This window comes from Coptis chinensis, chromosome 3 (assembly GCF_015680905.1).
Source record: "Coptis chinensis isolate HL-2020 chromosome 3, ASM1568090v1, whole genome shotgun sequence".
Classification (NCBI taxonomy): Eukaryota; Viridiplantae; Streptophyta; class Magnoliopsida; order Ranunculales; family Ranunculaceae; genus Coptis; species Coptis chinensis.
In genome coordinates this window covers 87,039,791-87,161,686 of record NC_141458.1, presented here as the reverse complement: position 1 = coordinate 87,161,686, position 121,896 = coordinate 87,039,791, and the positions used below count along the sequence as shown (strand labels likewise).

The 121,896-nt window shown below is 37.6% G+C and overlaps 7 protein-coding genes and 2 pseudogenes across 17 annotated transcripts; 4 read left to right on the top strand and 5 right to left on the bottom strand.

Annotated features, from left to right (window-relative positions):
• The first annotated feature begins 14,218 nt into the window (after window positions 1–14,218).
• Window positions 14,219–15,437, top strand: LOC147511375 (peroxiredoxin-2B-like). Its single transcript, XM_086603095.1, has 3 exons — window positions 14,219–14,550; window positions 14,794–14,873; window positions 14,969–15,437. The coding sequence occupies exons 1-3, from the start codon at window positions 14,396–14,398 to the stop codon at window positions 15,220–15,222; spliced, it is 489 nt and encodes a 162-aa protein (XP_086459221.1). The 5' UTR covers window positions 14,219–14,395; the 3' UTR covers window positions 15,223–15,437.
• A 7,767-nt stretch (window positions 15,438–23,204) lies between these two features.
• LOC147511374 (uncharacterized) lies at window positions 23,205–27,046 on the top strand (annotated as a pseudogene). Its single transcript, XR_015219356.1, has 5 exons — window positions 23,205–23,360; window positions 23,527–23,606; window positions 23,798–23,841; window positions 24,356–24,504; window positions 26,225–27,046. The product of XR_015219356.1 is annotated as an uncharacterized LOC147511374 (transcript).
• A 2,395-nt stretch (window positions 27,047–29,441) lies between these two features.
• On the bottom strand, window positions 29,442–49,747 carry LOC147511372 (uncharacterized). 2 transcript variants are annotated; one of them, XM_086603092.1, is made up of 3 exons: window positions 49,448–49,747; window positions 49,213–49,353; window positions 29,442–29,727 (listed from the first exon to the last, which is right to left on the bottom strand). In XM_086603092.1, exons 1-3 carry the CDS (start codon window positions 49,616–49,618, stop codon window positions 29,566–29,568), a joined length of 474 nt encoding a protein of 157 aa, XP_086459218.1. In that variant the 5' UTR covers window positions 49,619–49,747; the 3' UTR covers window positions 29,442–29,565. The 2 variants fall into 2 exon arrangements, with proteins under 2 accessions (XP_086459218.1, XP_086459219.1); XM_086603093.1 differs by lacking the exon at window positions 29,442–29,727 and adding an exon at window positions 30,865–32,416.
• Window positions 36,674–40,408, bottom strand: LOC147511373 (uncharacterized). Of its 2 annotated transcripts, XM_086603089.1 has the most exons (7): window positions 39,705–40,408; window positions 38,539–39,446; window positions 38,356–38,446; window positions 38,180–38,278; window positions 37,337–37,521; window positions 37,072–37,181; window positions 36,674–36,991 (listed from the first exon to the last, which is right to left on the bottom strand). In XM_086603089.1, the coding sequence occupies exons 1-2, from the start codon at window positions 40,023–40,025 to the stop codon at window positions 38,796–38,798; spliced, it is 972 nt and encodes a 323-aa protein (XP_086459215.1). In that variant the 5' UTR covers window positions 40,026–40,408; the 3' UTR covers window positions 36,674–36,991; window positions 37,072–37,181; window positions 37,337–37,521; window positions 38,180–38,278; window positions 38,356–38,446; window positions 38,539–38,795. The 2 variants fall into 2 exon arrangements, with proteins under 2 accessions (XP_086459215.1, XP_086459214.1); XM_086603088.1 differs by having other exon boundaries at window positions 38,356–39,446.
• A 138-nt stretch (window positions 49,748–49,885) lies between the features above and the next one.
• On the bottom strand, window positions 49,886–51,163 carry LOC147511371 (Thioesterase superfamily protein). Of its 2 annotated transcripts, none has more exons than XM_086603090.1 (3): window positions 50,802–51,163; window positions 50,543–50,683; window positions 49,886–50,239 (listed from the first exon to the last, which is right to left on the bottom strand). In XM_086603090.1, exons 1-3 carry the CDS (start codon window positions 51,015–51,017, stop codon window positions 50,078–50,080), a joined length of 519 nt encoding a protein of 172 aa, XP_086459216.1. In that variant the 5' UTR covers window positions 51,018–51,163; the 3' UTR covers window positions 49,886–50,077. The 2 variants fall into 2 exon arrangements, with proteins under 2 accessions (XP_086459216.1, XP_086459217.1); XM_086603091.1 differs by having other exon boundaries at window positions 50,490–50,683; window positions 50,802–51,128.
• A 23,340-nt stretch (window positions 51,164–74,503) lies between these two features.
• AAE13 (AMP-dependent synthetase and ligase family protein) lies at window positions 74,504–89,446 on the bottom strand. Of its 7 annotated transcripts, none has more exons than XM_086603082.1 (17): window positions 88,792–89,446; window positions 88,555–88,712; window positions 87,621–87,797; window positions 87,036–87,225; window positions 86,477–86,565; window positions 84,991–85,060; window positions 84,546–84,598; window positions 84,341–84,448; window positions 83,095–83,193; window positions 82,279–82,371; window positions 82,104–82,181; window positions 81,310–81,414; window positions 79,485–79,575; window positions 78,488–78,561; window positions 77,857–78,036; window positions 74,878–74,931; window positions 74,504–74,742 (listed from the first exon to the last, which is right to left on the bottom strand). In XM_086603082.1, exons 1-17 carry the CDS (start codon window positions 88,934–88,936, stop codon window positions 74,704–74,706), a joined length of 1,803 nt encoding a protein of 600 aa, XP_086459208.1. In that variant the 5' UTR covers window positions 88,937–89,446; the 3' UTR covers window positions 74,504–74,703. The 7 variants fall into 7 exon arrangements, with proteins under 7 accessions (XP_086459208.1, XP_086459212.1, XP_086459209.1 ...); XM_086603086.1 differs by having other exon boundaries at window positions 88,957–89,173; XM_086603083.1 differs by having other exon boundaries at window positions 84,546–84,599; window positions 84,992–85,060; window positions 88,495–88,712; window positions 88,957–89,095.
• A 1,823-nt stretch (window positions 89,447–91,269) lies between these two features.
• On the top strand, window positions 91,270–94,375 carry LOC147511369 (pantothenate kinase 2 pseudogene; annotated as a pseudogene).
• Window positions 94,376–96,335: 1,960 nt separating this feature from the next.
• On the bottom strand, window positions 96,336–97,043 carry LOC147511368 (uncharacterized). Its single transcript, XM_086598445.1, has one exon. It carries the CDS (start codon window positions 97,041–97,043, stop codon window positions 96,336–96,338), a length of 708 nt encoding a protein of 235 aa, XP_086454571.1.
• Window positions 97,044–99,926: 2,883 nt separating this feature from the next.
• On the top strand, window positions 99,927–100,415 carry LOC147511367 (uncharacterized). Its single transcript, XM_086598444.1, has one exon. The coding sequence runs from the start codon at window positions 99,927–99,929 to the stop codon at window positions 100,413–100,415; it is 489 nt and encodes a 162-aa protein (XP_086454570.1).
• Window positions 100,416–121,896: the final 21,481 nt, after the last annotated feature.

Here is a 121,896-nt window from a genome sequence, read left to right as displayed (position 1 = left end):
TAATCAAATCAATACAACTAACCCGCAAGGCCGAATACCTTAGTTCCTCTCTAGGGTCCAAACAATCACGGTCATTCATGGCACATTCAATGAATACCCATAGATAACGCTTAACGGGCCATTTATGGCACATTCAATAAATGCCCACCTAACATATGACATCAATAGTCATAAAACTTAATTCCAAAACTTGAGGCGTGGAGAGTTCTAAAAGATGTGGTAAATTTGTTTACGATTATTGAACTTTATTGCATATATTATTTGAGAGAATGAAAAAAATATCTTGATTCAATGTATTTTTGGTTTACGTTATTAATTTCATAGATGTATAAGTGTCATAGCGTTGCATATCATAAAAATTGAAGTATCACATAGCAATTAATACACATACACACGTTTATAGAAAGGTCTTAGCCTAAAGCCAAGCATGCTAATAGCCCTAGACCTATCCTAATAGACCGAATCAAAATCCGAAGCAAAGGTCAAATTGGGTCAAGCGGGTCAAAGTCAACCCTAGTCAATAGTCAAAGTCAACACGCCAAAAGTCAACAAATATCCACCTGCCAAAAGTCAACAACAAACCGGCCGGTCAACAAAGTGAGACAACCGGACCTAAACTCCTCTAACCCAAAAGCCCAAAGCCTAAGGCCCAAAGTTTAAACTTAAGGCCAAAATGAAAATATCCAAAAAACACTCAAGCCCACTTGCGATTCGCCCAAGCCCAATCTAAACTTCTTGCTCATAAATTATAACGACCCACTTGGATTTATAAAACCACCCACAAAATAACTTAAAACGCCCAACTCAAAACTAAAACTTGGCCTAAAGCCCAAAACTGAAACCGCCCAAAACCAAATGGATTTCTCGCCCAAGGCCCAACCCGAATAGAATTGCAGGGTGAGATGGGGGCACTAGATCCAAATCGCGATCATCCCTCCACCACACCGATTCGGTTTCGACCACCACCATCCTCCAAACCTAACCAAAAATACTCCCCATCAAAACCAACAACATTTAATGAAAGCAAAATCTTCAAATCATTAGATCAATTATCCTCGGTAAACTAGATCTGGATTAAGCCTCCATTAAAAGCTTGTTCAAAGCTTCAAGCTTTAACAAATGCCCCCCTCACTCGGCAAAGACTCAATCACTCGCTACCACCAACTATACCACAACAAAACGAGTTAAATCAATAATTCAAACAATTTTCTTGCGGCGCCACTCTGATAATTCAAAGCTTTCAACAACCAAAACATAACACCCTTTACTCCCCGACATCAATCTTCCTTTTTAGAAATCAACCAAAACCACAACACTAATAGTTCACGCGAACTTGTTTGGAACGATCGCGCGACCCCATTAACAAAGCTCAAGCTTGAACGGTTCCAACAGGTTTTAATGAAGGGGCTTCAAATGCCCCCAATAATCTAACCGGTTTTAACCATAACAAAGCGAGAATGATTCTGGCGATGACGAAAGCGGGGAAAAATTTAGCGAACATTGTACTCTAGTAAAACTGTTATCTCTATATAGACACTATAGACTATAGACGAGAAAAAGAAGAAACTAAACTACTCACAGTTTTTAAAATCGAACAGCTTCCCGAAAGCGATACCCCGAAAGACCGACGTCGACTGTCGCACAAAAAGACGATCTTCCTCGTTCAAAACCTTTTCAGTAAAACTCTTTTTTTTTTTTTTCCTAAAACTCTCGCTGTGTTTTTCCGTCAAAAACTCTATGTGAGAAAACTCACCGAAAAACAAGGACAACACTTATCTATTACTTATGGGACTTTTATCCCTAAGCTGATAGTTATCCTATATTAGTGTATCTATTATTCATTATTATTATTATTAGAAAAATAAAAGAATAAAAACACAGGGTGTTATAATCTCCCTTTTCTAGTGTTTTTCTTTGTACATTGTTTCTTTGAATATGGTTTGCTAATATTTGTTTTATTTTTCTTTGTAACGATGGGTCCTCGATCAAAGAATGTGAAGAATGTAGCAAAAATGACATTCAAGGGTGTAAAGAAATTGTTTAGTGGCGGTTCCTCTAGTGGTGACGCAGTTGGAAGAAAGAGACAAAGGGCAGAGGGTTTAACGTCATCAGCGCGTAGAAGGGACCATTTGGAAAAAGAGGTCCTTGAGATTCCTGAGGTTGATTCATCGAGTGAAGATAGTGTAGATAGTGATAACAATGTAGATTTAGATGTAAATATGGACAAAGGGAAGAGTATAGTAGAAGAGGAGAGTGAGGAGGAGGATGAGGAGGGTGATGAGGAGGGTGAGGAGGATGATGACCAGGATGATGATGTGGAAGAATATGTGGTAGAAGACGTACCACCAGTGGAAGAAGCACCTCCGGTATTGGATTTCGTAAGAAAATCCAATGATGATTTGGTGTTTCAAAGAGGTATATATGGGGGAGGCCCGTATGAGTCAGAGTTGTTGTATGACTATGCAGTGAATGTCGCTCGCGATGTTTGGGAGAGAAGGGTAATATTTTGTTTTTCTTGGGTATTTTGATTTTCTTTTACAAAATCTTTTGTTTCTGTTCATATATATCTAATGCGTGCTCGGTTGTTTTAGGAGGATCGCGGAGCGTTGAAGTGTGTTTTGCACTTAGCGAAGTTATCCCAATGGGATTTCAAGAATGAATGTGAAAGGTCTTTGAGATTTGCCCAACAGTTGAGAAAAGATCAAGGTTTGATCTCGTGGAAGGTTATCACGAGCATATGGATCCACCATTGATCTCTGCATTTGTGGAGAGATGGCATCCGGAGACCAACAACTTCCATATTCTAGTTGGGGAGATGACTGTGATTTTGGACGATGTTGTCCAAATTTGTGGAGTCACAGTTAGAGGAAGAGCGGTGCAAAGGGACGACTGATGAGTGAACCCGACAACAATCGGTAAATCTCTTACATATTGCTCTGGGGCTCCCTATTGATTTGATTAGGGTGGAGATGGAATCTAGCTGGTTCACTTTAAAAGTAAGGCTAGAATTCATCCGGAAGCATTTTGCGAACAAGGTTCATGATAGCCCTATATGTGACGCTGCTGGGAAGGTGGTGGAGAAGGCCTCGAGTTTCCAGGAAGTCCAACGGGCTATTAAAGCTTTTATCCTGTTTTTCTTTGGATGTGCCATTTTTACTGACAAGTCTGGGACTGGAGTGCCTATATGTTATCTGAGGCCGTTGTTGAAATTCAGTGAGATAGAAGAGTATGCATGGGATGCAACAATTTTGGCGTTTTTGTATAGAGGTCTTGGGGCTACCACATGTGCGAAGGTGAAAGGGATTACAGGCTATATGACTCTTCTACAAGTAAAACTTAAGTATTTTAGAGTTTTTTTTTTAATGTTAATTTTATTACTCTATCAATAATATGTTAACTATTTGTGTATATCTAGGCGTGGATCTATGAGTATTTTCCGTTACTCAGAGCAGTCCCAAACTTCAACTATACCTCGTCTCAGCCACGTGCTCATAGACACACCCCAGTCGCTCCACACTATTACGATACAACGCATGCATTGCAGTATTATCGAGCGATAATTGATGATTTGAATTATTTCAATGTAAGTATTTAAGTTTGTTTATATTTTTTTTTAGTAATTGATCATTGGAGTTATTAATGACACATTTGATTTTGTTTCAGGTTGATTGGCATCCCTACAAAAATGTTAGAGATACAAACCCGATCGATGACATTGCATTTTTTGAAGGATTGCTATGTTTTTTCAACATTGTCGAAGCTTTTTGTTGCAAAGTCTTTGCGTCGGTTGGGTCCGCGTCACGGATGTACCTGTAGATCTTCTAATACCAAATTGGAGAACAAGAACTGTGGCAGGACGCGGGTATGAGGTGAACTGGACCAATATTAGGCCACTTTACTGGGAGTCATGGCAGAATCACGTGATCCAACCCTGCAATCGAGGACTTATCTCGTCTTATCCATGGGAGTGTCATCAAAACTACATGACTTGGTATGTGAGGAATTCTCATGTAGTTTTGGTGAACCCTGAGTGTCTTCCTATTCATCTCTCTCGGAGACACTGCCTAACTGTTCACTGATTGTAAGTATTATGATTTTTAATTGAGTTTCTATAACTGTGATTTTTTGCATTCGTTTGGTAACTTATCTTGATTTTCCTTTTTTCGACAGAACGATGTCATCGATGAAACCAGTCGTTTGCTAGAAAGAGATCTGCAATTGGCTGGGAATGATATGCCAGAGGAAGCAAGGTCCTCCTTCGAACGGGCGTATAACTTGACTAGGTGCAAGTACATTGGTGGGCGTTATAGTTTATGATTTGTTTCAGTTTAGGATTTGTAACTTTGTAATTTGTTTGATGGATGGATTATTTGAAACTTTGTTAACTTTGTTTCAGTTTTAGTTTGATGGATGTAATTTGTTTCAGTTTAGGGTTTGTAACTTTGTTAACTTCGAATTGATGGATATGATGTTTGAATGAATGTTTGATGTTTAAATGGATGAATGATGTTTGAATGGATGTTTGATATTTGAATGGAATTTGATGAATATGAATGGATGAATTTGATGAATGGATGTTTGATGTTTGAATGGAATTAAGTGGAATTTGATGAATATGAAAGTGTTGTAAAAACGAAATGAACTTTCAAAATTTTTTTGTCCAAACGACCCAGCCACATCGTTTGGTATAAAGGTCAAACGACCTCGTCAGATTGTTTTCCCTTATACCAAACAACTTCGGCAGATCATTTTCCTTTAAGCCCAAACGACCCATCCATGTCGTTCGGTATAAAGGCCAAACAACTTCGGCAGATCGTTTGCTTTTAAGCCCAAACGACCCAGCCACATCGTTTGGTATAAAGGCCAAATAAATTGACCATGTTGTTTGCCTTTAAGCCCAAATGATGTGGCTGGGTCGTTTGGTATAAAAGCCAAATGACTTGACCATGTAGTTTCGGTCATTATTGACAACATACGAACATTATTTCAAATCACTCGATTGCCGTCCGAATTAACTAGTCGATCACTCGATTGCCATCCGAATCAACTTAGTCGATTACTTCGATTTCCAAATCACTTTCGATTGCCGTGAATCAACTTAATCAATCGAAATGATTTCCAAATCACTCGATTGCCGTCCGAATCAACTTAGTCGATCACTCGATTTTCAAATCAAATCAAATAAAAGCCCTAACATAACAAATAACATAAAAATAAAATCAAGTTACACTTGTTCCAAATTACATCAAAATATTACTTAGTCGATCGCTCGATTTCCAAATCACTCGATTGTCGTCCAAATCAACTTAGTCGATTACTCAATTTCCAAATCAAATCAAATAAAAGCCCTAACATAACAAATAACATAAAAATCAAATCAAATTACACTTGTTCCAAATTACATCAAAATATCATATCGACAACATACAAACAACTTAGTCGATAACATATATTGTTGGGTCTTCAACGGGCTCGTTTTCCCATATTAAATTGGGAATGTTCAATGCTATAAATTGCAATTGCCTTACTATCAAAGCCAAATTCCAACTTTCAGCAATATCATATCAAGCTCTAAGCCATTGGCGCATTACTGGAGGAACCGGACAATCTTCAACAAGTTCAACATTGACAAAATGATTTTCACCAACATGTGCACTACCCAACACTTGGGTCACTCTTTCAGGATTTGCTTGGGTTCTCAGCGGCATGATAAGGAAGCACTGACGAGCTCCTAAATGCAGGAGGACAACATTAAATCTTGAAGCAAATAGGTATCCAGCAAAGGGCAAACTCATCCACTTATTTAAGGGTGTGTAACCTTCTTCATGTAGGATTTCTTTCATCGCATAAACAACCTCACTTTGACTGTACAAAGTACAACAAAGGGGGAGGTTGTCAATAAGCTCTTGGTACAAGTCCTTTCTCATCTGCGGCCAATCTTTTTAACTTCTTCCTAATGCAATGCAGAAAGCTCTATAACCGCAGTTGCCGTCGCCAACAGGGTCATGGACTCTAACAATATATTTATGCATTTCTTCAGAAATATCCAACCCGTAATCCTTAGGACCCCTCGTCTTTCCAAAGTCTAACCCATCTCTCACATTTCGTGGTGTGGCTGTTTTTGGAGAATGCTTATTTCGTGGTGTGGTTGTTTTTGGTGTTTTTGGAGAAGGCTTATTTCTTGGTATGGTTGTTTTTGGTGTTTTTGGAGAAGGCTTATTTGTTAGTGTGGTGTGGGTGTTTTGGGTTGGTATTTTTGGAGAAAGCTTCTTTCTTAGTGTTGTGTGGGTGGACGTAGTATTTGGTTGTGACGAGACCCACTCCTTATGATCTCGTTGAGAATGTTCAAAATGAGATGGATCTCACTTTGAAGAGTTCTCATCTTCAGTTGGAAGCTTTCTGCTGCAGCTACCTTTCGGCCGACCTTTGGTTTTTGCTTTCTCATGAGGCGGTATGATATTAGCTTTTTTTTACTACGTTAGAGATTTGACTCTCTAATTTGATGCAAAAGCGAACTCAAAGTTCCTTACTCACGATCTTCGCGTTCGTAAAGTTGAAGTAAGGATCGAACCAACCTAAAGGTTAGGACAACTACAACTTGGTTGTTACTCTTAGGGAACTAGTGAGTAAGTTTATATTAATACTAGGTTTCTTTCCTACACAAACATTAAAGAAAAATATTAAGATTCGAAATATGCAACTAAAACAAAATACAATTTACTAAAGAAAAGGTGGAGAGCGCTAATCCTCCTCATGTGAAAATAACATTTAGTTGTTGATTTGAAAAGGTTCATTTGATTCTTCCTAGACTCATAGACAAGTCCTAATAGAAGAAAACTTGATCCCTAACATGTATGGCTCATTTCTAAACTCATACATGTTAGCAATTGGAATCAAGCAATGACTTATCTCTAAGCTCATTCCTTGATTCCTAACTAGACACTACACCAACTATCATTTTGGGATAGGATGTAGGTCTAGTTGTTCTTCCTAACAACCTACCAAACCAACAACAATTATTTTCCCTCACATGAGTTGGATTAACTCCCCAAAAAGAAAGTTAGCTCATGATCCTTGGGATAAAGGATTACAAACTAGAAGAACAAAAGAGGAAGAAGAAAAACTAACTAAACTCACTTGCTTTTTATTTATTTTCTAGAAGAAAACTAACCAAGGTTTTCCTCCATTAAAACACTTACAAGCTTTTTCTTACAAAACTAAAAACTAAATAATAAGAATGACTAAGGAACTAAAATAATACAAGGTAAGAAAAAGAAGTCAAGGGAGTAAATGGAGTGTCCCCCTTGTTTTGTTTTCTTCTTCATTTGAGAGACATCTTATTTCCTCCCATGTGAAACATCAAACCACATTTACTTCATTTTTATCCACCACATTAAAACAAAGTGACACCTTGCCTTTTTTTCACTATTAACACCTAATCTAATTAATTACATTCAAGGTGTCAACTTTGCACCAATAATTTGTCATTTTTGTCTTGACATGCTCCATGATTGATGACTCATCCAATCTTGCGGGCAGATATATGGGTCCCGTAATACAAATCCGATGGCGGTCCGGTCTTTGGGCAATTTTACAACTTCCGCCTATGTGTAGAATTCATCATGCGATTGTCCTCGAAAGCTCACTTGTCGATTCGAGTCCCGGTTCAAGAGGTAGGAGCTTCGGAGTTTGATGCTTCGTATGCGGTTTGGAAGAATTCATATACATGTCGTTCCTCGTGCTTTATTGCAGGTTTAAACCATATTTCCATATTTACTGCGAATACCTGCAAAAGTATGAAAACAAATTTATTTCATGATTATTAAACACATAGTTAACCAAATTTATATGTCTCAATGGGGTTTCATAATACACTTTTGGGTGCTTATCACGGTACTAGCCATGTACTTACTGGTACAGCAATCTCCATAAGCTTCCTAATCATAACCCTTTGCTCTTCTTCAGAAACCATTGCAAACCTATTCATGAACAAGTCCATCGAAGGTGTAACATCGGCACCAACACCCATTGACACATTAGGAGAAACAGACAATGTTTTCCAAAAAGGGTCGATAACAGTCAAAGGGATGGACCGCTCTTGCTCTTCAAACTCAATTAATTCATGAGCACATAGCAGTCCATGACTCGTGTGCAAATAATACAAACACCTTATCTCTCCATCTTTAACATGCTTTACGCGGGTATCTATTTCTTCAAATAGCAAGTCCAAACACTTGTGTGAGACAAGGTCTCTGAGTTCGCGAAACAATGGAATCCGGTGGTGGTGCTGAGTTACAATCATACTTCTCTCGAAGGTAGCTCTAATCTCGGACAACTGGATCTCTAGAATCGGGTGTATTAAGCTAAACATACTCAAAAAATCATGACAGTTTGCGTTTCCTAGTACACGCTTCACCTGAGCATGAGACCCTTCAACTCAATTGGTCGTTGTACTCCCAAAGTGAATGTGTTGGTCAGTCCAACAACATACGAATCGATCCCTCTGAGAAAACCAAGTCTCTCGCAAATAACTAACAAAATTGGAGTACTTAACCCTGTAATATTTTTCCAAAGCATCCCATCTAAGCTGGAAAATAACCTCTGTCTTCGATTTGACTACAGTGTTCCACGAGAACTGGGCCTTCTCTACAAGTTCTATAGTTGGAAAAATATCGTAACATTTTGAAAGGACGTACGTAGCGATATGCCATCTACATAGATGATTGTGTGCATTAGGGAAAACTTTGTCACCGGCACTCATCAGGGCCAAGTCCCTGTCAGACACGATCACGGATGGGCTTATGTCACCAAGCAAGCCACTAAAATGATGCAGGGCCCACTCATAGTCGACTGTTATTTCAGACTAAAGTAACACCTGACACACGGTGAAAGACTTCCACGTTGAACTCACCCCAACAAACTGTACGAAAGGCCACCGATACCTATTAGTTTTGTAGGTAGCGTCTAACATGAAAACTGTTAGAAAAGTCCGAGCCAACTTAACACCTTCCTCGATGGGCCCATAACAACCCGTTATCTCCTCGGTATTCTCATCCTGCCTCAACTCTTCAAAATAATGTTCTTTTGCTAACAACTCACGCAATCTCTACAATTGTGTGAGACCGTTCATATCCAATTTCCTCACCTTCTGCCTTGCAGTGTAGACTTAGGATATACTAGATATGTTATCATGATACCTATTCTTGATGGAATCCAAAATTTGTTTAGGCTTTATTCCAAGACTTACTCATCTCGACAAGTACTTTCGAACTCCTGGAACGGTCGACGAAAGTAGCAAATGCATATCCTTCAAGGGTCTTCGCCAATACATGGATGTGAATACCATTTCTAACTTCTATTTTCCAACTATTGACGGTCTTGCGTTGGAAAACACCTTTTAACTTAAATGGACATCCCGATTTCTTGGTTCCCGACCTTAACATTTTGCCCTCCCTTCGCTTCCTTCTTGTGTGACCAATACACACCGAAAGCACTCATAAAGCCAAATTCAATCTTGCTACTCGATTTCCGCAGGCACACTCCGACTTTTCAATGACCATAACAACATTAACTTGTCTTCCTCTCTAGCGGTTGCCCAACCAATTGCCTCGCTTCGCGTGTATGAAAGACCTAAACACATAAAAACAATAACTATTATTATTAATACACTAATAAAATTACATTTAGAAAATTTAAAAAAAATGAAATCAATGCCTACTCAATCATACCTCTTCCGTAGTAAAATTTCTATTGTATCACTTAAAATCGGTTGACAATCCACATCATTTGAGTTTGCAGAGGATCGGTTCCCTGGATAAGCGCAAAGAATTCTACATATAGAAGAATAAAACAAGAATATCAAACAATTTGCATTTAGTTTTAAAGTCACAAAAAAAATGAACTTTTAATTAAATTTAGTCCAAACGACCTAGCCATGTAGTTTCATAGAGGTCCAAACGAATCCGCCATGTAGTTCTCAGAAGTGTCCCCAAACGACATGGCCATGTAGTTCTCAGATGTACCCCAAACGACCCCTAACTGACCCATGTCGTTTCTATAGTATTCCCAAACCCGACCATGTCGTTTGGGCTCGGTTTTGCATTCATTCAAATGTTTTGCATCCATTCATTCATTCATTCAATCAAGTGTTTTGTATTCATTTTAATCAAGTGTTGTTACCTTATTATTTAGGTTTGCACTTTGTCGTTCGACGATTTCTCGATCTCATTTGCTTTCGACTAGTTATCTCTTCAAATTCTTCAAATTCTTCACCTTGACCTTCAACATTTTGTTCCACTTTTTCACTTTCAACATATCTTCTATTTTCTCCTTCTCTAATTTGTTGTTGCACCTCAAACATTACCTCAAATGCTTCTTCTTCATCTTCATGTTCTATTTAGAAAACTTGTGTATTCTAATATGTAGAAAACTTGGGTATGTAGAGAAACTTGAGTATTATATGTAAGGAGTAACAATTTTGATGAAAAAATAAGCAAGGAGGAGTAATGAGTATTCTATATATATTTGAAATTTTGATATATTTCGAATAATTGAGTGAAATATGTTCGTAAACCCTAAACTCTAAATACCCCCAAAAAAACTAGTTTATTATTCACAATTGAATTAAAAAAAAATGGAAAATACCAAGTTTAGATATAAAATAAATTATTATTTTAGATTTGGATAATTGAGTGAAATATGTTTGAAATTAAAATTTTTTTATGTCGGTACGAAATTTATAAACCCTAAACCCAAACCCCAAACCCCCAAACTAGTTTATGATTCAAAATTTGAACAAAAAAATAATAAAATAATAATAAGTTTAGAAATAAAACAAATTATTATTTTGAATAATTAAGTAAAATATGTTGGTACGAAATTTGTAAACCCTGAACCCTAAACCCCAAACTCCCAACCTAGTTTATGATTCATAGTTTTAAAAATAAAGTAAAAAATAACAAGTTTAGATATAAAACAAATTATTATTTCAAATAATTAAGTGAAATATGTTGGTACGAAATTTCTAAACCCTAAACCCTGAACCCTGAACTCCAAACCCCAAACTAGTTTATGATTCATAATTGAAAAAAAAATAATAATAATAAGTTTAGATATAAAACAAATTATTATTTTAGATTTTAGCATATTTGATTACATGTTTTAACTTAGTTATAAAGATAGGTGACTATGTCATAACAGATAAAGAGTGCAGAGTGCATGTTGTGTTGGTGTAATTGTGTTGTTGCTGACCCAATTTTTTAAATTAGATTTCAATTTTCCTAATTCAATTGGAATGTGTTGATAGTTGATCATTATTAATTCAATTTTGCACATAATTGTTTAAATAAATTATTATACACTTATGATCGATTAATTATTTGAATTATAAGAAAAATGTTAATGTTTATATATAAGAAAAGTCTAATTGGTGTTTATGTCCAAACGACTTCACCATATCGCCCCATATAAGTCCTAAACGACCCACTTGTATGTGATACCAAATGATTAGCCAAATCTAAAATGCACACACAAACAATATGGTCACGTCGTTTGAGTGTACACTCAAACTACATGACCATATCGTTTGAGTGTATATTCAAACGATGTGGCCAAGTCGTTAGAGTGTATACCAGAACGACGTGGCCATATCGTTTGAGTGTTACACAAACAAACACTCAAACGACGTGACTATATCACACCTTTTCCAAGAATATCTTCATCACTTAGCAACCAATGCATAGAGTGAGGGCGCGAGCGTCAAAGCGGCTATCTTAAAAAATTCCCATTATACAAAGCGCCTCCAGACGGTGGGTGTATAGATAAATTTAACTATATATATATATATATATATATTTACATATAATAATTTCTTATTTTATTTAGTTTAGAATTAAATTATTTAAAAAAATTTAATAAAAGCTTATTGGAAATATAGCTTTATTGAAGCCAATTAATTGGCTTTTACGTTTAGACACTTAGCCACCTGACATGGTGAGGCTAACAAAGTGCGATGTATCACCACATGGGTTGTCACTTGATATGTGTTAGAGACTTAGAGCATCTCCAATATATGGGGGTGTAAACAGTACAAGTTGTAGATTTTACACCCCTAAAACAAAAATACTATTCCAATAGAGTGTGGGAACTGTATAAGATAACTATCAACTAATAATATGAGAAGAAAATTTCCATCGTTTTTACACATTCTTAAATAGTATGGGGCGTTACTTCAAAAACATGTGAGAGTCAAGAGAACAGGGACGACCATTTAAATGATGCTCACGCTAATATGAATGAAAGAAAATTCTACCGTCATTAATCCTCCTCTTTCCTCCATCACTGATAACTCCTTCTCCTCTCTCAATCATCAACACACACAATTGACCGTAACAACATCAAAAGCAAAACGAAAAATCAAGAACTACACACAACATCAAAAGTTGGGTTGTTTGATCTTGTTTGTCTATTGTCATATATATATATATATATATATATATATATATATATATATATATATATATATATATACATTATTTTTTTTAAGTAGAAATTTTATTGATAATGATAACGAGTTTTACAGATGATTAGAATAAGCGTGCAACAAGCTGCGCCACAAGTCATTTATAAGAAGTGGGGTTTATTATTATTATTATTATTATTATTATTAAGAAGTGGAAATTTTTATTAATAATGATTTCGGGTTTTACAAATAATTAAGACAAGCTGCGTCGCAAGTCATTTCTGAATGACAAATCCTATCCTTCTAAATGCAAACTCGTTAGAACCAACTGTCATTACATTACTGTCCATAACTTTATGCAACCTCTTAAAGAGCTCAACAGACTATTGTGCTAAGAAACCTTTTTATTTTATTTTATTTTATTTTATTTATTCATTTTTTTAAGTGAAAATTTTATTCGATTGTTACGTAAATGATAAGTCTCAAACCAACAATGGAGTTTGATGTTGAGGTGTTGAACCAAGTTTTAATTTAATTTCATATGAAGTTCTATTTATTCGTTATTTGATACAACTCCCATCTTCTTATAATTTTCCTATTGGAGAGGCCTCAGTGTGTGAATTTCCATCCTATACATTGAAGTGGAATGGAGAGTATAAAATCCTAGTGGCACCATATGGAGCCTACGTGGAGGTGTTACCTCCACACCCTCCATCAGATATGCCCTTAGGAAGTAAAAGACATGCTTTATTTTGGTAAAACGTGTTTTTACTAGCCCAAAGTCAAACTTGCCGTTTATATTCTTCACTCTGATTACCTATAGTTTTGCAAAGTGGGACTTCAACAAAATAAAGTGGCGCATTCAATTTGGTTTTAAAGCGTGAGTTCGCCAAACGTGGCCTCACTTTGGACGCTTTATGTTGCTAAGTTTCATCAATACCATTTGGATTGAAATAAATAAATAAATAAAAAATCAATACCACTTGGAGATATGTTTTCTAATAATATCTTACATTTGGGGGGAAATTTTATGCCAAATAGAAATAATTGGAAAGGAAATTGGGATATCTCTACAATATATGATAGTCGGGTTATCAGGAACCACATTTCTCATCCCAATATACTATTTCTAATCTCTTATGTTTTACAATTTAAAAACACATTTCTTAATTATTCTAATCAGTTCTCTCCATTTTAAGTAATTTACAAAAAACTCTCTCACCTCACTGAAATTAGAATTAACTTTTATATTATTTAAAATAATTTAGAAAACCTCATTCACTTCACTAGAATTATAATCAATACCTCCTAATATTTTTATATTGTTTTTTAAAAATGTTACAACTACAAATTTAAAGGTTTGAAAAAAACAGATGCATACGGTTTGAATTGAATCATTATATTGCTTGTTTTCTCAATTTCCTAAATGAATCAAATCATAAACCTTCATTATATTTTCCGGGAAGCGCAATAATTGAACCATTTTCTCATACTTTCCTAAATGTCAATCGAAATCATAAACCTTCATTTCGAAATATTTTCCTAAAACCTCGCCAAAGGAGGTTGTTCGGTTTTACTTGTTACCGTGAACCCAACCTGAAATATAGCGGCGATAAGCAAAGTAAGCTAGTAAACTAGAAAAGTGGGTCCCAAATGGACCAAGTCATATTAGATGACGTAATTAATGACACAAGAAACCCATTTATTTCCGGCCGCGACTTTACAAAAAAAAGGTCCCACCAACTTAAAGAAAACCGCGTAGCATCTTATCGAAAACCAACTAATTATTAAAACCAGAATAAAAAAGCAGGCCAAAATAAAATATTGACTTCCAAAAAGAGTGCTCAACTTGCCCTATATATATACTCCCCTCTTTTCCTTAACTCCTCACTTGATCAATTTCTGAAATCAAGAAAATCACTAAAAAAAAAAAAAATGGCTCCCGTCGCAGTTGGTAGTTCTATTCCAGATGGCACCCTTGCTTATTTCAACGAAGAGGATAAGCTAACAAGCGTATCTATTCACTCTCTTGCTGCCGGTAAAAAGGTCATCCTTTTTGGTGTTCCCGGTGCTTTCACCCCCACTTGCAGGTATAATCTCTTTCTCCCACTGAACCGGCTTTTTGGGTCAACCGATCACTATGTCCCAACATTTTGGATTTAAATAATTTCCCAGATTTACCCTTGTTATGATCCAATGGTTAAACCGTGACGTGGCTTTTTACATAACCACATAATAATTATGTGTTGTACCTAAACAACTTTTTTTTAGCACCGGTGCAACACTTCAAATGGGATTATTCTTTTTTTAAAACATCTTTATGAATGTGGCAGCATGCAGCATGTACCTGGATTCATCGAACGCGCCGAAGAACTAAAATCCAAGGGTGTTGATGAAATTTTGCTCATCAGTGGTAAATGTCTTGACAATTTTATCATGTTACGTTTTATGTTCGTGTTTTGATAGTTGTGGTCTTGATTTTTGTATTATTGTGAAATGAATGGGCAGTGAATGACCCATTTGTAATGAAGGCATGGGCAAAGACTTATCCTGATAACAAGCATGTCAAGTTTCTAGCTGATGGGTCTGGTGTGTACACCCATGCACTGGGTCTTGAGCTGGATCTCGCAGAGAAAGGGCTTGGAACTCGGTCAAGGAGGTTCGCAATGTTGGTTGATGATTTGAAGGTGACGGTTGCAAACATCGAGTCTGGTGGAGAGTTCACTGTCTCTGGTGCTGATGAGATTATTAAAGCTCTGTGATTTCATCACTGGGCTCCTTAGTATTGCATTTTTGTCTTTTGCTGAGTCAGGCACATTTCTGCCACTATGGTTATGTAGTTGGAAATCGTTTTAAGTTGAAAGTTGAAACTAGCTTATTAAGAAGAAGATTAATAGAAGTGGTTGTTTCTTGTTTTATAATAATATCATTTTTTTCACAAGTGGTATCAATTATAAAATCTGGTTGAAATTTTTTACATACTGTGAAATGTGCTATGTGCTGTGTGCTTCAACGTTTGCGCGATAGTTTCATATCTGATTTAATGGGAATTCTAGTAGCAACGGTTTTTTTGTCTGTTGCAATTCAATTACATGTGAGAAAACAGAATTAGGCTTGTCAGGATTTTGTTGTGAGACATTGGTAAGTATGAAAATATTGTTTCTACAGTTCTACTTGTCTGATACGAAATTTGACATGAATCGTTTGAAGCTTGTTCTGATCAGTTTCTAGCCTCTATATTGGCCTAGTGTTCAGACTCGACGTGATACCTTGTTTTGGAGTTTTGAGTCTGAGCTCACAGTGAGTTGATTGCAGCAATAATCCGATTATGTCACCAGAGCATCGGTTGTCACAGAGTAGCCTGGAACCTATAAGGAGAAGAACAAATTGAATCCGATACAACAGCCACGCAAGGAAAATACTTCAGGGTTTACTGCACTTAAACAAATGTAAAACAAACTACACTGAAAACTGAGAATTTTTCACCCAGGAAAATGCAGTTAAAACTCATACCAAAACGTAGAGATGGATGTGCAGAAGAAAACTGGATAGATGGAAGTGGACAGCCCATTTTGTTTTGCTCTTGATGGTTTTACACTTTGACTAGGTCGAGTTGCCCGTTAGTAGGAGTGAATAATAACAGCCAGTGTTATCCAAAACAAGGCCCAAAATTTCGATATCGGTTAATATATCGGTGTACCCAAAAACCGAGATATAGAGATATCTCGGTTTTTTTGGTGACTAGTCCAAAGTTTCTAAAATATCGGATATCTCGAATATCTCGTTGATATATTTCGGATATTTCGGAAATTTCAATATTAAATTATTAACAATTGGTCAAAAAGTCAACTGATATATATCGATTATCTCGGAAATATCGATTATATTGGCGATATAAACTTTTATATCGAAAATTTTGATATATTTCGGAAAAAAAGGGATTCAATATTCGGTAGATATATATCGAAAATATCGATATCGGTGTACCAATTTACCGAGATATATCGGCGAGATATCAGATATCTCGGCGATATTTTGGGCCATGATCCAAAAGACCAACCGACCAGGCCAAACAAAACTGCTGAGACAATTTTTAAGAAATATTTAAGTTTTGACTCAATCCAAATACAAGCCCTGGGCAGCCGGGCAGGGAAGTGTGTGTGTGAAATCGCCTTGGCAGTGACAGCCCTTACGTGCAAGGCGATTCCATAGAAACTCAACAATCCAGAAAGCGATGTCGATAGTGACAATACAGATAAGCAAGACTAAGTAAACTGATTTAACCATGAAAGATGCTTATGGGAATAGATGATTGTCAAATACTAAGAAATCTATATAATAAAAAGTAATGGTGTGAGGCCGCAGAGTCTCCATCCAGTGGTTGTCATTGTCTTTTAGTAAGTTGTGATATTTAGTAAATTGTGACATGGCAAATCTAATTGTTTGGAGAGTTTGTGTAATTTTGTTAAGTGTAATCAATACCATAGGATCTGTCTAAAAATCAACCAAAAGTCAACAATTGCGGCTGGACTTATAAATTGTTAGGCTTATAAACTGTTAGGCCTCCAATTGATTTGGGCTTATAGATAATGGGTAATTGGAATGGCCTTGCGGTTGGACTTATAAATTGAGTTGTTTCGCTAGTCTTGCGTCGAATATTTTGCGACTAAGATGCGTGTACGCCTTGCGACGAAGGCACGATGAGTTGTCGAGGGTAGTGCCGCAGGCGCGTCGAGGTCTCACAGGTCGTAGGCATAGGCATACCCTAATATCTAACAAAACAGAACTGTGTGGGGCCCAAAAAGTCCCATCCGGTGGCTACAATCTTTAAAAATTATGACATGGCATATCCAATATATTCCAGGCCTTAAATTGTTTACTTTCATTGTGTGTGATCCACTCAATCACACTTGATAATAAAGTCAATTGTAGTGTCAATAATAGTTGCTGGACTATGAGCTGGGCTTTTAACTATTTAGGACTTTAAGTCACAACAAGCAATGGACCAGGTGCGGCACCTACTAGGCTCTTGGTGTATGGTGGTATTATGTCGCGTTTACGGTAGTGCCAAAGGCGCAATGAGCTGATCAGTGCAAGACGTTAAAATATCGAGTGTCGAGATAACACTCAGGCACATCGAGGCCTCACGAGCCGTAGTCACGGGCATACCCTAGTAAACAAATAACACACAATAAATTTATTGTTGTTCCTTTCATGGTAGGGCATTAACTGGTCGGTCGCAAACCCTGATCTGGTATCTGCATGCAACTGTAACAATAAAGAGGGAAATAATATAGCAACAAAGGGTTTTGGACCTGGTCTGTATCTTTGAGAGGACTGTATGTAACATTATGGTCCAGCCAATTGGTCTTCAAACGCTGGAACTAATGGATTTGATGACAAATTGCCTAAATATTTTATGTTCTACCCTGATAAATTGATAATGTTAGTGTAACGCTAAACATGGACTTTATCTGCATAGGGCAAAACACACTAAGAAAGAAAAAAGTCCAATTGGCACTTGTCCAAGGCATCGATGAAATTGCACCAAGTCAACTACTCCATGCCCTGGGTAGGGAATCCCGAACATGAGGAAGGAGGATGGAGCCTCCATGGAGAAAGCAACAAATTAACTGCAGAAAAGATTCCTAAGAATGAGAAAGAAGACAACAATACTTTGTCTCTTGTTAATTGTAAATAAAAATACAAACCAGTTAAACCACTGTTGGATTGGTTAAAAGCTTGTTAATAATCAACCATACTGCTCACAACTATTATTGCTATCAAGAAATTGGTCTTGAGGCCCATTTTGGATTCAAAACAACTCTATAGGGCAGAGTCTTTTTATAATGACTCACAAAACCATTTTCATCAATGAAATCATTCACAAACTCAATTTCTTAATTTTAATAACCCTCAAGGACAAAATAAGCTGGCCCAATTTATTTTATATTTTTTAAATACCATTTTTATCTTTTCCTGTTAATAAACAAAATTAAGAGTGAGAAAATCTAAAACCCCTTTCTTCTCCAACTGATCAAACTTTTTGATTCATGACGCATCTCATTAAACTACAAATCGAATCTCTTCAATAGGTACTCATTACCAATTCGTTATCTTTAAGGTATTGATCGTTTTAGGTTACTTGTTAATCATCTTTCTTTTCTCTTTTAGAGATTTTGATTATAGGGTTTGGAAGGTATGTAGATCGTGTAAATCTTGAAGTCGGATGTGTAAACCTAACAATCAATATATCTACAAAGTGGATCTTTAGCTCAAATGGTCGAGCATTTTGGAGATATCCAAAAGAGATAGTGGTTCAAATCTACCAAGATCCTCTAAATTTTTAACGTTAATCAAACAGGGAATCAAGTATCAAGTGTGTAATTTAGTTCCAAAAGAAGTTCATAGTCCAAAAAAAATTCATAGTTATTAAGGTATGAACAATCATTATTCATAGTCCAATAGGGATATGAACAATGATTGTTCATATTCCAATATGTTTTCTCATTGATCATTCCTTATGTTGTTGATGTATAAACAATGATTGTTTAGTGTGAACAATAATTCTTCATAGTCCAATAAGTATGAATAATGATTGTTCATTTTTTACTGTTGAACACGTGGAAGTGCATTTGTAAGTACTAAGAAGTAAGAACAAACACCTCCTTAGTCTTACATGCACTGATTTTGAAAGGATTTGATGAAATTTCGACAAGTCATAGCAATTATAAATTATGAAGTTGTTTTGGTTTTTTAAAATTGAAATTTGTGACAAAATTCCATGATTTCGAATGAAATCAGTGAATCACGAACTGTGGTTTAAATCTTCAAGAAATTAGGCCGAAGGCCTAGTTTCAATTCAAAACAACTCTAGAGGACAGGGTTTTCTGATAATCACTCTCAAAACCATTTACATTGTCGAAACAACTTATGTACCCAATTTTTCTATTTTAATAACTTTTAAGGACAAAATAATTTGGCCCGTATTTTTTTTAAATACCACTTTTACCCTTCCATTTGTTTTAAAAGTAACCCTTCGTCTTCTTTTTTTCAGAGTGAGTGAGAGAGAAAGAACCGGCGAGCATCCCAAGGAATGAGTAGTGCTTGTGCCGATTGATGGCTTAGGCGATGTGTCGTTGCCGAGATTTGGGTAACGTACTCCTCTACAAGTTGGTTAGGAAGTGCTATTAGAGTTCTTTGGTAGAGTTTGGGGGTTTCAGGGTCGGTTCACTTTTAGTAGAGTTTAGATTCATGGGCTAGAATGGAAGGGTGATTGTATTAGTACTCTTCAGGGCTATTTAGACAGGTGTGACGTCTGGAAGAGTTTTCTTAAGGCTTAGATATGTGCAAAGGGCATATCTTCTATGAGGTTCGGGGGGATGACAAAGTTGCTTCTTGGGAATGTGACGAGTGGGGTATACTTCCCTTTACACTGTTTTACCATCCTTTTATTGGAGATCTTGCGTGATTTGAAATTTTTTTCAGTCTGTGAGTTTTGTCCTGAGGCCGACTGAGATGTCGTGGGATTTTACTTTTTCAAGGAACTCTTTGGTTGGTAAATCACTCCACAGCTCTTATCTATTTGAACTTGGTTCTTCATAATCCTTCAGTAGAATGACAAGCTTGTTACGCATTTTCAGGAAAATGCATAATTTAAACTGACAGATAGTACAAAACAGTCGCTAAAATCACTCACAAAACTAAGTTCTCTTTATAATCAGCCATAATGACAGGGATGTGGAAAGTTCAAGTATACCCTTTCAAGCAAAAACAACGGCCACTATCACTTCGGTTCTTCAAAACACAGACTTCAAAAAAAACGAACTGCACAACTCAAAACCCCAAATCTTAAAAAAAGAAATGTAAAGATTATAAAAAAACAAATGGCCAAAAAAGCGAGCGCACAACCCAAAATTCTGAAACACTTTAATTTGGTGCCGAAATGTTTGATATGATTTTGCTCTCCAAAAAGATTGACTTATTTTCAAAATCCAGAAAAATGGGTTATTTGCGGGGAAAGTAAGAAGCGTATTTGGTGGTGTTTTTAGTTTTTGCCTAATAGGTCTCAGTGATATGAGCTGAGTTTACATTAACAACAAAACCCACAATCTGTATGTAGAAGAAATTTTCTTAGCTAGGCATATAAGATTTAAGCAGGATGTCTGCACAAGTTCATACAAATAATCAATACATGTACTTGGGTTTATCAAACTACATTGATAGGAGTATATGATATTAGAGATTCTACGTTCGTTCTTGGAGCCTCCACTTAGCAGTGGCTAGTAGCCTTAGCACCACTTACTAGAAATGTTCACGTCGTACCTTGGCATAATACTCAAACAGGCTACCATCGAAACATCGTCTTACAACTTCTTTAGACAAGAAACCATAGCTATGAACAATAAGTGTTCATAGCTACCGAACTATGAACAATCAATGTTCATAGCTACCGAACTATGAACAAAGAATGTTCATAGCTCATTACTATGAACAATCACTATTCATAGTACAATGTGGTATGAACAAAGAATATTCATAGCTCATGACTATGAACATTAATTGTTCATAGTACAGCATAGACTATGAACACTCATTGCTCATATATAGCTATGAACAATGAGTGTTCATAGCTACCGAACTATGAACAATCAATGTTCATAGTCCAATTGTGATATGAACAAAGAGTGTTCATATGAGCGTGGAGTGCAAAATGCCAGGTTGGAAAAATAAGAATTTTGAGGAAGTCGAAATCGGAATTTGAGCTCGAGGAAATTGGAATGTCCAAGTATTAAATAGATCCCAAGCATAACAGATACCATGAAGGCTATGATGCTCCAAAGCTTTATATCCCACAGAGAGACTCAAGAGGAGCACAAAGAAGAGAAATAAGCATGTAAAGAACTTAGAGAAAGCCCTTACCACCCTTTCCACAAAATTCTAACTTTCGGTGAATGGGGACTGGTACACGAAAGGATGAAACTTCATGATAATGTTGTTGATGTTTTCAAGATGATGAAAAATCAGGATTCTATTCAGCACTAAGCACCCACCTGAACGCAGTTGAAACCAACTAAAATCCACTAGAATTTGGAGTAGCTGATTAGGGGGAACGAAAAATGCACAAGATACCAGTTCAGTTTAACAAGAAATTGGTCATGAGGCCCATTTTGGATTCAAAACAACTCTATAGGGTAGAGTCTTTTTATAATGACTCACAAAACCATTTTCATCAATGAAATAGTTCACGAACCCAATTTCTTGATTTTAATAACCCTTAAGGACAAAATAAGCTGACCCGATTTATTTTATATTTTTTAAATACCACTTTTATCCTTTCCTGTTAATAAACAAAATTAAGAGTGAGAAAACCCAAAACCCCTTTCTTCTCCAACTGATCAAACTTTTTGATTCATGACGCACCTCATTAAACTACAAATCGAATCTCTTCAATAGGTACTCATTACCAATTCGTTGTCTTTAAGGTATTGATTGTTTTAGGTTACTTGTTAACAACCAATCATCTTTCTTTTCTCTTTCAGAGATTTTGATTATAGGGTCTGGAAGGTATGTAGATTGTGTAAATCTTGAAGTCGGATGTGTAAACCTAACAATCAATACATCTACAAGGTGGATCTTTAGCTCAATTGGTTGAGCATTTTGGAGATATCCAAAAGAGATAGTGGTTCAAATCCACCAAAATCCTCTAAATTTTTAACGTTAATCAAACAGGGAATCAAGTATCAAGTGTGTAATTCAGTTCCAAAAGAAGTTCATAGTCCAAAAAAAGTTCATAGTTGTTAAGGTATGAACAATCATTGTTCATAGTCCAATAGGGATATGAACAATGATTGTTCATAGTCTAATAGGTTTTCTCATTGATCATTCCTCATGTTGTTGATGTATGAACAATCATTGTTTATAGGTATGAACAATGATTGTTCAGTGTGAACAATAATTCTTCATAGTCCAATAAGTATGAACAATGATTGTTTATTTTTTACTGTTGAACACGTATTGTTCATACCTACTTTAAGTATGAACACGTATTGTTCATATCTGTTTTGGGTATAAACATTTATTATTCATATCTGTTTTGGGTATGAACAATCAATGTTCACATATGTTTTGGGTATGATCTTACATTATGTTGAGGTATGGACATTAATTGTTCATACCCCAAATAGGTATGAACAATGATTGTTCAGAGCTCATGTTGAGGTATGAACAAATAATCATACTCCAATAAGTGTTCATACATCACATAACGCATGATTAGTAAAAACAATGATTGTTGATATGAACAATGAGTGTTCATAGCTCATGTTGAGATATGAACAATGATTGTTCATACTCTAATAGGTGTTCTTACTGATCATACATTATATTGAAGTATGAACATTGATTGTTCATACCCCAAATAGATATGAACAATGATTGTTGATATGAACAATCATTGTTGATATTCTAATAGGTGTTCTTACTGATCATCACTACACCATAATAGGATATTTGCAACACGCACATTTTTTTGTTTTGCAACGGTTATTTACCGTTAGCAAGTTGACAACGTTAAATAAGTGTTGGCAATGTTGTAAAGCGTTGGTTTATTTGGGTGAATTTCAGAAATTAATTGCCAACACTTAAAAATCGTTCGATAAGTGTTACAAATTAAAATTTCGCGAAAGAGGGAAACAAAAAAATCACGCTCTATTATTTCGGTATAAGTATAAAACATAACTTTCTTTCTCTCTCTCTCTCTCACCGCCCGCCGCATTTCAAGCCCTAAAATAGATCTCGCACTCATAAAATGTTTACTTCTCTCTCTTCAAATCCTTGAATCCGTACATAACTAATTTTCGGTGGTTCTTGCTGGAAACCAAAGGAACAAAGTAACCAGGTCATTTTTTATCCTTTGCCTTCAAATTTGTTTATAGCTAGAAAATCGATTTTTTAGGGTTTTATTTTCTACTTATTTTTCCAGATCTAGTTTCTTTCTTTGCAAAAAATAATGCAGATCTGAAAAGCAGAAAATGAGAGAAATAATTAGTATCCATATTGGTCAGGTAGGGATTCAAGTTGGTAACTCATGTTGGGAACTCTATTGTCTCCCACATGGAATCCAACCCGATGGTATCATGCCTAGGTATAATCTTTCATTTTTACCGTTTTTTAAACTTATTTGCTCGGTTTTATTTCATTTCTGGTGTGGATATGGATTTGTTAGAGTAGATCTGATTTTTTTTTTTTTTTGTGTGTGTGTGTGTGTGTGTGTGTGTGGGTTTGGGAATGATGTGGTGATTGATTATTGAGAGTTAAATGTGTTTGTCGGCGCAGGTTTGTGTCACCGGATATATAGTGTTGGTGCAAATATCATTGCGGTAATTTCGAAAAACAATATATTCTGCTTTTCGAAAAATGTTCGATGCTGTTTATAAGTAATGCAAATGATGTGTAGTTTATAGTTCATGTGCTATGTGTTTTGCTTGTGATGTTGTAGTGAGAGTGAGAGTTGTATTTGTATTGCATATGACATTTTAGTAGTTGTCTTTGTGATAGAGCTTACGTCAACTTGTTTACATTGAGACTCTTTGTTGAACTTATGTTGACAATAATTTAGCGTGGATTGGCTTTGACATACACATGAGTAGTGTCATGGGGCTGTTGCGCATACCTTGCTCTATAAAATACAACACTAAAAATGACTTTCTGCTGTTGCCTGGGTGCTTGTGTAATTCTTTCTTTTGTAAAGCGATTTTTAGCTCTTCTGTATATGAAAATATGTTCCAAGGACTTCTAATTAGTTAATATCATTTTGTCGGTTTATGTGTTCATTAAATGGTTCTGTTTCATGTGGGAAAACTAGTTCATCTGTTAGCTTTGACTTGTTTTCAGTGAACAGATCGCACAAGTCAGTGAACAAAGTAACTAAATGGTTAGTGGTGCAATCTCGCTTCTCGGCCCAGGTGAGGAGGCACTTGCTTGTTTCCCAGCACTAACCAATAGTTTCAGGGCACCCGCAGTGGTGCTATTTTGGAAAGGAGGTATGAACCATCAAACTGTCTCAAATGTTGACTGCATCTCTGTGGAACCTAAACTCATATTGGTAGGTTGGGAGTTGTGTAGTAGTTATTTGATATTTATAAGATAAATGGAATCTTATATTAGTATTTCCTACATATATATTAATTAAATAGGAATATTCCTCTGTTGCATTTCCTACATATATTAGTATATTACACTTGTGTCATCTTGTTTTTGTTTGTACAAATTTCTTTGAGAGTTTAGAGTAAAATATGAAGGATCAAAGCAATCCCATCTCCATTGTAGCTATTGTTCTTATAGTTCTTACTATGAATTCAAGGCTAACTACATCTCAAAAAAGGAATTAATGTTGTATTTTAAAATGCTTTTGGCGCGTTTTGAATAATGTTGATCTCTATAAACTCCTTTTCACTTTAACTAAATGTGGGGAAGCAACTGCTTTACCACCTTGAAGTTCTGATGGGTGTTTGTGATGCGGTTGTAATCTTGTCCTTTTATGATTTCTTCAGAATTTTTTTGGATATAAGGGGCTCTTATTATTTTTTGGATCAATAATTCTATTCTTACCTACTTATTATACATAATAATTGGTGATTGTTGATTTGTATCGAGATACACGCGTGTATTCTAGTGCAAATAATGTTATGTAAGTCGGGTGTAAAAGTGTTGTTTTGGGATTGCTTACCAGATGGGAAGTACTTTTTGCAAACATACACGTTTTGTACTACTTACTTTCTTGGAAGAGGCTGTAAATGATTTGCCGAATTGCATCATGGTTACCAAAGATAAAGTTAAAACATGCACTTGTTGCACTTAAACTAATGTTTCTTGTCTCTGTGTCGTTTAATTTGTTTTTAAGTTAGATGGACGCAAGAAAGTCTTCTAAATGGTGGTTTAGAAACAGGAAATTTATTAGAACTAATGGGTTTTTATACTGTTTCAAGACTCATAACTACAAAACATATAGCTTCTGTTAAACATTATATGGCCTGAGGGTCTGAGACAAGCTCCACGATAGTGGTATGAGAATTTTGATGAAACAGGACTTGACTTGCAATATCATACACAGGGTGTGTGGTGTTAATCTATGATTCAAAATATGAAAAGCTAGTGATTTAATATTTATGGTAAGTTAAAAGCCAAGGAGTATTACTTGGCTGTACGTTGATGATATACTTATGTTTAGGATATATATTGCTTGTGCCTAAAATGTGATTTCCAGTCTTCAACTTTGATATGCAAATTTGCTTGAAACTGATGCCAGTGTGTAATGAAACTGCGGGGCGATGATAGTAACCATGACATCATTGACATGGTATTTCAATAGTTCATTATAGTAGCTGAGATGGTAATAAAAAAAAGCTGGCAACTTCTCCTGTTTTTTTTTTTTAACCATGTTGCAAGGCTTTTTGGTTTTCATTCTTTATACTCGGCTAGGTGCCTAGGCAACATACTGGAACTAGTTGAGCGGGCATAAGCAGTTAAAAACAATATACTGTATTGTGAATTTGTTTAGGGTAAACAATGACTGTAATAATGGTGAAATGCTTGAGCCATTGAAAATTGTGCGGGAGAAAATTGTTCTCTTAAGCCATTAGCTGTTAGCTTACAAGTTCAAGCACAGTGCGTCCTTTATCTTTTTTTACCGTTTGTTCACCTACATGTTAGTATAGTTGGATTATACACAGTTGGATATATGAAACGTTGTTTACTTTGCTGCCAGGGAAAGAGTTTCAGATGTGCCTCAAAGGCAATCTTCTAAGGTTCCATTTCAGGTGAGGACATCAGGTTCCGATTCTAATCTACTCCATCAACGACCAATAGTTGATCGCAGTAGCCCTAAGCTAGGTGATCGTCGCTCACCACGAGGTTCCCCAACTGATCGATTCATTACATCAGAAGAAACTCGGGACACGAGTTGCAGATTTGGAATCCCAACTGGGCCAGGCACAAGAATAGCTTAAGAAACTGAAAGACCAGTTAGCTTCTACTGAAGCTGCCAAAAGGGATGCTCAAGAAGAACTTGGGAAAAACAAAAAGGAGCCAGTTATTCCTGAAAGTGAAGATGGGCAGGATCCTACTGCTCCGCCACCACCTCCGCCTCCACAAGTCCAAGAGAATAGTCATGGGAATGACAGCAGTGTAACTGATACCTCTAATGAAAACCCAGGCGAAACTGTTGTTTTTGAAGTTCCAATGCCAACTATGCTAGATAAGACCATGATGCAAGAGGGCAACACAAATGAGCAAGAGGATAATGAAACGAAATCAGTAGAGAAATCTTCTGAACAGTTACTTCCGGAGGAAGAGAAGCCATCAGTGGAAGATATGGTTTTACTTAAGGATGAGATAAATTTGCTGAAACATATGTTCTTTGCTATCACTTGTGTTAAAAAATTGAAACATTGTTTCTGTTGCTGTGTGGTCTCTGATAGTTCTGTAGGCAAAGGGAAGAAACAAAATATGAGAAATTATATTTTTTTATCAGCAGCAACCCATCAGCAATGGTTTATAACCGTTACAAACGACTTTTAAATTAATTTTTTTAAAATTAACTAACAATTTTGCAACGCTTAAAAATTGTTGGTAATTTTTTAACAAATTACTAACGCTTAAAAACAGTTGCAAAGGTTTTAAATTTGTGTACACAATAGTTATAAAAAGCGTTACAAATCATTATTGCAACGGTTAATAACTGTTGGAAATTTCTGTTTGCAACGCTTATTAACCATTGCAAAAATTTCCAACACTTTACCCACGCCATATTTGCAACACTTAAAAAGCGTTGCGAAAATTATTAGCAACGGTTTTTTACCGTTGCAAATAGCCTGTTATGGTGTAGTGCATACATTATATTGAGGTATGAACAATGATTGTTCATAGCTCATGATGAGGTATAAATAATAATTGTTCATACCTAAATTACCTAACAATCATTGTTCATACTATATACACTGGGTCGTTTCGGTTGGGCCGGGCCACTTATTATTTCGCATTAGGGGTATACTTGACATTTTATCTACCCAAGCCGTTTTTAATTTCGTGTCAAGAGTATACTTAAACTTTCATCTACCCGGTCCTTGCGAGTGATTAAAAAAAAAGGTGTCTTTACGAGTTACTTTCTTCCCCGATCTGTCTTGGAGAATTTCTCCCTGTATTGCTATTTCATTGAGGCATGAACTTATCTGCTATCAAAAAACTTTCAGTTGTTATGGAATCCAATGAAGGTATTCTGGTTTGGTGACATCGCACCATATCCTGCCTTATGGTCAGTGACCAGCTATTATAAATATACAGTTAATCATGTCACTACAATTATCATGATGGAATAAGCATGGATATATAGATATTAATTCGAAATATAGATGTTTTCAATCAATCAAGTGTTTTGTATTTATTCTAATACAATCTTACTTGTAGATGCATTCATTCAATTAATTAAGTGTTTTGTATTTATTCTAAAACAAACTCACTTGTCAACAGTGGCTGAGCTAGGGGGGCCAAGGTACACCCTGTCGTACCCTCAACTTTCTAAAAATATATATTATTATCAATAATCACTTAATTAAAAAAAAAAAAACAAACAAACAAGCAGCCCACGCGTTACACGTACTCCCCTTCTCTCTTTTACGTCCTTTTGTTATGAATAAAGCCCATATAGCCTATAATTCTTATATTACAATGGTTGAATTGGATCAATTGGATAAAAACCATAAACTCTCCTATATCAGCTAATCACAAGAATTTTGTTTCGCCTACTGTGCATTTGTTTACAAAGACTTCATTATAACGTTTCGATCCCGGCTCCACCAGAGTGGATCAATATTAATTTTTGATGCTAAAAGTTCTTTAGGTAATCTAAAATGGGAGATGTTGCTGAGATAATACATGATGATAAGAAACTAGCAAAAAGTCCATGCATGCATAATGCATGACACTAGCATACGCTAAGGCGCCAGAACTAGCAACTGAAGTGGCCCACCGCCATTTGGATGTGGCATTTGAAAGAGACTAACTGCTATTAACCTGGCTAGATATTAGGCCTATAATGAGTTCAATCTTAGCGTCCGCAAGACAATTACTTAGTTTTAAGATCTTGTGCGTTAGATTGTCAAAGAATTTATCAACAATGTGACTATTACTCAAAAAAGTTTGAGGAATTGAAGTCGAATGTTAAGAGGGGAACCAAGCCAGTTGGCTAACCAGCCTTACCTTACAAGCAGCAGCTAATGAAAATTGTTATGGGAGTATACAAATCAGGACGTCCACAAGTTTTTGCAATAGAGTGAATAGACTAAGTCGTTGTAGTTTCCAATTTAGTTGTCAAATCCATTGAAAATAAATAGATAAATGCTTTAAAAGATGTTATGCCATCCTCCCATAAGCACCTTTTCTAATTCTGACCTGTGGCGCTTACACTGAACATGATCCAGTGTATCCAATGCAAAGAATCAACCTGAGCAAGCCTCAAAGAATGCTAGAACACTCCGTCATGCAATCAGTTTATATGATTTTTGATGTTCAAAATTTATTGTTTTGGTTTAAATTATTAGTTAAAAATTTTCTTTATTTTTATTTTATTTTTTTCTTTTCATATGTTTGGTTGTTTGATGGTTCACCTTCACTCAAATTTCTGGCTCTACCACTGTTTATAGATGCGTTCATTCAATCAATTAAATGTTTTGCATTTATTTTGTTGTAAGCTCACTTGCGATCTCAGGAAAATCAAATAGAATTATGTCAAAATGTGAGTTGAAGTTGGGATAACTAATATAAGTACAACTTAAGACTTTAAGCAACTTCCTGGAAAATAAATGTAATATGCAAATTTAAGTACAATCATATAAGTACAATCAAGTAGTACTAATCGAGTTGCGGCAACTAACAAAGCTGACTATGACTTAGTACAGAAAGGAGAATTGATTATACTGATCCAGTTCCAGCAAGTCAGCAACCACCAAAGTTGACTTTGATTTAGTAGAGAAAGACCGAGTTAACAAGATGCCCACCTCAAACTCGGATCAAAATGTTCACCTTTTGTATTCTGTATATTGTTTGATTCAAATTTTGCTAGTCTTTCGTTCGCCTATATTTATAGAAGACATCCATTGCTTTCCCAAAGAAACTATCTCTCCATTATCTTTCCTCGTAATCTCCACAATAACTGAAGAAAGCTTTTCTCTGTCGTTACTCAAAATTTTTGCTTCAATCTCAACTTCGTCCTAAAATTAACATGGAATACACTCCAGAGTCCAGACTGTCAGTAATGCACCTTATGTGGTACTAACTCGGGGTAATTGCAGCAAATAGGATATTATGAATTGATAAACCTTAAGAAAATAGAAAATTCAGTTATAATCAATGAATGGAAAGGGGAGGCAACACTAAGTGCCTATTTGTTTTTTTGGGTTAAGTTATAAGAGGGTCTTATAAGACCATGTGCATTTGGGCTATTTGGTCTTATAAAGTGGTTTGTTTTTAATTTTAAGTTCCTCTTATAAGCACTTGTAAAAATAGAAAAAACAAATACATGACATCTTATAGATGGTTATTTGACAAATATAACCATACTTTACATCACATTTAACTTGAATATATTAATTTGAAATAAACGTATAATTTGATTTTCGGTTTCAAATCAATTTTGATAATTAGAATATCAATTTTAGAAAACTACCTTAATTGGCGGTGGTAGTGGTAGTGGTAGTGGTCTTAATAACACGGTGGTGGTGGTAGTGGAGGTGATGATATTGGTTTTAATAGCATGGTGATGGTGATGGTGGTGGTAGTAGAAGTGGTGGATGTTTTAATAGTACGGTGGTGGTGATAATTTTAATAGTACGGTGGTGGTAGTAGTGGAGGTGATGATATTAGTCTTAATAGTACGGTGGTAGTGGTAGTGGTGGTGGTTTTAATAGCACAGTGGTGGTGGTGATAGTCTTAATAGTTCGATGGTAGTGGTAGTGGAGGTAATGATGGTGGTGGTAGTGGTGGTAGTGATGGTGGTGGTGGCAGTGGCGGCAGTAGTGGTGGTGGTGGTGGTAGTCGGTGGTGGTTAGGGTAATGGAGTTATTTGGAAAATAAGATAATGAAAATGGAAGAAAGAGATAAATGAAATTTGGGGTATATGGGCCGGGGTGTTTGAGTCATTTTTCAAGTTATAAGACTTATAGAATTGAAGTAGATCTAATTTTGGTACTTATATAATTGGAGCCTCTTATAAGACATTTCTAGTAGAATGCCTCTTATAAGAGGCAAAAAACAAACAAAAAAAATGTCCAAAATCACTGGACTACATCTTATAAGAGATTATAAGACCTCAAGGTCTTATAAGAGGCAAAAACAAATGGCCCCTAAAACATATGATCGAAACAGCAACACAAATTCATATAAAGAAAAATCTACTTATAATATGACCTTAGGTAGCTTAGGGATAGAGTTGACCAGAAGATAGGACGACTTCGGATTTCCAACTCCTAATAGATGAAGAGCAATCAATGTTACTATAATCAATACACTACCCAATTCCATTCCTTGCACCAAGATAACCAAAGCCTCATATTGTCCTAATTATTAGGAATCGTTGTAAGGCTAAGGCTTCAATCTGTACGTGTACTGAATACTCAGAATAGGACTCTTTCATATAGTTTCTCTTCATCAGAATTTTGACAAGTAGATGATGGTACAACTTGAAATTCTCAATAATATTTTCATAACAATCTGCTCTTAACTACTTTCTGCAACTTAAAATAAACTTTTCACATTGGTAAAGATACCGATTAAACAGAACACAAGTCTTAACCAAAGGTTTTACGATGGAAATTACTCACTCATTATACAAGTACAAACAATCATGTATATGAGAAGTCCTAGATCGCAATATTATTTATGTTCCGGACTGATTTATTGGTAGCCTTCTTCTCCAACCTTAAGTTTAGTTTCTCCCCACCTTCAAGACTACCTTGAGAGGCCGGAAAATAGGAGCAAAGGAAAACCGTAGGGAAGATGAAGCGGAGGAGAGCTTTGTGACGTTTTGGCCAAGCAAATTAAAGGAGGAGGAGATGGTGAAGTTTATTTAAAAGATGAAGAAAATAAGAGAAGAAGAATGACATCTTCATTTTCAAAGACATACGAGGGACGTGGTTGAAGAAAGGTGTAGAACAGGAAAAACCACATTCTCGAATTTGCATACATGCGTCAGAATGGTTTAATCAACTCATCCTTCTTTATTTGTTGAGATTACGGGTTATCTGAAGATGCAATCAGTTTCCACAATCTACAGAATCAAACAGTGACACACGTGTCATGTAGCCAGTGAATCTGTTGGTGGTGTAAGTTTTTTTTGTGTTGAATTGAAGTGATTGCATCCAACGCAGAAGTTCCTGTTTGTTTTCTCACAACTTTTCAGCATGCAACACCAGTTTTGAGTCACAATTACTCAATAAACTTTCAGCATGAAACCTAACCTTCAGCCCGAAGCAGTGCCGAAAAACAAGCAGCATTCCAATGTGTTTTCTTTTCTACATTTTTTGAATAATCATATCAATTTCATCAATGCCATTTACACAACGCTAACCAGATTATTCCTTACAAAGGAATTTCACAAGTCTGTCTTAGAAGTAAGGAAAAATACACACTTCTAGATAGGTTAATGGTTCTAAAGGCCCTTTTGGATTATGACAGACTCCGAAGCTGCAGTACAAGCTTTTGGAATATCACAGCTACCATGTGCACTCCTTCATAGATGGAAACTTGTTCTACAGAAGACGCACAAAACAGCTATATATCACTCCTATTTGGGAAGAAGCTAATGTCTCTGCTGATGCAGCAGCAAGGCATGGCACCACCTCAGTGACAACTTGGGAAGAATACATCTAAGCAGGCCTTCTTGGATTACTAGACGGGAGCACCCTGAAAGTATCTATTATAAATATGACAATAAATATTGATAGTGCTTTAGGTACTTTGAACTTTTGCACTGAATGAAAGAAGAAATGGGGCTCAACCCCTTAGTTTTAATCTGGTTGAGTATAAACCCCTTCCTATCGGCCCATACCACATAACATCCCTATTTATCAGCCCATACCACATAACCTCCTTGTTTTCCAATAACAGGGAAAATCCAGTCCGATTTCTATTTTCAATTTTATTTTATTACCAATTTTACCCTTTTTACATATTCATCCCTTCATCATAATTTCGACCAAGAAAAACACTGATTCATCTTTTCGACCAGGAAGAACACCGATTCATTTGAAGACGCTGAAGACGAAAGAAGGTTAGATGCTGAAGTGATTCACCTCTTTTCTATCTTCTTTGCGATTTTTATTCGGTCACCTGTTTCATATTCATCACTAAACATAACCATTTCACTGATCAAAACTATTTCGTACAATGTCACTATATTTACAGTGAATTCCCTTCTTATCCCTTATGGGTTTGATTTAATGGCATCAGAAACCAGACCTCCATTAGGACTAAATATTACTAGAGTATTAATGGATGCTAAGAATTTCAACGTAGCGGCATCTATGTTAACGGCATCGGATGTAACAGATGATTTCAAAAGAAGTGAAATTTGGTGCCGAATAACAATGTTTGTTCCAACCGACTTCGGCATTTGGTGATTTACCAACAACGAAAAGATTTCAATCCATGTGTTACATTCTTATTACCTATTAGGTTCATTAGAGTCAATTGTTAATCCAAAGGTGCAACCAACATTAGCAACCGAGTTATGGGTGTTGGTAGATTTACTTTAAACATTAGTAGAATTTAAAAGTTAAATTGCTGAAAATATTGTTTCATTGGTGATATTGACTATGTAAAAATACATTTACATATGTTCATCAATTTGATTTTGTTGTTTTTTGCAAATGTAGACATGGATGGGACTGCTCTTTTTGCTATTATGTACGAGACGCAAATTATGAGTGTCCGTGTCGGGACTAATGGTATGATTGCTGATTTAAAGCGCACGATTTCTGAAACGTGGCCAAACCTTACTCCACTGTCTATAGAACTGTCTTTTGTAAGGGATTCAAAGCGTATTGTGATAGATACTGACTCGGAGCTTCAATCCCTTGTTTGTTTCAATTTGGTTAAAGGTTTTGATACATTTTTGATAACAGCGTCGTCAAGAGGATTTTTTGCTTTGTGTGACGCTAGTTCTAGTTCCAAAGTCTCTCTTCAGGCTTCTTCTTGTACTTCTAGTTCTTCTATGTCTTCTGCTACATATGATGAAAATTATGTTAATGTCGCTTCTTTGCCTATTTTGACTGGTGTGGGACAAAGATTTCCTGGTGGTGCTGCTAATTTTCGTGTTGAGCTTTTACGTCATTGTCTTGTTAATCATTACAGAGTTCTTATTAAGAAGAATGATCCGGATAGAGTCACGGGCCGAGTGTTATTTGAAGACCGAAACCGGGTGTCTATGGAGAGTTCACGCATCCAAGAAGTATAAAATGCCGAAGTTCTTTGAAATAAAGACAATGGAAGCAAAACACACATGTGGAGCTGGATTTGCTGACGTTAACAATCCCCCAGTGAATAGTAAACTTGTAAAGAGTATTGTGTTAGATATGGTGAGAGACAAGCCTTTGATTAAGCCAGGTGAAATCATTGACCATTTTCTGAGGGTATATGGTGTGAACTTGAATTATTACTTTGCGCATACCGGCATAGATCTTGCATTGAAGGAGATACATGGGGACCATGCTTTATCTTATCATCAGTTACATTGGTATGTTGGAAAGCTGAAAGAAACCAATCCAGGGAGTCATGTTGTTTTGGAAAAGGAATCAACAACAGGAAAGTTCAAGAGATTATTTGTTGCATTTGGTGCTTGTATTCACGGCTTTAACTTCTGCCGCCCTATGCTTTGTTTGGATGGAACTTTCGTGAAAACAAAATACAAGGGGTGTGTCTTGTCAGCTACTGCCAAAAATGCAAATAGGGGTATGTCTTTTTGAGTTTGTGACTTTTCACATATTAGTTCATAGTAGTTTGTAAAACTGAACAAGCATAAACTATGAAAATTTACGTTTACATAGTAGTTTAGCCTATGCATTTTAATATTTACATAATAATTTAGCCTATGAAAATTTATTTTTATATATAAGAGTTAAGTTTTAATAATGAGTATGGTACATAAAACTAAATCAAGAATTGATGTTTATTTGTGTTCCGTGTATTTTTCCAAAGAGCTATGGCGGTTGTACTTTCTGAAACCCGATGATAATTGGGATTGGTTCTTGGAGCAACTTAAGTTGGTGGTCTCCAAAGATCGTGAGGCTAACTTTTATATCCCGCGAAAACCATGGTCTACTTGTGGGTGTCCCTCGCATTTTTCCCCGATTCCCATCATGGTTATTGTTTGTGGCACCTTAAAAATAATCTCAATTCAGCTATGCCCAAAGAACCATTGCTTCCGCTTTGCATACCTTGGATCTCTTTTCAGACCTTGCCTATGTTGGGACGATCATGAGTTTGAGAAAGTGATGGCTGATTTTCGAGATGTTTGCGCGCAATCAAAGCGAAAACATTTTTGTCCACCATAGGTTATGAGCATTGGTGTAATGCTTATTTTCAAGGAAATAGATATGGCGATATGTGTTCCAATATTGCGGAAAGCTTCAACTCTTGGATCCTACTAGAACGGCACTTGCCTATCACTGCAATGGTGGACAAGATCCGTGGGAAAATTATGAAAATGATGTCTGATCGGCGGGAGTTAGCTAGGAGTTGGACTACTATCTTATGTCCATCTATGGAAACTTTATTGACTGAGAGGATCGAGGTGGGGAGAAGTTGGGTGGTTCTTAAGTCAAGGGAGGGTATTTTTGAGGTGCGTGCTACTCATACTCACTTGGTTTCACTGCTCTTGTAATTGGTGGAGAATCGAAGGATTCCCTTGTGCGCACGCATTGCGCTCCATTTTGGCTGATGGATTGAATGTGTATACCTACTGTGATAACTTCTTCTATTCTCAGACATTCCGCGATAGTTATTCAAGAGTTATAGTACCTGTGGAGAACAGTAAAATGCTTGCTAAGATACCAAGTGTGCCTGATTTACTGCCTCCGGATCTGAAAAAGAAGATGGGGAGACCAGACAAGAAACGAAAGCACAGCACGGGTGCTACAAGAGGTAGGAAGAAGAACAAGGGCCCTTGCTATGGCCACCGCAACCCAAGAGTGGGCTCCACTCCTATAACATGCTCTTCACCGGTTCAATTATCTATTCTTTGATGTTGCTCATATATGAAAAACAAGATGTCAATAAACTTGCTTTCTTTTTTTTTATGTTGGATTTTATAGTTTGATGTTGGATTTTATAGTTTGATGATGTTGGATTTTATAGTTTTATGTTGGATTTTATAGTTTTTTTTATGTTGATGTTGCTCATTATATATGTAAATATATATTTACATAGTAACTTGACCTATGCAAACTTAAATTTACATAGTACCTTTTAGGAATGAAATTAGCCCCGACACTGAGGAATATATGTAAATGTATTTTTACATAGTCATTATATATATTTACATAGTCACTAAAGCTTTGCTATCCAATTTATTAGTCCATTTGTTGGTGTGAAACAATAACGGATTCAATAGCATTCGAGCTTTTCAATATCCACCAGACCAAGTATATTATCTTGAAATAGAGAACTTCATATCAATTCCACTTCACAGATTTGGTGTTAGATTGGACTAATGTAATTACGGGACCGGGGGTAGGGGAGTATTGTAATAGGAGTTATTCCTTTGTTATGTTGTTTTGTTTCTTTGCAGTGATACAAGTGTGGTACTTACTATTAAAAAAAAAAAAAAACTGAGAGCTTCAGTTATCTTTTATTGTGTTACGAATGTTACTCATAGAGTGTCAGTTCTCAATTAATCTATCTTAAGAAAAACTCTGACAGAGACACTGTTCATGCTTGTGTGGGTCGTATGATGTAACGAATTGCAAAACAACCAAAGGCAAACATCAATGTTAGACTGTTAGTGTAACACCATATATATTGTAGAGCTTTCAGCTATGACTACAAAACCATATATGGAAACTCTATAACCTAAGCTTGAATGACGTGAACTCGTGCATTTTTGCAATCACAACATTCAAATTTTAAGTGTCGACATCTTTAGCATATTCAAAACTGCACACATACAAAAAAGTATAATCCATGAAAGGCTGAATTGTTTGAATGGTTCCAAAAAAGTACAACTCCAACACTCCCGGAGAGTTAGAATGGTTCCAATGTTTTACCACAAATAAACACAACATAATCAACTAAAAATACGGAAAATCAGCTCTTCATTTCTTGCATTCTTCTTTTGGATCCCATTTTTCTTGTTGGCTTGATATAATCTCATATGCCAGGTCAACCCTCAATTGTCTCGCATCTTCTACCGTTATATCTTCCATAGTTTTTCCACATATTATAGCCTTCACGAACATAATGACGAATAATCCACAATCTGAACTGAAAATGCCAAAAAAGAAGTTTCAAATAAGAGATAAGAGATTAAAAAGACATTTAAGTTCGAGAAGTTAAGTTCTTACAATGCTCCTTGTTGTGGGCATGCTCCAACTTTGATATTTTTCATCAAATCCACATCTGCCAATCTTAGCTCCTGACGCCTACATCTAATAGATTCCACCACCTTCTCTTGCTGCATTAAATTGAACAAAAAATTACCAAAACTATGTAAATGTATATATATATATATATATATATATATATATATATATATATATATATATATATATATATATATGCCAATCTATATTTATGTAAACTTAAAACTTAAATTTACATAGCACTTACCAAAACTTCAGCATCTTCTAACGGAATGTATTTCTTATTCTCATAGTTTTTTGGCCTTAAAGAGTCATAGTGCGTCCATTCCCAATTCAGAGTATCAACATGAAGGAAAGTCCAGTGATAACCGTCTTTGTACTTTCTCAACTTGGGACCCTCATGCCTTGTTTCTGTTGATCTCTTAAAGCCAGCTACAATAAATAAGAATGCATCACTAAACAATAATGTTTTAACATTTTACACTTTTTACTATGCACTCTGAAATTTGTGTTATAATTGTGTTGGGCTAAAAGTTATATTACTATGCAAACTTACAAATGCAGACTAAAACTACTATGCAAATATAAGAATGCAGAGTAACCACAGACTACATCTTCAGAGATTTTGTGAATTTAGTCTGCAAATATATGAATGCAGACTAACCACAGACTACACATTCAACTTTAAGACTACAACTACTCAGCAAATATAAGAATGCAGAGTAACCACAGACTACATCTTTAGAGATTTTGTGAATTTAGTCTGCAAATATATGAATCTTGCACTAACCACGGACTACATTCAACTTTAAGACTACAACTACTCAAAGAAATATAAGAATGCAGAGTAACCATAGACTACATCTTTAGAGATTTTATGAATTTAGTCTGCAAATATAAGAATGCAGACTAACCACAGACTACACATTCAACTTTAAGACTACAACTACTCAGCAAATATAAGAATGCAGAGTAACCACAGACTACATCTTTAGAGATTTTGTGAATTTAGTCTGCAAATATAAGAATGTAGACTAACCACAGACTACACATTCAACTTCAGTAATTAAATTACATGGAAGATGCTTACCCATGCAAATGATGAGAAATATAGACACTTTGGTGGAGAATTTCCAATTAGCTTCACCACTTCCTTGGGGAGGTGGAAGAACACGTACCAATCAATAATCTACCATAAACAGTAAGAAAAATAAGTAAATTGCAAGTTTTTTCATTTCAAAAGATTTGAGTAATAAAAAGATTTACCTTATCACTGATGAAGAAGTTCAACATCATGTGGTTCAATTGTTCTCCCTGTATTTTCAAATGCGTTTGGATGTCCATCCACGCAATTGTACTGCAACATACACGATCAAAAAATTTAGTGCAACTACATAGATGATAAGAAAACAGAAAAGCTTACATATACTTCGGAAAAATAAATTTTACTTACGGGTTTGCTTTTTTGAAGAAGCTTTCCACCAACGACATCTTCTCTTTATCAAGTAGCCTCCACAATTTGTTTGAATGTGGTTTTGACATAGGTCTTCCTCTTTTTAGTGGTGGAGTCTCGAAATCATCTACATCAATCACCGGCCGGTTCAGTAACTTTAGTCTTCCTTTTTCGCTTCTTAATATCTTCAAACTCATATATCGTTGATGTTTTCTTTATCCTCTCCCTTTCCTTAACTTTCTTAAACATCGAGTTAGGTTCTTCCCTCACCTTTTTCCTCCTCTCCATCTGATTCTTTTTTCTCAACCTCCTCTCCATCTGACTCTTTTTTCTCCTCCTCCTCTCCATCAGATTCTTTTTTCTCCTCCTCCTCTCCATCTGATTCCTTTTTCTCCTCCTCCTCTCTATCTGACTTGGACTCTTCCTCTTCATCTGCCTCTCCTTCCTCATCCACTTCATTTGACTCGGACTCTACCTCTTCATCTGCCTCTCCTTTCTCATCCACTTCACCTATCTCACCTTTCTCCTCCTCCTCATCTGCCTCTCCACTTTCCTCCTCATCTGACTCGGAATCTCCACTTTCCTTCTCCACATTCAACTGCTCGATCTTTAGCAGTTTTTTCAAGTGAGTGTTTTCAGCCTTCAACTGAGCATTCTCTTTTTTCAAGTCTTCATTCTCTTTTCTCAAGCAATCTAGTTCACTTGGAGCAGAAACATGGCTTATTAATCTTGTTTCTTCCTCGCTCAGTTTCAAATTTATCATCACGCTCTCCGTTTCAACATTTTCCAGCTGAAAATCCTTAGTCATCTTCTCATTCAGTTTTTCCATGGACCACCTTGCTATTCTTGGGAAGGAGTGCACATTTACAGGCTTACATATAGCAACATGCTCACATAGAAAATACTGCACATCACACGCAAATTTAAGATTGTAGAGTAAAACTACTATGAAAATTTAAGATTGCAGAGTAAAATTTAAGATTACAAAGTAAAATTACAATGAAAATGTAAGATTGCAGAGTAAAACAGCTATGCAAATCTAAGGTTGCAGAGTAAAACTACTATGAAAATGTAAGATTGTAGAGTAAAACTGCTATATGGATCAGACAATGTTTAATAATCGGGATGGCCAATCATGTATACCGAAAGTGAAATAACTTACCAAGAGTTGAATAACGCATCCTGATATAGCGAATGGAGATTTACTATCCCATTTATGAACTTTGGTCATCAACTCTTTGTGGATAGATGTGGCCCATGCAACACTCCACATCGCATCAAAAGACTCCACATGTGTTGGAAATGACCATCCAATTCCACTTGCACCGCTACTGACAAACATGGTCATAACCATGTATATGACTATTAGTCTAGCAACGTCTTCAACAGACTCATTATCTTCTTTGTTGATAATTTTGTTCAATGTAGCTAATACAATCACAGTTGTTATTTTGGCTTCCTTTTTCCAAAGATCTCTTTGCATAAATGGTGAGGCTTCAATAGCATTCTGCCTAAGGGTTCTCGACTGGAATGCCACTATCTTTCCCTGCACTGGAAGGCCAAAAGTAACAGCTACATCTTCTGGAGTCAGCTCCACCCACTTATTTTTTCCGAATTTGAATTTTCGCCTTTTCTTGAAAGTAGGCTTGTAAGACTTTGATTATGCAAAGTGGTGTGCTTCTTCTCTAACATTGTCTTCGTTATTGTACCATCGTGAAACACCATAAACAACTTTCCAAATGGTGTTTCTTTCAGCTTTTGCAATATGGTCATCTCTAAGAGTTTTCTTCAAATCTTGCACAAGACCCAAAGAGAGCTATCAAGGGAAGATCTAAATGTCTTGTACAACTTCTTTTTGTTTACATTCTGTTATAATGAAAGAAAACAAATTAATAATGAAAATCATCTATGCAAATTTAAAAATGCATAAATATATTACTACGCAATTTTAAGAATGCAGAGTATAAATAATATGAAAATTTAAGAATACATAGTAAATTTTAAGAATGCAGATTAAAAGTATGAAAATTTACAAGATCTGTGACTTTTACATATAACACTAGCATGCACACATAAGATTGAGAACTGACTAACAAACCATTCACATAAATAACCAGTAAATAATTACAACTTAGTTCAACATAACCAGCAAGAGTAACTTACATCAGTTCTCTTCCAACACAAGATAAAAAGGAGGTAAGTTACGTAATATAAAAAGATTAGGAAACCAAAGGAAGCCTCTCAAATAAAATGGATTTATATAGAGCAGAATGATCATATACACCCAAAGAACCTCTTTCCTTGTGTTTTCCTAAGTCTACAATGCCTACAAGTCAATGTATACTATTTCAATAATTCCATATTAACATGTTATAGTCAAAAGCCATTTACAATCCACTATATGACTCAACTTGACGTGCCACACCCTCAAAACAATTTCTACCTAGTTGCAAACAATGGAATAAAGTTGAGCTGTTCCTACCTACAACTTGCCGTTTCCATATAGTCAATAAATTAGGATAAGCTCATAAAAACCTTAAACATCACGTCGAAATATTATCCCATCAACATCCAAAAATAAACAACAAAATCGAAATACCTAAAAAAAAGCGTCTCTTCCTCTATACAAATACCGATCCGACTTTTATATATATAAAATTAATAACGAAAATCATCTATGCAATTTTAAAAATGCATAAATATATTATTACGTAAATCTAAGAATGCAGAGTAAAAATACTATGAAACGTTAAGATTATAGAGTAAAAGTACTATAAAAATTTAAGAATGCAGAGTAAAAGTATAAAATTTACCAGATCTGTGACTTTTTTCGACTTTCCTTCACTACCAACCTTCTTCTTCTTTCTTTCTTTGGTAGAAGTTGAACATTGCTTCCTTTTTCTACTAATTTTAGATAATTTATCTCCTTCCACCATTTTATAAAATAAAGAGATAGTAAAGAGAGTTTATGGTGGTGTCGGAAAATAGAGAGAGAGTCAAGAGAGACGAGGGTTTATGGTGTGGAGAAATTTTTTCGTGAAAAAGATGAAAGAGAGAAAGAGAGACTACGGTGTTTACGGTGTTTTGGGATAGTTTTGGGGGGTATTTTGGTCAGTTTAGTTTGTTTTAGAAAATAGGGGTGTTTTGTTAGTTTGTTCGTATACAGGGAGGTTTTATGTAACTATTTTTTGGTGAGGGAGATTAAACCCAAAATTAAATCTGAGTGAGATGGGAACATGACAGAGTCACACAATGTTTTTGTTCTTTTTTCCATTTAATAGAAATTAACTCGCTTACCTAGCAAAAAATAATAATGGCTCTAAAGGCCTAGCTATAAAACTCAATTCATAAAGATAAACTACAAGCAAGAGGGGCCATGTGCAGTACTCTAGAAGATTAAGAGTTCATTCTCTAGTGAGTGATGGCGTGCAGCTGGTAGGGTTATTGATGAGGCATATTGAGTAATTGAGTTAGGGAGAGTTTCTTTCCCAAGTTTCATGTTCTAGTGAGGATCTCACTCACCAGTACTATCGTTTTGTGCTTTATGGACATGTTACTGTGAGAGATGAATTGTGAGATTGTGGTGGAAGGGTAAGTCTTTCGATGTAGATTGGGGGAATGTTACTTGTGGTGGGGAGGAGTTGAGCCTAATAGAAAGAGGCAGTAGGGGGGTTTTTGTTTGCTCCACCACTGTTTGGGGTGGAAGATGGTTAGGGAACTTGCTCTGTCAAAGTTCACTAGGTCTTTTGAGCTATGGGATGCCAATCTACCACACCGACAACTCAGGTAAGCTAATCTGATGTAGAACATTAGTTGAGTCTGTCAGTGTCATAGGTGTGCCCCTATGTTCCCTCTACATATTATGGGCGTGAGCTCCTTAGTTGAGTCCAAGCCCATGGTTCGAGTCCATTAATTAGTTTGACACATGTCGTGTTCCTATTGGTTTATGTTTTCTAGGTTTACTTTAAATAACGGGCTTGTAGTTAGAGTTTCAACAGTTGTGTTTATGTGTGTGATTTGTGATTGAGAGATTCAATAAAATAGTGATTTTTAGGTTGTCTTTTAATTGTGTTTCAATTAAAGTGTAGATTCAATTAAACTGAAGTTTCCGCCTGTAACACCCGTATTAGTAATTTGTATTTATTTATTAATTAATTAATTATTTTTTTTATTTAAAATTTGTTGGATTGGATTTGGGATATGTGAGCCTGATTTCTGGGCCCGAGTCTGTGTTAGGCTTAGGTTTCAAACTCAGGTATATATTCATATTTTTCCAGAGAATAGGGTTTTTAGATAAAAAAATAAAATAAAAATGGAGGCGGAGATAAAAGCTCGATTGCTAGAGAGTTGGAGCATGACAATTTGGACTATGAGGGATTCGTGGAGCTTTTAATACAGGTGAGTAGTTAGTTTTTCTATTTCACTGAATCTAGAGTTTTACGGGTATACAGACAAAATTTTACTGTCCAAGGTTTCCGTTCATTTTTTTCTATTTGTTCTTCTATAGTTATTCTACGATAGTGTCGAATTGTTAAACTGATGTTAGTATATTGTTTTGCTTAATTATTGAACAGTTGAAGCTTATTGGGTTGTTAACGGCAGTGCAAGCCCCACAGCAAGATTTCGGCCTGTGTTTGGTTTAAACTTTTTTTGTTTGTGGTGTTGAACTCTTATCTTGTTGTGGTTTCGGTGGAATGATGTTGGGTTGTAGTTGGGGTGTGTGAGTACTGAAGGATGGGGGTTGTTGAAGCTTGGAGGTCGTTAATGGCAGACGATCCAGTATGGAGGAAGGGTTATTGATATCGATTATTGTTATAGTTGTTTTGGTAGTGGATTGTAGTGTGTGTGAGTACTGTAGAGTAGGGGGGGGTGGAGGCGTTTGATGAAGGGTTTGGATTTAAGGATTTGAGGTTTTTGTTTGTATTAAAGTTGTAGGGGTTTTAAATCTGGTTATTTTCGGTTATGTTTGGAGGGGTGGCAATCGGAACTTGTGGTGGTCGAACTGGTGGAGGGATCTGTTGGAGGGAGAAGAAAGAGAATGCAATCCGGTGCTTCCAAACACATTCTAGTTTCACTAAACCTGTTAGCTTGTTGGGCTTGGATCGAACCAGTTAGGTTTAGTTCTATGGGCTAGTTTCTTTTGTTAGTTTGGGCCTTTTTCAGTTTATTCTTTGGACCGAACTCATTTGTGTTTTGGGCCAGTTTAAGTTTCATTTTTAGTTGGCTTGGGCCGAAACCAATGAGTTTTCTTTAGGCCAGTTTCAAGTTTGTTTTGGGGCCGGTCTATATAACTTAAAATAGATCCAATGGGGTCTTTAAATATTTAGATTTTTGGGTTTTGATTGTGGACTGTGGACTTTTTAATTGTGCTACGTTTTATGTTGTAAATTGTATGGACAAAGCAAATGCTAAAATGTTATGGAAGCCTGTATAAATTGGTTTGTTATTATCTAATTGAGATTTGATGTGAGTAGTGTCTAAATCATATAAATATTGGCACGTAACAAGAGGGGAATTCTTATAAGACTTAGATATATACGTTTTTATGAGAATTAAATTATATACAGACTTAGATTCATGAACTTTAGTATTGGGCTTTGATGGTGAATTGAGTTCACATAAATATATTGAACGAATACATTACAGGATTGATTACTAGTATGAGTTGCTACTTAAATGAATTGTAGTATTTATGAAGGCTTGAGATATTCCATATGGTGTAGTGCAATATATGATTGGCACGTGAAATAATAAGTTTCGAGATTTGATATAGAGATACTTGGATATCGTGCAATGAATAGTATTGGCACGTGATAATGTGGATTGTATTATAACGAGAAACGTTGAGCTTCAGTACAATTAAGTATACTGGCATGAGATAGAATAAGAATTATTCTGAGATATAAATGTATGACACTTGAATAAATTACGTAACGAAAATCCTAGAACCTAGCTACCACAACTCATGTGATTTGGCCTTTGTGATGGGCGTATGTGATATGATTGGCCCTTCTAACGTTTCAGTGAATCTGAATGGCCCTTCTGGCGTAGCCGAATAGTGAGTTGATTATTCCGTTCGCAAAATTAGAACGAGACGCGCGATATTTTATGCCGAATAGTGGCAGTACTCACATAATGACGGTCGTGTGAGGGTTACCTGGTATGCGATATCCCGCTTAGGGTAACTACGCACGGAGTGGTGCATTATGTGAGGGGAGGCATGTGGATGTACATGTTCGGCGTTGGGAAGCGATTGTGGTAGCCAAAGAAACTAGGTAAGACATAGATACGACGTGATTTTAGGGACACGCAAAAAAAGCCTTAAATAATATAATTATGGTAATATGTTGGTTAATGATATATCTTTAAATATATGATTGTATATAGTTTTGCAGAAGGGTGGGTCAAACTAATTACTTGTGCAGAGACAACCTACTCTGTAATTGAGCATGAAATGCAGTAAGTATAGAATATGCTTGGCTGCTTTTTAGTTTAGTTATAACCTAAGGCACCTCGGTGGAGGAACTAAATGTCTTTGTATTATGGTTGGGAGGCTAAGGCGCCTCAATGGAGGAACTACATGCCTTATTTATTATGCGTATGGTTGTTGTGTGGTTAGTGGGAAGTTAAGGCGCTTCAATGGAGGAACTACCTGCCTAAATTTTTATAATTAAGAATGTTGTATTAGTCGTCGGAAGTTAAGGCGCCTCGGTGGAGGAACTAACTGCCTTATTTATTAGGTATATGTATGTATTAGTATGATTTGTATTTTAGGTTTATAATGCTGACCCGATTTGCATGTTTGCTTATCGGGTGTGTTCATTAAATGAACATAGTTGATAAGTCTTGACAGGATTAGTGTTGAAGAAGGTTGGTTGCTGCTTGTGGTCTGCGTTAGCATTGCATTCATGATATATTTTGTTTTCCCTTAAGGTGTAATAGATTTTAGTGGAGACAATGTTGTTTTGTATTTTCAGTTGTAATTATAATTAAAGAGTTATTGAAAGGAGATTTGTAATTTAATAATATTTGTGAGTTTTTGGGTAATGAAGAGGACTTTCGTTTATTTGAAATTTTTTTATTGGTTTTTAATTATCCGCATATTTAAATTGATTATGGGATTTTTGGAAATTGAGAGTGCATCACTCCTCAAAAATCGAAGAGTCGGGAACAAATATTGTTTTTCCAAATTCTGTCGAAATTTGGGGTGTGACACTGCAAGTAAGATCTACATTATTTGGAATCGGAGCAGATTAATTCCAGGGGTTACTATTCACGGTATTGTTCACCGAAAACACTGTTCGCGAAACACTATTCATCAAGTACTATTTACCGAGTCACTGTTCACCCAGGTTACTGTTTACGGCGATTTTTTTTCTTGAAAAGTCAAATTTTTTTTGTGTTATTATGGTGAATAACAAAGCAACTTGAGGTCATCCTCCATCCATGGATACTCGCATGTCTCGTTTGGAAGAAAGCATGAAGAACATGACACATATGTTCTAGAACCTAATAGAAGTAAAGTTTCCAGTCCAAAGAGAGATGCAACAACCACCTCCACCACCATAGAATAATGGTTTAGTGGCTAGTACTGATGATGCATCTCAGGTTGATGGTTCAATCCCTCTTCTGAACCCTTTTGCGCCTACAGATCTAGAAAACAACGGAGAGAACAGAGTTGACATGAAAGATAACACCAACAGGGAACCTCCTCTCAATGAGGAACATGAGGGTGTACTCCTCAATGATGCTTTGCTTTCATTGCTGTTGGGTGGTGTTGAAACCCCTATCAAAAACCACCAATCTTTGATAAGTATGAAGATGAGTCTCTTTTTTATAAGTACGAAGATCTGATTTGGGAAAATTTTGTGACTCACTTTGACAAACGAAGTAATTTGTTTTTCAAAAAAACACGATTGCAGATTTGGATTTCCTTAAAGAAAGTCACATATGTTGGTGAAGTTACAAGCTTTCAAGACGAGCCATTGGTACCGAAATTTTTTGGTGCATCTTCTGGTTATTATTTTCATAATCTGTGTGCAAAAGCATGTTGTGGGTTACTGATTTTAAGCCAAGGAAGCTACTACAAAGGAAAAATTCATGGTTGGATTCCTTTCAGTTGGGGTATTGGCCGATTTCCTAAAGCTTGTGGACGTGGTTCTCTTTACCTGAAGTTTTTGTTGATTAGAAATTCGATGACGAATTTTTTTCAGTTGGGGAGAGTGATGTAGAACATTAGTCGAGTCTGTCAGTGTCATAGGTGTGTGCCTATGTTCCCTCTACATGTTATGGGCGTGAGCCCCTTAGTTGAGTCCAAGCCCATGGTCCGAGTCCATTAGTTAGTTGGACACATGTCGTGTTCCTATTGGTTTATGCATTCTAGGTTTACTTTAAATAACGGGCTTATAGTTAGGGTTTCAGCAGTTGTGTTTATGTGTGTGATTTGTGATTGAGAGATTCAATAAAAGAGTGATTTTTAGGTCGTCTTTTAATTGTGTTTCAATTAAAGTGTAGATTCAATTAAACTGAAGCTTCTGCCAGTAAAATCTACATTATAATCGGAACTATTCGAAACAATGGAAACGGGACTTCGTTCATTTGTTGGTATGCAGTAGGCATAGATCAAAGAAAAGGGCATTGATGTGTTCCGGCTGGTAAGAATAGAAATGGGTGGGCTGATTTTGGGTCGAAATTTCTGAAAAAGCTTGATTCATCAATGCATAGGGAGACAAACTCCAAGCACAGCCATTTCTCATCAGTTGAACCAAGGGGTAGGGAGCTCATCTCCTTTGAACAACCAATATCGGTCGTTGACGAGTGGTTGGGGTCACGGTAATCCTAAAGTAGTGGGGAACTCAGAAGGTGCTGTCTTGAATTCATCATGGTGGGTGACAACGGTGCTATGTTGCTATAAAAACATGAGTTCAAATTGGGGTTGGGTACAATGTAATCTTGAAACTGTGTTTGGTTCTGCGGATGTTTATGGAATCCGGAGGAGCTCTACTTTTTCTCCGGTTTGAGAGAGAGGTGGAGAGATTGATGAAGATGTCGACTCTTCGATTTGGGGAAGGGGAAGTCATCTTTAAGCGCTGGAATCCAGAATTGGGCAGCATCTCTAACTCCATTTTTAAAACCAAAGAAGTCTCATTGGCTCTTTCGGGCATTCCTTTACATCTCAGAACCAAAGAAATAGTTCTTTCCCTCATAAAAGATTTTGGTATCTTGGTAGAGCTTGATGAGTATTCTCTGAACTCTTGTGGTAAGAAAGCATGGGTTAAAGTCCAAGTTACTGACTTGGGTGCCATTCCAAGAATCATTAGCTTGGAAGAAAGGGGATATGTATTTCCTGTGTGGGTGAAGATTGATATCGAGATTGATGCTTTGGAGGAAGAAGAAATCTTAGAGTGGCCGGCATGCCTAGCGGAAGACATAGCGAATCAAGGTAGCAACTCTCCTCCGGTGGCTCAGTTTCATTCCAAGAGTTGTCTCCAAAATTGTGTAGCAAGATTTGCTGACGTCACAGTAGAGTTAAGTAGGCCACCTGGTTTTGGAGACGTTGTGGAAGAAATTCAAAATTCAAATTTTGAATCCTCTAATTAGGTTAATCGGGAACCTGCCAACAATGGGATCGAGGTTTATAACACAGTTTGTGAGGGGGTAGTGTCACATGCTCCTATTCCAGAAGTGGTGCGTACTCCAACTTTGGAGGCCCAGAACACAAATTCAAGTGTCTTTCAGGATAGGGCCGTTAGTTCGGGTATAAACATCGAAACCCAAAAGAAAAGAAGAAAAGTCTATGATAGACATAGGAAAAAAGACTTGGCAGGTATATGGGGGCCAATGAGACAATTTAGTGCTTTAAGAGTTTGTAATGGTAAGGCGAGGCATAGCTCAAAAGATAGCCAGAGCAAGACTAAGAAGGCTACATTAGATCCGAGGCCTTCATCCCTTTCGTTATATCAACCGCATTCACTGCGACTCCAAGAAGCGAGTGTTTTTGGGAGTGCCTCTATTGACAATACTGTATCAGAAGATTGCGATCGGAGTTTGCACAACGAAAGTCTTAATGAAAGGAATGTTGGTGATATTATGAAAAGAGTGTACAAATGCCAAAACATTGACGACTCTCGCGATTGGATCAAATACATGGTCATGCCATTGGCAACCAACTTGGGAATAACATCTGAATCGGGAAGAATGGGCCTTGAAAACCTTTTTGGGGAAATACATGGGAATAACACTAAGAGCCGTGGGAATGAACAAACTATGGGGTTTCAGTCTATCCTAGAGAGGGAACATGAAGATGATCATGTTGACTAACTAGGTACACCTCTAGCAATAACATTGTTGCTAGTGATAGGGTGGAATCTTGGGGCCTATAGGTCGTAGTTTGGGGCGTAATTTCTCTTTTAGAAGAGCTTTACGGTATTGGGTAGTGCTAAGAGGTCTTAGGAAGTATCTAGTCCGCTTGTGCAGTGGTTGCATCTTGTAAGTTGTAAGTGAGCTTCTCTAACACTTGTACCACATTGTGCAACCAATTGAATAAAATTTACTTATCAAAAAAAAAAAAAAAAAAAAAAAGAGTTCATTCTCTTGTGGCATTTATAGGAATTCAGAATATATAACTAATACAGAATTCAGGGAAAAATAACTAATGACCAACTACAAACCTCGATTTTAACACTCGAAAAGCAGGTAATGTTGAAATTAACGGTTGCTTGAACTTGCCCTGTAGAAGAACCAACCACAATAGCTCCCAAGACGTCTGTTTGTGTTGCAATTGCTCCAATATGCCAATTTCCATCTGTATCCTATAAAAACAAATATACTCACACACAATAACTCCCCAACAAAAAAACAGTTTAAAGAAAAATGAACTGCAAGTGGAGGGTTTAAATTACTTACAGCCAAAATCTTGGGTACAATGAAGACGCAAGTGATCAAACCCTTCTTGAAACTCAAAACCTGAAGGCAATGAAGAGTCAAGGTTTCTATCTGGTGACCAACCCTACCATTGATGAGATCTTGCAAACGTTTGTTGGCAATGAGTAGAAATTGATCATCATCTTTTTCCATTATCTCTACTTAACTTAAATCATCAGTTGTTATTTTGTGTATTTTGAATGAAACTGCTTTGACCTTCGGAGTTTGGACAAGAAGCAAATATGGAAAGGTCAGTTGTACAACCTCGGGTAGTCCAAATCTTTCCAAGTGGGACCCTTAGCATAAATTGTCGATGTACCCAATCAGTGGCTGACAATTGTCAGTGGATCTTGTATACAGTTTCCATTGAAGGAAGGAGGCATGTAGCACACATATTGGTGGCCAAATAGAAAAAACTGATTAGAGACAAAAAAGTTAGCGCGCATCTTATTCCTTACATGCATCATAGTCTTGTATCAGGACAGAGTTGTATGGCACTGTATTATACATAGACACATTCAACTACAAAACTTGCGAATTTAGATTGTTGAGTGAAAAAAAGTCAAGCTCAAGCTCAACTGCTGAAAGGACTGTATAGTGAATTTGTTTGATTCAGAGCTTACTATCCCTATTTATTGGGTGAAGAGTGGATTTAGCCATCCATTGCTTTCCCATCGCAACCATCTTCCCAGTATCTTTTCTTGTGATCTCCACCAAAATTGAAGTAAGTTTATCCCTGTGAGTTAAAACCTTGGCTTCAATCTCAACTTCGTCCTAAGGACAAGACCAAAGTATATAAGTCCATTGCCATCAAGAGTGTCAAAGAATGAATGACCAATAATGATGAAATTGCATACAAAAACACAGTATATACTCACTATCATCTGTATGTTCATGTTTTCGGAAGTTTTCCAGTGATTTCTACTAATATATATGTATGTATACTCATTACTCCTACGAAAAACAATGTTGCATTTTATATCTGCTATTATTATAAAAATATGACTCAGTGCTAAACACTAACCAAAAAATGGTGCTAATGAACTTAATTGGGTTGGGTTCTGTCAAGTAAGAAACCTCAATCTTAGCCGTGGATAGGTAAGAAATGTCAAAAGTAACAGACGTTTTGATTTCTCCATGAGACGAGGCTATAGCTGCAGCCCCAAGATCATCGATTAGTGTCGCGATTGCACCAATATGCCAATTTCCATCCTTGTCCTAAAAAACAAACAGAGCTAGATATTGACAGAGTGACAAACAACATTGAAAGCGCGCTAAGTAAATCAGGTCGAACGAAAACAGTCATATTAAGGAAATAGAATGATATGATATTTACAGCTAAAGCTTTGGGTATAAGGAAAGTGCACCGAATCAAACCCTTCTGAGCTGTCACAACCTTAAGACCCTGCAGGCCCAGAGTCTCGATCTCGTAACCAAAGTGACCATGGCTAAGACCTTCCAACCATTTCTTGGTTTGAAATGGAAAACTATCTGGGTTTTTCATTGAAGTGGTTGGAAGTTTTGGAACTGGCTTACTATCAGCTTCTTTCATCCTCTTTTTTCTCCCTAGGAGGAAATATGGAAGAGTTGACGTTGAGGATATTGTTCGATGAATCTAAGTCAATATATGAACTGGTGGTTGGTGCGTGTGGGGACAACTTTCGAGACTAATTCATAGGCCTCATTCTAAGACTTTTTGATGTAGTCTCCCCATGAAATCTGCATGATAAACTTTATAATATAGAATCTTACCAGGCAATACTTGAGAAAGAAAGTCCTTAGCTCAACGCAATTACCCTAGTGGAACTAGTTATGGGTAGACAATTTTGCATAAGCTTTTGAAAAGGCGATGAGAACCCTAATCATCCAGAACACAAACACCACTCTGAGCGAGTGATATTCTCATTCAGGAATATCAAGCACGTGTTCAGCATAGCGGAAATACTATACTACCATGAGCTGCATTCAGAACGACCTACATCATCAGCTCATACCCCCGAGCTACGAGATCGCTCCAGAACAGATTGACTCGCACATCCTCACGCAGAGCGTTCTGATCCTTGACACAGCATATCTTCTAGAAGCAATCATTGCCAAGGCCGTACTTACACATGATGTATCCGCAAATTACGAACCACTGCAACCACTCACCATCATTATAGAATTTCTACCAACACCGTTCCAATACTCCTCAATCTCAACCATACATTTGTGTACACGTGTTGGATAGAGATCCACATTCACCAGCTATAAATACCTCCCATATGAACTACGCTAGACCTGATTCTTCTCTCCCCCCAGAATCGAGAGATAGATATGTAGGCAGTTCGCTTTACAACGAACTCGGTCTTTCCCATTTCCAAATCCAATCTCCTCTCCTATCATATTTGTAAGGGATAACTAAAACGCTTCTTTACATTGGCGCCGTTTGTGGTCTCGATTTCATGAGAAACCACTTCACAAATCCCAAAACCAAGAAACAAAATCCTCAAGCCCATGAAGCATGGCAAGCCTCGAAGCTCAAATCCAGAGTTTGGTAGGTCAGTTAGGTACAATGAACGAACACAATACCCTGCTCAGGCAGGAGAATGTTGCTTTGCGTGCGCAAGTGGACACGCAAAATCCACCAGGTGCCATAGCAGAGGATGGTATCAACGAGGTTAATCAACAGATTAACGAACTGTCACAAAGGATAGACCAAAGTGCAGTTAAGAAAGATGCCACTCAGACCGTTTAAAAGATGCTGAAGACATACCATGCGTCCCCGTTCACTGCTGAGGTACTTAGTAGAGCTTCTCCTCCAGATTTCATTCAGCCACGTTTTCCAATGTATGATGGCAGCACGTGTCCTGGTCAACACATGACACGCTACATTCAAAGTCTTGCGCTCTATTGTGCTCAGGAGTTCGACCATCTCCATTGCCGTTTGTTTATAGTCAGTCTTAAAGATGGCGCGCTCGATTGGTTCTTTTCACTCGAGTCAGACTCGATAAAGAACTTCGAGCAACTCACCGATCTGTTCGCTAGCCAGTACGTCCACAACAGGCGTAAAAAAGCTGATCTCGATTCACTTTTTCAACTCTCCTTAGGCGAAGATGAAACCATTCACGAATTCCTAGGTCGATTCAAAACTGAACTACTTGGCATGGAAAGCGGCCTCAAAGAGTCGTTTGCCACATTGGCATTCTCCATCGCCTACTGAATGCGCAACACAGCGCTGTCCAGATCGCTCATGAAAGAACGACTAGAAACTTTATCTGAGCTGTACGCTCGAGTAGACAAGTTCATCAAGTTACAAGAAGGCCTGAAACGTCATGGCTTAACAGAAGAACAAAAAGTGGCAGCAATATATGATGACCCCCTGCTTCAAAAAAGTGACCCAAACAACAAGGACAAAAGACTGGGAACAGACCAAGCAACAATCGCGAGTTCGCTGTACTCACCTGATCTCCAAGTTACATACTGGACAAAATCAAGCGAGCTGCATATTACTGACCTGATGTACGACAACCAGAGGATCGCCCTGGCAAGCCTTACTATGCCTTTCACCGAGCAAAATGTCATAAGATCGATGAGTGCTGGGGGCTCAAGCACTACCTCCAGGACCTCATCGAATCAGGACATCTCAAGCATTATGCCAATATCGCTTATGGCGACCTGCGCCATAAGCTCATGGCTCGTAGGAAGCGGAGTAGATCTCCACCTCGCCGTACTCGCCAAAGTGTCCAAGCTCGCTCTCGTAGTAGAGGACACCCCAGCGACCGCTCCCGCCATGAGCGCCGTCAGCACTCGTCAGATAGAGATAATGACAGAACAATACACTCCTACCCACCAACAAAATTGCAAACCCTAGTTTGCAAACTACATCCTCTAGCACAGAAGTTTCCAACTAATAGCAACGCCCTCCTCTCCTAAACCTCATTGCTTATACCATCCATCATGCTAGATTTTCCCATCAAAGTTTGCAAGCTAAAGTTGAAAGCACGAGATCGCTTTACCGTGTAATGCTCAATAATGTCAGTTACCCCTATGTGGTATTCACCACTCGCATTTAGTAGATCAAACACCTTAAACAGCCACTAAGTATTACCCACAAACTGGCACAGGGATTTCCAACAGAAGTTCAAAAAGTCACAAGTCAGCTTCGAGAACGGTATCCTCATACCAACCCTCAGCAGCTCCTCGCAGACTATTATCCCGTAGTTCGGTGGTGTGTACGTCTCACTAAACACCTTTACGGTCTTCTCCAGTTCGTGTATCTCCAAGTCGCCCCCTGGATACCGTAAACTTCCCGCAGATCAGTGAAAGCTTTCGTGGCATGTTTATTTACAGCCCTAGGAGGCAACCCACTCGAGGACGACCCTTCATCACGACTTGAAGTACTAGCTATAGCAGCAACAACTTCAGATCGTACTTCCTCCTCCACATCCTCACTCCCAAATCCCTTTGACTCCCCCCCTTTCCTCCTCCATTTCACCACAACTCAGTGACACTTCTCGAATCTCTTCAGATCGAGTATCGTCAGAGTCAGACATGTCACTTTTTCTTAGTGGTTACTAATCCTAGACAAGAAAAGCTAAAGTCGACCTACTAAACGAATGAAACAAGCAAGAATAGAAGAAAAAATAAGATCAACAATGGCGGAAGCACTAACCTGAGGAGTTCTAGTCTCTGCATTTCTGGAAACAAAACAAAAAGTGGCTTTTTGGATCTCCAAAAGTTGGTTTATGCAACCGCCCCTCTAGTTCCCAATGCATTATGATTACAACCTAAGCCCTAGCCCGCACATGTCTACCAAAGACCTGTCTTTTCAAGATTCCGGAAAAAGCAGCGACGCGTTTCCTCACCAACTACTAAGATTCTCTCACGTGCCAGCTATCACCCCACATCAGTTCGTCATACAACACGAGTCGACCTCCATAGTACGGTTGTTATTTCCATTCACGCCAGTCAGCTTCTTCACTCATGCTCAACACGCGCCACCATTTTCTCTCAGCAGATCGCTTCAATGTACAGCACGACCTACTGAGAGGGGGCTACTGTGAGGGAGTGATATTCTCATTTAGGAATATCAAGCACGTGTCTAGCATAGTGAAAATACCACACTTTCCCGAGCTACATTCCGAGCGACCTACATCATCAGCTTATACCCGCGAGCTACGAGATCGCTCAAGAACAGATCGACTCGCACATCCTCACGCAGAGCATTCTGATCCTGGACACAGCATATCTTCTAGAAGCAATCATTGCCAATGCCGTACTTACATATGCTGTCTCCGCAAATTACGAACCACTGCAACTACTCACCATCATTACAGAATTTCTACCAACACCATTCCAATATACTTCTCAATCTCAACCATACATTTGTGTCTGTCAGTACACGTGCTGGATAGAGATCCACATTCACCAGCTATAAATACCTCTCATATGAACTACGCCAGACCTGATTCTTCTCTCCCCCCAGAATCGAGAGATAGATATGTAGGCAGTTCGCTTTACAACGAACTCGGTCTTTCCTATTTCCAAATCCAATCTCCTCTCCTATCATATTGGTAAGGGATAACTAAAACGCTCCTTTACAAGCACGTAACCGTGTCATATTGCCAAGTTTTCGGGTACATCTCCGATTGCTTTTTTAATTAATAATTATATTTATCTAAATACTTCCTGAGCAATCAGACTTTTTTAGTGGGCTTCATCTGTTTTGGTTGCTGCTGCCTGCTGGTAAACTGAAAATGGAGCCATAGCCACAAGGTGTTTTAATCACGTTCATCACACAGGTCTTAACGATGCAGTTGAACATGTCATGTAAGACGACAATACATATGATGTCCAAACCTCTCCATAGAGAAGCAAGGAGGAAATCCTTTTCCTTATTTGAAACTAGGGTATTCTGGTGCCTACGGCCTGTGAGACCTCGAACTCGTCGCCGCCTTCGGCGCAAGGCCAGCCCAATTACTTATTATCCATAAGCCCAATAACATTAATTGGGTCAGCCAATTGTACAATACCATGTCAAATTTGGAGGCCTAATAGTTTATAAGCTAGCCCAACCCAACAATTTATAAGCCCAGCCGCAATTGTTGACTTGTTAGTTGATTTTTAGATAGATCTCATAGTATCGATTGCACTTAACAAAATTGCACAAACCCTCCAAACACTTGGATCTGCCAAGTCATATTTTGGTGATAATGATTACCTACCATTGGATATGGCCTTTTGGGTCCACACTTTCCTATTTTGTTAGATAGATAGATATTTAGAGGCAATGTTATCAGACCCAGCCCGAAAGTCAACCCTGTGAAGAGACTGGGTCATTGGGTTAGTGGTTCAACCAGTAGGTCACTGGTTGGACCAGTAGGTTGATAAGCACCCAAAACTGTAAATATTAAACCCCGAGAGACATAGCACTTTTGTCGTTTATGTGTTTAATAATCATGTAATAATTATATTTTCGTACTTTTGGAGGTTTCCGCATTTAAAATAAATATAACGATAAAACATGCATCAAAGTACGGGAATACTGAAATATTTAAAGTTTCCCACTCAACCCCAGTGAAGCCCAACAAAGCTTGACTAGAGCCAAAGTTTCCAAAAGAACAAAACCAGTGCAGAATGTGTTCACATATAAATAAGTAGTAAACTTCCGAAACTCACATCTGATAAATCTGGGTGGCGATGTTGGCTGGTGAACTGCCAGAGCGACCAGGGCGACAAACTCTACGCAAAGACAAAAAGTTGTAAAAATGCCAAAATCGGCGCTGCCACTAGACATACTAAGTAGACCCACTCTGCGGGCCCAAAAGGCATGACGAGTCAACATATGCAGGTGGCAAGTGATGGTCACAATTTAGTGCCACCTTGCAATGGGAGAAGACACATACTAATTCAAAGCAGGTGGTTTGATTTGAAATTGGCTAAAAAACAAAACCTTAATAAGCAAAAAGACAAAAGCTAAAATTTAAAACAGGTAAAAACAAAACTTTGTTATTCAAAGTTTTGAACGTTTCAATTTGTCTAAATACAAAACTCAATTAATCCTTCTCCAGCCATCCAACCTATATATATATGAGGGGGAGGGATCTTCAAATATTCTCCTTCAGCATTCTATGCTTTAGCTATACATTAGTTTTACTTTAACGTCTGTAGTTTCATTCCAGCACTTAAACTCTGTCATTTTCATTCCAGCAGCTTAAATATTGTAAGTCATTTTACCCTTAATAAAAGTTATTTCTTTTCTAGTTTAATTCCTGTCCTGCATTTATTTTCTTAATGTATACATCAAGTTTTATTATTCCTTCAATGACCATGAGTTAATCCCCCCCTCAGGGGGAGGGTTATGATGCCCGTGTGAGAATCCGGATTGACTCTTTAATACTCTAGAATCACTACTTAGGAATTAGGCATAAATTAGACATCCGGTCCCAAAATGATCGGCGATAAAAGTTAGAGTGCTTGATGCTCGGAAACGGTCGTCGCGGCGACCCCAAAATGTCTAGCGACTCTATGGTGTTAGACAACTCTCCAATTTGTCCAGCTGATGTGGAATCGAGCCAGGAGCTGAAATGATATTCCAGAGATGAAATATTAGTTCAATTCCTTATGCTAGTGCGATGCGGCTCAGAGATGTGGGCATGCGCTAGGGATCAATACTCGACGTCGTCTCCAAACACGAGACGAATTAGAGATGTAGTGATGTGGTAATATAAACTGTTGAAAAATGATTCTTGCATGAGTATGACTAACTCTCTCCCTGTTTCTCTATCTTTGTTTACCTACATATAAATCACCGTAGTAATTTACATTATTTGCATTATCGTTAATTTAATTAAAGCCAACTAAAAAACCGAAAATCCTACTCACCAAAAGTTGTAATTCCAGTTGTGAACCTTTCCGAGCCCTAAGGTTTGGACGATCCCTTACTCGACCTATCCTACCAAACCCACGTGAGTAAGGTAACTTGACTAAAACGTACGACTATACGGACTTTGGACTTGGGACTTTGGTCTTTAGACTTAATTAATCAAGAAAACCAATAAACGTACAATTAAAAGTTTTTATCAAATGGCGCCGCTGCACGCCGAAGGACTCTGGACTTAACGTAATAACTGGAACACATCACGTAAAAACCCCTCCCCTACCTCTTCATTTTTTTTAATTTCCATTTCTTTTACAATACTAACGTATTACGTATTTGTTTGCCCCAACTTTTTCTACTAACAGATATCTGTGAACCAGATCTTGTTTATTTTTATTAGCACAGTTTAAATATTCCGTAGGAACTTGAAGTACTGAACTGACAAAAGAGTCTCGGACGAGACTAAATTAGTAGCGCGCGAGACTAACCTGGAGTATCAACACTCCGGTTTTCAGGTACATGCCACTTTCCTTTTCAGTACTCTTTTGGACTCTCTTGTCCAGTTTATTCAGTAAGTTCACGAGCTCGGGAGTTAGTTCGATCGTGTACGAGGAATCGCGGGACGCCAGGTTTCAAATTCTTAAACTCCTCAAATTTTGTCGAGGATATTATTTGGTTGTTACTATAACCTGTTTTACCTTGCATGTTTGTGTGTTGGCATAAGAACTCTTTGCATATAAATGTGGTTCGTCATTACATCTTCACGTTAACACGATTAATATGATTCGAATATATTTGGATGTATGTGTAGTTTCAAACCACCTGCTTAGAATATTTTTGTATATGTATATTACATCAATTCACGTACGTGGTATTCATTTGCATGAGTTCGTTCTCGACATTCCCCTAGCTCACATATAACTCACATATAGTTGCACGTATAAGTAATATAGATTTGCATGTGTAGACTTTTTGCATAAACTAGTATATGTTATTTAGTTTCTATTTTGACATCTATCGTTTTTAATTGCATGTTTTGTAATCACGTCTTCATAATACATTAATTACGTAAACTAAAAAAAAAAAACCATAATAATTAAAATTTCATCTTAATCATCTTAATAACACCCCACATAATACACCATCATAAATCATCATCTTATTCCATCAGTGCCTAGGAAACTTGAAAAAAATTGAGGTTGTCTAATTAAGGAACGTGCTAGCACGAACAACCTCCCTCAATTCTCTCAGGTGACCTGGCTGCTGGAATATTCACACGTTATCCTAGCTTACCCTGCTTTCGTTAGCAAATGCTCGGGGAAGATGTGCTTCACCTCCCTCCTTCCTTAATTCTAAAACCTCCAGTCATAAATTGTTCCTTATGAGCCTTGAATTAAAATTTGTATTTGTATGAGACTACGGTCTGGTAAACATAAGAAATTAGAACTTATATATCATCGTTGAAAATACAATAAACAACTGCTTATGCTATCTCCTAGACATAGTTCCTCCTCCGTAAACCAACCTCGTCAAACATCTCCGTTGCCGTCATCTCCCTTAATTATGGCCCATGAAAATCCCACAGTCGAGAAACCCCTTTCAGATTTCTATACTGCCTTACAAGAAGGACCTGCCTCCTGTATTAAACTCGATGCTATTGTAGGTGATTTTCGAATTCCGCCAAACATTTTCGGTTTGTTACCTGTTTACCATGGTCTAGACTATGAAAAACCGTACAATCACCTTCGTCGGATGCAACAAGTAGTCACCACTTTCCGCCATCCGACTGTTACCAACGAACAAGTTTTGCTTAGGTTGTTTCCCTTCACCTTAGCTGATAAAGCTTCAATTTGGCTCACAGGCGAAGCGCCGCAATCCATTGACACATGGGCCAAACTCGTACAAGCATTCATGATAAAGTTCTATACTCAGAAGAAAACTACAGAAATGCTTCAAAAGATTCAATTCTTTCGCCAGCACCCCTAGGAATCCTTTTCGGAAGCATGGAGCAGATTTACTGATCTGCTTCTCGAATGTCCCCATCATCAACTCGACACATTTGTATTAGTCTCGTTTCATTCTTTAATGGTCTCTCTGACCATCAAAAGGAAACCTTAGATATCATGAACGGCGGTTGTTTCATGGACAAGGGCGCTACTGAAGCATACACTTTTCTTGAGAAACAGGCTTCACGAAGCACTCATTGGGGAAACACTGATTCTTCCAGATCTTCTAAAGACACTCCTACCAAAGTTACGTCTATGTTCAAGGTCAAACCCGATCCGGAATTAAAAACTCTAATTGAGTCCCTAAACAAAAAGGTCGATGCTCTTTCGGTATAAGTAAATGATCAAAAACCCAAACAGGTCATGGCTGCCAACGCTTCCCCATGTCCTCTTTGCTTAAGTCCTGAGCACGCCGATTCTTATTCTCTTTTGGTATACGAGTGCCCTCCCGAACCTTCTGAAGAGGCTTGTGCTTTCAACATCCCTAATGCACCTTGGCGACAACATCCGAATTTAGCTTGGACGTTCCCTGCCCAACAACAAGCTCCTCCGGGTGTCAACAACGTTTCTTTACGACCACCCGCGAACTACAATTCCTATCATCAAGGAAATCCTCCGCAATTCCAGCAAGGGCAAAGTAATTTTCCCAACAATGCAAATATAGGGTACCAAAACAACCGCAACCTTGTTCCCGCTAATCAAGGATATGACTACCAAAATCAACCCGTAAATAATAACCGTGAACTAGTTCCCCGCCTCGGTGGTACAATCCACGGTACCGATAAAACAAATTGAAACTTTTTGACATACATGAATCAACAGAATCAAATCCTAACTTCTATCCAACAGTCTCTTCAGCTGTTAGCTCATGATAAAAGTCAAAAGGGCGTGTTCCCTGGCCAAGCAGTTCCAAACCCTAAGCCTACAAACACTGCCTTTGAACTCAACAATGCACCAGGATCTAGTAATCCAAGCCAGGGTGAGGTAAATGCCATTACCACTCTTCGTTCTGGCCGAACCATCGACAATAAAATACGTATGCCAAACGAGAATCGACGGAAACCACGGCTGACATCCTTCCAACTACTACCTCGCAACCTATAACGGACGAAGTTGTGCCTCCAATTCTACACCCACGTCCCTAGGGAAGGACGTCACTGATCCTTATGTGTGATTCCACCCAAAAGCTCCGTTCCCTACCCGTTTGGTAAAGAACAAACGTGACAAACATTTCGATGAGATCCGTGAAACCTTCAAAAATTTGACCATAAACTTACCTTTCCTAGATGCGCTTAAGCATTTACCCAAGCATGCCAAGTTTTTGAAGGACATGTGCACCACCAAACGACGTTCGAATGTTCCTCAACAAGCGTTCCTCACTGAGCAATTTCCCTCGATCACCACTACTAATGGTGTGGTAAAGTACAAGGACCCAAGTCGACCAACTGTACCATGTACGTTGGGCGACAAGTATACCGCTACCGCACTTTTAGACCTAGGTGCCAGTGTTAACCTACTTCCCTACTACTTATTTAAGTAGTTAGGTTTTCATGAATTAAAACCTACCAATATGACTCTGGAACTCGCGGATCGCTCCATCAAGTACCCAAAGGGCATAGTAGAGAATGTCATAGTCAAGGTCCAAGATTTTTACTACCCAGTTGATTTTGTCATTCTAGATATTGAAGTGGCCTGTGACTCCATTCCTATCATCTTGAGATGTCCTTTTCTTGCAACTGCTAACGCTCTCATAAAATGTCGGGACGGTTCAATGACATTGTCTTTCGGGAACCTTTACATTTAACTCAACGTATTCAAATTAATGAAACAATTTCCCGATCCTATAATGGAGGGCGAGATTAGTTTGGTTGATAGTCTGGAACATGATTATTTCACAAACTCTTTTCCCCCAGACGAGATACACCAATTTCTTTCTTTTGATAATCCTGAGTTTGACGATGACTCGTACATAAAGGATGTCCACGCATTATTAGAGTCGGTACCACTATTTGACTCTACTGCTGCGTTGCAAACTGATTCAGAAGAACCGAATTCGCTTTTTCCATTGAACAGATGATCCCTCACGAATCCTTGATCCCCAATCCTCCAACTCCGGATTTAAAACCTCTACCCTCTGATTTGAAGTACGTGCATCTCGATCTCGATGGTAGTCACCCTATAATAATTTCTGCTCACTTGACTACCGATGAAGAGGCACGTTTGATTCATATCATTCGTGAACACCGCTCCGTTATCGGATGGTCCTTAGATGATATTAAGGGAATAGACCCTAGCATATACACGCATCGCATACATCTCGATGACGGCACAAAGACATTGCGAGAACCACAACGCCGCCTTAATCCCGCCATGAAGGAAGTGGTGAGAGAGGAAGTTTTATGTTTACTTGATGCGGGTATCATATACCCTATCTCTGATAGTGATTTGGTTAGTCCTATCCACGTTGTTCCCAAAAATTCCGGCATTCAAGTTGTACAAAATGAAAATGGTGAGTGCATCTCCACTCGCATTCCATTAAAATGGAGAATTTGCATTGACTATCGCAAACTTAATGCCATAACACGTAAAGATCACTTCCCTCTCCCATTCATTGACTAAATGCTAGAACATTTAGCCGGTCATGCTTACTACTGTTTTCTTGATGGCTATTCCGGATACTTCCAAATTGTCATTGATCCCGCCGATCAAGAAAAGACAACTTTCACGTGTCCCTTTAGAACCTTTGCATACAGACGAATGCCTTTTGGTCTTTGTAATGCCCCAGGCACCTTCCAACGCTGCATGCTTTACATTTTTAGTGATATGGTGGAACGTTATATGAAAGTCATCATGGACGATTTTTCCATCTACGGAAATTCCTTTGACGACTGCCTATCCAACCTTTCTAAAGTATTAATGTGTTGCGAAGAGGAAAATTTGGTACTCAATTGGGAGAAGTGTCATTTCATGGTTACCAAAAGACTTGTTCTAGGTCATATTGTTTCGAAAGACGGGATAGAGGTTGATAAAGCTAAAATTGTTAAAATTGCTTCGCTACCTTTTCCACGTACAGTTCGTGATATCCGTGCCTTTTTAGGCCATGCTGGGTTTTATAGGAGATTCATTCAGGATTTTTACTAAAGTTGCTCGACCTTTAACCAATCTCCTGCTTAAGGATGCAGTATTCAACTTCAATTTCAATTGCAAACAAGCTTTTGATACTCTAAAAACCGCTCTGACTATCGCTCCTATCATTCAACCCCCTGATTGGTCCCAACCATTCAAACTAATGTGTGACACTAGCGATTTTGCTATTGGCGCCGTACTAGGCCAACGACGTGATGAAACCCATTGTCATTTACTACGCTAGTAAATGACAATGGGTTTGTCATCACGAATGACGCTCAACATAATTATATAACAACTGAGAAAGAGTTCCTAGTTGTTGTCTATGCCTTGGATAAGTTTCGCCCTTACCTAGTTGGAACATCCACCATCGTATATACTGACAATGCCGCACTTTGGTACTTACTTGTGAAAAAGGACGCAAAACAACGATTGTTCCGCTGGATCCTTCTCTTGCAAGAATTCACCCTGGAAATCAAAGACAAGAAAGGAACCGAAAATGTCGTGGCTAACCATTTATCAAGGCTGGTTGGTGACATTGATAGTGATTCTGAAGCCATCTGTGATTCCTTCCCAGACGAATATTTGTACTCTATTTTCTCATCTCCATGGTACGCGGATATCGTTAACTACCTAGTTACTGAGGAAGTTCCTTCCTCTTGGTCACGTCCTGATCATAAAAAGTTCTTATCCACTGTAAAATATTATTTTTGGGATGACCCCTACCTCTTTAAGTATTGTTTTGACCAACTCATTCGTCGCTGCATTCCCGATTGGGAGCACACCGACGTATTATCCTTTTGCCATGAACAATCTTGCGGAGGTCATTTCAGTGGAAAGAAAACTACGGCCAAGGTATTACAATGTGGTTTTTACTGGCCTACCCTTTTTCGCGATGCACACGAACATTGCATAGCTTGCATTCGTTGTCAGCACCTAGGTCGAATTACCAAACGAAATATGATGCCCCTAAATCCTATCTTGATTGTGGAAATTTTTGATGTTTGGGGCATTGATTTTATGGGACCTTTCCCTATTTTTCAAGGTTTTCTATACATTTTAGTCACTATAGACTATGTGTCCAAATGGTTTGAGGCACTCACATGTCACTCAAATGACCATAAGACTGTCGTGAAATTTGTTAAAGAAAATATTTTCTCTCGTTTTGGTGTCCCCAAAGCTATCATCAGTGATGGGGGTACACATTTTTGTAATAAAATTTTTGGGTTTTTAATGAAGAAATATGGAGTTACTTATAAGGTTGCTACTCTATATCACCTACAAACGAGTGGCCAAGTGGAAGTCTCTAACAGAGAGATAAAGTCCATTCTGGAGAAAACTGTTAACCCATCAAGAAAGGACTGGTCTTTTCGCTTATCGGATGCCTTGTGGGCATACCGAACAACATTTAAGACACCTATAGGGATGTCTCCTTACCGCATTGTTTTTGGAAAACCTTATCATCTGCCAGTTGAACTTGAGTATCGTGCCCTTTAGGCCATCAAAAGCCTCAATTACAATATCATCGAGGCAGGCGAGAAGCGAAAACTGCAATTAAATGACCTTGAGGAGATTCAGAGTGATGCTTATGATCTCTCGAAATCCTACAAAGCTAATATGAAAAAGTGTGCGACAAAACACATTTTGGCGTAAGGATTTTAAAATTGGCCAAAAGTTTTTTTGTACAACCCGTCAGTTACACATTTTTCCCCCGTAAATTGAAAACACGATGGTCTGGTCCTTTCATTGTGTCAGCTGTGAAACATTATGGGGCAATCTCTTTGCTTAATCCACAAGATAACAACGAATTTTAAGTCAATGGACAACGCCTAAAATATTACCACGAATTACGCTCACCAGATGTTGAACAGACTCTTCTTCAGGATCCGGTCTACACAGACTAGATGTTTCGTTTGGCATACTCAATCTTGTTTCTATAGAGGGTACACCATTTTGGTAGCCGGGCCATCTTCTATCTTATGATCTCCATAGTTCTTTGAAGTGTGTGGTTGCAAGCGCCGGAACCTTAGTCCACGGAAACTCTATTTTAGAACTGAGTATAAATGTCTTCTGCAACACGAGCAAACGTGCTTTTCGATAAACGATGGGTACCTAAAATTTCACCTCCTTCCTTCTCTTCCCTTTTCTACTCTCTACCTTGTGAACTTCAGCTAATCATTTGGTGTAAGTCTCACTCATCATGAATAGGGAATGGTCGTAGTACTTTTGCTCGTAAACGACGTGCGCGAAGGATGGGCTGGTGTATGCATTGTCAAACACCCTTCTGTCTAGGTCTTGACTTCCTATCTGATACTAGCCAGTTTAAGGTATACTTTTGTTTGACACCAGCTGCGCAGGATAATCTTCGTCGCCGCGCTGTTTCTCCCACAGGTTGGGATTCATCTTGAGAATCTAACGTTAAAAGACTCGATTCGTCTTGAGAATCTGACGTTAAAAGACTCGACTCGTCTTGAGGATCTGACGTTAAAAGACTCACCTTGTAGATATATTTATATTCTTGCCTTTTCCCTTTGCATTAAGTTTTGCACATGAGATTCGTGTCCAACCTCAGATGTCACATACTTGGAACATAAACGGGCAATGGATTCCACCAGACCTACCCTAGAATTGGTTACTTTGAGTTCCCTTGGGGCAGTTTGAGGATAGCCGTATGTAATAAGGGCAATTTTATTAGACCGTAGCACGCACGGTCCAAGATGGTACCGTCTTGCCCCTAACCCCATAATACATAAAGGTAAAGCCATAGTCTGGCTAGATTGGGTTCGCTCTAGAGCCGACATGACAGTTGTCTATGATTTAAGATGGTGACTCTTTTGGACATCCAGTGTTCTTCATGTATATCTCCCTTGTATATAAATAAAACCCTTGTTCATTAATAAAACACTTTCCTTCTTTTCAAAAACTCTTGTGACCTTTGAGAATGACTCATACAATTGGATAGCATTTTTCGTGCCGATCATTTCGATATCTCATTCATCCAATTCGGAGTCCAAACGAGTCGTGGGTAAGCGTTTAGCTTTTTTAGGCTTAAATCGGGTTTTTGGCTTGATTTGGGCTTGGGAATTTTTTTGGCCCAACCAAAATATCGAAATCTCGGGCCCTTTAAACCCGACCACACATGTCACCATCACTCATTTCGTCTTCCCTAATTTCCGGATCTTGCCCCCTCTCGTTTAAGTCTCGCACGAGACAGGCCCACGCTAAATCCAGGTCTCGCGCGAGACTCTTACAGCTCCGACCACAATTCCCTTCCGTCAACAAGTCCCATTTCTTCCCCTCATCATTAATCAATAGCCAGCCTCTCCCTAAGACCAGTGATGGCCGGAAATAAGCGTATTTGTGTGGAGAATTTTTTTAGAAATTTATTTGAAAACGGAATGTTTGCTCCATTCTTTGATAATGAAATTCACTCTAGAGGATGAGAGTACTTGTTATATGCTAATGGAGGGCTTTATTCCAAGGATTTGGTGATGAAATTCTACGACAATGGGAGCTTTAATGGCGACCATTTTTGGGTTACCGTCGAGGGTGTGCGCCACGAAGTCACACCTGTTTTGCTCTCTAGGATCACGGGCATTCCTCCTCGTCGACCACGCGTTCGACTTCGGCAGAAGCGGTCCGGTGTACCCACGGACTTTACGACCTAATGCTCGACACGCTTAATCGAGGGAGAGTACAACATAGACGGAAAATGCGCCGTATCGGTACCGATCGCGATGGAACCGGTTAGGTTGTGACTCAATGGTGGGGGCCGAACGCGTCATTGGCACCTCAAAGCCCCGGACATCAACAAGACCTTCCTCCACCTTCTCTCGGATCCTCCAGAGGCGAAAGGGTAACTTTTGCATCGTTACCTTTTTTTTTGATATTATTACACATGCCACTCTTAGATCAGCCCCTCTTGCTGTTCTGGTAACGCAAGTTATGATTACCTTGGGTTTTTTGTCCGCCACCCCGCTACTCCCTATACCACAATATGAGAATATGCTTGTCTTCAAGAAATGCATACTGGACCCTTGGGAACCCACAGCACCTAGGGCTGCCGAGCACGCTAGCGTAGGCTCATCTCACCCACCCTACTTTGATGAGACTGCCATGAGTAAGATGACCCAACCCATAGATGCCTTACGTGCTGTGAACAGTGGTTTGAGAGACATGTACACTCGCCAGGTATCGATGAGACGTACCTTGGGCGAGTTAAGGACAGATATGACCACTCGCCACGAGTCGATGACAGACAGCATGGGCGAATTCCAGCAGGAAATGAGAGCTTCCATGACTGCATTTCAGGACCATATGCTTATTCGCGGAACCGGTTCCAAATATGTTCATGGTGAGCCAAAGATCGGTTCGTGCTCGGTGATGGATACTCACGGGGGTGATATCCGGGAGCGATTAGCCTCCACGGGAGCTCGTCTTGCCGACGGCGTCCGCCACAGACTCCCCGGTTCTTCTTCTGTAGCCCCCGAGGATTCTTCTGCAGCTCCTGAGGATCATCAGTAGCTAGTTTATTTTTCCAGTCTTGTATAATATTTATGTCAAATATTTGATTTACGTGTTTGCATTTCCACCTTAATAGTAGGTTATTTCCTAAAAATTTCTGCCTGGATATATTAGTTATATATAATATTATATTATATAGGTAGGAACATATATAATAATATTAGTAATAATAATTTATATACATATATATATAAATATATATACATATATATTTTAGATGTCACACTTAACAGCAAACTTTATCGTAAACTAACGTTTTATTAAATGGTTTACGGTCATGAAAACGCACAAAAAAAAAAACGGTCAGAAAACGGTCATGAAATCGCATCTAAAAATGGTCAGAAAACGACAATTTTCTTTCTATAAATAAGTTCAACACTTCCTCCACATTCACTCATTTCATATTCTTCACTCTCCACTTCTTATTCTAAAAATCGTTTTTAGTCTGCTCCAAATTTCAAGCTTCATGGATGCACTAGAAAAGTTCGAGCAGCGGCAAATTGAATATGCTACTCAAGTCTTCATGCTTGTTTATTTCATTATAGTAATGTTGTTAATGTGGCATATAGTTCTATCTAATATTTAGGTTTGTATTTCATTCCCCGTATCATTATGTTGTGTTTCCATACCGTTGTACGTTCTTACATCTTATTGTGATAGTATATCTACATTTTCCTTGTCCTTCTACTTATGCTAGTTTTTTTTTTTAAAAAAAATTAAAAAAATGGGCACTCCTTGTCACATGCCCCATTCTTCTCATCCACACTACATCCACTTTTGCGCATATCTTAGAAGATACACGTGGTCTAATTACCCTGTGACACCTCGATCCGTATCTTTTACATTTTCGGATTGGTGCCTATTTATAACAAGGATAGACACCTCAAAAATCTAACTTCCCTTTTTCCAAAAAAATTTTTCTTCACCACTCTATCTTTAATGGCCCTCACTCGAAGTTTCGTGCCCAAGCAAAATTTTATGGAAAATTTCCAAAATGGTCTTTTTCATCCCTTTTTTGACACAGAAATATTACGACGAGGATGGTACCCTCTTTTACATCATAAGCAGGCTTTTTATTCTAGAGAATTGGTCTTGTTGTTCTATAAAAGCAGTTATTTCCAAAACGGGCAATTCTTTTGTCCGTGCTAACGGATCTTGGCGTGAATTGACTATGGAAATCATCTCTTAGGTACTTCAAATTCCTATTACAAACCAAGGAGTACACCTTCGGGATTCACCTTTTCGACAATATCGTATCCGATGTTTGAAACTATCCTTTTACTGGCCGAATACAACCGAAAAACCGTATTGTTTTATCAGCGATCTTTGCAAAAGAACCAATTATCTATGATCCAATGGGTAGCTCATAATGTGCTCGGCACGTCTAAGACTTCCGAAATAACCAAACCCCTCCTCCATCTACTCAGGGTCTTACAGAGTAACTGCAATGATTTTTGCATTATTAAATTTCTCTGGAACGCGATCGCACGTGCCAAGAAAAAGGCAGCTCCTTTACCAACCATTGTGACACTTATCATGATACGTTGGGGTTTTTCTAGTACTTCTCCTCATACACCTATTCAAACAGCTAACATTCTTACCATTCACTAAGTATGTAGGAACAGATTCTGGAACCCCGACATTGCAAAGAACAATGTCGGTGCAGAAACCGACGAAGATTGTTCCGCCGACAACATCTTCAATGAAAATGCATTATGGAACGTATTTAATCCCATGGAAGGCCTTCGTTTAATTCAACAAGGACTGATGACATTATTCAAATGTCAGAACATTATCATCACCAGTCTTCTTGAATTTCATGACCTGTGGACAATAAACGAAGAGGAACAAGCACAATTCTTGCACAGCCATAACCAGTTCTTGGCAAATCACACTCTCATAATGGAGAACCACGCTGAGATTTACCAAACAGAAAGCGAAATGTTGCAACGGGCTGTTGCACGGATTGACGACATAGAAAATCTTATAAATGGATCCCTCCCACAAAAGGATCCTCACCGTTACTTGGGCCCATGACACCATTTAAATTTTGCAATTTTATGTTCTTTGTTATTTTCTTTTTAGTTTTTAATTATAGTGAAATTTTCCTATGGTAATTTGTTTTTACTTAATCATTCTCATCTTATTCTAATATTTATTAATATTTGTCTACAGGTGGCATTTTTCTTTGTACGTCTTCTACTATGGCAGCCCCAAAGATAATTCCAGAACAATCCTTCAATTCGTTGCTGAATTCTCTTGTGTATGGACATCTCTTTAGAGATTTCATCACATGAGTTGGTTGGAACTCCCTTATTCTACACCCGGAGCAAACATATTCCCCAGGTTTGGCAACTTATTTTTATGATCACATGGAAGATCTACCTGCTATACAGGGTTTCCCTTTGAATGGATTTACAATATGTATTGGTAACACCCGACACTCTTTTTACGAGCCAACAGTTGCTATGGCTCTAGACCTTCCTCCTCTTTAGCCAGACCTCCCCATTCAATACATGATAGAGAATGACTTTAATGACTATTCTAGGGAAGATTTTGCTGCCGGTATGGCGATGGCATTGCCCACGCCGATGAACGTGTCGGTAAGGCGGCCGATGGCCAGACTTCACTATTCCACTAGCCAGTATGACCATGAATGTTGGAACTGCCATGTTATTTATTCTTCTGAACATCATGGGGGATTGACATTTTTCCACTGCATCAAAGTCAGCTTGTAAGACATTCCATGCCTTGGCCCAGCAACATACCGCCTTTGACATTACAGACCTAGTAATTGAGAATCTTAAGAGGGCTCGGTCTTTTCGGCAGCACTATATCACCCTGCCAGTTACAGCATGCAGGATAGTGAGGACGTACTTCCCGCAGTTTGCGGCCACCTTTCAGGACTGGGTAAAGGTCGACTCTATGTGTCCAACAAGCAAGATAATTCGTTCTTTGCGATTTAAGATATGGCGACGCCCTGCAAGGTATCTAAAGAAAGTTCCTTCTTTCCCTAATGATGATAAAATTATAGCTCATCTGGACAATGCAAAGAAGAGGAAGTGGAGCGAAGTCTGGAAAGCTATGATAAATTGGCGTGATGTAAATAAATGACATTTCTACAGAGATGAAGCAAGGATGGACCATCCCCCAGTTCAAGGTTGGGGCAATGTGAGTTGATGCATGTACATATTTGTTTTACGTTTTGATGTGAAATAAATAAATAACCTAACAGTGTGCTTCTACTTTTATGATGTATAATATATAGTGTGTTACAATAAATTTCTGTGGAAGATGTCAGCTATATTTTTGCTCAAGCTTCTCAGGTATACTCTTTCTTCCTCTTAACACTTTGAGGACACATCATCCGACTGTTTGGGGGGTGGTGAGAACCTTTCGCAAAAATTAGGCAGGCATAGTTGTATATAGTTTACTTGATGTCTAAATAAACGTATTTAGTGACAAATTCTTGTTTCCCTTTCTATGATGAAAAATATTTAGAAATCTCACCCTAGCATCAGAATTAGGACTTGTTCTTAGAAACTTAATTTAATACGTATGCAATAGTTTTTACATCTTTTCATGAGCATTCATGTACTAACTATCATTAAATGTACACAGCAGTAAGTTTATGAGACCCACTGTTAGACAACTTAGTTTCCATATCCTGTAAGAATCTAACCAAAAGCCTCAAAATGTGTGATATATGAGTAATGACACAGAGGAGTAGTTCTTCCGAATAGAGAAGTTCACACGTCTCCTTATTTGATCACTACCCAAATCTTATGCGAGAATTTAGGCCTTCTTTGGATCGATATAGCTAAAAATTCACACCTGTAAAAAAAATTTACCACTAATCGCTCCACTGAACCTTTCATTAATCCTTTCTACTTCACCAAAAAAATCATTATCCATCTATTAACCACAAATAAATAAGCCTACTTAGATGATGAGTATGAGAAATAGGATGAAGTGCAGAAAAATGAAGAGAAAAACCTTGTCACAAATCAAAATCGGGTTACTGTTTTTTGAAGAAAAGAAAAAGAAAAAAAATAGAAATATGTTTCCAAAAATCAAAAGAAATATCAAGGTTAGAATTCCCCCCAAAAATCAAATCAAAAGGGAATACAAAAGCTTGAAAAATCCAAGTATGGAAACCCATGTTAGAAGCAAGAAAGAAAATAAGGATTCTCTAGTATAAATATCTCGAAGACCTTATTCTCTCATACTTATCATTTTTGAATTTTCCATTCCAGTTTCTTCTACACTACCTCCTAAGCCCTATAACACCTAATAAAGATCTCTAGCTCAATTAGGAGTAGGATAGTGTGACAATAAGTAGTAGTTGTGACTTCTCGACCTCTACTCCTTTGACTGTCATTGAGTATGTGAGAAAACGTGTGCCCACTACATACTGGAGATAGCAAAACTTGAGTGGAAAAATAAGAGAGAAATTGTGTTTCGACACATACTTGTGAGAACCTATTTAAGGACGCTATCCAAAGGATCCAGAAACGGCCCTGCTCGTACATTTTATTATAAGATCACTGCATGCATGCTCATACGTAGATGTTTTGATTATTGTATGTATATTAACTTGAAATTCGAAAGAATTAAATCCTTGTTTCCCCCGCTAGTGAGATGTCTAGATACCTGAGATTAATTAAGGAAACAAGCCTTTGATAATCGAAGTCGTTGTAATATAAATGAAGTTTGTGAGTATCTTCTCGGAAAACTCTCATGAGGCTATAACTTCGTCCACTAGGGAATTCCTAGTGGTTCAAGGCTTGTTGCATACGGTCAATGCAACCGCGACTTTGAAAATGAGATTTAGCTTAGGACAACACATTTTTTACCACTTATCATTTTAATGTCTTTTCTTTGCTTGAGGACAAGCAAAATGCTGTTTGGGGGTGGTGTGATAAGCACCCAAAACTATAAATATTAAACCCCGAGAGACATAGCATTTTGGTCGTTTATGTGTTTAATAATCATGTAATAATTATATTTTTGTACTTTTGCAGGTTTCCGCATTTAAAATGAATATAATGATAAAACATGCATCGAAGTACGGGAATACTGGAATATTTGAAGTTTCCCACTCAACCCCAATGAAGCCCAACAAAGCCTGACTAGAGCCGAAGTTTCCAAAAGAACAAAACCAGTGCAGAATGGGTCCACATATAAAGAAGTAGTAAACTTCCGAAGCTCACATCTGATAAATCTGGGTGCCGACGTTGGCTAGTGAACTGCCAGAGCGACAAACTCTACGCAAAGACAGAAAGTTGTAAAAACGCCAAAATCGGTGCCGCCACTGGACATACTAAGTGGACCCACTCTGCGGGCCCAAAAAGCATGACGAGTCAGCATATGCAGGTGGCAAGTGATGGTCACAATTTAGTGCCACCTTGCAATGGGAGAAGACACGTACCAATTCAAAGCAGGTGGTTTGAATTGAAATTAGCTAAAAAACAAAACCTTAATAAGCAAAAAGACAAAAGCTAAAATTTAAAACAGGTAAAAACAAAACTTTGTTATTCAAAGTTTTGAACGTTTCAATTTGGCTAAAGACAAAACTCAATTAATCCTTCTCCAACCATCCAACCTATATATATAAGGTGTTTCTTCGATATTCTTCTCCTTCAGCATTCTATGCTTTAGCTATATATATATTAGTTTTACTTTAACGTCTGTAGTTTCATTCCAGCACTTAAACTCTGCCATTTTCATTCCAACAGCTTAAATACTGTAAGTCATTTTACCCTTAATAACAGTCATTTCTTTTCTAGTTTAATTTATGTCCTGCATTTATTTACTTAATGTATACATCAAGTTTTATTAATCCTTCAATGACCATGAGCTAATCCCCCCCTCAGGGGGAGGGTTATGCTGCCCGTGTGAGAATCCAGATTGACTCTTTAATACTTTAGAATCACTACTTAGGAATTAGGCATAGATTAGACATCCGGTCCCAAAATGATTGAGACTGTATAAAATTTGGAGTCTTGATGCTCGGTAAACGATCTCTATAGCGACCAAAAAATGTCTCGCGACGACTCTATGGTGTTAGAGCGACTCTCCAATTTGTCCAAATGATGTGGAATTGAGCGAGAGCTGAAATGATATTCCGGAGATGAAATATTAGTTCAATTCCTTATGCTAGTGCGATCTTGGCTCGAGAGATGTGGGCATGCGCTAGGGATCAATACTCAACGTCGTCTCCAAACACGAGACGAATTAGAGATGTAGTGATGTGGTAATATAAACTGTTGAAAAATGATTCTTGCATGAGTATGACTAACTCTCTCCCTGTTTCTCTATCTTTGTTTACCTACATATAAATCACCGTAGTAATTTACATTATTTGCATTACCGTTAATTTAATTAAAACCAACTAAAAAACCTAAAATTCTACTCACAAAAAGTTGTAATTCCAGTTGTGAACCTTTCCGAGCCCTAAGGTTTTGACAATCTTTTACTCGACCTATCTTACCAAACCCACGTGAGTAAAGTAACTTGACTAAAACGTACGACTATACGGACTTTGGACTTGGGACTTTGGTCTCCGGACTTCGGACTTCGGACTGTGGACCTCGGACTTAATTAATCAAGAAAACCAATAAACGTGAAATAGCGTTTTTATCATGGGTCATTGCTTGGTCCGCCATAAATATATATACAATGTACTTGTTTAATTTTTATAGCAAAAGTTGATATTGTAGCCTAGTGGAATGTTGTCTATTAGTGATTTTGGAGGTCCTCTTGTCTTTAAAAATTTTGTAGATATATTAAAAATTAACTTCAAACACAAACACAAAAAGTGAATTGGCACATTGGCGAGCCTCTACATCAATGACTTATTGACCCATGGTTCGAGCCCTCCCTCCTACCGAATTTATTTTTCAAAGTTAAAAATTTCTCATGAACTGGTTCGGTTAAAACCACTCCGATTTAATAAAAAACCCGAACCAGCCGGTTTTACTGGGTTAATTGTTGAAACCATCCACTTAATGACCCAACCCAGTTTGGAGACCGGGTCATCGGTTTATTGGGTCAAACCACCGAGCCGGGTCTAATAACAATGTTTAGAGGGTTAAGACAGACCCACACCGGTTATATTGAAAGACCCTAACCCGATAGCTTACATTGACCAAAAACTCATCAACCCCGAAAAGAACATAGTCCGAAGGCTCTCACCGATGCGCCATTTTGAGCAGACCCAACCGCCTCCACTTTATCTATGAAGATGTAACAACACCTACCACCCTGTCTCTAGTCCGAAGGCTCACTTGGCCCAAACCCCATTAGTTGGTGGAATTCAAACTTGCAACGTCTCTTTTTCATATGTATAGGAAATTTTTTTTAGGTGAGTTTTTTTACCTTTCAACCATAACACATAGGGTGTGTGCTCAGTTCTTTGGGCACTCTACGTCTCTACGGGTTGTACTGTATATGCCTCCAATGGGGCGCGTAGGTAGGTCGCATGCAGCCGAATAGATCTAAATCTACTAGAGGATGATATACAACAAAAAGACGTTTATTATTCTAAATACTTCAACAGAGTTGCATTACAAAAATAAAAATTACTTAAACAAATGTGGTGACTATCATTTCACATGTTCTCTTCCTTAAATTGGGATGCTAACACAATAGAGCAAACTTGCAGCTACCCCATAATCTGTAGGCTCGCATAAAACCTATATACTTCGCCAAAGTTGTTCTCAACACTGCAGCACTTTCTTCAGCTCCTTTTTGTTCACCTAATATGACATATACATAGAATCATGATCAAGAGGTATACTACCAACACATTTCAAACAGAGAAGCTTCATAGATGAATTTCATTTTCTTCGCACAATGGTCAGGATATGGGAGGAAAAGAAGAGAAATTTTACCTTTCCCATGGCATTGCGAGGAAGCGACTCCCACAAGAACAATCTAGTTGGTATCTGCAGGAAACTACCTTGGTTGAGTACAAAGAGGCTAACAAAAGGTAAACGACACTCGAAAAGTCTGCATGTAATCTTTATTCAGCAGGTAAAAATATAACATACTATTGGTTGGTCACACAATTTCGACAATTTTACCCATGCCTAATGTCACTCATTGGTCAATTAAATTAATATATATATATATATATATATATATATATAGAGAGAGAGAGAGAGAGAGAGAGAGAGAGAGAGAGAGAGAGAGGATCTTAGAAGTATATATTTATTTTAAGTTAAAATAAGTACGTAAGTAAAACTTCATTTAGAAAATGAATTCAAACCTAATGTTTTGTGGATATCATCTACTCACCATAAACATTATCTCTACAAAATTTCAACTCATTTAGAAATCTCTAACTTAGAAAAGATGATTACAAAAATACTATTTTCTGGACCGTTAGATTTCTTTTTAAAGATGACAACAATTTTTAGCTAGGTTAGAAGTTTCCAAATGAGTTCAAATTTGTAGAGATGATCTTTATGGTATAAAATTAGAGTTGAATTCATTTTCTAGGTGATGTTTTACTTACGAATTTATTTTAACTTTAAAATAAATATGCACTTCTAATATCGGGCCTATATATATATATATATATATATATATATAATTCATTTTCTAGGTGATGTTTTACTTACGAATTTATTTTAACTTTAAAATAAATATGCACTTCTAATATCGGGCCTATATATATATATATATATATATATATATATATATATATATATATATAAAGGCTAGCTACGTCGACATACATAAATGACATACGGAATTGACATACGCAATTCAAAAGTGGACTTGCACATTGTTCTAAGGGCTGATTTTTGGTAGATAGTATCTCCACAAAAAATCAGCTCAATTGGATGTGTCTAGACTTGTCAAAAGAGTGTTAAAATTCTAGACCGCCAGATAAATTTCTAATTTGAACTCAATTTTTGGTAGGATTAGACATGTTCAAAGGAGCTGATTTTTTGTGGAGATGATCTCCATGTTGTGGAGATCACATCCCCATAAAATCAGCTTTTAGTTAATTATGTAGGTAGGTAGGATTGCATATGTCAATTCCGTATGTCATTTATATATGTCGACATAGCCAGCCCGATATATATATATATATATATATATATATATATATATATATATATATATATATATATATATATATATATATATATATATATATATATATATATGAATAATTATTATTGAAAAGAAGAAGAAGAATATAAATGAATAATCCTTCACATTCATATAAAGTCATTAATTTCCCAACCTATTCCCACCCCTCAAGGTTGCACTGTAGTAGCACCTATCTATTTATATCCGGTAAAGTTTCTCCAAACAAAGGACGTTATCCTGATGCTAATAAGGGTAACATTAAAAAAAGCAAAAAACTAATAACAGAGGTTCTATCAACTATTACAAAAAGAGGATAATCAAATGCTTGGGAAACATGACGCGAATTAACTAGGAGACACTAGTGATATTAAAGTAGCATATGAAAATTGCTTTTTTACTTTAAAGAGTCATCAATAGGAAAACACATTCTCTTAAAGTTGAAAAGCTTCATCTTCCAAACAGTGCACCAGATTCACGTGCAACAACTGATTCCTTTTGTATTGTACTTGAAATTGAAATGTTTAACTAATTGTAACTATAAGTTGATAATCATGCAAACAATAGCTTTCAGAGTGAGAACTACACAACCTCACTAGCAATTTAATCCTCCCGTCAAGCAATTCAATATTGTTGATAGTATTCTACTATTCTGAAGATAAGAGGAAGTCCAATGGGGCTGCTATATGGGCTGCTAAAGGATATATAACACCCCAAACACTGTTTCCAATAGGGCTGCTATATGGGATCTAAATTTTTGGCTAGTGAGCTAAATTTGAGGCCTCATCTAGCAGCTGCTTAATTAAGTTGCAGGAAACAGACAACACAATTTCAGTCGTCTGTGATTTAAGTTGTGTACAGACGGCGGAAATTGTAGAGATGTGCGTAATCCCTATTTTAGGACAAAAACCTCAAACCAATCAAATGCATTACACATAATCCCAAGTTCAATCCTAAATTTTAGAGAGAAAACCCCATAGCCAATAAGAATATACAATGTAATCTCAATTCTAGGACAAACAACGCAAACTCATGTAATCTAATTTAATTTTGGGATAAAATCCCCAAAGATAGAAAGTCAAATCTCTTTATTAGTTTGAACTCTCTCCTATTGGTCAAGGTTTAGAAAATTAAATCTCTTTATTAGTTAGGACTCTCTCCTATTTCGATTAGAATTGATAGGAGTATTTTCTATTGGTTAATTTAATTTACTTGCACCAAATTCCATAAATTTAAGGATTTGAAGCTCTTTTTTAATGCTTCTGCCTCCAACAGACACCACAAATTTCTGTACACAACTTAATGCACAGACGGCACAATTTCTGCCATCTGTTCACCTATGTTAAACCTGCTATAAAACTCCCATTGGAGCAGTTTGACATACAAAATATGACTTCCAAGCTAAAAGTGTCAAACTACTGATGTGGCACCCTAATAGCATGCTATATTTGTCTGTCCCCAATGGACTTGTTCTAATAACACTAGTTTAAATGTTAAACAATTGCCAATGTTTGAATGTCAACTCAATCGACATCTTTCCCTCGAACAAATATGCCCACTTTAGATTCTAAAAGTCATACTGTAACTATTCCAAAAGGTTGTACTGCACCATCACTTTTGATCTTCAAATATCTTACTCAAGTGAATATTTTAATATCTAGCATGACTTTTACTTGGCAACCTCAAATACATCAAGATGTTATTCAGTCGCATCCAAGGGAAAGACAGCTGGAGGAAAAATAGCACGAAAAAGAAAGAAAAATTAAGACCTTGTATGGAGCAAGTTTCTCTTTAGCCCAGGCCTGAAGTTCTTCCAAAGTGATTGCAGGTTTACCTTCTTCTGCCCCTCTTTTCTTTGCACTTTCCTCGGGTACAATTATTGTACATACAGCTTCTCCATAGGCTTTGTCTGGTAAACCCAGCACACAACATTCGGACACAACTGGATGCTGCAAAAGGTTTTCAGTCGATATCCACAAAACTTTATATTCCGAAGGAAACAAAAGTACAATTGTACAAGACAAACAGCCACCTCTCCCACCCCGGAAAAATAAAATAAAAATAGAGTTGTCTAGACGTCAGGGTGTAGATAAACTTTTGGCTAGTTGAGAAATGACACTGGCAATTCAGACCAGATTTTTCAGAAAATTAGGAAACAGGGTGTTTCAGAGATTAAAGCCATGAGCATCCAAGCCTGTTACTTCTAATATGTAACTAATTGCAACGACAAACAAACAAACAGAAAAGCTATTACTAAAAGAGAAAATAAGGTAACACTTTGAACACATTTCAGAATAACCACTGCAAAGTTTTAACACAAACTGATTAACAACAAAGGACGAGCAACCTTCCGCTCTATGTAATGCATCTAAAATGATTACAACCAAAATAAGAACTTGCCTCTAAAAGCACTGCTTCAATATCTAATGCAGAGAGCTTATATCCACCAACCTTCATAATATCAGCACTAGTTCCTGCCAACAATTATTGAGCTTTACAATAATTCACTTCAATAAAAGAGCAAAATGGTAAGCATAGGAAAACTATGTGTACTCCACCTCAGAAAACTAATGTAATGGACACACATTAAGTTATACAACCAACGCACACCCAATTTATGCAACTGGAAGTATGTAACATGGCTCCAGGATATGAAAAAGAAATAATGCACCATTATGCAACTGGAAGTATGTAACATGGCTCCGGGATACGAAAAAGATGTAATACACCAAACAGGGTCGTAAGCGTGAGAAAGACAGCATCAATACAGACTTTAGATGACATAAACAGCATCCATCTCCATCCATTTATTCCATACTATGAGAATAACCTCTGCAGTATCAAGGTTCAAGTAAACCCCACTTGATCCTTTAGACTCCAGTCTCCAGAACACTTCAGAGAGTGACCAGGAGCTGAAAATCAGTGTTGCTTGTTAATGTTAAACCATTTGATAACTCAATTAACCTAAGTGCTTGTACAAGTGTGATTTCCTACAGAACTCTTCAACTTGGTGAATGACTGATGCTTCTACCACTTCACATGGATAGAGGTTTTACTGTTTTAGCAAACAATGACCTACATATTGTAATTTTGTTCCTCCTACATACTCAGTACAATACTAGGTTTTCCATGGGATCTAAGTTTAAGACCTTCCAGTGCTTGTTGAAACAGATTTTGATGTCAGAGCTCCTTGGGCTGCTCACCAGAACTTTTAACTGGAAAATACCACTAGATTCATCACTTTGTTATCATTTCACAGGACATGAGTGCCAGAAAAAACGATAGCCAGTGAATCCAAATAAATAGTTTGAAAAAACTTTCCACATCAAAATTATTCAACACACATACAACATTATTATTAAAGGATAGGAATCATATGAAAATGAAAGTTGCTTACGTCCTAGAATAACGTAGTATCCATCCTCATCCACTTTTACTGTATCTCCAGTTTTGAAGAACCCACCCTCAATGAAAGATTCCTTTGTGACCTAAAAACGTAATACATATAAACCGAAATGAGCATCAAGGAATGATAAGAGTACATGAACTCATAAAAAATAATTGCAGTACTCTAAATGTCTAAAGGTTAATCAGTCATCCAAAACTCTCATCCACGCAGAAATATGGAGCAAATGTGTACAGGAATATATCAACAAGATCCTACAAACTTGTTGAATTCCTTCTATTTTGAATTGCAAAACCTATAGGTACAACAATAACGTCTAAGAGATGGGAGGGCATTCTAGACTCACGAATACAAAATTATTTCCCTGATGAGATGGAAGTAAGCTGTTGAAAGTAAGGCCCAGTGGTCAGCCAGCCATCTCGGAGGGACAGTTGCAATTCGATAAGTGATGAATGACAAACTCATAGCCGCCGGAAAAGTTGTGTTTATACAGTGGCAGAAATTTCAATTGGGTGCACTCCTTTGAGTGTGGGTTCAATTGGATGAATCTGTGGTAGAAGACAGTTTAACAATGCACCCCTTTCTCATGTGCCCTTTCTGACGCTGCTGATGGGCACCACAAGGAGGGATCCAAGGGTTACTTCAAGGAAGATTCTCCTCATCTTCCATACTCCTTAAGAACAAATAAAGATCAGCTAAGGACTGACATAGTGTCTAATTTATTATAAATTGGACTCCCAAACGAACGCTTCCTTAGAATTTGAAATCCTCTTATAAGATTAGAAAAGTCGAAACAAAGGTTTCCTTGGCAGGGATGATCTCGGTGCATGGAAATCGTTTTCGCCAAAAATAAATTGCATTTCCACGTGGGTCCCATGATCTGGTGTTAAGAGGTTCTCATGATAGTAACCAGTATCTATAAACCACTAGTAAGTCCGCTACTTCAACCATATTGCAGTTATCCCGTCATGACAAAAGGAAAAATTCTATCATCCTAACGGATTTCTTACTATGTGTATCCTTTCAGCTTTTACTAGTTACCAGCATGGCCCAAAATATCGCCGAGATATCCGATATCTCGCCGATATATCTCGGTAAATTGGTACACCGATATCGATATTTCCGACATATATCCACCGAATATTGAACCCCTTTTTTTCCGAGATATATCGGAATTTCCGATATGAAAGTTTATATCGCCGATATAATCGATATTTCGAGATAATCGATATATATCGGTTTGACTTTTGACCAATTATTAATAACTTAATATTGAAATTTCCGAAATATCCGAGATATATCGGCGAGATATCCGAGATATATCGGTGAGATATCTGATATTTTAGAAACTTTGGACTGGTCACCAAAAAAACCGAGATATCCGATATATATCGGTTTTTGGGTACACCGATATATTAACCGATATCGAAATTTTGGGCCTTGGTTACCAGAAGCTTCTTATGGTAATGAATGCCCAGATTCTTGGAGCTGATACCAAAAGCAGTAGGCTCTGTAGAGCAAACTCGCAGTATGGATTATTAAATGTCTATACATTCAATACTTCCCCAGAAAAGAAAAACACCTTTGTATCTCGGCAGCATAAGAAGCATTCACCAAAAGTTTAGTCAACACTCTATAGATCTTTTCTCAATTAGGCACCTCATATTATTGGCAAGTTCAACATTTCAATATTTAAGAAGCATCCATTCACAGTGTTATGCAAGTCTCACGCGGAAAGCATCCATTCACAGTGTAGAAGATGGGAAAGCTGTAGACTGACAAAAGAATATAAAATACAAAAAGATACAAGAAGTACCTCAGGAAGTTTCCAGTACTCCTTGAATAGTGAGGGGCTATTAACACAAAGCTCCCCCACTCCCACTATATCACTTCCACTCTCATCATCTGAAAGAATTTTGACCTACCAAAGGTAAACAAGTATGTTTGGTAGAAGTAATTAACAGGCAAATGTTCAAGAAAAGTAAACATATATAGATCCTAACTTTGAGTAAGCTTTGATGTTTTCTGCCTTTTTATGATCATCCATATTTAGTCCCTAACTAATAGTGACGGTAACCAAAAATCCCCCTGAACTTCAAAGTTCTGATTTCTTTTCAGGAGGAAAAAATCAAGGTTAACATACACATGCAGTTGGATCAAGATTATATTGATAGATATAATTAGGTGCCAAAAAAAAAAAAAGGATGAACAGAAGATGCACAACCTGTTGCAGTAGTTCTTAAGATTAACTATAAAAACAAATAAATAAATAAGAAAGAGGTATCCCAAATTTGGCAAAGTTGACACTCATTGCTGCTTTAAAATAGAAGATACTTTCATATAGATAAAACATCTCGCAGCAAATAGTCAAACGAAACATCTCAACTTCGCCAACAAATATGCATTTTGTACATAATACTTATTAGTTAATGATGTCTGTGAATAACACTCTGATGATGTACCAGAAACAGAGAATCTTAGAAAATGTTTCCCAAATTTGACAAGTTTACCCTGATTGCTGCTTAAAAGTGTTTTATCCACTTAATATTTGAGCAAAAAGTACACGCACGTAAAAATGTGGACATATGATTTGAAAAGAATCTTATAAACCTGCACTCCAGGAAATGGTTTGCCAACTGTGCCTCCCTTTCGCATGCCTTCTAAGGGATTAGAGACAGCCATCACAAACTGTAATATAGAATTGCAAGAATGATATTACATAATTATTTTCCTTATCCACAACAAATTTTGGAAGGAATTTAACCACATAATCAGTTCCACAGACCTCGGTCATGCCGTAGCGTTCCAATAGGCGATGCCCCGTTATATTTTCCCATTGTTCCATAACAGGGTAAGGAAGAGCAGAGGAACCACACATCTATAAAATAAGACATTAGTATAACATAAAACAATAGTATGAGAGATCAAAGAAACTGGCCTCTGAACATTTTAACAATTTATTAAGGCTCATAGTCATGCATGAACTTAAAGTTTCTGATTGGCGTACCCCTTCCCTCTATTTTATAAGTTGGAAAAAACAATTATTACTTGGGATTGTTGTTAAACTCGAACTGATGATCTAAGAATTTTCCTTTTCATATTCTTTTAATTTTCTCTAATAACCGAACAGTTAATAACCACATGTTTTAGCTGAACAATGTTATTTATTTACACTATTTTCGAGATGAAGCATGTTGTTCAACAAAATATTTGAGTGCTTACAGTAATTTTCATTCTGCAATATAGTAAATTATGAAATCAGAAGTTGTGGCGTAGAATGGAGTCAACAAGATAAACGCAACAGACATGACATACATGAGAACTTGATAAGCTATACTGAAGAGTCAAAAAATGGTTCGCATTTAAGAGTGAAGACTCAACTAAGCACCTATTAAGTATGTTACATGGAAAATAATGAATCTGTCAATCTTGAGAATCATTAACAGCCACTCTCAGAAGGATCACATAAATTACTACCATAGTACCATGTAAGTTGGTATTTAGGAGATCATTTTCTCTAAAGCTTATATTTGTTCCGACCTTGACTATAGATCTAATTAGAAATGCACAACAAATAATAAAAGGACTTGATGCGAATTACCATTAGGCGCAACTTGCTAGCAGCTGAAGCTGAAGTTGCCTGCAACTCTGGGTCCATTGCTTCGTAACCTTGTAACAATCTAGTATACATCGTGGGAACCTATGCAACCGATAAGCACTTAAGAGTAAGACGGCATATACATACAAAAATATTATAAAAAGGGACAAAAATTTTAAACAAGCGAGAAAAAGATAACTCCATATGAATACTTTTGTAACACAAGACTTGCTGAAAATTCAAAGATATACAGCTCAATGCATTGAACAAAATGCGACAGACTTCAACAAAACATTGTGAAATTTATCTGTTCTTCAGGTTACCTATATGGGATTTCGGTAAATTATCAAGAAATATGAATTCACAGGGTTCTTACCTGTAGGAATTTATAAAAACATAAATTTTTCAAAAAGTTGTCGCGAAGGTATCCAAATTTGGCCAAAATAAAGCAATTGGTACTATGGTTCAATGACATCAAGCACCACCTGAAGGCCATCGTATTGGTCAACCCTCGTACATCAATCCATTAAACTCTCGATGCAGGTAAGGTCTTATAGCAAAAATGTTACATGATAATCATTAAAATGGAAAAAAAAGGGTTGATGAAGGGCAGGAAAGACGACATCATATATGTAAACTTATTCCCTAACACCCTTTTCCCCATGAAGATGGAAATCGAATCCAAGACCATGGGCCCAACCTCCCAAGTCTTGACCAGTAAGTCACTTGACACCTTCAAAAAGCTTGAACTATATGTCCTTAAGACAAGAATCTTGACATTGCATAGGCAAAAATTTAAGGTTTTGTCATATTTGTTGAACCACTGGTTCAGACAAATATTTAAAGGGGGAATCGCTCACTGCTTTTAACTTGCTAATCTTATATGGTCCCGGGAAAGGCACTATAAGCATTCTGCTGTGTGACGCCAAACAACATTAAGTGATTAGGCATCTGACTTATATGTTATATGTAGGACCTCCTATTCCTGTAATCCTGTCCCAGCCAATACTTATCCTTCCTGACCCCAAAAAGATGGTAAGAGCCCTCATGGAAACGTAACACGTATTAAGTCAATGTCAATTTTCTAAAATATATCTAAGCTCATGCGCTCCCAACAATTCATAAGTAGGAAACCAAATACATAAAAATGCTGCTTTAAGTTGATGGGTTTTCCAACCCTAACACTAAATTACAATAGACTATTAGCATTACAATGAGTCTTATCAGTCAAGAACAAAATGTTACTTACTCCTGTGAACACAGTGATAGCGTCATCAACTTTAGTTCCATCTTTCGGGTATGATTCACGCCATCTCTGCCAAATTCCCCTCACACTAAATTTTGGCAGGAACTCAACCTGCCAGTTAAAATAAGAAAGAATATATTGTGGCTTTATAGTTCAACAACTTATGTTAAATATTCAGAAATAAGGAGAAAGTAACAACAAAATTTACCACAGCACCAGCGTAAAGTGGGGCAAGCAGAGCATTGAAAAGCCCATGGACATGTAAGATACAAATTAAGGATCCCAGAGAGAGAGGCAGGGACAGAGAATGCTAACAATTAATAACTTAAAGTATAAAGGATGGGGTCCTATGGACTCACATGAATTGACGTATAACAAACTCATGATTGTTGAACTTTAGATTGTCCTGAACTTCTGTGGATATGATCCTCTCTTTGCATGGATCATCTCAACAAACCATCAGATTGTACAGAAATTCTAACCATAACAAATATAGTCTTCGATGAACAGTCAAAATGAATGATCCACAATTTTATTTATAAATTCTATGTGTGTCAACAATCACGAGTCTGTTACGTGTCAATTCTGTGAGTGCCCAGAAACTCTTTTCAAAATTGAACATCTAATTGAGATGCATAGAGTTTTCTGGATATGGTGCAGAGGCAGAGAGTGCAGAAATTGATCCAATGACGAATATCCCCAAGCGTCTGTCAAGATTTGGACCTATGAAACAACAAACAAAGACACATAAGGAGAGGAGAAACAGATGCAGCTTAAGTTTACAAACAGTAAATGAATTACATAGTAGTGTAACATATTGCGCCCAATTCATATGGTGCGAAAATACTTGCAAAGAGAAACAATAACAAAAGAAACATGGCTTTATAGTTAACCCTGTGAACAAAATGTGAAAATAAGATCCTTATTTCCAGTTCCAATTATTTAATGATTGTTATTAACACCGGTACTATCTTAAAGTATATGTCCTTCCTTGAGTTTTAAAGTGCATCAGCTTAACTAGCACTAATGTGAAAGCAACCATCACGAGAATATGGCTCAATCAAAGTCTCTAGACTAGTAGGTGAAAAGAAGAAAATGCTGGAGAAAATAGGCAAGACAAACTTAGATAAAAGTGAAACTCAAGAAGTAAAGAAGTAACAGTGAACTACTAAAAGTGAAACCAAAGAAGTAACTGATTCGTGGGAATATCCAAATATGTAAAACTCTTAAACCTGTTAGAAAACCTCCACAGACCTAGAGATGTTTGGAAATGCGCTACTTACAACTCACACTCCCTGAAAAAGGAAAACCAAACGTATGAATCAAGCCTTACAGAAGCATCAACTCTTTCCCATCAAAGTCCTTGATTCACTACTGTGTGTACAACTGTATAATTCAACCTGGTTCGATGTCTAAACTTGTAGGTGAAACAAGAAGATGATGAAGAAAGTAGGTAAGACAGTAGGACGGGTTTGGCGATATTTCAGCAGATTCACTGGAACTACTACGAGTGAAATTACACAAGAGATTGATGCAAATAGCCAGTATCTATATTCTCGTCACCAGTGTGTTAATGACCTCAAGAGTTTCTCAACACCCAAGCTATGAAAGAATCTCTGTCGTAAACATTATCAGAACATGGGAAATTGAACTTACGAATCAAAGGCTGTAAAAGCATCCAATTCCTTGAACCCAATTGGGATCAGGGAGACATTTGCACAATGAACTTATATATGTCAATCATTAAAATATGTACAAGTTAACAGAAAATGGTTCACCAGACTCCAAATTGCATTCTTAATCTTAATTGTGGCGACTATGTGGTCTGTCATGATATTATGATCATGGATTTACCAAGTTGTACTTGGTTAAAGCATGGAAGTTTATGACCAAATTGATCATTGGAAAACAATTTTTTCAACTTTTATTAGTATTGGTGGCTTGAATAAAACCCGCGGTTTTTATCTCAAAATCTCAAATCAGATACTGCGACCAACTATCTCGAGCCTGAGGATGCAAGGTAATTGATTCACTTTTTGTTTTCACATAGCGCAGAGCAATGTAAAAATAAATGACAAAAGAACAATGACGTGATTTAATTGCAACGATATACATGGACCACAAGACTAGGGGGAGTACCTGAGAATTGATGCTTTTGTGAGTGTGAACAACGCCTTTAGGTTTTCCTGTCGTACCACTAGTATAGACAATCAATGCAGGGTCATCAGCTGCACCATTACAAAAAATTCGAACTGAAATGAGCTTTATGCTTATACAAGAGAACACAAGAGCTTCTAGCTCAATTGGTTGTGTACCCCTCTCCTCATGGAAGAGGTTGCAGGTTCGAATCCCACCAAGTGTTGGTTGGGATTTCTTTCTTGTGTAATTATGTGATGGGCCTTTGGGCCAAGTGGGTCTTCGGGCTAAAGAAAAGATGCTGCTACAATAGGTAGACCGAGGAGCGAAAGCAAATCTTCATGGACAGGGTGGTGGCAGGTGGGTCTACTCAAAATGGCGCATCGGTGAGAGCCTTCGGGCTAGGTTCCCTTCGGGGTTTATGAGCCTTCAGGCAATGTAAGACTTCGGGCTAGGGTCCTTCAATGTAACTGGTGTAGGTCTGCCTTAACCCTCTAAATATTTAAAAAAAAAAAAAAAAAAAAAAAAAAAGAATATGAGAAGTTCTTCCTAGGTCACTCACCTTCTATGACTTTGGAATTTTCAATTTCCTCTGACAGCTTCTTCTCCATATCTACTTCCCCAGCATGTGTACTTGTCTTTGACGAAATGCCGGAAACAGGGGGAATAAGAGAAAACTGGGCAGAACATTTAGCAGCAACATTCTTCATAAGCTCTTGATGATCTTCAGTGCTAAGAAGCATAGAGATATCCTACAAAGAAAATAGCTATTAACTTTTTGAATAACACATTACTAAGGCAACCCATAGAAAGTACAGTAGCATGCCTTAAATAGCATGTATTTCATGCATGCAAATCTTCCTACACATTTTGTGAATAAATTCGCTTATATTTTGAATTATAAAACCAATATTGCTGACTCGCAGTCTTAATTTATTATATGTAAACAAGGATCTAGATGAATTATGTTTTCCATGGAAGAAAAGACGACAAAATTACGTCTTCAACTAATTTTGTAATATGTAATAGAAGTCACACACGGATTACAGTTGAGCTAATATGCTCAACTGAAACTTTGAAATAACTTGATTGCATACTAGAAGGAAAGATGAACAGTTGGGGGAGTAAATGGTGCTGAAGGACAAACCGAATCATTCATCACATGCAGAAGTTCAGTTTCTGGATAGCTGAGCGCAAGGGGAACTGCAACTCCTCCACTAAGCCAAGTACCTAACATGCCAGCTACAAATTCAGCTGAAGGTTTAGCCACAATTCCAACCCGAGCACCACCAAGATGTCCTGTTCCTCTGTTGCCTTGAGATGTCTGATTAAACAAATCATTCATAAAATGTTGTAACTAGTTAACATGGCTAGTATCAAAGAAATAAATGCAACATGCTCAATAAAAGGAGCTAGAATCTGAAGCTCTGGGACTTCAAAGTAATACTTTTTAATGGAGTTAAACCACATAAGGATGCCTATTGTAAGTTAATTCTTATGACTCGAACATTTGGCAAAATAAACAAGACAATTTCAAATAAAATAATTTGTCAGTAAAGGACAGATATGTTTTGTTCAATTTCTTTTACCTCTAAGACTAGTGTTTGCGTTGTTCCCCTTTGTTTGGAGCACTTTTCTTTGTTTTATTGTCGTGCCAAGTGCTAGTGGTGCATTGAGTAGGTTTGCGTTCCATATTTCCAGGCTAGACCATGCTCAGACAATGGCTAACAAAATGACTCTATTATATAACTCTTAATTATCTATGGACTACAAACAAGGGTTGTAGCAATATACCAACCGATATAAATTTCCAACGAAACCAGAAAAACAAAACATGAAAAGGCAGAAAAACACATAAGAATAATATGCACATATATGAAAGAAGAAGACATACAAAGATGTAAATGATGTGCCATCTATCCTCTAAGAGTGTCATGGCGTAAGTTATATGCCTCACGAGTTTTTTCAGGGGCATAGGTGATAATAGTCTAACAGTAGTAGTTACTAGCAAGTACCAATACCAAGAACGAAACAACTGCATAGTCACAACAATGGTAGTTTCCATTTACACTTTTCCCGACCTTGTCACATAATAAATTAGATATGTTCAACGCAGAAGACGCAAGTTGGGCATATGTGTAACTCTCCTTCTCAAGTCTTAAAGCAACACTGTAACATGCTCCAGAACCATGTCGGAAAGCTGCTTTAACGACGTCCATAAATGTAGGAGAAGAAATTGCTGCAGAATTTGTATATGAAATTATGTGTAGAAACAATGTGAATCAAAACAATGATTATAATTAGCAAGAAAAACGTACATGGTGATGAGGAAATGAAACGAGATTGAGAAAGTGAGAAAGTAGAATGAGTATGGAAACAGGAGTTAAGGCGAGGGTGAGAAAACGGTTTGAAGATGAGGTGGTGGGAAGGTTTATATTTATATAATAATGAGGTACACCTCATTTGGCATTAAATTCAGTTACCTTGCAAGAGTGTGGGATTTTTTTTTGCTGGTGGTAGTTGAGGTGGACAGATGGACGTTTACTACTTCCCGGGTGTTTGAATTGTTGGTTGGGATTGAGTATTAATGATTGAGCTGTTTTTCCGGTTCAGTACTTTGATTTCAAATTATGGAGAAAGGAGTAGAGGGTTTGTAATTTAAACGAGGAAATCGGGGAGAGGGTATTTTAGTCCGACCATATTTTAGATGTTCATACGGGCTTTGGATTCTCACTTTAATGAAAATGGAAAACTTTCAAACGAGATAAAAAAAAATCTATAAACTTTCTTTGAACTTTTGTTGGAAAATAAAATAATCAGTCAAGCAAGAAAGAATCTCTCTTGCTTTTCAATGGTGAAATCGGATGATACATATACATCATAATTAATAAAAATGGGGTTTGTAAATTTAGTGAAGTAGTGTTCAAAAACTAGGTATAATAGCTTTTCCTTTTGATTTAAATTAAAAATTATATAAAGAAAAGTGATAAATACAGTTAACAAAGAAAAATATTCTCATGTATTTTGATGCAGCTGGGCATGTGGAAATTATTCAGTTGAATTTATTTTCTTTTTCCACATTTTATTTTCGATCCTTTTCACGTAGTATCCCATTATCCAATAAGAATGGTCTTGGTAATTTTGGTTTTGGTTATGTGTACTCGCGCATTTTTACAATTATATTCGTTTTCTAAGGACATCCACTATTAGGGGGTGGGAATTTCGCCCTAACGATCCTAACCCGGCCCTGACCGACCCGATCCTAAGCCCTATAAAGCCCTCACAAATAAAGTCCCTCACAGAGTTTAGGGCAAGGCCGACCCGACCCCCTAATGCCATCTAGTAGGGGCTAGAGCTAAAATTCTCAAACATAAGTCCGACTTCTAATTCAAATTACTAACCAAGCCTAGTTTTAGTTTCACATTTTCACTATAAATACACGTACCATAATTGTCCAACTCTTTAGTTAGATATTTTAAATTAAAATAACATTGTCATTTATAATTTATCACTTACACCCAAAGATACTTCCAATAACTTGTCTTATATAATAAAAATTTGTCAACCTATCTAGCAGCCATGAAGAACAATGAGCACTAGCCTAATAAAAAAATAAGACTTTATTCCTTTGATCATCAAATCAAAGTCTAGAACTTATTATTCTCAATTTATTTTCTCACTTACTTCTTATAAATTATATTTTTATTCACATCCAAGCCAAGTTTAGAACTAAAGGTTTCTGTCCACACCATTAAAACGAAATACAGAGCAAACATTTGTAACACAGAAACCAAAAAAACAATCTTTGTCTGAAAAATGACATTTGTAAAAAGAAGAAAATATATAGGCCCGGCCCTAAAACCCGACTCTAAAACCCGACCCTAAAGCCTTTAAAGAGGGCTTAGAGTAGGGTCAGGGCTTGAGATTTAGACTTGTGACCAGGCCCGACCCGACCCTATGCTGAATTTAGGATCGGGCCGACCCGACCTTAATATTTGAAGGGCTTTTGAATGTTTAGGGCCGGGCTAGCCCGACCCGCCCATTGTCCACCCCTATCCACTATACAGAGAAAAAGAAACTTCTCATCGATATCACTATTTTGTTTGTCGAGGTGGGATGTAGTTCAATCTGATGTTTATTTAACTCCTAGTTTGATATATATTCTTTGGCATCCTCCAATATCTTAATTGTTGTTAGAAAAACATTTTACACCATATACTTAGTTAATATGAGGGAAAGAGTAGAATGAAGAACATGAGTCAAAGGAAAGCTTTTTATATTAGATCATACATATATTTGATCTTCCTAAACAGACAATTTTGATCATAAAAATTATGGACGAGCCTCATGAGTATTGACTGAAAATCCATATCAAACTTTTGCGTGTGGCATAACCCCACAATCCAGAAGGCATGCAAAACTTGTTTTTATTTACTTCAACAATTTTGCTGCAATTTTGGCGTACAAAAGTTAAGGCTGCTCAGTGGAGTGGCCATCTGATCAAGCCAGAAGATCTTTTGATTTTAGTCCAGTTTCACACTTCCACTTGGCCAATCCTTACAATTGGGCTGAAGTCCGCCCTCAACCTCAAAAGGCCCGCTCCATATATATAGCGATTCGATACCAAAAAATTTAAATTTTGTTGGACAGACATACGGATATCGCCTTCCAAAAGATAGTTGGGACTTGGGGGGTAAACGATTGGTGGAGAGAAAATCTAATTAATGGAAACAGTTGCACTTCTTGAAAACATCTAAAGTACAAAGGAAAACCCAGAAAACGTTTCGGAGAATAAAACATTAGATGAAGAAGTTGTAGAAGAGAGAAATATGGCGCTGCATTGCCCCATCCCAATGCATTGTTCAAGTTCACGACCTCAACTTGATTTAAGTGGTGCAGAAATTCAAGGAAATTTTGAAGAGAAAGATCCTACTATCTTATTGCCTAATCAGTCTCATGATATTTATCATCTCGCACTAGATATTGGAGGTATAGAAACAACCCTCTTGTTGGTTTAAGTTTTACTATTATTCTATTACCAATGTTGAAGTCGCTCTAAACGTAGGGGTGGGTTGTTTGATATATATGTGATGAATTCTTCCTGACCAATTATTTTTGAGAGGGCATGGGTAAGTTACTTTGGTAGCCCATCACAAAGCTTGATGCATAGGTACCACGAGCATGGCATTCCAACTAAAGCAAAGACGTGTTAGTAGTATTAATTATCTTTTAATTGGGAGCTTGGATGCCTAGCGCAAAAGAATTCAAACTTAGTATTTTATGAAATCAAACAATTTTAAGCAAAAGCAAAGAGGGTCTGGGTGGCCTACACGATATTGTTGCTTGACCAATACAAGTCGGATGGGCATTGGCTTTTATTGTGAATTTCCTTTCAAGTTTGTTTTCTTTGCACTGTCTATACATGGTTTAAGAATTTGGACACTTACATTCGTACACTGTCTTTAAATGTAAAATCTAAATGCAATTTTCTTCTTATGCTTTTCAGGATCTCTAATCAAGTTGGTCTATTTCTCAAGACATGAGGATCGAGCCACTGATGATAGGAAGAAGAGTTGTTTCAAAGAAAGAGTGGAAGTTTTTAATGATAGTAGGAGGAGTTACCCTATTCTTGGTGGGAGGCTCCACTTTGTGAAGTTTGAGACTATGGAAATTAATGAATGCTTAGATTATATTTACTCTAAGCAGCTGCACCGTGGTGGGTTGGATCCACGAGGCTGGAGCTCTGAAGGGCAAGTGAATGAAAATGCAATTGTTAAGGCCACAGGAGTGGAGCACATAAGTTCGTAGAATTGTTTAAGGAGAGGCTCGGTGTTAGTATTGAAAAAGAAGATGAAATGAATTGCTTAGTTTCTGGGGCAAATTTTTTGCTCAAGACGATCAGCCATGAAGCTTTCACACATGTGAAGGGTCAGAAAACATTTGTTCAGATTGATCAGAATGATTTGTTCCCTTATCTGCTTGTCAATATTGGCTCCGGTGTAAGTATAATCAAGGTTGATGGAGATGGCAAATATGAGAGAGTTAGGGGGGCAAACGTGGGTGGTGGTACTTATTGTGGACTGGGAATGCTTTTAACTAAATGCAAGAGCTTTGATGAGTTGCTGGAGTTGAGTCAACGAGGAGACAATACAGAAATAGACATGCTTGTTAAAGATATTTACGGTGGCGACTATTCTAAGATTGGTCTCCCAGCAAATACGATTGCTTCAAGTTTTGGAAAACCAGTCTCTGAGAATAAGGAGCTTGATGATTACAGACCTGAAGATATATCCTTGTCCCTCTTGCGAACGGTTTCCTACAATGTTGGGCAGATCGCCTACTTGAATGCGCTTCGATTAGAGCTGAAGAGCATATTTTTTGGAGGATTCTTTATAAGGGGTCATGCTTACCATGGACACCATCTCCTATGCTGTTGATTTCTGGTCAAAAGGTGATGCCATAGCAATGTTTTTGCGGCATGAGGGATTTCTAGGGGCATTGGGTGCTTTTATGAGCTATGAGAAGCATGATCTTGATGACTTGATGGAAAATCAGTTTGTGGAATGTTTCCCAATGGTTCGCCACTAGGGGTTTGAGTGACAAGATTTAATGCATGGGGAAGTTTGTCAGAAAGGCGCTGAGATTATTGCTCCTGTCCCAATGGCACCACCAGAGACTACTGGTCTTGGCGGCTTTAAACTACCTTCATCCAAAGGGGAGACTCTGTGCTCTGGTGATGCTTCTTTAAATGTTGGAGTGCTTCATCTTGTACCCACATTAGAGGTGTTTCCATTATTGGTGGATTTTAAGATATATGAACCTAACACTATTGATCTTTCTGATCACCGTGCACTTGAATACTAGTTCACTGTGCATTCAGAGCATTTTCCAGATCTTGTTGATAAGGCAGCAGCTAGTGAAGGTGGAATTGATGATGCTAGAAGTAGGGGTGATGCATTTACCCGTGCATTTTCTGCTCACTTGGCAAGGTTAATGGAATAACATGCCGCTTGCGAGAAATTGGAATTGGCAAATCTTTTGGAGTTTAGGCAAGAGTGATTGAGGGAATTCCAGTTTTTGGATGCATTCAGAACCATAAAACAGAGGGATAATGGAGCATCACTTGCAGTTTTGACTGATCTTCTTATGGAACTTGTTAGTATGAACGTGGAGTGAAGAATGCTTACTTTAATTGAAGGTATTCCTGCCTTGAATACTTATGATTGTGGTTCTCGTGCTTGTGTGAAGCTCTGTCACAGAGGAACAATCATTGAAATATATCGTAGGAGATGCAAAAAAATGCAATGACCTTGGCGGGTGGCTGATTTTGTTGTTTTCAAGGAGAGGATGCTGGCTGTATGTGACATTATTCCTGTTCAACATAAAAGAGCCTTGCCTCGTTGTTGATAACTCAGGTGCCGATGTTGTTCTTGGGATGCTTCCATTAGCACGGAAACTCCTGCAACGTGGAACCGAGTTGTCCTGCTAGCTAATCCCCTCCCTGCTCTGAATGATATAACTGCCACAGAACTTCCTGACATTAATCGTTGCTGAGGCTGCCAAGCATTGTTATGTACTATACTTCGAAAAGCTTCTGAAGCAGGAGGCTTACTTGTGGATGAAATGTTCTATGTACATGATGCTTGAAAAATGAATTCATCGTCAACACCTTTAATGGTTATTAAGAATGGATATGGATGTGGTACATGCATAGACTTTGGACAAAGTCAGTTAAGAGCTTGCTGCTGTAGCAAACGATGCAGACCCGGGCATGCTCTTCATACGAACTTCAGTGCTTGTTTTATATGTGACACACTAAAGCTTGCAATGGTGAAGAACCAAATATTGGCGGAGAAACTTGTCAATGGGAACATCTACGATTTTGTCTGCAGATATATATGAACCGTCATAGTGAGTGAGTGCTTCCACTCTTAAGTTTTAACACCCTTAAGCTAATATTATTAATGCAAAAGACATAATTTACTGTACTTGTAGGACGTAGTTTAGTCAGTTTCTCATCTTTCTAGATTTAGCCGGCGAAGCTCATTGGTGTGACCACTGCCCAGTTTAGCCAGAGCTAAAGCCAGATTCTGATGTACAACTTGAATGGAGAATGAGAATTATTCTTTGAATCCTTATTAGTGAAAAGATGTAATAATATTCATGTATTGACATTGAGATCAAAAATATATAAAGACACCAAGTTCATAACTATATCTAACCAGGCTAGTGATGATGATTTCATAGTCACAGACTCACAGTAAGTCAATCTTTCTGGATTCTACTTGCCTACTTGGGTTGGTTAGCAGTGCTCAAAAAATCATGACCACTTCGGGTTCTCGTATTAAATTAAAGAAAGTTGCACTGCCGTGGAAATCATCCTACCCAAATCTCAGAGTGATGCCAATTCTAAGTTAATGGAAATGACATTTTCAATTAATATGCCATCGTTGCATTTTCAGAAGTAGTGTATAACGATTAACGACTGGTTGAATCCCTAGTACCACTACCACAATACACAAATACAGAGAGGCTGTTGGTAACAGGGCCCAAAATATCGCCGAGATATCCGATATCTCGCCGATATATCTCGGTAAATTAATACACCGATATCGATTTTTCAATATATCCACCGAATATTGAACCCTTTTTTTCGAGATATATCAATTTCGATATGAAAGTTTATATCGCCGAGATAATCGATATTTCCGAGATAATCGTATATATCGGTTGAACCAATTGTTAATAATTTAATATTGGAGGTCCGAGATATCCGAGATATATCGTTGAGATATCCATATTTTAGAAACTTTGGACTGGTCACCAAAAGAACCGAGATATCCGATATATCCGATATATCTCGGTTTTTGGGTACACCGATATATTAACCGATATCGAAATTTTGGGCCTTGGTTGGTAAAATGGAGGTTGTTAGGGAATCCCAATAGATATTCGGAAGTGGTTGCCGATTTATTCATTGGGTTAACTAGCATTACTCCCCCACCCCCAACTTGATGGAAAGGGTTAATACTAGTTATGACAGTAAACGCCAACACATCCTCCACACATGATTAACAGTTTTGACAGTAAATTCTACTTAAACACCCCCTACGTATAAATATTGGCAAATTCTTTAATTTATAAAACTTAATCTTCTTATTTACATCGCAAATTAGGAAAACTTTCCTTGTCAAGTTTCAAGTAGAACAAGAGGCTGATGAGAGGAATTTGTAGTAGTTCTTCAAACCATACCCTACACAGAATATGCAAGTCCGAAGACCCTTTGCAATTCGAAGGGACTTTGATGGTGGAACCACCTAAATCTTTAAATTGTCCCCTGTTTTGGTAAAACATATTGTATAGGAGAATTATTCTTAACCCTCAATCGTATCACTGAATGGAGTATTATGATTCCCATCTATAGTTAGTTTGTCCAATCAATAATAGGGAAGACTTTTTTTTTTTGCTAACTAAGTTGAATTGCATTAAAAAGGATCTAAGGACATGTGTTTAGGGTAGGGCAACATACTGCACCTCCCTAATTCAATCAAATCTCACATAACACTCATACTAATACAAGTATTTTGAACTAACAAAATCGGTAAAATATTTCAAATAAAGCTTCCCACTTGTGCCACTGGGGCTTCCCTTCAATAATGACAGCCTCCTGAAGGGGTAGGGCTGCACCTTTCTTAGACAATGCATCTGCCGACGTATTAGCTTCTCTTCACACTGTAGAAATCTTGAATGTTTGCAACTCTTTCTGGCAATAGCTCCATCTTGGAGTCAGCTCCCATGGTAAGTTACCGGTACTGAAGGCTTTGGCAGCAACTTCAGAATCAGTTTCTACCCATAAAAGTCTTCAACCTTTAAGGATTGCATGCTCAACTCCTTCTACAATTGCCATGCACTCTGCCCTAAAGCTTGTTCCCACACCAATATTCTTGCAAATTGATAGCTTAAATTCTACCAAACTATTTATGTATGAGATACCTATACCAGACATACTTGGGTTGCCGGCAGAAGCACCATCTGTGTTCAGCTTCATGATATCAGGTTCTGGTGGAATCCAAGAACATTGTTTCACTTGAGGGGCTTTCCTTCTTCTTGGACTTACATTCCAAAACTGAAGCAACTTTTGTTCCTGTGCAGTGTGAGCACTCCCACCCTTTGATTTACTTGCAGATATTATAACTTGAGTTCTCACCAAGTGTTTACATTCGCCAATCTTAGGAGTCTTGTTATCGAAATGAACTTTGTTTTGCTGCTTCCAGATACTAACAAGCCCAGTCACCAAACAAGAGTTCCAAATATGTTGGACTTTTGAACCCCAATTTTTTCCTAATTTCATTGCTTCACTAAAATTCTGCAGCGTTTGTGAAACACCAAATGCTTGAGCGATCCACGACCACAACTGCTGCGAGAATGAACACTGCCAGAAAATATGTTCATTATTTTCCACCTGAGCTTTAAATAGCCTACAACATGAAACCAGTCGAATGCCATTACTCTGAATTCTTTCATCTGTAGCAACTCCCTTTTTGAGGATTTTCCATGCCAATGCAGCCATTCGGGGATGTATATATTTGTTCCAAATGTGTTTATGCCACCCAATTCTAGGATTTCTCCTCCTGATTTCTTCATAAGCAGATTTTGTGGAAAAGTTTCCATTGATGTCCGGGCACCAAACTAGATGGTCTTCACAATTTGGCTCACACTTTAGAACAGAAGTGAAGACTCATGACTTAAACACAAGACAAAAATAAGAACATTGGTGCTTTTCTTGGAAATTAGAATATATTAAATCTCAAGATCTGGACAAGGTTCTTAAAAGGCAAACAAGTAATAAGTCTAATAACTCCCCTAGAATCAGAGCACAGTAAGAGCTAATCAAACTGAACCGGTCTTGACATATTTTTACACAAATATATATTACGTGGTTGTGTGCAACAAAATACAGAGAAGCAAATGTAGCTTCACTCGTACTAGCCCCATTCGTGATGATGGAACCACCTCCATTACCTCCAGAGTTGCCGTGAGCACTGGTGCTAGCCTAATTTGTTACAGCACCACCACTGTTACCTCCAGAGGCGCCATGACCACCCATGCTTGCCCCAGTTGTTATTGCATCACCACCGTTGCCTTCTCCACCGGAGCTATGAACACTGGTGCTAGTCTCATTTGTGACGGCACCTCCACTACTACTCCCACAGGCGCCGTCACTAATGCTAGCCCCATTCGGGACAACAACATCACCGCCATTACCTCCGCCTACGCCATTGTCACTATTAGTGTTGTCCACAATCGCGATGGCACCACAATCATTACCTCCATGGCAACCATGTCCACTCGTGCTCGCCCCACTCGTGAAGGCTGGACTGCGTGTGCTAGCCCCTTCCTTGGAATCACCATTACACTCATTCATTAGACGAATATTAATCGCAAAACAAAGAGTCTTATTGCGATCTCTAAACGATCAAATCTCCACAAATTTCCAACCCATTTCGAGTTTGTGCTCTTTAACAAATTGATGCCACAATGTGATCAGAACATACTTGCCAACTTTACCCCAGTAATTAAAATTCAGTTTCCATACGTCATCCCTAGGACCCAAAACATGCACTGAAAAGGGTATACGTTTATTCACAGCATTTAATTCCTCAATTCTTAAAAGTTCTTTAACTTCTCTGGGCATATAAAGACAATTCTGTGCCCTATCTGTATCACTCTTAAATATTTCTTTCGTATTTACCCACTTAATATTTTTTCCTTTCATTACTTTAAGAATATTATCCCTCATACCTTCTGGCATCAAAGGCTCCTCTGCTCTTTCTTTAATCCTGTTCACTGCCCCCTTTCCCGCTTTCTTGTTATTCATATTGCCTTTCACTACTGCCTTCTTCTGTTTCTTGTTATCATAACAATAATCGTCATCCAAATTTTCTTGATCATCATAATACTCTTCTAGCTTTCTTTTACCCTTCCTATCAATTTTCTTTTTCTCTTCTTCCATCACCTTCTCACACTCCTCCATATCATCACCCTTATCAACTTTCCTATCCTCAGCCTCAAAAAAATCGGCACACACATTTACTTGATCACCAAGTTTCTTCTTTTCTACATTAGGTGATGGCGGAATTTCACCCTCTTCTAACTCCACGTTTTCTTTTTCTCTCATAGCAATATTTTTATGTTCCTTATTTGCAACATGTTTTAACGCACTTAGAAGTATATCACGTTCCATATTGTAAAGCAAGTGATAATAATGGAAAGATTATGTTGAGGTTTTATATTTGTAGAGTATGTATGAAAGTTTATTCTCATTCGTATTTCTAATTTCGAGCCCGACTCCTATATAGTTTCTAATTCAGTTTTAACTTTTAAGTATAAGTACAAATAGAATTATTAAACGGAGGCCAAAGTAGTTTGTTTTAATATTGTTTATGGGAACCTATTTCTTTAGTAAGACTCTTCCTTCCAATAGCATCCAATTTCATGTTTCAAAGACCCAATCCAGGTTTTAGGGTATTCGGATTTGTCTCCTGCTACTGAATTGAAAGGTTATACAATTGTTTTCTTTTGAATAGAACTTGTGGTGGTGGTACACCATTTTTGTATGTTTTCATCAACGGTGACTTTTTAATTTCCTGGTTAAAATAGCGAGTACTCTGACAATATACAGATTGCTTCCGCAGAAAGGAAACTGGTTCTTATTTAGCTTATTCCCTGCTTGTTTGTCGGGATGAATCGATAAAGAAGCACTTTTCCATTGAAAGCGGGGTGCTTTAGAGGTGGAGTACAAGTTTTTATTCTGGAATTATTGTCTGAGTTGACTGAACATCAATTAATGGAGGATCTTGCCAAGGTGCTAATCAGAGACATCGTTGTGCCTACTGGATGGGGGTATGAAAGTGATTGAATTATTGAAAGGAGGTGGAAGCAAACAATTCTATAGGGAGAAATGAGTGTCGTGTCTTGGAATTGTAGAGGAATTGGTCTTGACTCCACAATTATGGCACTTAAAGATCGGATTCGGAAAGACCGACCAAAGATTGTTTTTCTGTGTGAAACAAAGGCATCTTATGAGAAGTCATGTCAGTTAATTCGAAGAATTGGAGATGTGTTTAACTTTTTTGTTGTCCCTTCTAATGGAAGATCAGGGGGGTTGTGGTTGTTATGGTATTCTATGCAGCAGATGGATGTGTTGTATAGTGATGCTTGGGTAATTCATGCTTGTGTCAATGACAAAGAATCTCCTATTTGGTACTTTACTGGCGTATATGCAAATACTAAACTGAATATTAGGACTTTACAATGGAATGTCTTAATGGGATTACAACCAAATACTGATGAAGCTTGGATTTGTATGGGGGATTTTAACAATGTGATGTCATAGGATGAAAAGTGGGGCCGTTGTCCAGCAACAAGAACTTCTATTCTGGGATTTGAAAATATGGTACAGCAGTGCAATTTGATGGATATGGGTTTTGTAGGAGGGATGTATACATGGTGTAATAATCAAGAAGGAACAAGCAGGGTCTTCACTCGAATTGATAGAGCACTATGCTATGCACCCTGGAGAATTCAGTTCCCTGAAGTGAAGATTTTTCATATACCCACAATAGATTCTGATCATAAATTTTTGGTGCTCAGATTTAAACCATATTACCAAAAATTGAAACGCCCTTTCCGATTTGAAGCAATGTGGTTGTCTGATCCAACTTGCCAAGATGTTGTACAACATGCAATGAATCAGTTGTTTAATGGTTCGCCTTCATACACCTTTTGTCGGAAGCTGGCGTATTGTCGACAGTTGCTTATCTATTGGAATCACACTCATTTTGGGCACATAGGGACAAAGTTGAAACAAATTGACGAGCAGTTGAATCAGTTGCAGCAAAACTTTGCCATGGTTGCAAGGCCATCTGAACAGGATTTGTGAGAAGATAAAGATTTGTTGATGGAATATAATTAGATTTTGAAGAGACAAGAAATCCATTGGGTTCAGAAGGCACACTTTGACTGGAGGAAAATGGGTGAACTCAATACAAATTTTTTTCATGCGGTGGTAGTTCGAAGAAGACATAGAACTTCAATTAATAGTCTTAAAAAACCGGATGGCGCAATTGTCACAGCAAAGGAAGATATAGGCGAGCAGCTTGTGGACTTCTTTGGGAACTTGATGTCCACATCAACACCTGAAATGCCAGAGGATCTTATGCAGGTGATACCTAATTTAATCACTACAGATGATAATGCTAAACTTATGCATTCAGTTTCAGATAGTGAGATTCTTAAAGCATTAAAAAACATAGGGCCACTAAAAGCCCCAGATCCAGATGGGTTTCATGCTATCTTTTACAAAACTTTTTGGGCAAAAGTGGGACCAAAGACTGTGGAACTAGTGAAAGATTTCTCGAAAGAGCTAAATCATTCGAATATTGTACTCATCCCAAAAAATAAAAACCCAACTCTCCCAGAACATTTTCGGCCAATTAGCTTAGCAAATGTTAATTATAAAATCATTGCTAAGATAATCGTTGGTCGTATGAGACCTTTGCTACAGAAACTGATTTTGCCCCACCAATCCGGCTTTTTTACGCTTTCGCTTTTGCATGACAATGTTCTCATGGCTCATGAGGCTTTCCACACAATACGAAGTCGGGCTAATCAACAGAAAAAATTCTTTGCGTTGAAACTAGACATGCACAAAGCATATGATAAAATTGAATAGCCTTTATTGAAAGAAGTTTTGAGTAGATTTGGCTTTTCCACTACTTGGATTGATAGAATTATGTTCTGTGTCCAGAGTACTTCTTTTTCTATCATGTTGAATGGTACGCCATTTGGATATTTCAAACAATCTAGGGGTCTTAGGTAGGGTGATCCTCTGTCACCCTACCTATTTATCCTGTGTACTGAAGTGCTTTCTCTTAACCTACTCAAGTGTCAACAGCAAGGTAGGCTCTCTGGTTTAAAGATAGCTCAGAATAATGACCCGCTCACACACTTGATGTATGTTGACAATGTGATCATTTTTGGGAAAATGGAGTTACCACAAGCTTATGAGATCAACAATTTGTTGAAGTTGTATTGTCAAGCCTCAGGCCAAAGCATCAACAGAGGAAAGTCGCAGCTGATTCATCATAAGAAAATGCACCCCAGATTTGTTAGGATGATTTACAAAGTTCTAAAGATACCATGCACTGTGAATTTTCCCCACTATTCGGGGGTGCCATCAATTTTGGGGAGAGAGGTGCACGATCATTTTCAGCCTTTAATGGAAAGATTCCAAGTTCGTCTTGCCAGTTGGAAGTCAAATTTGCTCTCAAAAGGAGGAAGGTTGACCCTTATTAACTATGTGTTATCTGCACTTCCTGCGCATGTCATGGCCTATGTACAGTTACTTGCTACAGTCATTGATGATATTGATATGGTTAGAAGGGCTTTTCTTTGGGGACATGAGGTAGGAGAAAGGAAACTTCACTATTTTTCATGGGACTTAGCTTGCTCCCCAACAAAAACAGGTGGATTGGGCATTAAAGATATTTAGATGCAGATTTTGGCACTGCTAGGAAAAAAGGCATGGGAGTTACTAGCGCCAACAACCTTATGGGCTAAGCAAATGAAGCAGAAGCATTTTCCATCTGGTGATTTTATGCGATCTTCTTTACGAACTAATGCATCCAAGTGTTGGAAGGTAATGCATTATTTGAGATCATTGTTGGTACTGGGTATTAATTAGAAGGTTGGTAATGGGTTTTCTATTAGAGCATAGTTGGATGCATGGGTGCCAGGTACGCCATGTCCGATCCCACTCCTAAGTAAGCCTTATAATTGTAATGTTGATAGAGTGGCTGACATTATCATGCATGAGACAAGAGAATGGAATAGAGAACTTATCAGGTCTACATGGCCACACGACTATGCTCAAAGAATTTTATCTATTCCCATTTTAGCGAATCAACAAGTAGACAGTAGATTTTGGGCCCCAAATAAATATGGATTATACACAGTTAAATCAGCTTATCATAAGATACTTGAACGAGTGGATCTAGATTTGGTTTCTGATAAATGGGAATTCAAAGAGGTGTGGAAGCTCAATGTCCCATATAAGGTACGATTTTTTATTTGGCAAGGTTTGCAGCATGTAATTTCGACAGCTGATATCCTTCACATGCACCATTTCGCCACTGATGAATATTGTGTTCTATGTGGATTTGAGAAAGAATCTCATATTCATTTGTTCGTGCATTGTCCATTTGTGCGGTCCTTATGGTTTGGGGTTGATATTCACCCATTGATTTACACAGCAATAACAAGTTCATTCCATGACTGGTTGGTTGAAGTAGCAAGAAGTGTGTCGAGACTACCAGAAAAAGAAAATTTACTAACTAAAGTGGCCAGTGTATTGTGGAACATTTGGTTAGCAAGAAATGAGAGTAGATTCACCGGGGTCAGGGCAGATCCTGTTAGATCCATGTTTAAAGCATTCAATCTAATTGATGATATGATCAAGACCAAAAATGATGTTTTAATCAAGAAACCCACACCTAGATCTTTTGAAACCCAAATTGCTTGGACTCCTCCTTGGCAACACTGGGTCAAACTTAATACAGATGGCTCAACTTTGGGTGCTCCTGGACTTGTAGGTTCTAGATGTGTATTTTGAGGAGAGGATGAAAATTTCTTATTTGGAACGGCACTACCTATTTCAGTAGCTGATGCTATGGTTGCTGAATTCTCTGCTGTATGGATTGGACTCAAAGCTGCACTGTGCTTAAATTTTTGTAAAATTATAATTGAAACAAATTCAAAGTATGTGCATCAAATTATCTCAGAAAGGGAAACTAGAGTATCGAAGGCTATCGAATCCCTGGTACACGATATACGAGACATGCTTACGATGATAGATGAGTACATGATATTATGGAATTACAGGGAAGTGAATTTTGTAGCTAATGCATTTGCTAAATGGGCGACCAACCTTGCTGCTAATCAACAATGGTGGGCAAATCCCAATATACATAGGGATGATGTAAATGCGAATATGTTTATTTCCTTACCATCCTTATGTTCAGCTTGGTGGATGAGACCACCACAGTTTGTTGTAAATAGCTTAAATCGCGATATGCGGTGTGTCTACATCCTGCATTGTTATTCAATAAATAAATAACTATTTTTATAAAAAAAAAATAGAATTATTAAAAAGAAAATGATTTTTTTACAGTTTTACCGAGTCACCTGGGAGAAGGATTAAGGAAGGAGAAAAGCGCAACTTACCGAATCGGACCTGAGTCAAGTTTCATACCAAAATCAGACCCCCAGTAATTCATTCCAAAATAGGACGTGGAACTCACTTTTGGGGCCCACGCAGATTGTCATATTTGCCCTTATAGCTAAGAATTGAAAGTCCAATTGTACCCCTCCTAAATGACACCTCATTGCATGCATTAAATGCATGGGAGAGAAAAAATATCTCGCGGGAATATTTCGGCCTTGTTCGGACTGAACACTGGTTTCGTTTGTTCTTCTTCTTCATCATTTATTTCGAAATTGATTGCACGCATTCCAAGTGCACAACGTTTTTCCACCAACAGATTCTTAGAAGGTTCAGTCGAGGTGTCTTTTGAAGCTTCTCGGTACGCTTTAAATTCTAGCATTAATAATGTCTGCTTTAACTTCTTTACTTTATGGCTCCCAATTCTTTAATATTTGTGATAGATAGGCTCATTAATAATGTATTTGGTCATAAATGTGTTTCATTTAGGGTCGTTTCATTTATGTGCAACATTAATATCCCTAGTTAAAAGTTAGTTTTTGGAGTGTTTTTGGAGTAAAGTTTGAAACTTTAACTAAAGTTTCCACACTAGAGTATTTTGATTTATGACTATTTTAACTTGTAAAGTAGTTGGTTCATCTTTTTGTCGCTGAAAAAGTAATTAGAGTACAGTACTATCGAATACATTCTGAAAAATCTAGTTTAGTAGCCTGGAATGTTAGTACAGTGCCATCGACTTCACGCAAAAGTTGTATACATACTCGAGACTATTCACAACTTAAGGCTTTCTTTTCAACGGACAGTAATTAGTTCATCTTTTTGCCTCTGGTTGTCATTTTTTGAATGTTTGAGAGATTTCTAAATGGAAGTTTTAGTATTTGATGAATGGAAGTAGAAAATAAGACAACCATACTAATTGGCAATAACAGGCACTACAATGGGCTCCAACGGTAGTAAAGTGGGTGCAAATGACAGTACAATAGCAAACTAGAAGGGACATTTTATTTGTAAGTGGGGGGGTAATGTTAGAACTCTTGGCAGTGGAGTTGTGACATATGTAAGTGGATCAATCAAGCTTAGGTCTTGTAGTATGAACATATGTTTTGGTGACTTCAAAGTTTTTTTGGAACAAGGAACGAAGATCAAACCTCTTCGATTTAGCTACCTAGTTTCCGGACACGCTTGCACAATTGAAGATGAGAACGATTTCATCGAGATGATGGACGTGCACATGAAGAAAAGCATTGGAGAAGGTAGTTTGTTGATATTCAGACAAGAGAACGAAGATATGATGGAGGATGATGTCCCACAATCATGCTCATCACCTGTTTATGAGAATAGGATAAGAGAAGGTATGTTTGTGATCTTCATTGTTCTTTATTTAATGGATTCACTCGAAACTAATATTCCGATTGATGAAATCATTTTGCAGATATTTATGAACCATCTCAATTGCATGAAACCGAATTGGGTGAACCATCCGTTGTGCCCGATACTGGGTTAGTTGGAGGTGTTGGTAAGTGTTGAATTTTAGTTCAAAAGCAAGTAAAACAAGATATATACGTCTATCAACTGTTAACTATTAAATAGGCATGTTTTCTCTGAAACAGACAAGTTTGTTAGGAGGCTAATATAGTGGATTTAAGAGCTTATAGAGTGTGTTAACCAACTTCTGAATTTACACGTATTAAGTTGTTCGTGGGGACCTTATATATAACTCTATATAGGTTGTAAACGATAGTATATAAGGATAGTACGACACTATATAACATGTCCATAAACTGCCAGTCTGTTTTAGAGAAAGCCTCATGATATGGTATTTTCCTTACAAAGTAGTACTTGAAACATATATGTTTGTGCATATTGGCTTGGATGATCTAAAATTGTGGACAACGATTATGCTAAATCATCCCAATTGCCTGTCACCAAAGAAGTTGATTGTAAGTGCACTTTTGGTTGTTACTGGCAGTATGAACAAGTTTTAAGTAACATATATAGGTGTTTTGGAATCTAACTTATGGTCGAAGAAAAGTTTGTGTAGATGTTATAGTACCCTACCATGTTGCTGAAACGGTCGTTGCTAAAGCATCATTTTTTCCTGAAATAAAATTTGGAGAAGTTGGTGGTAAGTGTTTTACAGAACTGTGAAATAGCATGACGACGACTGATCTTTGCACTTTTCAGTGTTTTTAGAAGTTGACTTACTACGTGCTAAAACTCAATAATTCCTTACTCACTGTTTTTTTTTCTTTGAGAATGTCAGTCTAGTTCGAGTAGGGATTTCGTTCCAACTTCTAAGACAAGAATTTAAATGATCACAACTAGAATCTACACTTTGGAGAACTAAGTGAGAAGGATTTTATAGATAGATTTTTTTTACACAAATTATCTAAAATTTGTAAGTTTGTTTATATTTAAATGAAAGAGAGAGAGAGATAGGGAAGGATTAATCCTACTCATGCAAGGCCTAGCTACAAGTCTTTTAGAAACAGGTCACTACCATCTCAAATCCCTAACATAATATACCTATCTCTAAACATATCATGCTAGCATGTAGAATTGAAATGATATTTCATCTCACGAAATATCATTCCAACTCCTAGTTCTACTTTACAACAATTGATCGATAATTGTCAATCTCTGCCATTTTGTGACAGGATGAAAAATAGAACCTAAGTCTTTTAAGTAGTGATTTTGGAATCCTAAATTTGTAGCATGATCCTCACATGAGCATCATTAACCCTCCCTTTGGGAGAGTTTTTGTCACATCCTAATTTAATTAAACTACAAGAAGAAAAAAAACATTATTTGTCCCCTCGACTCTTCGATCTCCGAGGTGTGACGACTCTCCACTTCCAAAACCCATAAACAGCTTTTAAATAATGCGGATAATTAAAAACCAGAAAAATTTCAATTAAACAAATGTCCTCTTCATTACAAAAATTTACAACTAAGATTAGGTTACAAATCTCTTTTCAATAACTCCTTATTTAAAATTACAAATGAAAGTACAATTACATTGTCTAGACTGAAAATCTATATCACCTTAAGGAAAAACAAAACTTATCACGAGATGCAATGCTAACGCAAAACCACAAGCGGCAACCCAATCTTCTTCATCACTAAACCCGGTCAAAACTTATCAACTATGTTCATTGAATGAACACACCCGATAAGCAAACATGCAAATCGGGTCGAGATTATAAAAATGCCGGTGTGAGTAACCCCTAAAATATAACATATAATTATACATATACATACACAATCCATCCATGCAGTTAGTTCCTCCATCGAGGTATTTTAACTTTCAACGACTAATACATCACCCTTAAGTTCAATAACTAAAGGCGGGTAGTTCCTCCACCGAGGGTTTAACTTCCCACTAACCACACAACAACCTATACTCATAATAAATAAGGCATGTAGTTCCTCCATCGAGGGCTTCTAACTAAACAAATAACCAACCAAACATATTACCATAATTAGATTATTTCGGGGCTTTCTTTGTGTGTCCCTAAAATCACGTCAGATCTATGTCTTACCTAGTTTCCCTCGCTACCACAATCGCAACCCGAACATGTACATCCACATGCCTCCCTTACATAATGAGCCACTCCGTGCGTAACCACCACTGGCGGGATGCGCGCACACCGTAAATCCTCACACGGAAGGCAAATCTATGTAAGCACCGCCACTATTCGGCATAAAATATTGCGCATCATCGTTCTATTTTGCGACGGAATAATCAAGCCACTATTCGGCTATGCCAGGAGGGCGGCCCGAAGGCCATTCAAATTTTAACGAACGCCGGAAGGGGGCCCGAAACCATTCGGTAACTGAAACGCCGGAAGGGCCAATCACATGAGTTGTGGTAGTCAGGTTCTAGGATTTTCGTTACGTAATTTATTCAGGTGTCATACGTTAATGACTCATAATCATTTCTACTATATCACGTGCAGGTCAATTGCCTTATTGTACTAAGCTACAATATTTAGAAACATCTCAATATATCTCATAACTATTTTCATACTTTCCCGTGCCAATATATTATTGCACTACACCACACTCCCGTGGGCAAATATTCACCAATACTATGCTACCTCATAGTAGCATCTCACATATATAATAATGGAGTGTATATACATTTCTCCAAGATATTGCATTAATATAACTATCCCAGCATATTATATCATGTCACAATGCTTCAACGTATCACATACATTTTTATTATAACGTATTAGGAATATAATGTCTCCTAACATCTCAATATCGTCACGTGTCAAAAATACACAGCATCACTGTCGAATCTTTCTTAGATAATGACAACCCAATATACACTAGCTTCCACAGCATTTTGTTACTATATGTGTCCATATAATATACACATAAAACGTAGCACAAATAAACAGTCCACAGTCCACAATCAAAGCCCAATATGTTTTACACACTACTCACGTCAAATCTAAATTAGATAATTTACCAACCAAGTTATACAATATCCGACAGTATTTTATTACTATATATATATATCCATATAAACAAACATATGAAAAAACTGGAAAAGTCAACATTCACAGTCAACGGTCAAAGTCAACGGTCAACGGTCAAAGGTCAACACCTCATGGTCAAGGTCAAACTCAACATGTCATGGTCAAAGTCAAATTGTCATCGTCAAAGTCAAAGGTGAAAGTCAACCGTCCATGGTCAAAGGTCAAAGTCAAACTGTCCTAGTCAAAGTCAACATGTCCTAGTCAAAGTCAAACTGTCGTTTCCGTGTTCGACCGGTTCAAGGTCATAGCCATGGTTCATGGCTAAGGTCAAAGGTGCACGGCTCATGGGCTCATGACCAAGGGTAATGGTTCGGACCCAACTGGCCAGGCCCAAACCTTAGAACCCGAAAGTCTAAACCGTGAAAGACCCAAATAGATCTATTTTAAGTCCAGTGGACTGGCCCCAAGAAATATTAGAAATGGGCCCAAAAACTTTAGACTGAATTGGCCCCAAAACACAACTGAGTTCGGCCCGAAAAATTGAACTGAAATGGCCCCAAACAAAACAAATGAAACTGGCCCAAAAACTTTAATATAAACTGGTCCACAAATTTAAAACAAAACCGGGCCCAACATCAATTGAATTGGCCCATAGGCTAAGCCAAATTAGTCTGGCCCCAAACAAAACAAGCTAGGGCCCAAGAACTTAAAATAAAACCGGCCCAACAACTAAACAAACTAGAATCGGGCCTAAACAAAACCAACCCACTTGGTCTTGACCCAAGCCCAAGCCCAACCCGAAATTTACTGTTCATCATCTTCTCACCAAAGACTCCACCACCCTCACCAAAGCTGGCACCACTATCTCACCTCTCCTCCTCACATCGGTTTGACTCCACTATCATAAACCAACCAACTTTTAATTAAGGCAAACACCTCAAATCATTCAATCCAAACTTCATCAACCTAGATCTAAAATCATTCCCGCCGCCATTAACGGTGGCTCGAAGCTCAAACAACGACCCACATCAAATTTCAACATTCACACATACATCAACAACCCACAATCAACCAACAACAGCAAATCAAACTGTTTTTATCAAGCGGAGGTTTGGTCGAACCGCCATTAATGGAGCTTCGAGCTTCAATGACCTTTCCAAAGACCCATTCGACGAAATCGCCATCGCTTCAACCAATCCCAACCGATCCAGACCACCAATCTCCAATACTTAACCCCGACCTCCATCCACCAAAACCCTAACACTAATCAGTTCCGCGCTTCTTTGGAACAAATGACTCGCGACCCCATTAACGATGCTCCCCAACTTGAAATGTTCCAACAGTTTTAAGGAAGGGATTCAACAGCCCAATAAGTTAATTGGTTTTAACAGTAACCAGCGGAATGAGCGCAGACGATGAAGAGCAGAAAACTTTAACAGAAACCTTGAACTCTAGAAAAACTGTTATCTCCGTATAGACACTATATACTATAGACAAGAAAAGGAAGAAAACTAAACTACTCACAAAAACAGTTTATATGGACAGAAAATTCGTAATTTCTAAACAGATGAAAATCATAGTTCTAGTAGTGGTGAGAGTTAACTCTACTCACCCGTATTAGAACTCGACGAATCCTCCTAATCCGAGTCGTCGCGCTCCACCCTCCAGAAATCCAGCTTTCATGCTCTGCCTCCATTTTCATTATTTTATTATCTTTTAAAACCCTATTCTCTAGAAAAATGTGCTTATATACTTGGGTCCGAAACCCAAGCCCAACACCGACTCGGGCCCAAAACCAGGCCCACGTATCCCGAGTCCAATCCGACGAATTTTGAAAATAATTAAATTAATTAATTAAATAGATAAAAATGTATTTTTAAAATACGGGCGTTACAGTTTTAGCTTATGATCCTAGGATTGAATTAAACTACAAGAAGATATGTGAAATGAAAAAGAAAGAGAATGAAACAAGAAAACTACAACCTGTTTACCTAAATGAAGAAGAGTTTATTAAAAACTAGAGAGTTCCCCATTAACAAGTTACAAGCTTTTCTCTAAAAACTAAGAACTAAAAACAAAATTAAAGACATGGATGTAAATGAAAAGTAAAAGTCAAGGAAGTAAAAGCTTTCAACTCCCAAAATTAGCCCCCCTTTATATAAGAGAGCCTTTTTCTCTTCTCCCACGTGAAACACTCTCCTCTCATTTATTTTTCACTTATCCACAACTAACTCCCATTTGACACCTTTTATTTTTTTAGATAATCATCACCTAAATCCAACTAACTCATTAACTTCATGCAAGGTGTCAAAATTGCACCAATTATTTGCACTTTTGTCTTGACTTGCATGATGACTCATCAAATCTTATGGGCCCTAGTGGGTCCAATCCACGATGTCGATGGCAGTCCGGTCTTTTGGCATTTTACAACTTCCGCCTATTTGTAGAGTTCATCGTGACTGATCGTCGGAGCAGCTCACTCGTCGCGTTTCGAGTCTTGGTTCAAGAGATATGAGCTTGGAGTTTGATGCTTCGTGCATGTAATCCGTTTACGATTGGATTACGTACTATTTGAGTCTTTGGGCTTTAGTCCTAATTTGTTGGGCTTCACATGGGCTTGATCGGGCATGTGTATACTCCCTATTCCGTGCTTAAATGCTTGGCTTTATCATAATTTTTACATTAGTTGCTCCAACCTTGCAAAAAGCACGAAGATGCGATTATTTCATGATTATTAAGCCTGAAAATTGATCGAAATGTTATGTCTCTACAGTTTTATAATACAGTTTTGGGTGCTTATCACACCACTCCCAAACAACATTTTGCTTGTCCTCGAAGCAAAGAAGAGACATTAAAACAGATAAGTGGCCAAAACTGTGCATTCTAAGCTAAGTCTCGTTTCGCAGAGTGCGGTTGCATTGACCATATGCAACAAGGCCTTAAACCACTAGGAATTCCCTAGTGGACAAGTTATAGGCTCGTGAGAGTTTTCCAGAGAAGATACTCACAAACTTCATTTATACTACAATGACTTAGTAACAAAAGCTTGTTTCCTAAATTAATCTCAGATATCTATACATCTCCTTAGCGGGGAACGAGGATTAATTCTTTCGAAACTCAAGTTAATATGCATACAATAATTAAAACATCTACATATGAGTATGCATTCAGTGAATTTACATTGAATTGCACAAAGCGGGGGCTGTTTCTCGATTCTTTGGAGAGTGTACCTAAATGGGTTCTCACATGTATGTTTAGAAACACAAATTAAATCATAATTTTCCCACTCGGGTTTTGTTAACTCCGGTGTCGCGAGTGGGCACACTTTTCCTCACATACTCGATGGCGAGGAGCCGAGGTCGATCAATCACATCTACTACTTATTATCACACCATCCTACTTCTAATCGAGCTAGAGGTCTTTATTAGGTATTATGGGGCTTAGGTGATAGTGTAGAAAGAAATGGAAGTGGAAGATAAAAAATGATAAGTATAAGAGAATAAGGTCTTCAAGATATTTACACTTGAGAAATCTTTGTTTTCTTTTCCTGCTCCTACCTGAGTTTTCCTACCTTGCTCTTAAGCCTTATTATTTTTTTTTTTTTTTTTTTTAGCTTAAAAACATGATCCTGTTTATTTATTTATTTTTATTTTTGAAGCAGGTAACTAACTTTTATTTGGAACAAGTCTTCTTTTATTTTTCTACATTTCGTCCTATTTCTCATACTCATCACTTAGGTAGGTTCTTTTATTTGGGGTTAATATATGGGTAAGGAATTTTTGGTGAAAGTGAAAGGTTTGATGAAAGGTTCAGTGGAGTGACTAGCGGTAAAATTTGTAACAGGTAATAATTTATAGCTATGTCGATCCAAAGAATGCCTAAATTCTCGCCTAGGTTCGGATGGTGATCAAGTAAGTCGATGCGTGATTTTCTCTATTCGAAAAAACTACTCCTCTGTGTCATTACTCACAAATCACTCATATCGAGGCTTTTGGTTAGATTCTTACAGGATTGATAGTTTAAGTAGACTAACCGTGGTTTCCAGAAACTTATTGTCATGTACAATCAATGATACTCAGTGCATGAATACTCATAAAAAGATATAAAAACTATTACACGTGATTATTAGCTTAAGTTTCTTAAAAACGAATCATAATTCGAATGCTAATGTGAGACTTCTAGATAATTTTCATCATTGAAAAAGAAACAAGACATTGTCACTAATTACATTTACTAACAAGAAAATAGAAACTATATACAGACTACAAGTTGCCTTTTTTTTTTTTTTTTTTTAATAAACAAAATTAGGATTTTGGATTCGAAATAGATAAAGAAAGTTGTGGTAACATAATATATTATACGAGAAAAAAAAAAAAAAAAAAAAAAAAAAAAAAAAAACAAGAGCACACTATATACAATTATATACGCTTAGATATATGTACAATTCCCTACTCAAGTTTACCATCCGTGATGTGGTGAAGGTCCGCCTCTTCTTCGATGAAATGCATTTCCTTAGTATCGCCGCCAAAAGATAACGTATTCCCAAATGGTGGCCCATTCTTGTTCACCGATTCGCTCAAATGTTTCATCATTTTATCATCGCTTGATAACAACGAACATGTCTCAAGTATCGTCGCGGGACGTTTCCATTACCTAAACCTTAATGAACGAATTATCTTGTTTCTTTGGGCACATAGAATCTACTTTGACCCACCATGAAAAGTAGTTGAAAACTGTGGGAAATGTGTCTTCATAATTCGCAAGCGATTCACAGGTAAACGTATATACTTGATCCCGAAAAGTACGAGCTCGTTTCAAATCGAGATAACACGCTTTAAGATATCAAAGAATGTATGACCTCGAAAAGCGCGTGAAGACTACACATGCGGCATCATTGGCGGTAGAAAAATGCCAATCTCCCATGATGTTAAGAAGGACAAACAACATCGCATTTCCCATGTTCATGGTCATGCCGGGCTAAGGGAATGGTGATGTCCGCCATCCGCCAAGTTTAGTTCCTTCATCTTTAATTTCAAGACCACCACCGTATCTTTGCCTTTCGCTAAAAGCATGAAAAGGAACGAGTAGAGTTGTGATAAATGTATGGCCATGTTGTTGCCGGCTCGTGATATGGAAGATCTAAAGTCAGGGCAAGTGTTGCCTCTGAAAAGACATGGTTTGTGCCACCAACTTTGATTGTGAATCCATCTAAGAAAAAACCATGAGCAGCGTTGAATGCTGGTGTATCTTCCATATTAGCATAAAAGTAGGCCGCCAAACTTGGAGAATAAGTTTGGTCGTATTAATAACAAGGGAAGACCACCCGATGTTAGTAATGCAATCACGGAAATGAAGTCCATAAGTATTGGAATCCATCATGGCCTGAAATGATTGCTCAGGGATGAGTTTCGAAGGTGTCCTGTTTGATGAAGATGCTACGTTCGATGAAGATGCCATGTTTGATGGAGTGGAGTGATGGGGAAAGATATGAGAAGAAATATGTCCAAGAAAATTTTGACTGGATGGAGGAATTGGTATGCAAGAAGATAAAACCTCCTGTAATCAAGTTTAAAAGAACTCGTTAAAATTGTTATTATCACAACTTGAAATATGACAATCCTAGTAGGCATTTCTTACAAAAGAAGATACAAAGATAACAGAAATACTTAATAATAATAATTTTATTTTATTTATTTTGGGGAAAGTTGAGTTTTGTAAAAACAGAACGCAACCTTTTTTTTTTTTTTTTTATTATTATTATTATTTTTTTATGGTTCAGAATGATGATAAGGATGGTGATGGGAATGCAGATTGTGGACAACACTGTTCAGTTCATTAATTTGTTGGCTAAGCTGGATTTGAAGGGTTCCCTGGTTGCCAGAGATCGTAGTTTGATTCTCTATTAGAAGAGTGATTTTCTAATGGTCGAGAGTGAGTTTCCAATAGTGCCTCTTGATCGATCATGCATCGCTTGACGCTTCTTGGAAATCCATAAGACTTTTGATGATGATTTCCTGACGTATGGAGTTCCCTCATTCCTTGATGAAGAATTTGAATACCTTCCATGGGATTAAAATGTTCTACATGGCACTTTCATCAAAAGAAATGTGCGAGTTTGAGTTTTGGCCATCCATTTCATCCGGGCGTATCCCAAGCGCCCAAGAACCACCGCACAATCTTTGTGAAGTATTGTAACAAATGCTCTTTGAAGAGGTATTTCGAGAAACCGGCCGGATAACCCCAACGATCATAATTTTCTTGACTAAAGTAGGCGAGGTGCTAACCTTTTTGTTCTTCTGGTGATTGCGTTCCAGAGGTGTTGGATTATACAAAAATCATCTCTTTGATTCTGCATAATCCAAAGTAGGTGTAATTGAGGCTTGGTGACTTCAGATTGGTGTGACGTACCCACCACATTGTGTCCCAACCAGTGGAGCACAGCTCGTTGATTTTGTTTCAAAGAGCGTTGAAGAACAACGTGATTTTTATTTCCGACTTCGCCATGAGATACGGTGGCTCGTAGTAATTTTTTGACGGAATTAAATGGGGACTCTGAAAGATCGAACCCGAAGTCATTCATTGAATTTGAAGTATGTCGGAGATAACTTCCTTAGTTAATTCAAAGCGTTGTCCATAGGCATGGAAACAGAATTTTCCATTTTCAGGTCCGCTAAATTGGTATAACATCAAGACCAAATCTCCTCGAATAGGTCAGCTCGCATGATATAGAAGAGGCATCCATCCTCGACGCATAATTTCTCGTGGTCATAAAAAGGAGAAAATCGCCATCATCAAAAAATTTCAAGTAGTTCTTCTCGGTACTATCTTTCTTGGTTGATCCATTTGGAAGGATAATTGATGGAAGGATAGTGTAGAAACCGTGTAATGAGAATGGCTGAAATGAAGAGATTTATAGCAAATATAGGATCCGGTACTTAATCGGGATGTCAAGTGCATCTAGATCTCAACTTACAAGTGAAACATGTGATGTTGGTATCCCTAATTATGTACGGAACTATGGGTATCCATAGTATGTCTTTTCATGTCGGTGTCCAAAAACAATTAATGAGGTCTTAAAATGATAGAGAATTCGGAGGAAAGTTTCACAGGGCAGTTAGACCTACACGTAATTTCAAAATTTATGATCATACCTCAATAATAGAAGATAGATAGAATAATTAAGTTGCGTGCGTGACAAGTGTTAGGCGTACCGTGTAGCGTGCGCAATCTTCTCTGAAAATAATAAGTTGAGTTTGATTTATTTTATTGCGTTATTGATTTTTCTTATTTGTTATGGTTTTGATAACTATTTTATGTTTATGATAAGGTAAAAATACAACTAATATACCCAATTTATTAAAAGGATGCTCCTCCATTTAGTACGTGAACCGCATAAATGGTTGAGAATTATTTAACACACCATAGTAATATACAAAGCCGACAAAGGGAAAGAGATATGGAGGTTACATAGATCTAGATATTCGATGAAGTTATGCATGATCGACAAGTAGAATAATGACAAATACCGTTATCACGAATCTTGTGGATGTTCCCATTCACGCGTTGCTCCTTTTCAATCGCCGATCGATCCATTGTTTTGAATGAAAAGATAATATGTGAAGATTAAGCTTTGGATAGTGAGAGAATGAGGTGAGTGAAGGGTGATGAGGAGTGTCGGAATTTATAGGCAAAAATCTGACCGTTTTGGATATCTGACCGTTTGTGGATATCTGACCGTTTGTGGATATCTGACCGTTTTTTTTTTTTTAATAATTACGATGGAGATAACATTTGGGTTTTGTGACCAGACACGTGATTTGGGTCGGTTCTAATTTTTGGTCCAAGCCCAAATGAATTCCGGAAATTTCGCTTATGTCCCAAAATTTCAAACACGAAATTTCGATTCATTTCAATTCCAAATTAAACGAATCGAATGCTAAAATGATCGGCATTAAAAATGCCATCCACTGGAATATGAAGAAGGCACCTTCAACCTTTTTTTTTTTTTTTTTTTTTTTTTTTTTTTTTTTTTTTTTTTTTTTTTTTTATTATTATTTTTATTTTTTATTTTTATATACAAATGTACAAGTGGAGATGAACGGGCAATGTACAAGGGAAGATGTATGTGTCATTATACAAAAGAACGGACAACAAACACCGACTACAAGAAGAAAATCATTACAAGAAAATCAAAGTAACCGCCATGTCGGCTCTGGGCTTAACCCAATCCAGCCGATCGGGCTTAACCTTTATGTTTTGGGGCCTAGGGTTCGTGGACGGTACCATCCCCCACCAATGTGCAATGGTCTAATAATAATATTACCCTTAGTACATATGGTATAGCTCAAACCGCCTCGAACCGCCATCATCAAATAGAAAACTATTCGGGTTGGCCTAGGTGAAATCCATTGCCTCGCGCGTGGGACTATCCGTGTTGTTCATCACGACTCTCTTTGTGCACAATGCAAGGGTGAAAATAAAATACACGAGTATATACATGTGGAGTCTTTTAACGCCGATCCTCAAGACGAATGTGAGTCTTTTAACGCCGATCCTCAAGACGAATATGAGTCTTTTAACGCCGATCCTCAAGAATCGAATCCCACCCGCGGGAGTAACGGACGACGACGGTTTATCCCGCTGAGCCGTGTCGCACAATAATATACCTTATACCGCTCATATCGATAGTAAATCAAGACCTGACAGTAAAGGTGTTTGACAATTCATACACCACCCCATCCTTCAAGCGCACGCCGCTGAAAGCAAAAGTATCGCGACCATTACCTATTCGAGATGGGTGAGATTTACACCAAATGATGAGCTGGAGTTCGCGAGGAAGAGAATAGAAAAGGGAAGAGAAGGAAGGCCGGGAAATTTTGGTACCCATTGTTTACCGTAAGGCACGCTTGCTCGATGAACGTAAGACATTTATACTCACCAAATAGAGTTTTTTGTGGACTAAGGTTCCGGGCTTTGCAACCACACACTCTAGGAGTTTTTAGAAGAAAATAGAAGAGGGCCCGGCTACCCTAATGGTGTACTTTCCTTGTTTTAAACACTGAAAAAAAAAACACCAAATAATCTTTAGTCTTTATAGACGATCTTTGAGAAGAGTCTTTTCGACATCCGAGAACGCAACTCATGATAATGTTTAAGGCGCTGGCCATTTACTTGAAATTCGCCATCGCTTTTCATTTTTCAAAGAGATAGCCCCATAAGGTTTGACAGAGAGACAAAAAAGGACCGCACCATCGAAGTTTTAGTTTTCCGAAAAAATGTGTAATCTCGAAGTTGTACAACAAAAACTTTTGACCAATTTTGAATTCTTTTCTTAATATGTGCTTATCATGCACTCTTTTCATGTTGGCTTTATAGGATTTCGAGAGATCATAGGCATCACTCCGAATCTCTTCAAGCTCATTTAACTGCAATTTTCGCTTCTCGCCTACCGCATCGGTATTATAATTTAGGCTTTTGATAGCCCATAGAGCACGATGCTCGAGTTCAACTGGAAGATGACAAGGTTTACCAAAAACGAGGCGGTAAGGGGACATGCCTATAGGTGTCTTAAAAGTCGCTTATATATGCCCACAAGGCATCAGATAATCGAAGAGACCAGTCTTTTCTAGATGGATTAACTGTCTTTTCTAAAATTGATTTAATCTCTCTATTAGAGACTTCTACTTGGCCACTGGTCTGAGGATGATACGGAGTTGCCACTTTGTGAGTAACTCCATATTTCTTTACTAATGATTCAAAAATTTTATTACAGAAATGTTTTCCCCCATCACTAATTATAGCTTTGGGAACGCCAAATCGAGAGAAAATATGTTCCTTTACTTAAAAATAATGACCGCTTTATGATCATTCACACGACATGCCAACGCTTCAATCCATTTTGACACATAGTCAACAGCTACTAGTATGTATAGGAAGCCATGACTATTTGAAAAGGACCCATAAAGTCGATCCCCCATACATCAAAAATTTCTACAATTAAAATTGGATTTAAGGGCATCATATTGCGCTGAGTAATGCGCCCTAGTCACCGACAAATGTTGCATGCTTTGCAATGCTCGTGGTGCATCTTTAAACAAATTGGCCAATAAAAAATCCACATTGTAGGACCTTGGCTGCAGTTTTCTTTACCACTGAAATGACCACCACAAGATTGTTCATGGCAAAAGGATAACACGCCATTATGTTCCCACCGAATGCAACGGCGCATCGCTTGGTCTGAACAATACTTAAAGAGGTAGGATCATCCCAAAAATAAAATTTCACAAAGGATAAGAACTTCTTTCGTCCGCTCGAGTCCAAGATGAAGGGACCTCCTCGGTAACTAGGTAGTTTACTATATCAGATACCAAGGAGATGAAAAATGGAATACAAATGTTCATCCGAAATGAATCGCAGATTGGTTCGACTCATTATTGACATCATTAACGAAGTCGCGGATAAATGGTCTGCTACCACGCTTCTCGCAACCTTTTTATCTCTAATTTCTAGAGTAAACTCTTGCAAAAGGAGGATCCATCGGATCAACCTCTGCTTGGCATCTTTCTTTGCTAATAGATAACGCAGCACCGCATGGTCGCTGTAGACTATTGTAGAAGAACCAACTAGGTAAGGACGAAACTTATCCGTGGCATATACAACCGCTAGAAATTCTTTTTCAGTGGTGGTATAGTTACGCTTGAGCGCCATTAAGAGTTTTACTAGCATAGTAAATGACAATTGGTTTGTTCTTCTCGCTGTTGCCCTAAGACACCTCCAATAGCGAAGTCACTCGCTGCCACACATTAATTCAAAAGGTTTAGACCAATCAATGGGTTGAATTATCGGAGCTGTAGTCGTATGCACTTTAAGGTCTCAAAAGCTTGTTTGCAATCGAAAGTGAAGTCAAATACGCATCTTTAAGTAAGAGATTTGTTAAAGGTCGGGCAACCTTTGAGAAATCTTGAATAAATCTCCTATAGAACCCCTCGGGTCCTAAAATGCACGATTTCCCGAACCGAAGTTGGTATAGGCAAGGAAGCAATTTTTTCAATCTTTGCTTTATCGACTTCGATTCCGGCCCTTCAAAACAATGTGACCTAGTACTATTCCTTTTGTAACCATAAAATGGCATTTTTCCCAATTAAGAACGGTAGATTTTTCTCTTCACAACGCATTAAAAACCTTTTCAAGATTTGATAAACAGCTTATCAAAAGAATTACCATATAATGAGAAATCGCCCATGAAGACTTCCATAAAACGCTCAACCATATCATCAAGATATGAAGCATACAAATATTGAATGTACCGGTGCATTGCAAAGGCCAAATGGCATTCGCTTATATGCAAAAAGTACCAAAAAGGGCAGGAACGTTGTTTTTCTTGGTCACAGGATCTATGACGATTTGAAAATATCCCTGAAAAGCCATCAAGAAAACAGTAAAAATGCATGACCCGCTAACCGCTCAAGCATCCGATCAATGAATGGGAGTGGAAAATGATCCTTACGAGTGATCGCATTAAGTTTTCGATAGTCAATGCATATTCGCCACTTCACCGAATGCGAAGCGATATGCATTCATCTTTATCATTTCGCACAACCGTAATTCCGACTTCTTGGGAACAACATGGACCGGACTTACCCAAACACTATCCGAGATGGGGTAAATAATACCGCATCAAGTAACCTTTAAAATTTCTTCCCGCACTCACATCCTTCATGGTTGGATTTAGACGACGCTATGTTCACGGATGTCTTGGCATTGTCTTCAAGATGTATGCGATGAGTGCACACACAGAGGGTCAATGCCTTTAATGTCATCGAGACCATCCAATAGCGTAACGGTGTTCTTGAATGACCTTAATTAACCGCGATTCCCCGACGCCAGCCAATTGTGATGATATGATAATTGGGTGACTACCATCCGGATCTAATTGTAATGTATTTTAAGTCCGGCGAATAGGCTTTAAGTCGTAAAGGAGGAGGGGTATTAAAGATTCTTGAGGAAAGTCGCCTTCCACAGAAAAACAGATTTATGTTCGCCCAAGTCCCAAGTTGATAGGATGGTAGTAGAGTCAATTGGTGGTATTGATTCTAAAACTCATGTACCTCCTTTGAATAATCATCAACATCAAATTCAACCGCCAAAAAAATGGAATTGGTGTACTTCATCTTCGTGAAAAGAGTTTGTTAAATATTCTTGTACGAGGGTGTCAATCATGTTAATCTCACCATCAATATCATTCTCCTCGAATTTGTTTCATCAACTTGAACACATTAACCTCGACCGTAAAGATTTCGGGCGACATGGTCATGGACCCATCCCTACAGCTTTATGAGCCGCATTAGCAGCCATGGTGAATGGACGCCCTAATATGATAGGAATGGAGTCACAGCAACTTCAGATCCAAAATGACAAAATCTACAGGATAAAAAAATCTTGACTTTTACAAGGACATTTTCCACAATGCCTTTCGATGCTTAATGGATCGATCGGCTAATTGTAAAGTCATCGCGGTAGGTTTAAGCTCATGTAGACCTAGTTGTTTGAATAAGTAATAAGGAAGTAAGTTCACACTAGCTCCTAGGTCTAGTAATGCCGAGTCGTGATAATTTATCACCTAATGTGCATGGAACCGCTGGTCTACCGGGTCCTTGTATTTTACTATACCATTGTATTCGATGATGGAAGGAAACCGTTCAAGAAGGAAAGCCCGCTGAGGCACATTTGTTCTTCTTTGTGGTGCACATGTCTTTCAAAAATTTTGCATGTTTTGGTAATTGCTTTTTAGGGCATCGAAAAAGGTAAGTTTATTGTCAAATTTTTAAAGGTTTCCCTAATTTCATCAAAGTTTTCATCCGGGTTTATTCTTTGCCAAACGGGCAGAAATGGTGCCTTAGGGCGAATTTGGCATAAGGGTCCACCTGCTCGCTTCCCAATTTTTAGATTGTGACGACGTTGAACTTGGTGTGTCCATTTGAGGTTCATTATCCAAACAGATTCCTTTGAACCTCCGTATCGCTTTGTTTTATCATCCGCATAATGGATTTGATTATCAACGGTTTTCCCAGATCGAAGAGTAGTGATTGCATTCACCTCACCTTGGGTTGGAGTACTTGTACCAGTATATTAGTGAGTTCAAAGGCGCGGTTTGGCCGGGCTTAGGGTTCGAACCGCTGGCCAGAAACACACGCCTTCGCTCTTGTCTCTTGTGCTTAATTGTTGAATTGATTGTTGATAGACGCTAGATTTGTGATTGTTGGTTCATGTAAGCGGGTTAACATCTCACTTTGTCCCATCAAGAAGCAGGAGGCATAGGTTGTGCAACAGCTTACTAGTTCACGATTATCACCGGAAGTTGTTGATTATAGCCGCAATTTGATTAAATTTCGAACAAGGCCACGTTGTTTTGATAGTTAGCATTTGAATTACTTTGAAATTGATTTTGACTTTGTTGGTATTGCTGATTATTTCCTTTGGCGGTATGGAATAAAATTGTTGATTGGTCGAACAGGGATTTGCTAAACCCCGAGGAGCCATTTGTTGGTTATTCGGCCAAGCTTAAATTAGGATGTTGTCTCCATGGTGCATTAGAATGTTGAATGCACATGCCTCCTCCGTGTTTGGTTAGGGTAGCATGTAACAAGGGACAA

Bases quoted from the DNA above. Each gene is read 5' to 3' on its own strand.
- LOC147511375 (XM_086603095.1), top strand. From the start codon at position 14,396: ATGGCTCCCGTCGCAGTTGGTAGTTCTATTCCAGATGGCACCCTTGCT. The intron at 14,551-14,793 runs GTATAATCTCTT...TGAATGTGGCAG, and splicing joins GCTTTCACCCCCACTTGCAG to CATGCAGCATGTACCTGGAT. The intron at 14,874-14,968 runs GTAAATGTCTTG...ATGAATGGGCAG, and splicing joins TGAAATTTTGCTCATCAGTG to TGAATGACCCATTTGTAATG.
- LOC147511373 (XM_086603088.1), bottom strand. From the start codon at position 40,025: ATGCAAAGAGATCTTTGGAAAAAGGAAGCCAAAATAACAACTGTGATT. The intron at 39,447-39,704 runs GTAAGTTATTTC...TGTGATGTGCAG, and splicing joins GATGCGTTATTCAACTCTTG to TATTTTCTATGTGAGCATGT.
- LOC147511372 (XM_086603092.1), bottom strand. From the start codon at position 49,618: ATGGAAAAAGATGATGATCAATTTCTACTCATTGCCAACAAACGTTTG. The intron at 49,354-49,447 runs GTAAGTAATTTA...TTGTTTTTATAG, and splicing joins TTGTACCCAAGATTTTGGCT to GATACAGATGGAAATTGGCA. The intron at 29,728-49,212 runs GTTTGTAGTTGG...TGTTAATTTTAG, and splicing joins TTTCGAGTGTTAAAATCGAG to GACGAAGTTGAGATTGAAGC.
- LOC147511371 (XM_086603090.1), bottom strand. From the start codon at position 51,017: ATGAAAGAAGCTGATAGTAAGCCAGTTCCAAAACTTCCAACCACTTCA. The intron at 50,684-50,801 runs GTAAATATCATA...TTTGTTTTTTAG, and splicing joins TTATACCCAAAGCTTTAGCT to GACAAGGATGGAAATTGGCA. The intron at 50,240-50,542 runs GTTTCTTACTTG...TCTTGTCCTTAG, and splicing joins TATCCACGGCTAAGATTGAG to GACGAAGTTGAGATTGAAGC.
- AAE13 (XM_086603080.1), bottom strand. From the start codon at position 88,936: ATGAGGTGTACCTCATTATTATATAAATATAAACCTTCCCACCACCTC. The intron at 87,226-87,620 runs GTTTGTCCTTCA...TTTTCTTTGTAG, and splicing joins TGCATGTGATGAATGATTCG to GATATCTCTATGCTTCTTAG. The intron at 84,449-84,545 runs GTAAATTTTGTT...TTTAACTGGCAG, and splicing joins CACTTTACGCTGGTGCTGTG to GTTGAGTTCCTGCCAAAATT.
- LOC147511368 (XM_086598445.1), bottom strand. From the start codon at position 97,043: ATGGCTGCATTGGCATGGAAAATCCTCAAAAAGGGAGTTGCTACAGAT.
- LOC147511367 (XM_086598444.1), top strand. From the start codon at position 99,927: ATGGTACAGCAGTGCAATTTGATGGATATGGGTTTTGTAGGAGGGATG.